Genomic DNA, 144,179 nt, shown 5'->3' on the forward strand with positions numbered 1-144,179 from the left:
TTTACGGAAGAGAAGAATGAGGGGGGATTTGATAGCTGCTTTCAACTACCTGAAAGGCGGTTCCAAAGAGGATGGATCTAGACTATTCTCAGTGGTAGCAGATGATAGAAGAAGGAGTAATGGTCTCAAGTTGCCGTGGGGGAGGTTTAGGTTCGATATTAGGAAAAACTTTTTCACTCAGAGAGTGGTGAAGCACTGGAATGGGTTACCTAGGGAGGTGGTAGAATCTCCTTCCTTAGAGGTCTCCTTCCTCAAGGTCAGGCTTGACAAAGCCCTTGCTGGGATGATTTAATTGGGGATTGGTCCTGCTTTGAGCAGGGGATTGGACTAGATGACCTCCTGAGGTCCCTTCCAACCCTGATATTCTATGATTCTATGATATAACCGTGCATGTTGTGTGCTATTTTGCATTTATGTACTATATTTGTGCAATAAAGAAACTCTAATACTCTATTAGATCTTAAACAACTAAGTTCTTTCCCTCGTTAAAATCCACTTATTGTTCTACCCTCCACCATATGTTTAATCCCATTCTATCAGTACAGTGCAGCAGTGAAGCTTGAATCATTAGAGAAATCTCAGCAGAAATGACAGCTGCAAAGCTAAACCATAGCAGTTCCTCCTTTGCCCTCCCTCTCCGAGGACAGAACAGACAGACATCTCCATACTGAAGGCTTTACTTTGATTCTTCTCCTGGCTAAACCATGCCAGCTGTGAAAGTCTTACTGCTCTGATGCAGTCCTGTTCCCCTCTGCTGCTGGCAGCCCCTGTTCACTGCTACCAGTGTAGCACCTATGGGTCTGAAGACAGGAGTGGAGGCAGATATGGAAGTCCAGAGGATGAGACTGGTCAGTATGGAGCTTAGTTAAAACTCTCCTGTGGACAGTGACACAGCTCAACATGTAGGGCCTGATTCACCACTTCCTTGCACTTTGGGTGTTATTTACACCTCTACAAAGTGGGTATAAATCACCACCTAACCGGCATTCAACAATCACTAACACCACTAGGTTTCAGAGTAACAGCCGTGTTAGTCTGTATTTGCAAAAAGAAAAGGAGTACTTGTGGCACCTTAGAGACTACCCAATTTATTTGAGCATAAGCTCACTTGCTGTAGCTCACGAAAGCTTATGCTCAAATAAATTGGTTAGTCTCTAAGGTAACACCACTAGTGGCAGATTTTTACGTTTACAGATATAAGTGTTTACAGAAAGCACCAGGCAATGGAGAACCAGGGCTAAACAATTTTTGTTTCCTCCTTATTTGGGATAACAAGATTCTTGGGCAGATCCTCAGCTGGGGTGAGTTACAGCCCCTGTCACAATCTACACTTGCTGAAGAGCTGACCCTCGGGTTTCTGCGGTGCAGGTTTGTGAGTATTTATAGATCTGTGAAAATCTGCACCTTAGAGAAATTGCCACTAAAGCAAGCAACCTGCCAAATTTCAAGTCCCTGCTGCAAAGGATGGAGGTGCTAGAGAGTCTCAATGAAATGGTTGTCAGGATTTTTTTTAACATGGACAAAATAACCTTTTTTCCAAACCTTGTTCTAGGAAACAGGGGAACTGCTTTTGGCTGAAACTTTTAAAAAGGAAATCAAAGTGAGGCATGGAAAACTTCAGCTCAAACAGTTTAATTCTGGAAAAATTATAAGCCACTGAAAACAGCGTCTTATAATGGAAAATGTGAGGCAACCTTATGTATAGGTGGAACTATCATCTTCACCTATAAAACAATACTATGGGCTCACCCATTAGTGATTGAAGACCAAAGATCATTGCTTTATTCTCCCTCAGTAGAAATGGCAAAAGGTTTTGGAAGTGAAGGTCCTGCAACTCATTTCTCATGACTAAAAATATTTCACTCACAGACTAGTCCCTCCTTGTAGTAATGATACAGAATCATCAGTGAGACACAGTTATCCCACCAACATAACTATAGCACAAAATGAAACAAGAACCATTTAGGAGCTTCTGTTATGACACAGTGCAATTTATTTGGATTATAAAATCCCTAATGTAACAATGGGGTAAGACAACCATTTCAGTCTAACTTGTGTAGTAGTAAGGTCCATATATTTCCTAGATTTGTTTCTCTGGTTCTGATTATATTTTATCGATAGTGATGCAATTCCCATTTGCTGGTGTATTATTACAAGAAAAAGCAAAATTTTAATGAATAACTTCAGTAAAGAACAGCAATCACAGGAAAACGTATGACTCACAATGTGAAAAAAATCAGAGCTTATTGGCAGGGGAAAACAGAGGTTTGATGCAGAGTAGGTTAATTCACTAGTTCTTCCACTCTCTCTTTAAGATGGGCTTAAAAGACAAATAAAATATGTTTGCTTGTCTCAGTCTTCTACCGAATGAACATCTGGTAATGTTACAAAACCACAACACTATCCAGTCCAGACACCCAGGCCTTCAATTGAGGAGGGCCACAAGGGCATGGTGAGTGGATGCCAAAGATTGCAACAGAAGGGAATTTTATAGGACAGGGGTGAGGTGTGTGGGCAGAATTATGTAGCAAAAACTTGTATAATGCCTACCTGCAAGTTTCCTAAAGCCAAGTAGTGCAAAACTCTCTTTTTGTGTACCATGAAATTCAATAACATTCATCAAATTATTTTTCTAAAAGGAAAGAAGAGATTTCTAGCCGAATAGAATGATCCTTATATGAGTGAAATGTCTATGGCCTGAGTCAAACTATTTCCACTTCAGGATGTGATGACTAGAGAATCATTCAGTTATTCTTGGTCAGCTCAAATTTATTACTTTTGAATAGTAGAATTAGATTCATATTCCTGGATTTTACAGCCAGATAGAACTATTGTAATCATGTAGCTTGAGCTCCTGTCTAATACACAGTCTGTAGAATTTCACCCAGTAATTCCTTCATCAAGCCTAATAATGTGTGTTTAGACTAGATCATCTCTCTTACAAAGATATCCAGTCTTGGTTTAAATGTTCCAAGTGATGGAGAGTCCCCCGCATGTCTTGGTGGGTAATGACTCTCACTGTTAAAAATTTGCACCTTATTTCCAGTTTGAAATTGTTTAGCTTCAACTTCCAGCCACTGGATATTGTCATGCCTTTGTCTACTAAATTAAAGAGCCTTATGCTATCCATTATCTTCTTGCCAATCAGTTTACCTCTTAAATATCTTTGTAATAATCTAAATAGACTGAGCTCCCTCTGTTTCTCATTATAAGGCATGTTTTCCAGTTGTCATATCATTCCGGGTGCTCTTCTCTTACCCTCTTCATTTTCCCTCCAGTAAAAATCAGTGCATTTTGAAAGTGGGGAAGACTCACTGATATAAAGCAAGATGGGAGAGGGTATTGTTGGTAGTGAGTGAATGAAACAGAAAAAGAAAGAAAGACACAAGCTGGGGACCCTCATCTGCAATATTTTTATAGTTCCTCATTACTTTTTTACTTTATATCATACACACAGTTTTGAAGTGTTGACTGGGAACCTTATTGTGAAGAGCTGAGGGTTTACCTTTTAAATAGAACAAAGTGGAGAATCTGCTTTCTAAATTGTGTGAGGACACCATGAAAGCATTTCCTCAATTGCTGTAAGGTAGATGGGAGATGCATGACCTGTTCTGGTATTTAAAACAATCCCTGTAATGGAAAAGTTTTATGAGACACCATATGTGAGTTCATTAGTTATGTATAAAAATCTTATTTTTCTATTTGCAGTGGTAAAAAACATTTTTTCCCAAGGAAAACAGATTGCAAACTCAGTCTCAATTAATTCCGTCCTGTCAGACATTTGCCCATTTTTGGTGCTTCATTCCAGGTCATGCTGATGCAAAAATCAGACGTGCCAACTGTCGTGCATGAGAACAGTCAGAAAGTTTATGACTCCAGTACTGGTAAAACTACTACTTTGTCAGAATTGGGAACCAGTGTGTTGAAAATGAAGCCCCAACTGATGTGCCCACAAGGAGAGGGCCATTGGCAGTGTGCTGCATTTGATCCCATTGGCTTTTGGTTTTTAAGACTGTTTTGGCCAGCTCTCAATTTTTTTTCTTTTTAAAACTCCCTGTTTAGCAGCTCCCCATATCTCACAACATGATTTTTCAAAGCTGTTTGATTCTGTAAAGCACATAGGTAAAAATCACAGCACAATAAGTCATTTTCTTTTCCATGGTCACTTTGGAGCGGAGGGGCGGACGGGGGGGGAAAGGCTAAGTCTAAGCAAAAACTGAACATTCAAAGACATTGGGGAGATGTTAGTCCTGTTTGTTCCACTCTGCTCCTGATGAGACGTAATTTGTTATGCAAATGATAAACTTGCAATGATCTGGGTACTATTAATTATTTGTCAGGCACTGACAGCGTGCATGGTACTTGTATGTGATGCAAACACATGGTCCCTGCCCTAAGGGACTCACCATTTAGTGCAGCTAGATTATAAAGCAATGATCCTGGCGTCTCGTCTAGAATTCAAAGTTAAAATGCACCCTGCTTGCTTTCAAAGTGATAAGAGAGAGAAAAAAATAATTGAATTTAGAAATATATTTTCAATATACAAATATTTAGATGTAATCATATTTAACTGGTAAAACTCTCGAGAATTACTAGCGAGAAACCTTCAAAAGATTTAGAGGTTCAGTTTGGAGAAGCATCCAGAAAGTACTTATCCAAAGAGTTTTGGCTGGAAATCTCCCCAAAAGTGCTCTCTCTTAAGCTTTCTGTTACTTTTTGGTTTGGGTCAGATCAGAAATACTGCGAGAATAGCCTTCCTTGCTTTATTTCCACTTCTGATCCCATCCCAAACCAGGAAAAGCAGAGAGCACATGAAACAAAAGAAAAAAGTTAACCAAGTACTATTGAACCTCATACATTATTTGGGTTTGGTTTGAGCCTTTGTTTAACATTCAGAATGGTTCTTAATTTATCCCAATTAGTTTGTGCCCATTCCTATTAAAAACCCTGTGATGCAACTTTGCAATGGGCTTGCTCATGCTCCCATTGCAGACCTGAGCAAAATGACCACTTACTGCAATGGCAGCAAGAACAGGACCTTGCGCTGAGCCCAGTTGGCATAAGCCTATTAAAGTCAAAGGAGTTGTACTTGTAGCCCCCAAATTTGATATTCCTGCGTGTACCCCAGAACTTCACCTTGTGTGTTCTGCCATTGCCAGCTTAAACCCAAACATCACGTAGCTAGAAATCTTTTTAGGACCCTGAGAAGGCAAGGCTGTGCAACTGCATGTTTACAGAATGAGAGGCTGGGACAGGGAGTTCAGATTCCATGAAAATAGAAGAGAAAGTTACTCACTTTTGTGCAGTAACATCAGTTCTTCGAGATGTGTGTCCCTGTTGGGGGCTCCAGTCTAGGTGTTCGGATTCTCCTGAGTTCATAATTGGAGATTTATGGTAGCAGTGCCCAGTTGGATTGCACATGCGTGGTCCCCGTCTTGTGCCGCTTCAGGTGGTTAATTAGCAATGTGCAATCAATCCCCTTCTCTACTGCAGAGCCTAGCAATAACTCTGAAGTAGAGGGGAGGAGGGAAGGTAGTGGAGCACCCACAGGGACAAACATCTTGAGGAACCTACGTTACTGCACAAGGTGAGTAACTTTCTCTTCTTCTTCGAGTGATGTCCCTGTGGGTGCTCAACTCTAGGTGAGTTCAGAATAGTACCCTCCGGAAGGAGGAAGGGACTTTGGAGTTGAAGTCATAGCAGATGAGAGCACAGTGAGTCCAAACAGGACATTGGAGGTTGCCTGTTGTTCTAAAGCATAATGTTAAGTAAATGTATGGGCTGACAACCAGGTTGCGGTCTTACAGATTTCAGCAATGAGGACATTATTAAGGAACACTGTAGAGGTTGAAAAGGCCCTGGTGGAATGCGGTGCCAACCCCTGGAGGGGGTTTTTGACCATGTTGGGAGTAACATAGTTTTATGCAATCTGAAATCCATTTGGAGAGCCTCTGTGTAGATATGACATTCCCTTTCGATCATTCAGTGATTGAGCTGAACAGTTTCCAAGACTTATGGAATGCTTTCATTGTATCTATGTTGAAAGTGATTACCCTGCATACATCCAGAATATGTAGTCTGGATTGTTGTCTATCGTGGTGGGGATTAGGATAGAATGTTGGAAGGTAGATAGGCTAGTTGAGGTGAAATGATGAGGAGATCTTGGGCAAAAACTTAGGATGTGGTCTCAAAGAAACTTTATCTTTGAAAAAGATTGCGTATGGGGGATCTGCCATGAGAGTGCCCAATTCTCCCACCTGTCTGGCAGATGTAATCACCATGAGGAAAGCTACTTTCATAGAAAGATGTAACAAAGAGCATGTCACCATGGGTTCAAATGGAGGGCCAGTTAGGACTCAGAGGACTAGGCTGAGGCCATGATGGGGTAGGTTTTCTCACTTTAATGTAGAAATTGCTGAGTCCTCTGAGGAATCTTTTGGTGAGCAAATATGGATAATTTGTCTACTTTGCTGTGGAATGCTGTGATGGCAGAGAGATGCACTCTAATTGAGCTCATGGAAAGGCCTGACTTTTTAAGTTGTAATAAGTAGTCCAATTTTAAGGGTAAAGAGGCTGACACTGCCAGAATTCATTTTTGTTGGCACCATGCCTCAAATCATTTCCATTTGTGGAGGTAGGTGGTGCGGGTGATTGTTCTGCGACTGTGTAATAAAATGTTTTGTACTTCATTGGAACACGTTATTTCAGGTCTCTTGAGCCACGGAGTTGCCACACTTCGAGATGGCATCTTTGGGGATCAGGATGAAGAACGTGACCTGTGTCCCAAGATAGGAGACGAGGCAGAAGCAGAAGTGTCTGTGGAGGACATACCGATAGCTGGAGAAGGTAAGGATACCAAGTTTGGCAAGGCCATGTGGGAGTTATTAGAATTCCCCTGGAGTTGTCCTGCCTGATCTTGTGGATCACCCAGGCCAAAAGAGGGGTGGGGGAAATATGTAAAGGGGAGGAGTGTTCAACTTCATGAGGAAAGCATTGCCCATAGAGTAGCGACCAAGCCCTGCTCTGGAGCAGAACTGTGGGCATTTGGTGTTTTGTGCAGTTGCAAACAGGTTGCTGAGATGGTCCTGCTACTGATGGCACAGGTGATGGATGTGTGCTCTCCCTGGGAAAGCTGGGAGGTTTGTGGTGGTAAAGCGGGATGTGCCATCCATGGTGTCAATATGGCCACAATGGTGGAGATAGCATGGGTGTCATCCATGGTACCCATACCATTGGGGTTCTTTATATGCAGTATGATGGCCTCTATGTGATGAGGCATGTGCCACTGTATCATGTATGGGAGAAGAGCGGTGGGAATAACTTTTCCCATCATCAACCTCATCCTCGTTGCTCGAAAGAAGTGGGGCTGAATGAGGTGGAATGGAAGATTGACTTGGTACCGAGCGAGTTAGGGTAAAGTCAATGCCGAGAATAGATGATTCAGGCATTGAGGAGACTGCCAAATCCTTTTTCAGTAAGAATTAGCATGGTACCAACAGTGGTGGTGCCACTGCGGTCATAGCAGTCTGTGCCACAGGTTGTGTCGGTACGGACGGACGCGCTGGTTGCGATATATCAGCTGTAAATGGCAGCATGGCTTGCACTTGCATTGAGCTGCTGTGTGCCATGCGTCTGGTCGGCTCCAGTGGCGCCGAGGCATGGGGTTTCACTTTCCCCTTACTGCCTGGGTCAGAGCTGGCTTGTTTAGCGTCCTTAGCTCTCACGGTACCCACGATACCGGAGGGTGCCGCTACCTCAGTTAGAGAGGCTGATGGTGCAGTTGGGACCGACTGAGTGTGCTGGTGCAGGGAACACCTTTTTCTTGGCCTTTTCCTAGGCTGGTGAAGCTGCAGGATGCTTTTTAGCTACCTTCATGGCAGGGTGGTCTGCTGTCTGAGCCTTAGAAGTAGAGCCTGTGTCAGAGCCTTTTCCTAGGCTGGTGAAGCTGCAGGATGCTTTTTAGCTACCTTCATGGCAGGGTGGTCTGCTGTCTGAGCCTTAGAAGTAGAGCCTGTGTCAGAGGCTGTCATAGGGGACTTGTCTCCAGGGGGAGTCCTGGCTTCTGACTCAGATGCTGGCTGGAGAGACTTCTCCATGAGCAGCAGTTTAAGCTGCAAGTGTCTGACTTTCCTGGTCCAGGCTGTCAGTTTGTGACAATGAGGGCACTTTTGAGGCACATGTGCTTCGCCTAAGCAGTAAACATTGAGTGTGCCCGTCCAACATTGGGATCGATAGCCTACAGGTGAGGCAGAATTTAAAGACCAGAGAACCAGGCATGCCCCTGAGGGGAGAATTTCATCCTCCCCTGAATGGAGAGCCAGAAGTAATGGTTCAACAAAAATCTCTAGTCAGGAAATAAATAGGGTTTTGTTTTGTTTTTTTAAATAAATAAATGGGGACAAGGAAACAAAAAGGAGTTAACTATCTATAACAAAACTCGAACTAACTGGGGTATACTAAACTAACTAAGCTCTGAGGTGCTGCTGAATGCTCCAACTCATAGTCAAGGGAGGTAGAGAAGGAACTGAGAGGGAGTTGATCACACAGTGCTAATTAACTGCCTGAAGTGGCGCGAGACAGGGATCGCGCATGTGCAATCCAACTGGGCACTGCTACCATAAATCTCCAATTATGAGCATGGGGTGCCCAAACACCTAGAGTGGACCACGCACAGGGACATCACTCGAACAAGAAGGAATGTTTGGAAAGACTTGGTTTTAGGTGCCTCTGACATGTAAGATTTATTGTTGTTATGATTAGAAATGCTTTGCTGATAAGGAAAATAATGAATTGTTATTGGCTACTGCTAGGGAAATTGTTAGTCTATCAGGGTTTGTAACAGGTTTGGCACCTGCCTCTTGCGATCGGCCCATTTCTCTGGCCAACAGTGCCTGCAATCTTTTAGTACTTTCCAGCAGGGTGGCACCCACCTGTTACAAGCACCCCCCTCTGGCTAATGGATCTCTCAGCGGGTCTTCAGCGACTCAGTCTTCCGGCTGAGCCGCCTACACTGTCCTCCCTTCCAGGGTACATTGTCCAACCAGGCCTATCTCAGAACCTTCAGTAATGTCCTGTAGCCCTCCCTGGGCTCCAACATCTCCGTAGCCCTCTAGGGCTCCGGTCCTCAGTCTGACCAACAGGGCCTATCTTAGTACCCTAACTGGCCAGCTTTCATTTGAAGGTTTCTGCTCTGGGGTAGATCAGCACCCCTAAGACTTCCTTCTTGGAGGCTCTTTGCCTGCTCTTTAGTCCTCTGACCTCAGCTCTCCAGCTGAGTTAGTCTAAGTCAGCCCCCTTGAGGGGGTAACAGTTCCATGGACAGTCCCATCCCTGGGCCAGTCTACACTCCCTTGTTGGGGGGCGAGTAAGACCGGCGCCCACCCACTAATCTCGGTCCCAGCCCAGGGACCCTCTAAGTAGCAGCCACATGCCATATCCTTTTAACTAACTGTATTACTTGGGCCACTTCCTTGTACCCTGTCTTAAGTGAGTCCTGGCAGCCAGCCAGAAGCTATTCCTTCGCTTCCCCAGTCCCCGCCAGCAACTACCTGTCTTAAACCTTGCAACCAGTCTGGAGCACCTTTTGCTCCCCCAGTCCCTGCTAGCAGACTAATCTATCCAGGCCTTTCAGCTCCAGCAGTCAGTCAGCTGGCCAGGAGCATCTCTTGCTTCCCCAATCCCTGCAAGTAGACTGCACTCACTCTGGCCCTGAAGCTCCTTTTATATGAGCCTGCTGGGCCCTCATTGCCTGCTCCTTGTAGCCTCTTTGATTGGCTATTTCCCCTGTAGCCACTCTAGCCCGCTTGGAGGATCTTTCCACTGCTCCTTTCCTGGATGGGTGTGGCAGGACTCGGAGGCCTCCAGCAGGGGGCCTTTGGGCCTAGTCCGCATCATCTCAGGACTATTATGAGTTATGTGCTTTGTTTGGAGAAATTGTATAAAAAGATTAATTAGAAAATGTGCTTTGGAGCAGTCTGAGGAAGCTTTCTTTGGGCAAGGATTTGACACCAAAATTCCCCACCAGCTAGACAGAAGGAGGGGGCCCCTTGAAACCTGGCTGTTGATTTCTTGAAACAATCTCTTAACTTTAAGTAAATATAAATGTTTTTCAGATGCTTTGAACCTACTGCGACAACATGTGTCTGTATGTGTGTTTAAGATCTAATAAGAAGTAGTTTTAAATAAAAGCACTCTTGCTTGTATCAGTTGTATATCAGATGGAGGATATCCTGATATCTGCTGGGAGAGCAATGCAGCGGTGCATAGACAATCCAGGAAGTTTTTGGAAAGCGCAGGGGACAATTTCCTGGTGCAAGTGCTAGACGAGCCAACTCGGGGGGGAGCTTTTCTTGACCTGCTGCTCACAAACAGGGAAGAATTAGTGGGGGAAGCAAAAGTGGACGGGAATCTGGGAGGCAGTGACCATGAGTTGGTTGAGTTCAGGATCCTGACACAGGGAAGAAAGGTAAGCAGCAGGATACGGACCCTGGACTTCAGGAAAGCAGACTTCGACTTCCTCAGGGAACGGATGGGTAGGATCCCCTGGGGGACTAACATGAAGGGGAAAGGAGTCCAGGAGAGCTGGCTGTATTTCATGGAATCCCTGTTGAGGTTACAGGGACAAACCATCCCGATGAGTCGAAAGAATAGTAAATATGGCAGGCGACCAGCTTGGCTTAACGGTGAAATCCTAGCGGATCTTAAACATAAAAAAGAAGCTTACAAGAAGTGGAAGGTTGGACATATGACCAGGGAAGAGTACAAAAATATTGCTCGGGCATGTAGGAATGAAATCAGGAGGGCCAAATCGCACCTGGAGCTGCAGCTAGTAAGAGATGTCAAGAGTAACAAGAAGGGTTTCTTCAGGTATGTTGGCAACAAGAAGAAAGCCAAGGAAAGTGTGGGCCCCTTACTGAATGAGGGAGGCAACCTAGTGACAGAGGATGTGGAAAAAGCTAATGTGCTCAATGCTTTTTTTGCCTCTGTCTTCACTAACAAGGACAGCTCCCAGACTGCTGCGCTGGGCATCACAACATGGGGAGTAGATGGCCAGCCCTCTGTGGAGAAAGAGGTGGTTAGGGACTATTTAGAAAAGCTGGACGTGCACAAGTCCATGGGGCCGGACGAGTTGCATCCGAGAGTGCTAAAGGAATTGATGGCTGTGATTGCAGAGCCATTGGCCATTATCTTTGAAAACTCGTGGCGAACGGGGGAAGTCCCAGATGACTGGAAAAAGGCTAATGTAGTGCCCATCTTTAAAAAAAGGGAAGAAGGAGGATCCTGGGAACTACAGGCCAGTCAGCCTCACCTCAGTCCCCAGAAAAATCATGGAGCAGGTCCTCAAAGAATCAATCCTGAAGCACTTACACGAGAGGAAAGTGATCAGGAACAGCCAGCATGGATTCACCAAGGGTAGGTCATGCCTGACTAATCTAATCGCCTTCTATGATGAGATTACTGGTTCTGTGGATGAAGGGAAAGCAGTGGATGTATTGTTTCTTGACTTTAGCAAAGCTTTTGACACGGTCTCCCACAGTATTCTTGTCAGCAAGTTAAAGAAATATGGGCTGGATGAATGCACTATAAGGTGGGTAGAAAGTTGGCTAGATTGTCGGGCTCAACGGGTAGTGATCAATGGCTCCATGTCTAGTTGGCAGCCGGTGTCAAGTGGAGTGCCCCAGGGGTAGGTCCTGGGGCCGGTTTTGTTCAATATCTTCATAAATGATCTGGAGGATGGTGTGGATTGCACTCTCAGCAAATTTGCGGATGATACTAAACTGGGAGGAGTGGTAAATACGCTGGAGGGCAGGGATAGGATACAGAGGGACCTAGACAAATTGGAGGATTGGGCCAAAAGAAATCTGATGAGGTTCAATAAGGATAAGTGCAGGGTCCTGCACTTAGGACGGAAGAACCCAATGCACAGCTACAGACTAGGGACCGAATGGCTAGGCAGCAGTTCTGCGGAAAAGGACCTAGGGGTGACAGTGGACGAGAAGCTGGATATGAGTCAGCAGTGTGCCCTTGTTGCCAAGAAGGCCAATGGCATTTTGGGATGTATAAATAGGGGCATAGCCAGCAGATCGAGGGATGTGATCGTTCCCCTCTATTCGACATTGGTGAGGCCTCATCTGGAGTACTGTGTCCAGTTTTGGGCCCCGCACTACAAGAAGGATGTGGAAAAATTGGAGAGAGTCCAGCGAAGGGCAACAAAAATGATTAGGGGTCTGGAACACATGACTTATGAGGAGAGGCTGAGGGAACTGGGATTGTTTAGTCTGCAGAAGAGAAGAAGGAGGGGGGATCTGATAGCTGCTTTCAACTACCTGAGAGGTGGTTCCAGAGAGGATGGTTCTAGACTATTCTCAGTGGTAGAAGAGGACAGGACAAGGAGTAATGGTCTCAAGCTGCAGTGGGGAAGGTTTAGGTTGGATATTAGGAAAAACTTTTTCACTAGGAGGGTGGTGAAACACTGGAATGCGTTACCTAGGGAGGTGGTAGAATCTTCTTCCTTAGAAGTTTTTAAGGTCAGGCTTGACAAAGCCCTTGCTGGGATGATTTAATTGGGGATTGGTCCTGCTTTGAGCAGGGGGTTGGACTAGATGACCTCCTGAGGTCCCTTCCAACCCTGATATTCTATGATTCTATGAGGAACTGTGTCCCCATTGATTTATTCCTGAGACCACCTGCAGAAAAACCCTGGGTAACATACCTACCACCTACAATAGGATTAAAGTTGGTTCTACACCTCCTCTAGCTTTATCCTTCCATTTCCCTTCCCTGAAGTATACCATACAATGTAGTTATCTGTCCCATGAGAAAATGCCTCTCCCCCCAGATGCACCTGGACCTCAAAATACATGTGGTTAAGTAAGTGCCCATCAAGGACTCTGATTTTTCATTGTAGAGGTAGTTCAGTATATGTGAATGTAAAAATGTCTTTTTTCATCAGGCTTCCACCAAGGTGGAAGATGCTGTGTTATTTTTTTCACAGACAACTTAAGAAAATAAATAGGGGCAAGAGCACAGAAAAATCAAATAAATTAATAAGTTAAGACATGGTAATTCGGTACACTCTAAAGGGGCTAGACTGCCCCCTTCCCAAGCTGTCTTGGCTGATTGGAGAGGGCAGCTGGACCAGAGCCTTTTTAGTGCAGCAGCTTACAGCCAGGACCAAACCTGCTGCCTCGCTGGTATTGAAAGTTGGTGAGGGATCAGCAAGACCCCCACAAAGTTGCCATGAAAGGAGTGGAGGGACTGGGCAGAAGCCACTTCTAACAAATAGGCATCCTAGGCTGTCACCTATGCAGCCACCTCTTCAGACCAGGCCTGAATGTGTCCCTCTTCCTGACACTGTGCTGAAGGAATGTTCCCCCAAAACAATTCAAACCTGCTTTTCCTAAAATGGGAGTGCAATTCTTCAAAATGTAGCTAAGGTGACATATAATCCCATTTCTGCTCATATCATGGTTTCCATCCTGCTTATTGCAGGTGTGCTGTTCATAAAAATTGTAAGTTTCCTTTTTTAAGATGCTGTATCATTGCTGATATGGAATCCAAAAGTTTACCACGTCAGATGAAGTTCCTTGAAATAATCTCCTAGGCTACATAAATTGCTTTACATGGATTCTGTTTTAAATCTCATTTGATTATGAATGTTTTAGAGAAAAAATAAGTGCTTTCTGGCTTAATCATAAACCACAACAAGTTAAGTGCACATAATAAGATTTGTCCTCTTATCCAACATGAATAGCTGGAAAGAATTGCTCAGTTATGCACTGGCAGATTGAAAAAGTGGCAATGAAATGGAAAGAAAAAAATCACAGAAAATCATTCATGCTCTCAATGCTCTCCAGGTACAATGAAAGTAACAGCCATCCGAGGGCTTTTTTTGGGAACAACCATCCTGTTTAAGGTGTCAAGTCTCCATTCAGTGCATATTTGTAGCTCTTTTTAACATTAATGAGCTTTATATTCATGAAGTCAAAATATACTGCTCAGAGTTCAGCACATGCAGAGATTTTCAGAATCTCTTCAATACCCTTTCAGCTGGAGATTTCTCCATAGCAGCCTCTGAATCAGATTCAATAATATTTTATATTAAAGACAATCATTCTTTTGTTGTCTGCATTATTACTGAATGGTGGTTCAAGTTAACAACATGGGCCCAGATCCTCAAAGGTATTTAGGTGCCCCAATCACATGAGAAAAATTAATTTCCAGCTGAATTAAGCTTATTTCTACTCCTGTTCATGCAACGTGATGAGCACCCATGTCAATGGTAGATAAAGGTGCTCAGCATTTGACAGAAGGTGCATAGCGGTGCTCTTTTTGGGAGAGGGTCATTAATCACTCACTCGCTTTTTCCCACCAGTCCTTCCCAGATGACTGGGTCTAGTTCTGACCCTCTTATTCACAAGCAGAGGGGATTCTTTCTGTGTGGATATCCCGTTCCCCTATGCTGAAAGGATGGAGATTCAGTTATCTCCATTACACTGTCACTCAGCCTTCCTCTGTACCCCTTGCAGGGACCCAAAGCAAGCGTGGAGGCACAGGGTTTGTGTGCAGTGCTCTGGAGAGGACATTGCCACCCACTTCACCACTTGTGAGCAATGCAGCCATTTCGTATTCATGCCGATAAACTCTTTATGCTGTGCCACATTCTCTCTCTCCCATATACACCATACTTCACTTATGAATTACCACACACAGACTGGCATATATTTGGCTCAATCCATCACTTCTGCCTGGGCTTCCTGCCTGTATACCTCATGTCTCCGATGCCTCCACACTAAAACATTCAATTGCCTTCTGAAGAGTATTGGACCAAATAATAAAAATGTGAAAACAGGAATTTTAGTCCTGCCTTCATTGCAATTCTCCACACAGCCTTAATTATAGAATCACTCTTGACATCTCCATTATGCATATAGATTCATATTATTATTTTTGTATTTTGAGTGTCTGATCCTCTTCATTCCATTTCTCCCTCATTAAAATGATTACTTTTTTATTCTGAAGTGAAAGTGAAGATTATCCTGTAGAAATATTCCTAGAGTATCTCCTATTAAGGAGTTTCAAAACATTCATTGTGGTGGCCCTGGGAATGAAGGATATATCATTTCCATTGTTGCTAATGGAAGCTATGTGCCTATTGCCCTCAAATGCTGTTCTGAATATTTTCCTGAAAAATGCTAATGAGATCTTACAAAGTATATGGCTGTGAGAGCTATTCAAATTTATGCAATAAATTTAGCTCTTTTTCTGTTCATAAATTATCCCTAAAAAATTGTGATGTTTACACACTTGTGTGTGCACACAGAAGCCATGGACTGCTCATGAGCAATTCACAACTAGTGTGTCAAATAATTGCTATTCATTTTGAGCATTTGTTATTTGTAACTCACTATTCATGCTGTGAGATTGACCACTTGTGTCACGTGCTATTGTTTTTGCTCCCTAATTGGATGGTTATATTTCCCCAAACGGAAGGAGAGCTTAAATAAACCCCATTCACTTTCAAGATGGGCACACCCAGTCTGAGCACCTATTTTCACGGTTATTCATGAGAATTTCTCTTGCTGTGAACATTCTCCCAAACCTAACAATAGCTCATATGACTGTTTGTGTGTAATGAGTGAAGAAAGGGCCACAAACAGAGTTGAAGTGAATTTGCTGGTTTTCTTCCAATTAATGGTTGCCAAAACCACCTAGTTCTATCTGCTACCCAGATTGCCCTCTCGCACCTCACTTAGGAAATCAGCAAAGTAAAATTAAAGTCTTCCTTCTGCTTTAAACAAGACCAAAACTAATGCATTTTTTCAGAAGAATTTTAGAGGAAAGGCGGAACTGTTTGCTTGGCCAATCTGTTTTAGCAGAAGTCACCCTTCTCAAGAATTAGAAATCCTTGAAAATAAAAAATCTCTTGTGCAAACTGTATGCCCCCTTCACTCTAGAATGGAGACTGAGATGCTCCCAAAGCAGAGATTAAAATAATTTGGAGTGTGAGACAGAGCAGCTCCCCTACCTCTGCTAAAAGCAGATGGGAACTGCCCATCTTCTCAGGGGCTTCGGTAAGTAGTGTTCCCCTACCTCCTTGACCGGTCCAGTAAGAGATCAGTGTCCTGTTTCAATCTAATTAAACTATTGCTCCCAAAGAGATGACACAGCCTTGATTTCAGAGTTTCTGTTGATTCTAACAATTAGTGCCTAGGCTCTAGAATGGAAATAACCACTTCCTGGGATTCCTTATTCAATGCTGAGGCTTGCTGTGGGACATAACCTGATATCCACTGCAGGAGAAGCCTGCACTGAGGAATACTGGGATATTGAAAACATCTTGAGTTGTTTGGCTGTGTTTTTGGCTGAATAGCTTGGGGCGAAAACAGGCCAATTAACCTGACAGGGAGGGAGGCCTGTGGAGTTCTGGACTCAAGACGAGGCAAAGTGAGGGTTTGGGAGGATCTTTTGGCACAGTGAAGAAGGCATATTGATGTGGTCTGTTATCCAATTAATCTGCCCTTGTTCTGCTGCATAGGCACATTGGGGAAAGGAAGCCTTTCCCTCCTGCACAGCAACAGAGCAGGATTCTAACCTAACTTTCAAGGCAGCAGAGGTGTGGCTGGCCAGACTGAAGATACAGCTAATACCTTGTTGACTATCACACAAGCTGTCAAGTACAACAAGCTTTGTACCAACCAAAGGCACAGACTACTCCGTTTCTAAGAAGCAGCAGCTCACACCCCACATTCAGAATGACAGACTCCACTCCTCCTTTCCCTTCACGCACACACCAGAACCTGCTAGGCCTACTCTAGGAGAATAGTTTCTGTCACTATAACAGGGCTGGCTCCCTGGCCCTCTATTCCCTCCCATGTACCTCCCCCCATGTAGCTGCAGTGGTAAGGGCAGGATGTCACCCGGTGTGTGCCTTCTGTGTAATATATTCGTTAGCTGGGTTCATTTATCTCTGGTTTTTGGTCGCAGGTGACAGGCCAATCATTATTCATTACGAGTTGGAGGGGTTTCCTGGAAAGCTGCCTTGCTGGGTTATAAGTGTAGGAGTCGGCTAGGCTGGGAATAATACATTCTAGAGAGAGACAGCTTTAAAGGTATTTTTTCAGCTTTATTTAGCACAACTCTAAGTTATGGGGTTTCAATGCATTTCAAATTCACATTGTTCCCTCTTGCATTGCATCTGAGGTTCCCACATGCAGAGCCTGACAGGATCATGTACACACTCTTCTAGGGCAGAGCCAGCTCTCTCTTACACATACACTGCTTGACTGCACAGTCAGAGGAGGCATTCCAGTTACTTGAATCCTAGAAGAGGGTCTCTCACACTGATAGGCTGCTGAATGTTTACATCCAAATGTTAACTAACCTGGGCATCTTCTGGGTCAAAAGGCAGCAGCAGTTCTACCAAAAGAAATAAAAATGTCCATGCATAGCTTTTACGTGAACTAAGACCAGTTCCTAGTGGTCAGATTACATTAAAAAATATCACCACCATAGTTAGCACCTTGTTGGTGGCATCAACAGAGAGGCCAACACTTGAAAGCACATGGAAAGCATGCTTCTCTCTTACCCTACATTGGTCTAAATCAAGAATGGAGGAGAGTTTACACAGCCCTGACATAGGCTCTGTGACAAAACAATAGACTTTCACTCCCTAAAGCAGGCATCTTTCACCACTACTAAATTTATATTTAAGCTTGTTCGGTTCATTTTACAAATTTAAAGTTTTACTGTATTAGTAACACAGGTATGGTGATTTGTTTCTTTAAAATATATGGGTCAGATCTTCAACTGGTGTAACTCAACATAGCTCCATAGAAGTGAATGGCGATGTATTGAGGTACACCAGCTGAGGATCTGATGTATGATTTTTAACCTGATGATATCTCCTTTGTTATGTACAAACATAGAGACACTCAAACAGGGATACACATTCCCAATACACCATAGGCCAGATCAAAAAGTTTGAAATCAATGGAAAGACTCCAGTTGATTTTAGTGAGCTTTGGAGCAGGCCCTAAGTGCCAGGAAAAGCAAAACAACTATCATTCAAAAGAACAAATAAACACCATAAATGGATTATAAAAGAACGTTTTTATATGACTAAGGGACCCTTTCAAAACATGATTCAGCTGGGTAGAAACTAGAATTGTCAGTCTACTATCAATGGTCAAAAGAAAAAAATCTTCCTTTTTAGGGGCAAATATGTATTTAATAAGTGTTTTTAAAAAGTCCTTGTTCTTGGCAATAGAGCCCCATGTTTGTAAAATATTGGTCTGCATGAAGCTGAATCCCCACAATTGAATGAGAAGTGCATATTGATGCCTTTACCCAATTCCTCAATTTCTCATTATGTATGTGACAAAAGTGGCTGTAGACCAGAGCGTTTTTTTCAAGCGACTAGTATACACTTATACAGGGAAAGGGTGCAGTTGTTTTGGCATTAAGAATAGATTCCCTGTTCAGGAAACCCAGTGGTGCATATGATGTACTGCTAAGAGTTCCTGGTAAGACATCACGCTTTGCATCAAGGAAAAGGTGGTGTTCTAATGACTGTGACTAAATCCTGACTACCAAATGATCGCTCATCCCTGAAACACTCTGTGCTATAATGAGTGATCAGAACATCAATTCAGTAATTACTGTACATTCATTTACACTAAAAGCACTTTCAATAGACCAGAGTACTGAAGTAGAAATAGAGATACCTGATATAATGATTTACCTACCCTACATTTACATTGGCCACATAAATCCCATTATGCCTTCCTGTTTTTCAAAAGTAACCCAAGAAATAGAATATCTACAGTACCTTGAATCATTGAAAACTTCCCACTTACTTTAGGGTTTTTTTTTTCTTCCTTCTTTTAAGTAAGACACATTGTGCTTGTGATAGGAAGAAATTACATAAAATCTTTTTTTCCCTTCTCTCTCTTTCAAGTATTTTTAGATCAAGCCATCAAAGTGCAGAGGAGAAAGACACAGATTCCAAACACTATATTTTAACCAAGATCTAATGCGAAAGAGTAGCCAAGCGCCAGTAAGTATGACTTCCTCCAAGCAGCAGCTGAGGGCTCCTGACTGAGTTAAACTAGGCCAATGTGAGGGAGCTTCATGTCATTTTATTATCTTTCCTTAGACTTTAATTTGTGAACAGGACTTCAGAAAAAAAGGGAAATGCAGAGACACTACTGGAACTTGGACATTTATTTAAGTTGATAACATTCAAAAGCACCAATGACAGACGAAATGGCGGGGCGGGGAAAAGAGGATTCTTGTAGCACAAAGAAATGTTCAGGCAATCCAGGTCACTAGACTGACTGAACTTTCCTAATGTTACAGATGTGATTAGCTATTTGTGAGCATGGTCACAATTTTACAGATTCCTTCAAAGTACTGCAAAAAGATTATGTTTCAGTCTGAATTTAAAAAAATGTATTTTATTTAGACAGTTCTAAACTGGACTCAAGATAACCAAACAGAGGGTGCCTCAGTCATTCTTTGTATTCTGGAGTCACATGAATGCTATTCTCCTGTTTTCACATTAGATGTGGTTAAAGCTTATTTATGCATTCCAGTCCACATTTTCCCAACAATAATTAAGTCCCTTATTACTGCCTGCCTGGTTCCATAATAGTTTAGTTAGAAGCACTCTTGTTTGAACCAGTGAGATATTTCTTTGTGTTCCACACTAGGAATTGGTCTCAATATCTATACCACTACTAAAGTTAAAGATTATGTGTAGTATTGTAGTTGGAACTGGAGAAAGAGAGTCAGGTCTAAGGAGGGACTCTGGTTGGTGTGACAGCATAATGCAAGATGGGGCACAAGCTGCTTGCTTTCCAACATGAGCGCTTCAACATGTAATGCTGGCTACCCAGCATACTTAATAAAGATCACTTCCCTTCTACTCAGTCTGCTTTCTGCATCTCTTTTACTAATAAAAACACACGGGGGGGGGGGGTGCTGCATGTTTAGTATTGCTGCTCCTTCTGTTGATGTGCTAAACCACAGTTCCTGCTGCTCATCTCTGGTGCAGGTAAAGGCTCTGTCACCTATAGAAAATGTTAGGGAATAAACCCAGTGTCTTGGCTAATGTTTCCTTTCTAAGTAAATCAAATTCTAAATTACAAAGCTGTTTGTGAGCTACTGTTGAGTATGCAAGCATGGCTATATTGGCCTGCACTGGCAGTGACTTATCTGTATCTAAGTCATTACTTTTTAAAGTGCTATGTCAGTAGTTCTCAAAGCTGGTCCGCCGCTTCTTCAGGGAAAGCCCCTGGCGAACCAGACCGGTTTGTTTACCTGCCGCGTCCGCAGGTTCGGCTGATGGCAGCTCCCACTGGCTGCAGTTCGCCACTCCAGGCCAATAGGGGCTGCGGGAAGGGCGGCCAGCACGTCCCTTTGCCCGCAGCTCCTATTGGCCTGGAGCGGCGAACCGCGGCCAGTGGGAGCCGCGATCGGCCGAACCTGCGGACGCGGCAGGTAAACAAACCGGTCTGGTTCGCCAGGGGCTTTCGCTGAAGAAGTGGCGGACCAGCTTTGAGAACCACTGACATAGCACTTTAAAAAGTAATGACTTAGATACAGATAAGTCACTGCCAGTGCAGGCCAATATTGGCCTGGAGCGGCGAACTGCAGCCAGTGGGAGCTGTCATCAGCCGAACCTCCGGACGCGGCAGGTAAACAAACCAGTCCGGAGCGCCAGGGGCTTTCCCTGAACAAGCAGTGGACCAGCTTTGAGAACCACTGTGCTATGTGATACTGTTGTGACAGGTTGGATCACAGAAACCCCCTTGGGGCTGCCACCTGATGTGCCAAGACTACTTCTGCTCCTAGAACTTCAGTGCCCTGCTTGGTTTGAGCCAGACCCACTAGCCTGCTGCAAACCCAGACCCCCAGGTCTGAACCACATCCCACCAACTGCAAGCTTAACTAACAGCAGCTTACAGAAGTGTTCCTGTCTTTATTACTCAGATGCCCAACTCCCAATGGGGTCCAAACCCCAAATAAATCTGTTTTACCCTGTATAAAGCTTATACAGGGTAAACTCATAAATTGTTCACCCTCTATAACACTGATAGAGAGATATGCACAGCTGTTTGCTGCCCCACCCCCCACGTATCAATACATACTCTGAGTTAATTAATAAGTAAAAAGTGATTTTATTTAATACAGAAAGTAGGATTTAAGTGGTTCCAAGTAGTAACAGACAGAACAAAGTGAATTACCAAGCAAAATAAAATAAAACACACAAGTCTAAGTCTAGTATAGTAATAAAACTGAATACAGATAAAATCCTCACCCAGTAAGCTTTCTTTTACAGAGTAGTCTCCTTCTAGTCTGTGTCCAGCAATCACTCACACCCCCTGTAGTTACTGTCCTTTGTTCCAGTTTCTTTCAGGTATCCTTGGGGGTGGAGAGGCTCTCCCTTTAACCAGCTGTAGACAAAATGGAGGGGTCTCCCCAAGGTTTAAATTGACTTTCTCTTGTGGGTGGAGACCCCCTCCTCTCTCTTATGCAAAGTCCAGCTACAAAATGGAGTTCTGGAGTCACCTGGGCAAGTCACATGTCCATGCAGGACTGAGTTCCTTACCAGCCAAGCCACATTCCTGGGAAAGCCCAGATGTGGATTGGCGTCTCCAAATTCATTGTTGGCTTAAGGGCTTCTTGATTGGGCACTTACTGAGAATAGTCTTGTCTCAGGAAGCTGACCAACTGCTTCACTAAAACCCACTCAGAATACAACAAGAATGCAGCCAATATTCATAACTTCAAATACAAAAATGATTCATGCATACAAATAGGATTAATAGATTCTGTAGATCATAACCTTTAAAGAGATATGTTACATGGCATATGTAGCTTAAAACACATTCTAGTTATGTCATATATACATTCATAAGTATATTTCCATAAAGCCTTATGGGGAGGCACTGTCACAACTGTGATAGGCTGATCACAGTGGTAGTGTAGGCCAGGGAATGTGCAACATGGTTTGGAGTCTAAGCACTTCTGAGATGTGGTTTACAATAAGCTGTGACTCTGCAAAATGTCTGGCCCAAAGAGAGGCATATAGTTTTCTGCAGTTGCAAACTAAGGCAAGTATCTAAGGTGAAGCTTTCTGCAGCCAGGTTCAAAGCCTCAGGTATAAAGCAAGGCCAGTTTCGACAGCCATCATGAATGCTGAAAAACACAAGAGGAAACACCAGCTTCCTCCATTGTGCTCCCCACTTCTTAATATAGCTTTGAATTCCAATTTTCCCCTTCTGAACACCCATCCCTTACTATTTTACATTCCTCAGAGAGTTGGGGCCTGTTGCCTCATTACCATTCCTGCAGGGGACATCTGGCAATCTACCCATTCTATTTACAGTGTAGAAGGATAGCTGGTTGTTTGAGGAGGGGCTTTATGACCATTTTTGTATGTGATGGATCTCTTAACTTACAAATGCATTAGATATAAAAGGTGCTATACAAAGCCTTACATTACGTTCCAGTCTTTCCGTGTTAGTTACTGAACTGGGTTGTTAATTCCAATTCCTATTTTGAAAACAAATTCCCATAATTTCCCTCTTCCCCTTCTTCTTCATGCTTATCTATCACATAGCCCATGTAAATGTCAATGCTAGTGAATTAGTAATCAAGGGCCTTGAGGTACAATTCCAAACCCAGATATAGTTGTTACAAATGCTGTAATTAATAGCACTGATTCCCACACCCGTGAGGTTTTCTGTATCCATTTTCAGTGTCCTTTCATGACTATCTGTTTTCCTTCTTTTTATGTTTGGTTTGCTGTGCATTTTATATCTCACTACTGGGGGTATGTCTTCACTACCCGCCGGATCGGCGGGCAGCAATCGATCCAGCAGGGATCGATATATCGCATCTAGTCTAGACATGATAAATCGACCCCCGAGCACTCTCCTGTCCATTCCTGTACTCCAGTGGCATAGGCAGAGTCAACGGAGGAGTGGCAGCAGTCGACTCACAGCGGTGGAGACATCACGGTAAGTCAATCTAAGTACGTCGACTTCAGCTATGTTATTCATGTAGCTGAAGTAGCATAACTTAGATCAATCCCCCCCCAATGTAAACCAGGGCTGAGATACTGCTTTCTCTATGTTTAACTCAATGAGAGCATATGCTTGTCAGTTAGAATAAAGGTATCATTTTCCTTATCTCCCCATGTGGATTTCTCCATGGCTGCTTCACAGATCCCTCCTCTCTGAAGGAAGTGTTTACAAAATATAGTCCCAGCCTGTAAATTTGTCTACAGATGCATATATATATATACTATGCGCAGACACCATATATGCTGTATATAGAAATGTAGATGGAAAGTCTACTGTATGTAAATGTATTTGTGCCTATATATCTTTTTGCAGATAAAGAGGCCTAATCTATTCTCACTGTATATGTGCAAATCCTAATAATATTAATGCTAATAATATTATTAATAATTAATGTTGAATAGATGATGGAAGTGCATCTTTTGCAAGAGGAAACACTATAATTTCCTATATTCTTTGTTAACTTGGCTTCATTTTCATCTGTAGTTTCAGCTTTTCTTCTTGACACTTGAAAATATTGCATCTCTTCATGGAGATTAAAATTTGACATGAGAAGAGCAAGGAAAAATCTTGATCTTTAGAGCTCAGCTGTGAGATGGCTATCCATTAAATACCAAACCCTCGAGAATGCTGGAAGTTTCCAGTGGGAAAACCCACATTTGTGAGTTCATGATTCCATTTCTGTGAATATTCTTTAATGTGTGTTTAAAGCTTGCCAATTATGCCAACACTTCCCTTACTTAACTTATTCGTGAAGAACTAACACAAAACGGGTATGAACATTGCCCAAACAAATTCTATGATTATGTCTGAAAACATGTGGAACATTGTGGAAAATACTTTCAGGTATTCACTCAGTTCTGAAGTGAGTATTATTATAGCATTATTGTACAGGTGTATGGATTGGAAAAACGGGGCATAAAAGGAGTTAAATTACTTGCCAACATCAGACAACAAGTTTGTGGCAGAACCCATATCTTCTAACTCCAAATTCTCGTCAGAATAAGTTCATTTTTTCTTTCATGAGACAATACCCTTTGCATTTTGTGTAATAAAGCAAAATAATTGTAAGGTATTCAAGTACACTTCTATAGGACATAAAAATCCTAATTATGATAGGATTAAATTGTTACTTTACTGATCTGGTGAGGCAGACAGTTCACTGAATTAATCAGGCCCATTTGAGTGATCCTTATCTCATCAGATAAAGACTCATTGTTACTCTTTGATGCAGACAATCTTTATCTCTCAGATAAAGCAATGCCTTATGTTAAGACCTCAGCACCATTAAAAAATAAAAGGGGTTAATACCATTTTGTTTTTGTGTGATAAAATGTTTTTATTGTTTTCAGAGGAACACAACTATTCATCATCGTTAGGGGAGAAGGAGCTGAGGAAGGACAAAGGAAGAGAGAAGCCAGAGCGAAATGCAAGAAGGAGGAAGGAGAACAAGAATACGAATTCATGTGGTACAAAGTAGTAAAGAAGATTTTAATACTAATACATAATGCCATTCATATAGTCATTTTCCACCCTGGCAAAATGCCTAATTTGTTTTGATCTCTATTTCTCTAGTTCTGTACTTGTTAAAAGGTTGTTTGGGGTTTTTTAAGTGGGTTTTCTCCAGTGCTTCAAAAAAATCTATGTTCCAGAAAAAGGCAGGACATTATGGAGAAGGGTATTCATTTGCTCTCCATGGAAAGAAGTAGCCAATAGTGCTACTCATCCCAGCATTCCTGAACCTGGTAAAATACATTAATTTTAAATGTATTATTACAGTGGGGCCTAATACAAAACCCATTGAAGACAATGGAAAAACTCCAATTAACTTGAAAGGGCTTTGGATCACAATCCGTTATTTGTAAGACGGCATCACAGCCTGGAAGGACAAGTGATGACTGTGCCTCATCTGACTTGCACTGACTCACTTTCTATGCTTGGGCATTTCACGTCACATCTCTGCCTCAGTATCTTTATCTGTAAAATGGGAGAAATATAATGCTTGCCCTCCTGCCTCACAGGAGTGTTGCGAGGAACAATTAGCTGGCATAAATTGTCCAGGGAGCTTTGAGAATTTATGCTAGTTGAGGATCTGAGACAATGTCTTTATAGTGCTTTGAATATGTAGAGTGTTACTCAAATACTAAGAAAAAAACCTCTCTCCCCAACCCACCCTAGTAAGGAGACTAACTGTGGCGTACCAGCATCACAGCTCTTTTATCAGTGACAGAACACCACATTAATGTGTGTAGTTTTGCAGTCTATTATATATAAATAAGCAGAATCAGCAGGTTCTCACCCCGTTACATTGAGGAGATCTGTGCTAGTATATTTCTAGACATGTTCATCCCCTTCCTCCTCTCCCTCCCTTTTTGCAACTCTGTCCTCAAATAAACGAGTGTAAAAATTCACTTCTGATGTCCGAATGGGAGTAAACATCCCTGGACACATTAGAGACAATTAGTCTAGCATCTATGCTTCAAGTGCTGAGTTAACTAGCTATTAAAAAGAAAAGGAGTACTTGTGGCACCTTAGAGACTAACCAATTTATTTGAGCATAAGCTTTCGTGAGCTACAGCTCACTTCATCGGATGCATACTGTGGAAAGTGTAGAAGATCTTTTTATATACACACAAAGCATGAAAAAATACCTCCTCCCACCCCACTCTCCTGCTGGTGGTAGCTTATCTAAAGTGATCACTCTCCTTACAATGTGTATGATAATCAAGTTGGGCCATTTCCAGCACAAATCCAGGTTTTCTCACACCCCCCCCCACACACACAAACCCACTCTCCTGCTGGTAATAGCTTATCTAAAGTGACCACGCTCCTTACAATGTGTATGATAATCAAGGTGGGCCATTTCCAGCACAAATCCAGGGTTTAACAAGAACGTCTGAGGAGGAGGGGGGGGGGTAGGAAAAACCAAGGGGAAATAGGTTACCTTGCATAATGACTTAGCCACTCCCAGTCTCTATTCAAGCCTAAATTAATTGTATCCAATTTGCAAATGAATTCCAATTCAACACTTTCTCGCTGGAGTCTGGATTTGAAGTTTTTTTGTTGTAATATAGCAACTTTCATGTCTGTAATCGCGTGACCAGAGAGATTGAAGTGTTCTCCGACTGGTTTATGAATGTTATAATTCTTGACATCTGATTTGTGTCCATTTATTCTTTTACGTAGAGACTGTCCAGTTTGACCAATGTACATGGCAGAGGGGCATTGCTGGCACATGATGGATGTGCAGGTGAACGAGCCTCTGATAGTGTGGCTGATGTTATTAGGCCCTGTGATAGTGTCCCCTGAACAGATATGTGGGCACAGTTGGCAACGGGCTTTGTTGCAAACCTAGCTATTAAACAACCAACTGCAGGATTTTTTTAAAAAAGCCCAGCTAATGAATTAATTATAATCCAGCTATGTAATTGAACAATAATTACATATTTTCTGAACAAATGCTAACACCAAAAATTAAGGAAAAAAATCAATGCTGTAGCAATGGGTCACTCGAAGCAAATTTAGATGTGATATGCCATTTAACGTGTCTGTAACGGATATATTTTAAAAGTCCATACTGGTTTTCAGACTGGCCCTGGTCAAGGTGGCTCCAACTTCAAGATGCACATTTGGAAGAAGTCTGAGGATTTCAGGACCCTGACATATAAGGTACATTTAGAGCATCAAGTCACTGAGGATTTTAGGTCATGTAGACACTGATATTTCCTGGAACTCATGGGAAAAGACCACCAAATCTATAGAAGAACTTTTAGAAACAGCAAAAAAGTATCAAGCCCAATCTGAAAGCATCTATTTTTGGTTGATCCCATGGATAGAGCTGGGGGGGGGCATCAAAGTGTATATACAGCTTTCATTTTAAATACAGTTCTAAATTCTTGTTGACAGTATTCAGCTAGCTCTGCCTGTGGATCTGAGGCAGAGGGAAAATGTATCCAGCTGGCTCCTCCACTGCACCATGCCTCTCCCCAAACTCCCCTTTACTCCACAGGGCTGGATGGGTTTCTATGGGGCACTGGCTAGGCTAGCAGCTGTCTGTGACTTCTCTGACTGTGGGGACTGCTTGTTATGCAAATATACCCATCTTTACTGTTACCTTGTTCCCCACTCACCTGTCAGCTGTCTGTTTGTCCACCTGTTGTGTCTTGTCATAATTCTAACTGGTGAGGGACTGTCTTTATGTTATTGTTTGGACAGCGGTTGGCACAATGTGGCCTTGATCCCAGATTGTGGCCTCTAACTGTAGCTGTAATATAAACTAATAATACCGATTATTAGGTAGGAGCATGTCACAGGAATAGGAGAAAGTCCTCACACATGTGAAGGCCAAGGAAAATGGCTCCTTCATTTGTACATTACTTCTCTCATGATCACAGTGCATTTCACAGGGGAAAGCTGGCAGCAGCAGAGACACTTGCCCTGAATCCATTGTCTGAGAAAATGTGCTGAAGTGTGTGGCAGGGGGAGGGTTGGAGAGAGAGAACAATAAAAAAAAAGAGGCAGGAAAATCACATAAGGGAAGTCAAACAGTCAGGAAGAAAAGAAGAAGAAAAAGCCCTTCTTAGTTTTTGCATCAGAGTTTGTTTTCTCCCCGAACATTTGCTGACATTTCTACTGAGCTTTTGAAATAATCTATCTTCCTCTACTAATTGTCTTAAATTTTAGATGTATCACACATGCATCAGTTCAGCCAATCTGCTCCAACAGTTCAATTTATTGTACTGGCATTTTTCTCCCTCCTTTGACTTTTACATTTTCTGCAACTCATGGCTGAAGAGAAATTCTGAAAGGGACTGGAGGTTTCAAGGGACTGGTAATGGAATTTGGTGCCTTTCACTTCAAGGACACAGGCTCACATTCCATCCATATCAGTAGTGACAGGCAAGGCCAATGCAAGGATATTTTGCGCCCTAGGCAAAACTTCCACCTTGCACCCACCCCCCCGGCCCGGGGAGCCCTGAGGCAGCTCCCCGCCCACCCGCCCCAGCTGACCTCCATTCTGCCTTCTCCCCTGAGCTGCTCCACTTCTCCCGCCTCCCAGGCTTGCGGCGCCAATCAGCTGTTTGGCGTGGCAAGCCTGGGAGGGGAGGCAAATTAGAGCAGGGGTGGCGTGCTGAGGGGAGAAGGCAGAGCGGAGCTGAGTTGGGGTGGGGAGCGGTTCCCCTGCGCCCCCCCTCCCCGTTACTTGCTGCAGGCGGCCCTGCCCGTCCCCCCCACCCCAGCTCACCTCCACTCCACTGCTTCCCCTGAGCATGCTTTTTGGCGCTCCCAACCACTTGGCGCCCTAGGCGGCTGCCTAGTTCGCCTAGTGGTTGCACCGACCCTGGTGACAGGAGACTGTTACCTTCAAGCAGCTGCACCATATCCTATGGGTATTCATTTGGGGATCCAGTCCATTTCCTAGCAAGCAGGTGTTCACATTGCAAACACCACCATCTGGACTTGTACTCTAGTTAACAGTCCTAGTTTATGTATTAAGGATTGAATTAACTACCCAGTGGTAGTCCTTTCAAGTCAGTGTTAAGGCACACGATGCAGCATAATAGAGGCAAGCTGGTTCTGCCACTACCAGTGTGACACTCATTCTGTAGCTAACAGACAGTGCACTTGTAAGGTTATTAGTCTAGCACTAAATTAAGTTTAGAAGAGTTTGGGTTTATAGCATCCCCCTAATGCCAGTTAGACTCCTGTCTATTCAGTATATTTTGAATGCATATACACAGAGGTGGGCAAGAGGAGTCTAGGCTTCTTTGTCCACCCTCCTTCATCTTCTCTGATATTTTCTGTTTTGCACTGAAGAAGCTGATGATGCTGGAATCAAAAACATCCCTTTCTGTTCCTGGGAGGGAAGTGCTTTTAAACCTGTCACCTCAGCATGTTTTTGCAACCATTATTATTCTGTGTGGCTTTCTGGCTCTGTGTGACTTACTGGCTATTATTTGCAAATAACTGGGGTTCCAATAATACATTGCCTCCGCAGATCCCTCCTGTAAGAGTCACATGCTTCCTTTTGTAAGCCGTGGAACCACTGCTAGCAGCTAAAAACAGTTAGGGTAGGGAGAAGGCACATCACCTGACCTTGAGACGTTCCGTAACTAACAGTTTAAAAGCCTCCCCCACCACTACCACAACCATCCCTCACTTCCTCTCAACATCTTCTCCGCACCCTGTGCCCCACCCAATGCTCTGTTATGGTGGAGACCACTGCAAAAGGCTGTAAAGGCCTGAAACTAGGACACTGCACAACACAGACACATATGACAAAAATTCACAACCTTGGGAGAAAGATAAAGACATGGGATCCCAGAGAACACCAATCTGAGTTCAGATTGATGGTGCTCAGTCCAGATTAGAGAATATGGATCACATTGCTACTGTTTTATCTATTGTATAACCAAAACACTTAGCAGAAACGGAGAACTTGATAAGCTAAAGATTGTCCTGTGTATGTGCAATAAATAATAGTCTACACACCTGCATGAACACATTGCTTCTACTCCCCCACATACTACACACAAGCCTCATGGCTATTGTAATCTTCAAATATAAGTTTCCTGCACTACATAATACAAATTAATTTCCTTGGTCGATAAAGGAAAACTCAGAGGCACTGATGCTCTTGTTTGCTAGAATCTTGCCATTGGTGCTGTGGAAAAGTTGCACAATATATTATTTATGAACACCACCATTTCTTTCTGTATTTCTGTATTCATTTCTGTACAGCCTCTACCCAGTGCAGTAGCACAAAGGAGCAGGTGATTAATACTAGTTTATATTGAAGCCCTGTTTACAGGGTATAAGCCAAGTTTGTGGCTACATAACTAAAAAGGAAAAGTACTTTTAAAATGTGGTTTGTAGTTTTCCTTTTTCCTCTCTGGTGTGTGTGGCTTTTGTTTGTTTCTTTGCATGCTTGCTTTTGTTGTTGTTTCTAAACACCCTTGTAGGAGCTTACAAAATAAAAGTTCTCTTCCTACAGCTTTTCTTCTTTTCCTTCTTACAGATATTAGTCTTCCACTCACTCCATTCCCAAAAATGTTTTAAATGAAGCAGAAGCCAACATGGCTCCCTTCTGTTTGCTTCTTTATATACTTTTCCCCCACACTATACTCACAATTAGTATGTGGAACGCATTGCCACAAGAGATCATTGAGGCCAAGAGTTTAGCAGAATTCACAAAGGGATTAAATGTTTATATATGTGTAACATGAATATTGAGAGTTATAATAGTTCATACTAATAGGAAAAAAAAGGATTTCGGAAGGGATATAAACTATCATGATGAAGGCTTAAGTCAACCTCTAACTATTGGAAGTTAGAAGGAAACTTTTCCTAGGGATAGATTATCCCATGACTGCCTAATGCAGGATTGCTTGCATCTTCCCCAGAAGCATATAGTACCTAGCATCTCTTGATGACAGGATACTGGACTATATAAACCACTTGTCTGATCCAGTATAGCAATTCCTATGATGTTTCTTCTTTAACTGTATATCAGCAACAAGAAGGATATTACTTTAGCATGAGAAATATGCGGCTCGCACACTCTGTCCCGTCACCGCAGGCAAAGGTCCGAACCATCTGGGAATGTCATTTGAGAGGTAACTGCTGCAGCAGACTCAGTGAAGAACCCACATGTTGTATTACAATTGGACCACCCAAATAAGCACTTAAAAAAACAACAAATGAATGTATGCGGTGAATTGGCAGAGTTTGATGGGTCTCACAACTGGAATAGCAAAGGTGCCCCAGGTCAGACCTGAAGTGTCTCTGACCAGACCATAGTCTCTAGGAGTGGGAGAGTAAATCATTCTCCATACAAATGGCCTTTCTCCTAGAATTGCTAATAAGAACACCAGCTGTGGTGTGGACAGCTGTCTACTAGGAACAGGACTGACAGCATCAATACATTTTATGTAAGCCACTGAACAGTGACTAGAGTGCTGTGAATTTGGCCACCACGGCCCTGGAACAGAGGTCTTTTTCTTTCATGAGCATCACAAGTCGATATCTAGATTATTCAGCCAGCGTCATCAAGGGTAGCAAGGCATTGCCGTCCACCCTGCAACCAACTAATGGTGTGTTCCTCCATCACACGTCTGGCTACCTGCATCACTGCCCCTCAGTCATACCGTGAAGACTGGGCTAAGCCAAATTTCTGCATTATGGCAGCCACTCTGACCATTTCAATCAGCAGCCTAGACTAGGACATGCATCCCAGGTGGCAAACAGCTGGGTGTAAATTAGGGCTTCTGAAATTCATCGGCTTGTCCGTTGCTCTATCCCAGAGTGGCTGCCGGTCTGCAAGGACATGGGTGTCAACCCTAATATGCTATTATTCACCTGAGATTGGTGGACCCTGAGTTGTGAGCTAAGTGAGTTGTGAGCTAAGTGACTCATTTGAACGGATTCATGTTCTTAAAATGAATCTGCGCCTGCACTGCTGAGTTTCACCTGATTACACATCAAAATGAATGAAAGGTATAGATAAGCAATGTTTTTGAGATGAAACTGGAAACAGATTTTGGTTTGCTCAAAAATGTTGTGGATTTTAGGAAATCTTGATACACTTGGTCTGAATTTGTGATGTGACCCACAACTGGGTCAATTTCCTGTGGTTTTGGGTTTCATTGAAAATAGTTTGTACATCTGTAGTTATCATCCTGTGCCTAAGTCCTCAGTTAATTGTCATGGAAATGACCAAACTTCACGGGGAGAATGAAGCTGCAAAGCTTTAACCAGCAGTCAAAACTGAGGTTACAGAAAAGTGATTCCTAGTGTGGATTCTGATGGCTCAGAGAAAGAGCTGGACCAGGCCATAAAGCTTATGGAAATAGGAAAGACTCCAGGCCTGGTTTATATCGATATGGAGTTCCTACTTCACCTAGTCCCAAAAACTGGCTGCTTTGGTATCTCAGCTGATATTTCCAGGATAACTGCTTCCCAAACATATGGTGCAGGGTAAAGGTAGTAGCCATTCCAAAACGAGGAAAAACCTTGGAAGATCGCAGGAGCTATCGACCCACCTCTCTCCTCTCTGTCACATACAGTTATGGAGATACTGATTCTGATGCCCATCAATAAAGTTATCAAATCACAATTGCCCTTTGTTCAGGCTGGCTTCAGACAAGGATGCTGCAGACTATTCCTTGTAAGCCCATGGTGTGGTTCATCCTGAAAAGGATAACAATGTGGAGCTTCACACTTCCCACAAGAAGATCTGCTGCTCCCAGAAGAAAACATCTATATCTGCAGTTCCTTGACTTGCCAAGACTGACTTTGTGACATCTTTGTGCAGCGGCTGTTCATAGATTCATGTCCCGTGCTGCCAGTCTGTGCTGTAAGAAGTGAAATGGTCATATTTAACACTGCTCTAATCAGTGCATGAACAAATATTCAAGGAAGGCTAGGTGGTGAGGGAGAAAGATCTTTTTGAACAACATCCTGTCTCTGCAATAAGAAAAAAAGGGAATGGGGGAAACACTAGCAAAGTACATTTCCTTTTTGTATAACATTATCTTTTTAAGTGTACCCCAGTGTGAAAGTCTCCCATTAATATACTATCCAAGAAAAGCAGATGCCAAAAAATTACACAGACTATTTTGGAACATCTAAAAGCTGAGAGTTCTGAGCATGAATGGGCATGTAGGGTATCCAGACATGTTTTTATTATTACAGTAGAAAGTACACAGCTAAAACCACAACAGTTTCTATTTTGTATGAGATAACATTGGAACATATCAATGGATGCAAAAGAAAAACAGAGGTAAGAAAGAGGGCAGTTACCATATTGTTAATGATCAGAAAAGCAATTTAAAAACAACCTTTCCTGCAACAGTCACCAACATATTTAAATGATCCAGTATGGGAAAATCTCGCTGGGTGCTATCTCTTCATACAATAGCTATCCTGCACCAATCCTCCAATAAAATCTTATTCACAAACCAAGCCAAATCCTGTAAACATCCCTAATTCCTTCATAACATGCAGACCATGTAGCCTGATTCCACTGCATTAACTTTGTTTCACATGATTCACGTAACAAGAAGCTATTTTTAAATACTCAAAAGGAAAGAATGCATTTATGATATCGCAATCTGATTCTCTTTAGCCACAAGCTTATCCAACCTTGTACATTTGTCTAATTAAAATCTGGATACAGCTGATCTCTAATATAAAGAGAAAATAATCTGCTAGTAGTTCGGGTGAAATTCATCCTAGTACAGTATACTAGCACAAGCCTATATCCACTTAAGCCCGATTTTCTTGGCTTATGAAATTAAGTGGAACATAGTCCTTGTTCTGGCTTTCTGCACAGGACTGGATTTCACCTTTAAAACAATGCAGCAATTGTAAGTAATATCATCCTGGTTTTATTAAAAAGAAAACCCAAAGTCTGAAAGACATACTCAATCACCCTTAAAAGTGTGAGTAAGTATCAAAGGAAGAGAGGTACCTTTATCCATAATGGTACCAGGTGCAAACAATCATCACAAAACCTAAATGGGTCAGACAGGAAAGGAATTCCAGGAGGAAGAGTTTTATAATGCATGGTTGCAGCTGGCATCGTTCTGACTCCAGGTTTCAAAAGGCCTTACTTTAGAGGTGAAATCACATTCCAGAGACCCATGTTGTCCACTTGTGATGTGCACACACAAGAGGCATTCTTGTTTCCTCTATGACACCTCCCTCCTCCGGACTCCACAGAGGCCACTCAACACATCCATGGTCTGCGCTGTAGGAATGAATGGAGGCTGAGTGGGCCAGAAGGACAAGTGCGTGGACTGTGGCTAGAATACACCTTGTTTCCCTTCTCACCCCACCAGCTAGAAGCATAAAAGATAGTACAACCTGGGGCTATAAGATACCTTTTGTGGAGTTCACTCCTGGAAATCCTGGGGGAAGCCATTGCCAGGGAGCTATAAACTAGTGCTGTGGAATGATTCATCCTTGCTTCTGCTGAATCACTGGAAACCCACCAGATTTGAGATTATACTCAGCAGATTCTTTTTTGGTGGTGGGGGAGGGATGGAGTGGAATTTCTCTCCCCTCTGAAGAGATGATGTGGGGTGAGGTGTCCTTGCGGAGATTTCCTTCCCCAGAACCTCTTCTGCCAAATCTTACTAAAGAAGAAAGGATGCACTTGTCCTTGTTTTGAAGGAATGAGTAGGTTTCCTTTTCTCCTGGAGCAATTATAATTATAAAATTGCCATTTCCCCCCACATTGCATGGAAAAAATACAGTTTTTGTAGCTAATCTCTAAACAGCAAAAATTTGATTTTGTTCAAGAGAAATTTGCTGTTCCAGATAGTCAAGCTCTCATATGAAAAGTTAGATAAATAAATCATTTTCCAGTAGAAATCCTGCCTATGGAAATTACAAAATTTTGTGACAATAGAGTTGCACTTCAACAGAAACGCCATGCTCAGCACCTGCTTGGATAATGTATCAGAAACGAAATTTTGTATTTATTAGATTCTTTGTACATGCCTTAATTCATGCAATTTAAATGAACTCAAGATTCTAACTATATACCTACTCTGTAAAGGGCTGGAATTTCAGTAGTATTGAGCACTGGCCTAACTTTGTTCCCATTGAATACGGACAGTGACTAGCACTTTTGAAAATCCAATTTATAGGAGTTTCAATTTGCCTTTTCCTTATGTAATTCATTCAGCTTTAAAGGCACAAGATACAGCAGCTAACACCTAAGATAGAAACTCCTGGGTGAATCATTCCAGAGATACCTTAGCCTTGGGTAACAAAGATCCAAAATCTATTTAAAGCCATTGTCTGAATTTTTCTTTTTTTAAGTAAATTCAAGCTTTTTAAGACAATTAAGTTTCCATATACATTTTCATATTTAAAGTGATAACTATTGTCCCTATATTTGTATTCTGAATTATCAATAAATTGGCAATGGCTCAGTTTATCCTCAACCAAATTCTAAAAGGAGGCCAGAAGCTTTATCAAACAAATTAGCCTTTTCAAGTGCAATCACAGAGCCATATGCTCCCATGGCTTTCTTGCCAAAAAGTTTATCAGTTAATTATAAAACCTGCCTTCAAATGCTACAGACAAGGCTAAATTCTCCTGCTTGCTATATGCTGTTATCCCAATTTACAACACAAAAAAGGCTCCACAGAAGTTCCACAGGAGATCTTCATGATGCAAAAAAGGGAGTAAGTTATAAAGAAAAAATGGAAGGAGTCAAGGCCAAACTCCATATGATAATGTGGGAAAAGAAGTGTTTCCATGGCTCTTTACCCATCCAGCATTAGTAATGTGAGGGACTTGAAAAAGAGAGCTCTTCATTTGTATACACTGGGGCCACTTACTGTGGTTACTTCCATGTATGAAATACTGCCATGCACTCCATATTCCCCAACACAGCATTCACACAGCTTGAAAAATATTTATTTCTAGCCACACCTAGTGCCACTCACCACAACATTTCTCTTGTGAATGATACATTTGCCCTTTAGCAACTCAGTTTTGTATTAAGTTTTACAGGTTCTTTGCCCCTTAGCTCAGTTACCATGATGACCACTGTACAAAAAACATTTTTTAATATAAAGGACTTGATCAATCTCTCTCTCTCTATATATATAACTGTGTGTGTGTGTGTCTATATATATAGACACACACACACAGCCAGCTCAAATTATAATGTTTACATGGTAATGTGTCATATAAAGTCCTTCAATTGCTAGTAATTTTTGGTCACCCTGAAAGAGAATTGCATGAAGAATCCAAAATTCCAGTATCCAAAATGCTCTGAGGCTGTTCAAAGAAGTTAACTGTAAGGTCCCATTTTACATTAAAGTCCTGTTGTTGGTTTTCTCAGCATAAATGTCTTTCAGACATATGAACAACGGGAAAGGAATAACTCCAGTGATTGCTGGTCCAGAACTGTGTATCCAGTATTGTGTGACAGTTTTAAAAGAGATTGTAAAGAGAATACCAACCACTCATTGTTAGTATGTTATTATTTACTGATTGCCAGCACTATGCTTGCCCTGTACACAGTACAGAGAATGACAAAGTTAATTTGCCATCAAAGTCAATGGCAGTCTTTCCACTGACTTCAGTGGGAGTCAGATCTGGGTCCAATGGTCCTTGCCCCGTGAAGTTTATAATCTGCACAAAGTCAGTGCACTTCAGAGACATGAAAAGATACAAATTCACAAAGGTGCAGATTTCTTTTAATATTGTATTTTTAATATTCTTCCAATTTTGTAAAGTGCACCGGCATTCCAAAAGCATGCATGATACATAAGTATCACAATGGAATTAGCACATGACCAACGGAGATTAGAAGAAACTACACCATTTTAAAAAAAATGTATAAGGAATCTCATGAGCTGTGTGTGTGTAAATGGGAATGAGGCTAAAGGTATAAACAAATTTAACTCCACTGACACTGGGTGAATACCTGATCTTTCGTCTCCTTTTAGATTATGATGATTTGTGGGTCATTTTATTTACTATTGTTGGAGAAATGAGGCATTGTGATTCCCATTTTTAGCCATATCTAGAATGAAACTGACATCATTTGGGCTAGGATTTCACCTCCCTTACCTTGGGACTAGGCTGACTTTTCTTCATAAACTATATATAGCAGCATTGTCACAGCTAACCTCCACAAATACCAACTAGAGACCAAATCAGTTAGGTATTTTTTTCCTACCACCACCTTTATTGTATAACTGTTTAAGGCTAGACAGATAGTAGCATCTTTAAATACATATCTGAATTTAACATTGCTGAACTGAGTGGGATAATGCTTACCTCTAAGCAAGACAGCCTCACAATTATATTACGTTTTTTAAAAACTCATAAATATGGATAAATCCATTTGCAACTGGGCTAGAAATCGAGACGGGAAAAAACCCTTTCAGAACACATGTAAAAAATATCAGAAACAATAACAGCCTGGGCATCAGTTGTTTTGTTTTGTTTTTTCTTTTAAAACAGAATTCTTCTATGGCTGAAGCTCATGTTACTCTCAGAAAGGAGTCTCTCTTTTGAGCAGGAGTCAAGCTCCAGTTGATTCTTCCCTGCACTCCACTTTACTATTCCAGTACCACAAAACAAAACTGTCCTTTTAAAGCATTTCTCCAGGGATTGTCATAGTTATGCCTTTGGATTTTGGAATGCTGTGCTCTGCCTCTGAAAAGTATGGGATTTTTCAAAGTTCTGTTTTGTTAGGTACACTGATATCTTTACTTAGAAATGAAAACTACTTCTGAATGAACTGGCTAATTGTAAAAGAAGTCTTGAAAAAAAGCTTTAACTGATGATAACTTTGGGGGAAAAAAATAGACAAAACTTCACTGTGGCTCTAAACAATATTATAATAGAGTATTACTCCCTAATGTCAAGATGAATTCTGAAGTATGAGGATGTACCACTACCATCAGCTAAATAAACTGAACTACCTTATTAAAGTATAGCATTTTAATTGAATTAACAAAAACAGGAGCAAAGCCAAACAGATGCAAAGCTTGAAACAGACGTGTGTATTCTAAAGTATCAAAGGCTTTTTAAAAATTAATCCATTCTCTCCCAAAATTATTATTATCCCAGAAGGTCACAAACCAACTGAATATGATTAGCAGCCCTAGCTCTAATGAAATCAGATCGCGTCTGTCTAATTAATTCTAATAGGCTCTAGCTAAACCTGTTTATCAAAGGTATGAACAAAAAGCATCTCTTATCTTAGTGTTTTATCCTCACATTAAAACTAATTATGCAAAAACCTGGCCTCTCATCCAGGTTTAGGAAACTAGTCTCAATTATTTTCTTTGTTGAGGATAAAGTGCATGAATGAAGACAATCTGTAAAATTTAGAGCTGCTATATATTGTTCAAATGAAATGCAAGCCTTGGTTAAAGTTCTAACTTTGGCCACAATCAGCTGTGGTTTGTTTAAGAGTAAAGGAATTGCCATGCCAGATTAGACCAATTTTTCCCCTAGCTCAGTATCTTATCTCCAGCTGTTAGCACCAGATACTTCAAAAGAAGAAGAGGCCAGAAACCCTATTATCGACAATTGTGAAATAACCTGCATATTGGTGAAGTGTCTTCGTAATTCCATGTAGTTGGTGGATGGTTTATGCCCAGAAATATGAGTATCCTATGATCCAATAACGTGAGTACATCAACCTTTTGTATCCTATCTAACGTAAGTATGGATGTGCTTATCATTCACATATCCTAGAATTGTATTTATTTCTGTGACATATCCATATGCTTTTCCAAGCTTTTGACATGATTTGTATATCTGTAAATGTTACCCAGCTGCTGTGAATGGACTGAGTTCTAGCTTAGTTCTTTGGGCTTGTGTAAGTCACATGGAGAAACTCACACTAAAGTTTTGTAAAGACCTGAGTGGTTGAATCTAACCATGTAATCCATCCAGCACATGATTTCATGGAGAGGAGCTTCATTTTCGTTCAGCAATCTGATCTAGTTGGACAAATAAGGGGGTGCCCTCTGTGTGTATCTGATTATAGAGGTAGTAGATTAGTACATCGTTACCTTCTGCATTTCCCCTGGTTAGTGGGACTGTGGTGGGTGGGGGAATACAGATAAGAATCACATAATGGACCATGGAGACAGAGCTGGTAGAAAAATATGTATTAACGTTTGCACTTCCCCTGGTTAATACAGTCATTATTAGAGGTGTGCATAATATATTCAATGAAAGGCAGAACTGTTCAAAATTTGAGTTTTGTCACTTTTTATTATGGACTGAAAAATAGGTCCATTCCACAGAAAATGTAATCATTTTATGAATTTTGCTCAAACCCAGCTTTCTCCCTCATGGACACATTCCAAGAAAAAAGTGACTGAGATATGTTGGATACTGATCCCTGCCATGTGGTAGGGTAGTAATCTCTTGTAACCCTGATAACAAGGCCCAGAAAATAAATTCCAGTTTCTTACCCGCATTTCTGCATTAACACCTTTTCAAAGCAAAATAGCCAATGCATAGGATTTTGGAGGAAAAGCAAAATGGTGGGGTCATGAAGACTCCCAAAATGAAATGGTAATTTTTTTCACATGAAATATCCCAGAAAACATTCCCCCCATTTTACATTGCTCAGATATGTCCACTCACATATGATGCTAGTACTTATATCTTATTTTAGAAAGGACTTTTCCCAGAGACCAGAGTTCACTTTTTGTACCAAAGATGAAGCCAATCAGGACTCTGTATTCCTGGCACAGATCTATACCCTCCTTCTGTAATTCCACCAGTTACTGAGAACTGGTTTGGTATTATTTTATAATTTAGTTACTATAGCCTAACTTTAGACAAGAAATGTTGTTTTCCTAAGAAAAGAGTTCTGTTGTTGCCTAAGAGTTGAGGCAAAGTTGAAGCAAACTGATGTGAACTCACATGAATGGCTATGAATCAACTGCCCCCTCAACAATAAAATTCTAGGGGATAACAGAACCATGAGAAATAAGCAGAATATGTTTATAACAAATAGATCTTTTCAGACAAACTTGACTGCTTTCCTCTTTTTATTAATAGAATGACAAAGTTAGTGGATAAAGGACTCCACAGATTTACTATATGTGGAATTTGGCTAAACATTTGAAACAGCGTCACATGAAATTTTACTCTCAAAATTAATTCACATCAGGCTGGATATGAGCACTGTCATACAGAGTAAAAGCTGAGGACTAAAACAAAGAATAATGCTAAATGACAATGTTTGAAGAAGACTGTGGGGTCTTTGTTGGCCCAATATTATTAAATAATTTCATTAATGATCTAAAAGAAGGAGAAAACCGCATGTTAATGAAGTTCTCAGATTAGAGGGATTAGACACATGAGCAGAAAATATCAGTGAGATGCAATTTGGAAAACTACAGGCTAATATATCTGCAGCAACATAATCCAAACAATCTGTCCATAGATTTTCAGTGGGAAGGAAAAACCTGGAAACTGGCAATTCTTGGAGAGATATAAGGTTGATAGTGGACAGCAGATTACATTCAAATTTGCATTTTGTTATGTCAACAAAAAAGGCAACTGCCGTTTCAGGTTGGCTACAGATAGAAATCACATAGTGGACCATGAAGACAGAGCTGGTAGAAAAATATGAACATTTTCACACAAAGTGGGATTTAATTAAAAATAGAATTTTTGAAGACATTTTGAAAATTTTTCTATAGTGATAGATTTTAAGGCCAGGAGGGATTATTTTGGTCATCTAGTCTGACCTCCTGTATAACACAGGCATTAGACACTCAGGAATCCCTGCATCGATCCCATTGTTACCCTAAGTACCTTCAATGCCAACTCTCCAAGGGTTCACTGTTTTGTAACAGCAACTCCTAACAGGCCTGACAAACTCACTCCACCTTGCACACTGTTTTCAAGAGATTTATCCATAAATGATGTCTTTGAAGTTTCTAGTAAAAGCTTGTGTCATACGGATCCTCATAATCATTGCAAGATGTATGGATGGATGATATTTGAAGAGTTGGGTATATGTACTGAAAATATGTTTTGAAGTCTGTCACCAACCAAGAGAAAAATAGGTTTCTTCCAGACAGGAGGAAGATGTATCTCTGTCAAAATGTAAATTGAACATTGTAAGCCAACACAATGGAAGCTCTATTTACATACTGAGTCAACAGGAAAGGAACACTTCGGAGAATGAATCATAGGGGGTTGCCCTGTCTCTGAGGGCAGACAAGGAAGTTTGGGGAATATATAAGAAAGGCAAAAAGACACCCCTTTATCCTGCAATTGAGGGAATAATCATGCAATGTGATTACATCAGAGAAAACAGGATCCCATCCTGTCCTGGTTGGAAGCACATTTGAGTGAAACAGAATTCCTTAGTCAGAACATTAGCCTGTTAAGTTTAATATTCAAAAGGCATGTTATTACTTTATTTTATATGTAACCTTTTTGTTTCCATTATTCTTACTATCGCTTAAATCTTAATCTTTGATAATAAACTAATGATTGTTTTCACTATACCGTAAATATAACTCAGCACTGTGGTGTTATGCAAGAATTGATCCTGCATTGAATCATCCAAGCTGATGTGTATACTGTTCCATGTGGCATATTATTTATTTGGGCATAAGCTTTCGTGGGCTAGCTCCCACTTCATCAGATGCATGGAGTGGAAAATACAGTAGCAGGTATATCTACACAGCACATGAAAAGATGGGAGTTGCCTTACCAAATGAGGGGTCAGTCTAACGAGACAATTCAATTAACAGTAGAATACCAAGGAAAAAAAGGGAGGAAAAAATCACTTTTGTAGTGGTAATGAGGGTGGCCCATTTCAAACAATTGATAAGAAGGTGTGAGTAACAGTAGGTGGAAATTAGTATGGTAAAATTAGGTTTTGTAGTGACCCATCCACTCCCAGGCTTTATTCAGGCCTAATTTGATGGTGTCCAGTTTACAAATTAATTCCAGTTCTGCAGTTTCACATTGGAGTCTGGTTTTGAAGTTTTTTTTGTTGAATTATTGCCACTTTTAAGTCTGTTATTGAGTGACCAGGGAGATTGAAGTGCTCTCCTACTGGTTTTTGAATGTTGTAATTCTTGATGTCAGATTTGTGTCCATTTATTCTTTTGCGTAGAGACTGTCCGGTTTGGCCAATGTACATGGCAGAGGGGCATTGATGGCACATGATGGCATATATCACATTGGTAGATGTGCAGGTGAATGAGCCCCTGATGATGTGGCTGATGTGGTTAGGTCCTATGATGGTGTCCCTTGAATAGATATGCTGACAGAGTTGGCACCAGGGTTTATTGCAGGGTTTGGTTCCTGAGTTAGTATTTTTGTTTTGTGGTGAGTAGTTGCTGGTGAGTATTTGCTTCAGGTTGTGGGGCTGTCTGTAAGCGAGGACTAGCCTGTCTCCCAAGGTCTATGAGAGTAAGGGATTGTCCTTCAGGATAGGTTGTAGATCCATGTGCGACAGCGTACCTGGTATAACTGTGAGTATTCAGTGGATAAGGGGCTGAACACTCCAGAAGAATGCTTCAATGGGGCTTGGGCACTTGGGTAAATCTATTGTTAGGGGTCTGCTTAAATCACGGAGAAATCACACATTTTTCATGAAATTTGCAAACACACCCACAAAATCTGCTATTTATGCCATGATCAAACCATGAAAAATGTGTGATTTCTCCACAGCATTTCTCAAACTGGGGGCCCTGACCCAAAAAGGGGTTGCAAGCCTATTGTGTGGGGCAGGGGCCTGTGGTATTGCCACCCTTACTTCTGTGCTATTGCTGGAGGAGGTGCTGTCTGAAATTGGGCACCCGGCCAGCAGCCACTGCTCTTCACTCTGCCTTCAGAGCTGGGTGACCAGAGACCAGATTTCATGGGGGAACCAGATTTCAAAGTCCATGACATGATTTTCACAACCACAAATTTGGTAGATGCTAACCTATTGTTGATCTGCAAGGCAAAGTAAATGATCCGGCGGATGGTGTGGATTGTACCCTCAGCAAGTTTGCAGATGACACTAAACTGGGAGGAGAGGTAGATATGCTGGAGGGTAGGCACTTAGGATGGAAGAATCCCGTGCACTGCTACAGACTAGGGACCGAATGGCTCGGCAGCAGTTCTGCAGAAAAGGACCGAGGGGTTACAGTGGACGAGAAGCTGGATATGAGTCAACAGTGTGCCCTTGTTGCCAAGAAGGCCAATGGCATTTTGGGATGTATATGTAGGGGCATTGCCAGCAAATCGAGGGACGTGATCGTTCCCCTCTATTCGACATTGGTGAGGCCTCATCTGGAGTACTGTGTCCAGTTTTGGGCCCCGCACAACAAGAAGGATGTGGAAAAATTGGAAAACGTCCAGCGGAGGGCAACAAAAATGATTAGGGGACTGGAACACATGACTTATGAGGAGAGGCTGAGGGAACTGGGATTGTTTAGTCTGTGGAAGAGAAGAATGAGGGGGGATTTGATAGCTGCTTTCAACTACCTGAAAGGGGGTTCCAAAGAGGATGGATCTAGACTGTTCTCCGTGTTAGCTGATAACAGAACAAGGAGTAATGGTCTCAAGTTGCAGTGGGGGAGGTTTAGGTTGGACATTAGGAAAAACATTTTCACTAGGAGGGTGGTGAAACACTGGAATGCGTTACCTAGGGAGGTGGTGGAATCTCCTTCCTTAGATATTTTCAAGGTCAGGCTTGACAAAGCCCTGGCTGGGATGATTTAGTTGGGGATTGATTCTGCTTTGATCAGGGGTTGGACTAGATGAGCTCCTGAGGTCCCTTCCAACCCTGATATTCTATGATTCTATGAAAGTAATGTCTGGCATAGCTCTGAGGAGATTGTTTGGGAATGTAACAGACTGGGGATGTGAGGGAGCTGGCACCCAGTTATGCACAAGCAATTTGCCCTCTCACTAGAGGTAGGGAGGGTAACAAGATGACTCACGATCCTGGGCACCCCAAGAACTGTCACAATAATAACTTCTGTTTCAGCAGTAGGACCAGCTATAGTCTATGTCTTCTTCTGGTAGACCATATATTTATTATTGCATTCCTTTCCAGGTATCTTATTACTAGAATGATACTGAAAATCAGAAGGGGTAAGAGGAGAGCAACAAAAGTGATCAGGTGCCTGGAGAGATTGGTTTAGAAAAGAAGACTAAAGGATGGCGATGGAATGACTTAAAAAGAGAGAGACATAGCAGCTTATAAATATATGAAGGGAGTAAGTGCTAAAGAGGGAGGTGAATTATTTAGGATGGTATAAAGAACTAATGGGATGAAATTAAGAAAAGGAAAAATTAAATTTGAGTTTCAAGAAAAAAAAGCATTAAAGAGTAAGGCCTTTTAGGCTATAAAGATCCTCCCAAGTGAAGCTGTGGACACCTCAGTGCTTGGAGCACTTAAAACAAGATGACAAAAAATTAGCAAATGTATAAAAAGGGACAGTTGTACATGGGCAGGGAAATGCACTGCGTATTTTCACAGATTTTCCTGTCACTGAATTCTAACAAACAATGAGAAATCAGTTTGGTCATCTGATAGCAACTCCTTAATACAAGGAAAGTATCTTTGTCAACATTACCCTGTCTAATGAGATATCCTAGGTCTTTATCCCTTTAAAACGCATACTAGACTGGATAACTCTGTAGAGCAGGCAAGAAAACATATCAGATGGAATTTGGTACTGATTATTAATTTTTAAAAATTTAATGTAAAGGACAATCTTTTCTATAAATAACTTCAGCTGCTCAATACCAGCATAAGGATGTTCTGGGATAAAACAAAAGTGTTCTGAAATATATATAACATACAACACTTGAGTAAAAAGGAATGGTTTCTGAATTTTTTTCCAGCACACTTTGATGAAGTCTAATTATAGCTCCCATTCACTGCCTACTCTTTTCTCCACCTATTATAACATGACCCACAAAACAGTCAGTGGCGTGGACTTGATGGTGACCAGAAACAATAATCCCTTAAACAGAGTTAGTGTAGAGGTTTCAAATAAATGATAAACCAATGTGATGATGAGCTCAGAAATGAATTAATTTATCTCCCTCATCCAAGGTGTGCTGTCAACATGAAGGTGGTTAAAACAGGAAAGTTATATAAAGGAAACTTAGAACTAAACCTGCCACTCAACATGTCTGCTAGGTTTTGTGATTCAGATCAAAGAATACTATGCTCAGCTTTTCAAAGAAAAGAAGAAAAAAAACCTATGTCAAGCTGACTCGTATCTCTGTGCATAAGCAAGGTTGTAGTTATACCTGGTTAATTGGCACAGGTGCCACTCATTAAACAGAGCACAAACTGGTCCAATTTAGTTGCATCCAGTAGATTCTTTGATTCATCTTACCTATACTTTCAGGTCAGCAGGCAAGGCTAAATTATGCAGCAGATGAATTTGTGAACTATGCTGGAATGTTGTAATATCTTTACCACATTAAATACCATTCATTATAATTCAATCCTTTGGGATTTTAGAAATTCCTGTTTTTAAAATAGACAATAAAAATCCTTTATATAAACACATAAAATTTAAATAATTTAAATACTTAAATACTTAAATTTAATATAAATTAAATACTCCACTCTAATTACAATAGATTTGCATCAAATTTCCAACAAGCTTTAATTATGCCTTTCATAATCTGTCTGATGTTAAAAAGTAATGATGAAAACAGAGCAATGATCAGCTACAGGAAACACTGTAGTAGAATCCGTAGAATAGAACTCGATTTTTAATTGTATTTAAGTAGCTAAAGCTGCAGATGGGCACCTAGTGAGATTTTCTAAAGCATTTAAGCATGGGAGTTAGGTGCCTATGTGCTTCTGAAGATCCCAGAAGGTGCCTGTCTTCATCTTTAGCTGCCTGAATATCTTTAAAAAGTTGACCCATTGGGCATTATTACAGTAAACCAACAGCAATCAACTAAAAGCCAATCTTAAATAGCAACACAATTGAATTAATTTGTAATCTAACATTGGCATGTTTCTAGGGTTTAAAATATGGCATATAGTAGTTAAATTCTGCACATTATGCATAATCTTACGCACTAGGGAATGTTATATTTGGAAGCGGAGGGGAGAATCCAACCATGTACAGAGAGCTAAATTAATATCTCCTTCAACATTTACATTTTCAGAACCATCAAACCTCCTTTTCAATTCTTGTGTTATCATTCAGATATGCAAATAATTTATTATGATTAATACTATTAAGAGCTTTAATCCAGCAAAGCACTAAAGCACATGCTTAATTTTAAGCACATGAGTAACCCCACTAATTTCAACAGGACAGCTTATGTACTTAAAACTTAACACATGCATAGCATTTTATACAAATTTCTAACAAAGGCACCAGTTGAACTCAATGAGACTACTCATGTGTTTGAAGTTAAGCATGCATGCAAGTCTTTGATGAATTGAGGCCAAAGTTAACAAAACTTAATGTCATTGATCACAAAGATATTCCCTTGATATCATGTAACATATTTAATCACACCTGAAAAATTGCTGAATGATTAACTCTAAATATATGGCTAATAATTTATCCTCCCATTGGCTTCTGTAGGACTTTAAATCACTGCCACAGGAATGAATTTAGTGTAAAATAATTCAAATGATAAATACATTATGCTTTATTTACAACAACGAAAATGAATGCAGTCTGGCATTTAATGGTGTCTCTAAATCCCTTAGCATTTCATGAAATGAATGAAAGCACAAGTGAAAATTCTAGTATTTAAACAACCCCACTCTGCCATTTTACTGAAGGAAAACTTGTGAAATGGTTTCAGTCCCTCCTTAATGCTCAGATACATTATAAAGATGCAAAAAGTGTATGGACCCATTTGATTTTATAAAACTCTTTGCAGGTCACCTTTAAATTTCAATGTTTCTTGTAACTCTTATTCCAAAGACTGAACTTGCAAATCTATATTTCCCTTTCATAGATTCACAACTTTCTTTTTCTATCTCTTGCAACTTATTTTAATAGTCTTTTAGTTCTATAATCTGGAACTCTATGTACCAGATTCCGCTCTCAGATATGCATACACAATTCCCATCAAAGTAAATTCTTCTTCACTGAATCGGTATTCACTCAACTCCTATTCACTGTTATTCAACTGAAGTCGATTGTTATTCTGATTGGTTACTCTGGGCTCAATTACTCTGGAAAGCATAATGAGACGTTTCATAGGCAGAAGATCCCTGGACATGTTCAAAGCCAGCAAAGAGCAGTCTGTGAATGAGCTGACATACAAACAGTAACAGGTATTAGACCATAGCTCTGTTTTAATCAATATTCTGCCCTAAAGAAGATAATTTATATGCAGTGCTTTTTCTTAGGGGCAATGTGACATTTGTATATTCATTGTTCTGATTTCATCCAACAAGAAAATCTCAAAAGAGAAACTGCCTTCTAACTCAAGAACGTGGAGTATATAGACAGGCTATAACTGGATGGTCAGTATGAGCATCATTTTGACTTGACTTACACTAGGAAAACTCTTCAGCAATTGCTTCTTATTTACATTGATGTAAGAACAGAATCAAGCCCAAGCAGTCTGGAGGCAAAAACTAAACAACAGAACAACCATAACTCTGTAGTTTCCAGCGTAATGTAGCTTTTTTGACTGCAGTGAATGATTTGAGTAGGAGGTTTGATTTTGAAGTTGAATTGAAGTGAAATTGAAAACCTGATTTGAAAACCTGAACAGAAAATTTTAGAAGGCTAGAATAAAATATTGGTTCATTTGGCTTACTCAAAAGGACCAAACAGGCCAGTACATACTTGTAATTCCTTTAGATTTAACAGAAAACATTGCCTCATTGTGAAAGTCCTTCTGAAGTATTACATATATGGAGAAAAATCCCAAGACATTACTGATAGCATCTGAGAATACAGAAAAGTCTAAAGTTTCCTGGAAATTTAGGCAGCTCAGGAGGTACTCAGCCTTTTGATCTTCTAGGAGTCACCTCAAAACAGTACCTTTTACTAGCCTTTTTATCTATGCAGGTGTTGTGGTTAGAACAGTAAAGTACTGAATTTTCTTTGTTTTAATCACAATTACATTTAAGATTTTCTAAAAATTATTTTCCACTGCACAGCAGAACAAAAACATTCACACTTTGAGCATGCTGCTGTGTATTGAGTCTCATTGAGATAAAAACCTCACAGCTCAGAGTCCTTTGTTCATTGACTTCACTTGTCAATTTGATGCTATGCATGCTTGGCAAAACAACTGGAGAAAAACTGTTCTTTAGAGCAGACTCAGACCATCACTCTCTGACACAGACTCATACACTTTAAGGCCAGAAGGGACCCTCATGATCATAGTCTGATCATCTGGACATTGCAGGCCACAGAATGTCACCCACCATAACCTTTGGCTGAGTTACTGAAGTTCTCAAAACTTGATATAAAGACTTCCAGTTAGAAGAAAATCCACCATTTACTCTAGGTCAAACCAGCAAATGACCTGTCCCATGCTGTAGAGGAAGGTGAAAATTTGCCAGGGTCTCTGCCAATCTGACCTGGGAGGAAATTCTTCCTGACCTCAAATAAGGTGATCAGTTAGACCTTGAGCATTTGGGTAAGATCCACCAGCCAGAGCCTGGGAAAGAATTCTTTGTAGTAAATCAGAGCCCTCCCCATCTAGTGTCCTATGCCCAGCCACCGGAAATATTTGCTAATGGCAGTCATGGATGGGCCATTGTAGGCAACCTCATTATTCCAACCCCTCCATAGAATCATAGAATATCAGGGTTGAAAGGGACCTCAGGAGGTCATCTAGTCCAAACCCCCTGCTCAAAGCAGGACCAATCCCCAATTTTTTTTTTGCCCCAGATCCCAAAGTGGCCCTCTCAAGGATTGAGCTCACAGCCCTGGGTTTACCAGGCCAATGCTCAAACCACTGAGCTATCCCTCCCCCCTAATAAATGTATCAAGCTCTGTCTTGAAACAAATTAGGTTTTTTCCTCACTTTACTTTAGAAACCTTTATCTAATTTCCAGCCTAAACTTCTTGGTGGCCAATTCATATCCATTTGTTCTAGTGTTCTTTACTTAAATAACTCTTTTCCCTCCTTGATGTTTATGCCTCTGATGTATTTACAGACAGCAAACATATCTCCCCTCATCATTCATTTTGTTAGCTTCTCAAGTCTCCTCTCATAGGGTAGGTTCTCCATTCCTCTGATCATCCTAGTAGACTTCTTCTGCACCAGTTCCAATTTGAATTCATCTTTCTTAAACATGAGAGACCAGAACTGCACACAGTACTCCAGATGAGGTCTCACCAATGCCTATACAATGATAACAGCACTTCTTTATCTCTGCTACAATACCTCGCCTGATCCATCCTAGGACTGCATTAGCCTTTTTCACAGCCGCATCACATTTGTAGGTCATAGTTATTGTATGATTGACCGATACACCCAGGTATTTCTCCTCCTCTGTCATTTTTAACTGATACGTCCCCAGCTTATAGCAAAAATTCTTGTTGTTAGTCCCTACGTGCATGACCTTGCACTTTGTACTATTAAATTTTGTTCCATTTCTCTTACTTCTTTTTTCAAGGTTATCCAAATCTTCTTCCATGATATTCCTGTCCTCCTACGGACTGGTAATACCTTCCAACTTTATGTCATCCACAAATTTTATTAGCACACTACCACTTCTTGTGCCAAGTTCATTAACAAAATTATTAAATAAAAGTCATCACAAGACCAACCCTTGAGAAACTCCATTAGTAACCTCATTCCAGCCTGACAGTTCACCTTTCAGCACGACCCATTAGAGTGCTCCCTTTAACCAGTTCCTTACCCATCTTTTGATTCTCATATTAATCCCATTTTCTCCAGTTTAACTAATAATTCCCATGTGGACATCATTTGTGGGGCAGCAACACAGATTTTGTTAAACTAACTTCCCCGCTTTCTCCTTCAGGTTAGGCTACAGGCAGAGGTGACGCATGGGCGGGGGCAAGCGGGGTCATGTGACCCCCAGATTTATGCCAGGGTGGGAGTCAGGCTGAGTGCAGCTGAGGGGGACATGCCTGGGGATCAGAGCAAACAAGAAGCAATACCAGCATAGTGCTAGCCAGTGGTTTCTACTCTCACACACAGAGTGGCACACTTGTAATAATGAACCTAATCTTTCCCTGATCCACACACAAAAACGCCCTGCATCCTGATTTGGCCCTTCCAACAGAGAAGGTGGTACAGCCACTTTTGAACATCATCCCTTTCTCCCCTTTCCAAGAACTTGCAGAGAGCCATCCGAGGGCTCCAGGGCCAGTGTGCTTCCTAAGTATTATGGGGTGTCCGTACAAAAGATAATGTATTCCCATCCTTGGATGTCATTTGTTACATGCCTGATTGACATTTATTATACTGCATGAGAATTAATACAAGTAATATCTTTTAAGAATTAAAAATAAAGCTGCTAATGGCAAAGGGGGCACTGGTGACACAGTGGATATATGTGCACTCATCTTAGCTCTAGAAATCAGAGTTCAAACACTTTGATAAAGGCCAGTGGCTATAACATTGATATCCTGTTGACATGAATGATGCCTTTAAATGAATGGAGGGTTAGGTTTTCTTATAAATGAGATGTGTCTATAGATCCTGACAGAGCCTCCCAAATAGTTCTTCTCTAAGGTGAGATTTATGAGCATACTTTTGGGACTACTGATTTATTGTAGCCTTTTTGTCTTGGGCTGTGACCCCATCGGATCTCACAAGTGAAAGGGAGCTGGGTCTGGTCACTGACTGAATGGAGACCTTCTAAGACAATCTTATGTGCTACAGGAAAGGATGCTGGTGATTCAGTAGGTGGACTCCCCTTTGAGTCAGTACTGAGCCAAAGATGATAGGATAGAGATGCTGCCTTTTGGATGAGATATGAAAATCAACGAGTTGTGATCATAAAGGCTCCTATGGCATTTTTATTAAGCACAATGGAGTTAACCCTGTCTGTTCATTCCCTTTGGGGCACCTGCCATTGGCCACAGTCAGAGGACACGATACTGGGTTTGATGGACCTTTGGTCTGACCCAGTATGGCTGTTCTTATGTTCTTATGACACAAAAAGAACCAGGTTTGGTGGTCATGTATCTCACTACCTCCTGGCTATTAGTCCACATTACAAAACAACCAAGGAATCTGGCCAAATTCAGCTTAGTGAATTACCATACTATAAATCCTCACATAATAATCACATTCACCTCTTCCGCCACTCCCATGCTCAAGCCAGTATTGGTGGGCGAAGTCATCCATATACAGAACACTTCATATATAGGACCATATCCTCAGCTTGTGTAAACTGGCATGGCTCACTTAACTCAGTGGAGCTACACTGATTTACACCAGCTGAAGATCTGTCTGATAGTAAAGTGATTAAAACACTTAAGATTCCTTTAGGATAAAGGTACTTTGTTCAGAAAATATAAAATATAATATTACAGACACACACTGGAAAACAGCAAAATAAACACTGAGCACAGGATGTGCATCACTGATTGGGCTCTAATCACTCTTCAAGTCGGCTTGTTTTAATATTTATAGAGATAGGCTCTTGGCCACACTGGACATTCTGACCACCAGTGTTAATGAACTAAACAGCAGCAAGAAGTCAGTAAGCTTCTACTTACTCTTTTGTGACTCCATCTGCCCTGATAGTAAATAAAAAATTTAAACTATGTCTGGTCAGGGGGAAGTGCCCTGCATCATTTATCATTTGATTGCAAGCCATTAGTGTAATATAAATTGATCCAAGCCCACTAATCTTTTTTTAATAAGCCTCATTATTTTTTGTAAAGAAACACTTTTTTTAGTGTTGTTCGTTTCAGTGCCTCTTCATCCCGTCTTCAGAGAATGCCTGGAAAGAAGTCTTTATCCCAGGGAAACAGATGGGAAAAAAACAACCAAGTGAATCACTAGTGATTATGCCAGTGTCATGGGCAGCTTGCTGCCAAGGTTGGATGGCATGATTTCTGCTTCCCTGGATCTCAGCTATGTGGTGAAGGCAATGATGCCTGTGTTAAGATGAAAGTGCGGAAATGTGATAAGATGAGATGATGGGGGGGGGGGCGATTGTAGAGGAGAGCTAATCATTAACTCTTGCCCAGCACTGCTTAAAACACCACATTTAATAGAAATTATAGAGATTAAGGTCAGAAAGGACCACCAGATCATCCAGTCCGACCTCCTGTATATCATTGGCCACCAACACACTGGCACCTGCGCACTAAACCCAACAACCACAAGGAGACCAAAGTACTGTGGCCCACAGGAGACTAAACTATGTACGTGCCACAGGCAGAGAACAGGAAGAACCAAGGCACATCACAATGCCAAAGAAAGTAACTGCCAATCTGATCTGGGAGAAAATTCCTTCCTAACTCCACATATGGTGATCAGTTAGACACTGAGCATATGAGCAAGAAGCAGCCTGCCAAGCATCACTTGTACTTGAGGACTGGAAAATAATACTAGAGTGAAGTAGCTACATGCAAAAGCTTCCTCATGCATCAATCAAGAATTATTAGGAACAGGAGCATGCAAAATACAGACACATTTCCTGCTTTGCAGGGGAAGTTCACCCCTCCTGTGTGCCAGCAGGGCCAGCAGGAGTCCTTGTACCTTTCTGCCTGGTTTGACTGTTGTCTGGGAGAGTGGAGATAAGTCAACAATGGTGTGGGATGTACTTCTGTTATTCTAAGCTAGACTCCTCTCTTTGTGCTCATTGAGTTTCCTTTCACCAAGGAAAGCCTCTGTTGCTTTATTTCTTTCCACCTCCCTCCCTTGAACTAATTTATAGCTTTGCAGTAGCAATATTGTAGTTAACATTGAAATGGCACGTCCATTCTAACCTTTATTTTATTCCTTTCATTTGGGTTCATTACTTCAGTTACCATAAAAATGTCCTTTCTAGCAATCCTTCACCTCTTCTTCCTGTCAAAAAATATTTGTCATTCCCCAAGGACATTATAACACTAGACAGCTGATCCTGGGCTCTCTCTTTCAGAGCCTGTGGATTTGTCTTCGATGATAGTTACTGGAAGTAAAAATCCACAGGCTAGTGCAATAAAGTCTGTTTAGAAGAGAATCAGAGTTTCCAAAGATTTTTAAAGAATGTATATCTGCCCTTTATATTTAGATACAGGGAGAAAGAACCAGGCTTGACCTTCCTGTCCCTGACTGTACTGTACTTCTCTGCTTCTATTTTTCAATTTCTTAGACCCCCTTCCCAAGGGACTGACTGCAAACTTATGAAGAGATATTACATTAAAAGTCACATACTCTTGTGTTTTACTTGTTGTGTAAGCTGCTCCCAGACCAATTGGATGGCATTGGTCAATAAATAATTAGGGTACAAGGGAAAGCAAAATAAGAACTATAAAGGTCCATGAGTTCCCTGTATCTTCATTCTCCTATTTGGTTAGATAAAGAGAGAGAAAAGGCCAAGTGGTGAAGTTCACTGAGCTTTGATTCCTCAAAGCATACATCCCTTCCACAGACAGTGTTACCAATAGAGTACATTGAAATTAGTCACACAAAAAAGGTTATCTGAAAGATGGCCTTTTCCCAAAACGTCTCATGAAAACAGGTCACCTTTATCAAACTTATCCATTTTTAATGAAATTTTCCATGATATTATTCAATTTTGCCAGTCATTCTTGAAGTATTTTTAAATCATCAAAAATGCATTGCCTATAACCTACATTTTCTTACTGATCTAGATTTTCAGTAAGTAAAACATTCCACAATTCCAAAAATTATGTTGGTAAAAATATGGGTTAAAAACTCCTTTAAAAATAGCATGGAAAAATTTCACCCCCCAAAAATGGCAAAAGGGTCCATTTCAAACCCTACAAAATAAGAACTTTGAAATTTCAGTTTTTTTTCCATGAAATTGTTTTTGACCAGCTCTAGATATACAATGTTCGGTTTTTAAAATATATATATATATATATATATATATATATATCAGCTATCCCAAACTACCCCTCTGGCCATTATTAGTGGGCTGATTCATTTTAAGTGTCATGGCAGAAATAAGATTTGAAAAAAGAAAGCAAGGAAGGTTATTGGCTAGCCCTGACGGTGTGTGCCATTTGCTCCATCTATGGCACCATGAATCAAAACATTAACTACTAGGAAAATTAACCCTTTCAGAATTCTGCATATCTGTTTCTGGAAGAATTTTGGTGCTGGGAAAATGCCAAAGGGCAGCCTCTTTTCAAAAACAGACTGCCTGTGGCCAGGGAGAAGGCCTGTTACAAGCATATTACTATATAATCATCTTTTATGGAGATTCTGAAACTTCCTCCGATGCACATGGTTAGTGGCCATTGTCAGTGACAGGGTATGTGATTAGACAGACCACTGGTAATTTGAAGCAGTTGAAAAAAAAAAGGAAATATGACTAGAGCTTTATGGCAGGGATTAGATTGAACCTGCTCTTTCAGGGGACAGAGAAAAAAACACAACAAGTTATATTGATTACTTCTGCCCACTCCTTCTCTTTCATTTATCTTCATTTATAACAATTTAGAATGTCATTGTTATTATATGTGTAATTGGATTCTTCTGAGGAAACGAGGTCAGATAGGAGGATTTTTAAATTTGCTGACTGCTACACTGGTTCAGTGAGTGCTGTGCATAATGACCATAGTATATAAAAATCAATAAATAATTACAACATAATGGAACTGCTTCGTAATGGCTTAAATTATGGATGCTGTTTTGTAATCTAAACTGATGTCTTTGGGGCAGTTTTTTTCTGTTGTTCCACCTGGGCTTTTGAAGGGCAAAAGGTGAAATGAATAAGATGTCCTGGTCTGGGAAGTATCTGCTCAAACAAACTACTGATATGGAGTTAGCAACCACAGAGCTCCTGATCCTTTGCTCACTCCATTATAGGGGAGGTAACCAGTGGCTTCGCCAAATTAAAAGGACTTACAGTATTTTCAGTGTGAATGGGCATGGAGAAGCAATGGTTATCAAGTTATTACCAAGTCCGTTGTCTTTTGACCATAAGGATGGAAATGGGGCACTAAACTTTGCATTCCTCTCTGAACTGCCAAAACATCCTTTCTGTTGGGATTTAGTTAAAAATGGAGTTCTCACAGTGGAGAGTTCCCATAAGTTAAGTTGAGGGAAATGACATAAGAGCATGTTTTGGTTTATGGTGGTAAGGGGTGACATTTTTTACATCTAAATCTGAATAAGTAATATCTAATTCCAAAATAAATTAATAGGACGTTGAAACCTTTTAGCCAAATATAGGGAGAGATTCTGTGCTGCATCTCCTGAGAGACACAGAGAGGAGGTGCTGCCCAGGGGAAGGTGTCTGCATAACTTACCGGGGATGCCTAGGGACTGGTCTGCAGCCCAAATCCCTCACAGTGTGAATCTGCTTGAGCATGCTCTCTGCCACTCCCAATTCCATCTCTAGAATGCCCTCTGTGCTGGGGATACAAGCGGAGGATCTCCTGCACTGGGACAATTCTCCCTGTACCCATAGCAGCCCCTTTACACTCCTGGAGTAGCTTACAGGGGCTGTAGAAGGAACCCCCCAGAACTAGCCCCATAAATTCCATGATAGAGTGAGCAGGCCACGATGCTTTAAACAGACCAAATTTGCATCCCACAGTAAAACTTAGCGAGAACTTTCTCCCTATTTGTTGGGCACCTGATATTTTCATGATTTTAATGTCTAGGTCTCACTGTCCCATCTGCTTTCAACAGAAGCATATAATGGCATGATACCAAAGCAAAGGTGGTAGGGGAGAAAATAACCAGATTGTTGTTTCTTTCTTAAATGCAGGGCTGGCTGCCAGGTGTTGGTGCTATTTGCATTGAGTAATGCAGCTCAGTAAATAGTTTTATTTAGTTATCAAATGCAAATGACCTGAAAGCAACATTTATAGCTGAAACTCAATGCTGCCATATGGGAACTCTAGGTTCTAGAACAGCCTCAAGGCCCTTATTCCCTGAGCGGAGACCTTAAGAGTGTGGGCTCACTGTCCAGAGAAGATGTGAAGATCTAGTTAAAGATTTTAATTTATAACTGCTGCAGGGGAGGGGGGAATGAATATAATCAAAAAGGGGAAGGGAAGGGGAGAGTTTTCAGAATTATGGGATGAGTGAAAAGCCTAGTGTCATCTGATGCCTGGAACCCCTCTTTAGAGATTTTGTCTTCAAGGTTAATAAGAGAAAAAGAAACGTACATTAAATTTCCTAGGGAGGTTGTAGAATCTCCATCCTTGGAGATTTTTAAGAGCAGGTTAGACAAACACCTGTCAGGGCTGGTCTAGATAATACTTAGTCCTGCCATAAGTGCAGGGGACTGGACTAGATGACCCCTCGAGGTCCCTTCCGGTTCTATGATTATGGGCCAAATTCACTTAAGCCCCCAGGCAGTCCCATGCACATTATAATTCAGCATCAGATGTGGCATTGCAACAACCTACCTACTGGGGATTTGGGGGACTTTCATTACCCCTGGGGAAGTACATTGGCCCTAGTGCTTATCTTCCTCTGCCACTACCAATAACCCATCTGTCCAAGAGATTCTGACTGGGACTTGGGCAACTTCATTGAGCTTTACATCGAACATTTTCATTGGTCTTTACAGCTGAAAAAATAAAATCTCTGTGGTTTTATGGGACCAATCTAGGAAAAAACTTGTGTTTGGCTTGGGTAGTAAACAATCATGTTGTCAATGAAATGCTAGTGTCATTCTGGGTTTACGTCTGCCCTTCATATGCAGGTTTGGCCTGCCACCCTCTGGCTCACATGCCAGGGCTTTCCAAGCTCTTCCTTACAGTATGTGGACAGAGAGCAATCTAGGACACTGGTGGGCCTCCAGTTCTGAGTCAGAGGGAGGAACTGATCATGCTACTACTGTTTTGTTCCTGCAGGCTGCATAGGGATATCTGGGTGACCCAAACAGAGAACTGCTGCAAGAACTCACAAAACAGCATTTATTGGAAAGATGCACTTATTTCAGTTTCACCGGACAACCTTTTTGATCCATCTATCAAAGCTCTCGCAGTTCTCATTTGAAGACCCAGGCAAAACAATAATGAATATTGAGGAAAGGACATTCATCTGTATCCAGAGCATTTCAATAAATAAAAAATAAGTTTGAAATAAATCATTTTAGCCCCACTGCTGTTTGCCAACGCCTGCTTCTAATGGTAATTGTGTCCCTATTGCCCTTCTTTTAAAAAAACAAACACATTCAAGCAATTGAATGTTTTTGTCAGCTCATTCAATATGTCCCTTTCTGCTGATTATTTAGTCTCATTGCTTCATGACATTGGCATTCCTGATTTTGCCCAACCCCTGAAGTATATATGTAGGCAACAAGATAAGCAATAATTCTTCTTGCTTTTAGTATTGTGCATACCCACTGGCTTGCAATGCTCCTAGCTCCCCAGTGAAAGAAGCAGTGTAACAATATTATAATGTATGCCAACTCATTATTCAAATATTGCAGATAATTTCCCCATCATTTTCATGTTCCTATGGCAGCATGCCGCAATCTTTCTCCTCCTACATAAGACTCTGTAAAACAAGAAAAGATTACTGTAATCCTTTTCTTCCCATGTCATACAAGTGCTGTAATCATCTTGCTATGTCAGATGCAAATTCTATCCATAAATGTCAAGTCTGACTTCATAAAAGTTGCAGTAAACTGCACTGTATTTGTGTAGATTTTTTATCAGAGCAAATACACTGATAGGCGATTGATGTTCAGGTCATAATTCAATCTCTGGGTTTCTTCTGGCATTTATAAACAATTCAGGAGTGCTCTCCCTTTTCATTAAGCCTTTGATTGAATTATGTCCTGGTGTACAATTGTCTGATATGCACATGTCTGTATACAATGAATTTAAGGGCATGCATGTATTAGAATACTGTCAGTGCTCCTCTTAAGCATACAATGGGTAAATATCTAAGCTAAGGGGAGGACTGGCAACTTCCCCAGTGCCATGCTGATTTCTGGGAGTGTGACCGATTTGTGGAAAATCCTCTGCTTGGGATGATAGAGACCAAGCTCATATCTTAGAGAGACCCCAGGGACAGACAAAGAGCACCACTACTGAGAAATATTGATTATGGCCTCAGAAAAGACTTGATTCTCTCTCATGCAAAGGCTGCATCACTGTAGCACTGTAAAGAGGCCTTACAGTGTGTGTACATGCAATTTAATTTAAGGCTCCTTTACAGTGCCAGAGTGCAGCAACAGGGTTTAGTATAAATGAAAATCAAGTTCTCTGAAGCTCATGGTGAGAAGAAAGCTGTCACAGTGACAGCTGCCTCAAGGGGAAACTGCCAAATGACAAAGTGGGTAATAAGCCCCTCTTTGATATGCCTAGAACATGAAAAGGCACTAGCACTTTGAATTGTGCAATTAAACCTATTTAGTCTCAGAAATAATAGTTAGCAAAAGAGGGGTCATGGCTTGATTTTCAAAGACACAAATGGCAGTTAGGTGCCTAACTGCCACAGAAAATCAATTGGTACAAAGCATCCCATCGCTGGAGAACCTCTAGGTTCAGATCGTGGGGAAATTGCACTGCAGCTGCCTGTATTCTCTCTATGGGTCATTAGAGAAGTTTAATCCCTGGACCTTTCTCTAGGCTTAAATTTGATTGCACCAAAATTGTTCTCTAAGGCATATTTCAATAGAAATCAAACCCTACATTATATGTTTCTTCTCTATGAAACGTAATAAGAATAATCTCAGTGTGATCTTTTGGAAACCCAGGTGACCTTTTCATTACCATATTAAACTGTCTGAGAGGCAGGCTGCCTGGGGAAGAGAAATTCTCATTTTTATGCTATCAGGTGAATGAAGTGGCACCTTGAGGATGGCTTCCAAAGCAAGGTGTAAAAAACTGAAAGTGTGCTGGAGCAGCAGCCAAGGTCTTTGGGCCTAATAAAATCATAAGGAACCTCAACGTCTTGTTAATTTCTATAGTTTCAATCCTGCCCTTATATTCCCTGATGTCCATGGGTACTGACAATGCAGCAGACTTAGCTGTATAGTGGACAGTATATAGGACACCCAGAATAAATACTTGTTAAAAAAAAAGGGGGGAATCAATTTGAGAGTAGCTGACAAAATAAGGAAGCACTGTTTGTGAAGCATGGATCATTCCAGACTAAACTGATCACAGTTCCATGACAAAACAACAACGTATCTAGGGTGGAGAACGGGACTGGGATAGATATACGATCTCTGGATTCCAGCAAAGCCTTTGATATAATACCTCACAGAAAGCTTATTGACTGACAGTGTGGAGATGTACTGTCTGGCTAATAATGCTATCCAGTGGGATAACTGGCATATTGAATTCAGTTGCTGTTACCAGTGAGACTGGGACCTGGGAGGTTTCTGAAACAGGACCAGTGCAGAGAAGAGTAACTAAATCTACAGACAATACAAACCTAATAATGTATACAATTGATGTTAATTCATGGCAAATTACAGAGGAATCTACGTTGGCATCCTGGCCCCACTGAAGTCAATGAATGTTTTGCTGTTGTCTTCGATGGAGCCAGGATTTCACTTCTGGAATTTGGTTGGAAGAAAGTGAAAGGTATCCCTTTTTTTGGTATCAAAACACAACCACAGCCAATGTACATTCCCACAGCAAAAGTACATCTTAGCCATTGCAATTGCAAATTCTCCCTAAGGGCCAGATTGACTTCAGTAAGACAACTCTGTAAGAAACTTCTCATCAGTGTGAGCAAATAGGTCACAATCTAGCCCACTGTTAGCAGTCATGGTATGCAAGTCACTGAAATCAGTATAGCTCCGTCATCTTTTCTATAATGAAAACTGAGGGCCATTTACATTGGGCAGTCCAAATTCTCCTAATTCCTTTAAATTGACCTCAGTGTTGGCAAACAGAGCTTTTTCTGTGGTTGGCCCAAGACTGTGGAATGAACTCCCACAGGAACTAAGGATCATTACAAACCTCACCACATTCCACTGTGACCTTGCCTTTTCTAACATAATCATACAGGGGTAGAGGGGGAGTGTGTATGTGTGTAAATTCACTCCACTACACATACTTCTGCCCCTGGGAACAGGGTAAGAGAACAAACATGTGACAGATATAAAATATTTTGCTAAATGTACCATTGGAAGGGGCTCAGCTACTACAGTGATGAGTGTGGCATAAAAAGCTACGTACAACAGAAAAATAACTTGATCTTCACTGACCTGGAGTCTTGTCTGGTTTCTAGTTTCCTTTGTTTTCATGAAGCTCCTATAGTTTTCATTATTTTCAGGCTTTCATAACATTCTAAAAAAACTCCCTTTGTGAAATAGATTCATAGACTTTAAGGCCAGAAGGGATCATCATGATCATCTAGTCTGACTTCCTTCATGTTGAAGGCTACAGAACTTCGCCCACCCACTCCTGTAATAGACCCCTAACCTTTGGCCGAGTTACTGAAGTTCTCAAATCATGATTTAAAAACTTCAAGTTACAGAGAATTGACCATTTACACTAGTTTAAACCATACCCCATGTTGCACTGGAAAGCAAAACAAAAAACAAAAACAAATAAAACCAGGGTCTCTGCCGACCTGTTGTGGGGGGAAATTCCTTCCCAACTCCAAATATGGTAATCAGTTGGACCCTGAGCATTTTGGCAAGACCCAACAGCCGGACACCTGGGAAAGAACTCTCTGTAGTAACTCATAGCCCTCTGCATATAGTGTCCAATCATTGGCCATTGAGGATATTTGCTGCTAGCAGTCATAGATCAGTTACATGACATTGTAGGCAGTCTCATCACATCACCCCTTCATAAACTTATCAAGCTCAGGCCTAGTATACACTAAAGCTTTAAGTGGTTGTAAATTACGCTAGTCAAGTTATGTAAGTTACATAATTTAAGTCAACATAACTTATATTGACTTAAAGTGGTGTCTACACCACACTATGTCGATGGAAGATGCTCTTCCGTTAACATAGCTTCTGCTTCTCATTGAGGTGGATTAATTAAGTCAATGGGAGAGTGCTCTCCTGTCGACTTATTTTGTCTTCACCAGACCTGCTAAATCGATGCTGCAATTTAGCCCGTAGTGTAGATAAGGCCTCAGTCTTGAAGACTGTTCCAGAACTTCACTCCTCTGATAGTTAGAAACCTTCATCTAATTTCAAGCCTAAACTTGTTGATGGCCAGTTTATATCCATTTGTTCTAGTGACAACATTAGCGCTTAACTTAAATAAGTCGTCTCCCTTCTTGGCATTTATCTCTCTGATGTAATTATAGAGATCAATCATATCTCCCTTCAGCCTTCCGTTGGTTAAGCTAAACAAGCCAAGCTCTTTGAGTCTCCTCTTCTAAGGTAGGTGTTCCATTCCTCTGATCATCCTAGTAGCCCTTCTCTGCACCTGTTCAAGTTTGAATTCATCTTTCTTAAACATGGGAAACCAGAATTGTACACAGTATTCCAGATGAGGTCTCACCTTGTACAATGCTACTAACACTTCCATATTTCTACTGGAAATACAATGCCTGATGCATCCTAGGACTGCATTAGCCTTTTTTATAGCTGCATCACATTAGTGGCTCATAGACTGACCAATATTCCCAGCTATTTTCTCCTCTTCTGTCATTTTCAACTGATATGTCACCAGCTTATATCAAAATTTTTTGCTGTTAGCCCCTATGTGCATGACCTTACACTTTTCACTTCTAAATTTCATCCAATTTCTATTACTCCAGTTTTCAAGGTTGTCCAGATCTTCTTGTGTAATATTCCAGTCCTCCTCTGTATTGGCAATAACTCCCAACTTTGTGTCATCTGCAAATTTTATTAACACACTCCCACTTTTTGAGCCAAGGTCATTAATAAAAATGTTAAATAAGGTTGGTCCCAAGACCAATCCCTGAGCTCTTTTAGTAACCTCCCTTTACCCTGACAGTTCACCTTTCAGTATGACCCATTGTAGTCTCCCCTTACCCAGTTCTTTATCCACCTTTCAATTCTCATATTAATACCCACCTTCTCCAATTTAACTAATAATTTTCCAGGTGGAACAGTATCAAATGCCTCACTGAAATCCAAGTAGATTAGAGCTACTGTATTTCCTTTGTCTAAAAAACAGTTACCTTTTCAAAGAAAGAGATCAGGTTGGTATGACACAATCTATCTTTGTAAAACCATTTTGTATTTTATCCCAATTACTGTCTACCTTTATGTCCTTAACTGCTTTCTCTTTCAAAATGTGTTCCAAGACAATTGAGGTCAAACTAACAATTGTAGTTTCCCATACCACATTTTTCCCTTTCTTAAAAATAGGTACTACATTAAAAATTCTCCAGTCATAGGGTATGGCCCCCGAGTTTATAGATTCATTAATAATCCTTGCTATTGGCAGAGGCAGATTACTATTTTGTGGGGCCGTGGGTCAGAGCAAGTGGGGGCCCCTCCCCACCCCTTCTGCCTGCAGTCCCCCCACTTCCCACCACCACACTCCTGCTGGGGAAATGGGGGGGGACTTCCTCCATTCCATCCCCCTGGTGCTCCTGCCAGGGAGCAGGGTCAGGGTGCCGGGGCTTCCCCCCACCTGCCCGGCACTCCTGCTGGAGAGCAGGGGCAAGGTGCATGGTCTTCCCCCGCAGGAGCCCTGGGTGGGTGGAGTGAGGCAAGCCCCTGCGCCCCAACCCCACTCCCTGACAGGAGCGCCAGTGGGCTGGGTGGGACACAGGGGCACCCATTTTTCTGGGGGCCCCATTTGGCTGTGGTCCCTGTGCATGGGCCCCATTGGCCCAGTGGCTAATCCACCCTGGGTTTGCAATTTCATGTGCCAATTTCTTTAATATTCTTGGATGGAGATTATCTGGGTCCCCCAATTTAGTCCCACTAAGCTGTTTGAGTTTTACTTCCCCCTCAGATGTGGCAATTTCTACTTCCATATCCTCATTTCCATTAGCCACCCTGCCACTACCCCTAAGCTCCTCATTACCCTTATTAAAAAATGAGGCAAAGTATTTGTTTAGGTGTTGGGCCATGCCTAGATTACCTTTAATCTCCATCCCATCCTCAGTGCTGAGTGGTCCTACGTTTTCTTTCCTTGTTTTCTTTTTATTCATAGGGCTATAGAACCTTCTACTATTGGTTTTAATTCCCTTTGCAAGGTCCAGCTGGCTTTTGACAGTTCTCACTTTATCCCTACACTTTCCAACCTCCAAGTGGTAGCTTTCCTTCCTTATCCATCCCATCTTCCTCATAGGCTTTCTGCTTTCTTTTAATAACCTGTTTGAGATACTTGCTTATCCAAGTAGGTCTGCCACCCTTCCCTATTAATTCTTTTCCCCTGGCTTGGGATGCAGACTTCAGATACTTTAAGTCAAAGTTGCAGAAACTAATTCCAAGCCTCTTCCGTATTCAGATACTTGAGTTCTTCAGTCCAGTTCACTTCCCTAAGTAATTTCCTTATGTTTTTAAGTTTGCTCTTTTGAAATCAAGAATCCTAGTTGCAGACCTATTTTTGTTTATCCTTACAGTTAGTTTAAACTGAATTAGTTCATGATCACTCAAACCAAGGTTGTCCTCTACAACCAGTTCTTCTATGATCTCCTCACTAGTCACCAATACAAATGTAAAGTGGCATCATTTCTTGTTACTTTGATAACTATTTGTTGAAGAAATCTGTCAGCTATCACATCCAGCAAAATCTGGGCCTTATTATTATTAGTAGCACTTGTCCTCCAATCTATATCTGGGAAATTAAAGTCTCCCATAATCACACAATTCCCTGTAGTATTTATTTCATTAAAAACTTTAAAGAGGTCTCTATCCATATCCAAATTGGATCCTGGGGGTCTGTAGCATACCCAAGCACTATCCCCGGGGAGCATTTGGTAGCTTTCTTCCCCAAAGTGATTTTGACCCAAACAGACTCTGTTTTGTCCATTCCATCACTTCTAATTTCTTTACGGTCTACCTCATCATTAATATACAATGCTACTCGACCACCTTTACCTTTATTTCTGTCTTTCCTGAACAGTGCATACCCTGCAATATCTGTACTCCAGCCATGACCACTATTCCATGCTGTTTCTGTTATCCCTATAATATCTGGTTTCACTTGACACACCAGTAGTTCTAGTTCTTCCGTTTTGTTACCCAGGCTCTTTCCATTGGTGTACAAACATCTTAGTTACTGCTTGGCTTCGCAAAGATTCCTTTCCTGCTTAGGTACAGTCATCCTATTGCCAGTATCGCTACCTGACCGTTAGCATCATTGGTATCGGTGCTATCTTTCCTCTTAATGTTCATTCTTACTGCTGTTCCTTTCTCCATTGTTGTATTCTCTCTTTCTTGATTTTCCTCCCGGTTAATTAGTATCAGGCATGGGGATTACATGAGCATCTCCCAGCCATCTCCCCCTGATTCCTAGTTTAAAGCTCTTTCAATCAGTTGTGCCACTCTCAATCCCAGAAGTCCATTTCCCTCCATACTCAGGTGGAGTCCATCCCATGAGAACAGTCCTCTGTCTGTGAATGCCTCCCAGTGGTCACACATCCCAAAGTCCTCCTCATAGCACCACTGCCTGAGCCACCTGTTGATCATCTTAATCTTGTCTCTCCTTTGTTCTCCTCCTCAAGGGACGGGTATAATCACCCTGAAGATCACCTGAGTCTCCATTTCTTTAAGCATCTTCAGCAGCCTCGCATAGTTTCCCTTGATGCTTCTAGATTCTTTCTAGAACACATCATTTGCTCCCATGCGAAGGACAATCAGTGGATTCTTTCCCATTAGGATCCTCTTCAGCCTCAGGTCCACATCCGTTATCTTCCAGCAGACAGCACACCCTTCTATTCTCTGAATCAGCTCTCGTGACAAGCCTGTCCTTTCTTCTGAGTAGGGAGTCACTAATACATAGACCTGCCTCTTCCTGTTGTTGGTGTGATTCTCCAGCTTTCCTCCTGTTCTTTCTGGCTGCAAGTCCTCTTGTCTTTTGTTCTCACTTTCAATCTTCTGTGAGTCATCCTCTGTTCTCCTGGGGCTCTGAACTCTGGCTATCTCCATTGACTCTTCCCCTTTTCTTGTAGGACTAGCTGATCTTCTCTACGCTCTTGCCCTCCCACCTTCTGTTACTGCCTGATGCACCCCTTCTTCATTTTCCAACTCAGAAAACCTGTTCCTGAGCTCTATTTCTCCTTCAATAGCTGGTCTTTTCCTCTGCCTGATTCCCATAGTCACATGCTTCCACTGGCCACTTTCCTCACCCAGCAGTCTACCTTCAAAGTTCTCCTGTCCAGCTTGCATCTGTGAGTATTGAGTTTTCCCTTCATCCTCCTCTCGCCTTCTCTCCATTATCTGCTTGAATCCCCTTCAAAACTCAACCATAATGTTTCATGCTTCTTCTCAGGTCAAGGATAAATGTATTTAAGAAGTTTGTTATGACTCTGTTTAGTTGATTTTGACCTAATTGGGGGAAAGAGTGTTGCTCATAATTCAAACATTATTCCATAGGCTTGGCCTGATTCTCCATTCCCCACACCTTGTGTAGTCATTTACACCAGTGTAAATCAAAATGGAAGCACTTCACACAAGGTTTACACCAGTGAAAATGGCTAAATGAGGTGCAAAAAAATGAAGAAATGGGCCACTCTGCTATTCTTTGGGGAAAATGGAATCAACTTTTATTCAACAAGAACGGACGTCTTTGAGATGTTTAGCAAAATGAAATAATTCTGCTACATATGGACCAAATTATCCGCTGGCCTAACTCCACTGACTTCAATGGAATTGTGACAGCAGAAATTTTGGCCCCAAATGTGCAACTTTGTCTACTAATTTCTTAAGAACATACGGAGGTGTTATGCTACAGGATGTATATATCTGAGCACTATATATTTCAAATGCTGTATCAGCCAGTTAAACAGTCTAGTTGGGAGAGCTGGTCAAAATATGCCAACTGTCTTTTTTTCTGAAAATTTCTTTAAAATGTATTTATTTCCCATGGGTTTTGTTTGTTTGCTTTTTTGTCAAAAAATCAAAAATGAAACTCCAAAATAATGTACGTTTTTGAAAACCAAATAGTTTTCAAAAACTGGAAAAAATCAGTTTTGTGGTTTGAAAAATTGTTTTTTGGTTGCAAAGCTATTTTTTGTTAGTTGAAAAAATGTTGACCAGCTCTTATTGGGAGTACTTTGCCTGGCTTGTCTGTATTAACCTTGACTGTCTCTGATATCTCCTTCCACCCCATTAATCTTCCTATTACATTCAAATATGTGTTATCATTTAAGTTGTGTGTTCCTGTAACAGGGCAGTTACCTGCTGAGCTCCCCGCTTGTGTCCAGAATGGCTCTGCAGCACCCTGCCTCTGTTTCCCTTTAGTAGGGCCCCTTAATAATGCCACATAGTCTGTCTCATCCAATCTCAGCCCTTCTTTTTTGTATTTATTTATTTTTATGATTTTATTAACACAAAGTTCTGAAAACAAACACCAGAATACCCTCTTCCACCCAGCCTTCAGTTTGGCACAGCCCCTCACTCCTGAGGAACTGTTCCTTCCTGCTCTCTTAGCCCCTGGAGAAGATGCAGGGCCAGACTTGCCTTCTTTCCAAAAGGAAAAGAAAACTTCCCACTGAGTTTCTTACCCAGGCCTAACACTCTTCCTCAGGGATAACTGGAAGAGACCCTCTCTCCTGTAAGTTTCACTCTGCGGTTCTGCTGCTGCTACCAGTGCTCCTCATAGACTTTAAGGACAGGAGGCCTGTATATGTATAGTCTCAGTAGATAAGTTCCATTAATAAAGCGAAGTGTGCAGTATGCAGCACTGTTCTGTAAAAGTAAAGAATCTTGCTTTTTCCTTGAAGAAAGGAAAAATGCTTGATATTTTTAATTTAGACCTGATCTACACCTAAAAGTTGGGTTGACCTAGCTATGTCGCTCCGGGCTGTGAAAAATTCATACTCCTGAGATATGCAGTTGATCCAATCAAAGCCTCGGTACAGACACTGCTAGGTCAATGTAAGATTTTTTCTGTTGAGCTAGCTATTGCTTTTCTTGGGGGGAAGATTAACTACAGTGATGGAAAAAACCCTTGCCCTGCTGTAGCAAGTGCCTATTCTATGGCGCTACAGTGGCACAGCTATGACAATGCAGCTATACTGTCATGTAGACAAAATCTTAGTCACACAACTGCTATCTCATGAGTGTATATCATGCATATTAAGGGCACGCAAAGGATTAGCACAGACTAAAAATGAGCATAGATCACACTGCAAGCTGCATTCATAAACAAGTTAATGTGAAAGGTGTGAGCCGCAGAAAGCAAACAAATCGAAACAACAGATGAACTGAGATCTCAGCCGCATCCAGTCTCATTCATCATGGCTTGTTAACGTAATGAAAAATGGACTCCCTCTCCTGGTGGATCAAGGTGTCACAGGGGAGGAAAATGACAAAGTGTAAAGCTCTTAAAAACCCCATGTTTTCATCCAAATCAAAAAGGAAAATGGCATTAGGAAAACTGCAATTTTATGTCTGTCTCCTCTCATAAGAAACTGGTATTTGAAATGGCACTTGCTTCTGTTGCCATACCTTGAGTTTCTATAGGAGTAGTTATAGAGTTGTATCCTCACTGATACTAGTATGTCCAAAATTCCATGTATAAAACCATTTGTAATCTTCATTGGGGGAATTTCTACCCTTGTCAGCCTTCCAATTACCTCCAATATAGGATGCATCACTGATGTGGTAATGCAACGTTCTCCCTTCCCAATCATTTTAGATGAAGACATGAACACAGTTTGGGATTCTGCTTCCTGATAAAGACACAGACCTGGTTACACTAACATTGCCTTTGAGACAGAAACAAATTCTTTGCTCTCAGAGTAATATCAAAGAACATAAGCTGAATAACTGAAACAAACATTCATTCAGGGAAGTTCTTTCCAAGCCTTTCTTCTGTCTGAAAGAGAAAGAAAACATATTCCCTAGAAATACCCTGGACTAAATGCTAAGGGGAAGAGTCTACCATCCATACTCACGGTAAGGAGTCCTTTTTTCAGGAGTAATCTCATTGAACTCAATGGAACACTCATGGATTCAAGTATCACTCAACATGAATCTGGCCCTGAACATTTAGGTTGGGTGTCTGAAGCTAGGCAGCTTAATCCATTTAGTTACTTAAATAAAAGTGGCTTGATATTTAGAGATGCAAAATGGCCAGAGCTTAGGTAGGTCTTTGGCCAGATGAATGCTGCCGATGCAAACAGCCAGCATGAAAAAATGTGAGCCACTGTCCTTTTGATCAGCCAATAGCATATCAACAGCATTGAGTATTTCAGTTTTCAATTTCAAAAAAAGTAATTTTTTTTTCCAACCGCTCTATCTGACTCTTATTTCCATGCACAGACAGCATAGTAGGAGAAAGAATCCAACCCTTAAACTGTTGATTGTTTCTTTTTATTTATCTCTGGCTGTCCTGGTTTGGACAAGCTTGCAAACAGAAACAACAAAATAAGAGCTGGTCAATAAATTTCCAATAGAAATGTTTCCCGTCAAAAAATGTAGTTGAATTAAAATCAAAAGTTTAAGTTTCCTGTGAGAAAAAATTAAAATATTTTATTTTGACAAATTGAAATGTTTCCATTCATTTTGTTTAGACTTTTATATTATATTAAAATATTAATTGTAATAGTTGGCAGAGTAAAGCGAGGTCTTACGCTCAGCTCAATGATATTTGTCTGTCTGTAATGCAATAACTTTTGAACGTTACATCTGATTATTTCCAAAATTTCAGGGAAAGTTCTAAGAATCAAAGGGAAGAAATCTATTAATTTTGGCGAAATTTGGAAAACCAGGAGGGGGAAATGCAGAATTTCCAGCATCTGGTTAGCAGATCCAGCAGTTCAACCACCTCTATAATTGTCCATAGATCAAAGAACAGGTTGAGAGCAGCCATTAGCGCACTTCAGAACAACAACACCCCCCTTTCTCAGCTCTGTTTATCCTCTGAATACAGTTTAAAATGTTGAAACCCTGAAATACTTATCTACCAGACCAAAAAAAATGGTAGAGGGAAGGGGGAATGGGAGACGGCATTAGAGGTATGGGGGAATTGAGGTACACACAGAGTCCTTGGAATGGAGAGGAGGTAATGGGAGACTGGGATTGACAGAAAGGGGAAATAGGGAGTATACAAAACCTCTTGCATGGGGGAACAAAGAGCACACAGAACCCATGACAATGGGAGAGAGAATGGAGCATTCTGGTATGGGAGAGAAGGGAGCAGTGGAAGGCATGTGAGGAGGAAAGGGGAAGGGGAGAAAAGGGAAAAACTAGAATGCCTGACATGGGGGGGTGCATTTCAGGGACTCCCTGAAGTAGAGGAGCATGGGAGGATGGCACACAGGGAATTTTGGGGGATAAATGAAGGATATGCAAGGAGCACCTGGTGTGTGCAATGCACTTAGCCTACAGAAGAGACAAAGTGTTCAATCCTCTATTATGTGTCTCTATATATATTATAGTTAATAATTGAGTATCTAAACAAAATGTTTTGAAACTATCAAAAATGGAACATTTCAAAGGTCCCTAATAGAATTTTTTCTGAATTTTTGTTTCACAGGAAAATTTGAAGTTTCAGCTTTTCATTCCAATTCAAATTGTTTTTTAAATGTCAAAATTTCCTGTAGAATGGAAATTCTTGTTCCCAACCAAGTGTTGTAAAAATATAGCCATTTGCGGTAGCATTTCCAATTCAACCAGAACCAGGAATTACCAGCAATCTTGTCTGCAAGCCTCTGACTGCACAAGCTTTGAACGTGCATCCATTTGAGATTCTGCCTTCATTAGCTGTGCTAAACTTCTCTTCTCTGGAAGCTGCATTTTGCACATTTACAGGCTATCCAGAGGATTAGCTAGTTCATGCCTGTATAGCGCTTTGAACAGGTAAAGCATGATATGAATGATAAGTCTTCTTCTTTTTCCACCTTTGCCTTGTTCCATTAGCCAGGCTCAATGGTACACAGAGCATGCATGATTGGCACAAATTTTACAAACCAGCTAGCCAGGCCTGACATTCTTGGTCTGCCATAGGAGGTTTTCTCCTTCTAGGTGGACTGCCTACTATGCCTGACAATCCCTACCTGCCCAATAAAGGCACAGAGAGGGGAAGTGACTTGTCCAAGGTCACCCAGCAAGTCAGTGGCAGAGCCAGGAATAGAATCTAAGTCTCCAGAATCTCAGTCCTGTACCCTCTCCTTTATACCATGTTGCCTCCCTTATATAAATGCTAAGTATCATTATTAACCAATATCAGGCCAGATCATCATTAGCTTCAATGAAGCTGTATCAATTTACACATGCTGAGCATCTGGACCACTATTGTGATTCTCAGCTGAACTTAGATTGATAAAGTTTTAGTTTAGTGATGACTTTTTTAGGTGTTAGTTTACCAGGAAATCACATTTGTTCCCACCCACATGGCTATTACCCTGTTTTGCTAGATTGTTTTAGGCAAGTGCACACTTTATCATTGTGACAGTAATCTAGCTATGAGAGAGTTAGTTGCAAACAAAAACTGAAACCCACTTGCTGGGTGGTGTGGGTTACAGCATGTAGTAATGTATCTTCTCTTCGCTGAAAACACAGTGATTAGATAGCACTCATTCAAGGTATTTGAATTAGAGATGCATGTACCACATCAAAAATAATCAAAGGCAGTTTAGGAAATGAAGTTGACGGAGAGAGGAGCACTTCCCAAAGAAACATTTCATTTGCATCTAATAGAGCTATTTTAAGTTAATTTTGACATTACATTATGATAACAACACTTGTTGACATTTAAAGTGTGTAAGAGACAAGACTTGCTCTGTAATGAATTCAACTTTTTCTAAAGCAATAAATATATAAATAAATTCCATAGGTGGAAAAAACCACCTTTGCCTTTTGTTGTACATAAGCTGCATCTGAAATCTAAGCTAATTTGCCACAGGGCACATCCTTCAGGAGCAGGAGAAACTCATAGGATGCAGAATTTGGAAAGATAGCTCTGCAAAGCTACTTATATATTGAAACAGAAGAATTTAGATGAGGACGATAACCACAGGCCAGCTAATTCATCCCCTGCCTGCTGACTGGGCAGCTGCTCTACATCTTAGTAGTTATCTCCAGAAATATTAATATATGCCAATATTTTTATATACCATATACCTACGGGCCAGAAAATCACAATCACTTATAGAAAGCTGGGGTGCAGAAAGACACCACACCAGCAGCAGTCTTTGGAGACCTTCTTCCTTCAGAGAACAGAGGCTGGGAGTCTGACTCCAGGAGCACTGTGCAACAGACAAAGGAAAAACTACTGCTAAATGTAACAGAAAGTTGTTTTTGCTTTCACAAGCGCTGGCCATGGGCTGTCAGCCAGTGCCGAAAGAAGGCTGGGTCACAGTCCCACTCTACCCTCTCTGGGCTGTCTAGTGTCATTGACAGGACCAACAGTCTCCCTCTTTGCATTTGGGTAGTGCAAGTTGCAGGATTCTAACCGAGTACTGCACAGGAGCATGGGCCGCACTCTCTCGTCCCCTTGCAATTTTGCACAAAGCAGCTGGAACCTAATACATGTGCAAGGGTAACACACAAAGAGAAATGCTTTTCAGGCAAACACCTCCCCTCTGCTGAGTGCATCCCTGCTTCACCCAACAAAATCTTAGAAGTGGAAACCTGAGTGATGCACCCAGTATTGTGAATGAAGCTGGAAATAGAGCAAGCATTTTTTTAAAATGCATGAACAGTACGTCTGCCTAGCCGTTCCAGGGAGGATGAGTGGTTTTGAGATTAAGCCAACAAAGTCCCTGCTACTACAGAGTATGTGGGAAAAGATCACCTCTTTTAGGTCACAAGAGAAAAATGATTTTGTAGTCTCCTCTAAGTCCTTTTATTGTGGACAACAGTAAGTGACCTCATTATTTGACCTGGTTAGAAATATCTGTTCATGTGAGAGGAGCTGCAAGTCAGGACTGATTTGCATTGGCAGAGTTGTACACAAGGCCCAGCCAGGAATAGGAAGAAGGGTTGGATGTGGAGTACTGTCACGTCTGAGGTGCTTTGGCAAGCTTGGCAGGAGTGGGGGGAGCATGAACATTGCCTGGCTGCACTATGCCTGAATCAAGCCAATACGTGATATCAGTTCATCATTTTCATAAGAATTAGTACAATGACACATTTTTTTAAAAAAAAAATACACCATGAAGTTTCATATTTGGCTATCCAGTGTTCCACACTGGAAATTGGCAGGATGTATAATATGTATGTGTGTTCCCAGTGGCAACCAGGTGTCCCCCCCACCATGTTTACAGATAACTTGACAGGCTGCCAAAAATATTAGCAAATTTCTAATTATTTATAATTTCCTTCCAGGGGATATTTAGCCATTTAATTGGCATAACAAAAGTAAGCGAACCATCATTTGCCATGGTTATAAAATGTCAGTTAGTACTTTGTGGTAACTGATATCCAATTAACACACTAATGCATGTTTTTTTTTATACCAATTAAATGTCTAAACAGTTCTTTCAGTTTTATTACACTAATAAAATGGTAATTGTGTGTTCATTGTTTCTGTAATTTTTAAGATAATGCCATGTGGATTATATCTAGCTCTCTTACACTTGTGGAAGCTCAATATACCCTGATATTAAATATGTATGACTAACTGCCTTAATACAGCTAAACAAATTGCTTATATAATCATCACTTTAAATGACAAACAAGATGTGTTTGTTTAAAATTATTACATGTGCACTTCAGAGGAAAAGAGTGACATGTATAAGACAAATCTGATTTGTGGAGAAGTTTGATTAGCATTATTTTTTTCCCTGCAGATATTTCTTCATCTTTATTATAAAATAGAACTGCCATCTGCTTTTATATAGTACCTTTCACAGCGCATTGCACCGGTGCTCAAAGACTCTAGGTTCAATTCCCATCGCTTTACAGGCTTTCCATGTAACCTAGGGAAACTTCCCATTGGAGTAGGACATCTAAATACCTGTGAGGAGCTGAGTTTTAGTCACTCTGACCCAGATCCACAAAGATATTTAGGCTCCTAACCTCCATTGCAATCAATTAAAGGTATGAGCCTAAATACCTTTGTCAAGCTGGGTCTCTGTGCCTCTGTTCTCCATCTGTAACATGAGGAGAATAGTCCTTCCTTCTCCCACCCTTTGACTATCTTATCTATTTAGACTGTAATATCATCAGGGCAGGAACTGCCTGATGTTCCGTATTATTATCACTCTGTGTACACGCAGCATCTAGCAAAATGGGTTTTTAATATCAGTTCAGACCTCTAGATATGACTATAGTACAAATTAATAACAATACAATAGATTCAAGTTTTAAGGTGTTCTAAAGTACTCTGATGAACTAAACTATAAGATCAAAAATTTCAAAATCATCCACTAGTTTTGGGTGACCAACTTGAGAAACCTAGGATCTGATTTCCAAAGTCCTGTTCCCAACTCTGCTGCCTTAAAAGTCCATTTGTTTGGAGCGTGTGACAGAGTGGGACTTACCCTGCGGCACCTCCGCCCCATCCCCACCTCACCGCAGTCTTTGGCTACTGCGGGTCACCATCTAGCCCCCACTCCCTGGGTCAGACTGCAGTATAATTGCCACTCATCATCGGAAAGGAGGGTCTGGACTGGCTGCTTCTCCCTACCCTTGAGCTGCCCTCTGCAACCCCAGTACCCTTTTCCTAGGCCTTCATCAAGGCCTGCAGCCTGGGGGTTTCTCAGGCCAGAGAGCCCCAGCTCCTCTGGCCTTTCCCCAGCCCTGCTCTACTTTAGGTACCCTGCTCAGCTCCCAGCAGTCAGGCCCCTCCCAATCAACATCTAGAGAGAGACTGTCTCCTCCTAGCCCACTGCCCTCTTATAAAGACCAGCTGGGCCCTGACTGGGGTGTGGCTGTAGCTATGGCTGTTTCCCCCAGCTCTCCCAGGACTGATTTCAAGCCCTTCAGGGCTGGAGCAGGGTGACCGCTCCGCTACAGGGAGAGAGAGGTCAGTCTGCTCTCACTGCCCTGCTTGCTAGAGCCCTCCCTCTTCTCTGGCTGCCCTGCTGGGTGGAGCTTCTTCTCCCTTCCTTGAGCTGTTGGTGGTTGGAGTGCTACTTCCCTGGATTGCTGCTGCCACTGCAGTTGAGTGGGGGGGGGGCTTTGCCGACCTGCCCTCTCTCTCCCCCCCACCCCCCGAAGGGAGAAGCCAGGACCCCTCTACTGCCACCTGTGGGGGTCCTTCCTGCCTGGCCATTAGGGCTGCTCGAGCTGCTGCTGCTGCTGTGTTTGTCCTGGGGAGCTGCTGGAGCCTGGAGGTGGACAAGGAACTGAGAGGGCCGTTGGCTGCTGGGGGAGCGCACAGAGACTCTGGAGACCACTGTGGAGGGGGCCATTAAAGACTGAGTGATTATCGAACTGTGCTTTTGTGGTGGGGGTCCTGACTGTGTTTGTGGGGATGTAGGAGGTGTGGCATAGAGCCTGCCCCCTGGTCCATCTATGTCCCCCACCATTGCCCCTCCACCACCCCCACCAGCCACTTACCATCTGCCTCAAGTTCCTGCCTCTAGGACTCAGCTGCTTGCCTGGCCTGCCACGCCCATTTCCACCATTTGGGCCTGCAGCAGCAGCCAGCTAACCATTGACTTTTCGCAAGCGCACGTGGGTGCACGTGCCCCTCCCCCTTTTTTTTGGACTGTGCCCCTCCAATTACAGCCCTTTGCCCCCCCCCCCCACTTTTTTGCCTAAGCCCTTTGCAAGCCCAGTTTTGTCTGCCCCACCCTTTTCCCTCTGCAGTTTGGTTGCCCTGCCCCAGCCCTACAGCTATCCCCTTGGTTCTCTTGCCCCACCGCCAGCCTGGTTGTTCCCCTTCCTTTGCGGCCCCTTTGCCCTTATTGGCCCTCCCTTCGTGTGCCCATGCCCCTTCCCATGCGCTTGTGCCCTCCCCCCCCCCCCCGTTTTGGTTGATCACTGCACCCCCGTGTTGTTATTGCAACCTTCCCTCCCCTGGTGCAGCTAGAGGAGCCAGACTTCCATCCTATGTTGGTGACTGACCCCCCCCAAGTCCTTGATAGCCCCCCGATCTACCCACCCCCAATTTCGGCGCCCTCCTCTCCTGCCTGCAGCCTAGCAGGGAGAAGTGGTTGACCTGTTTCCCCTCTCACCCCTCCTTCCCCTCCCTCACAGCTCATCATGGCGGGAGAGACGACGGGTGGGATCCCTGGGGCAGACTGTGCCCCTCCTCCCCTGCCTGCCCTCCTGATGCCCCCCCCAGCCTCTACTTCAACTGCTGCTACCGCACTACCGGCTATAGCCCCCCATGGGGCGCTAGCAGTGGCGGGCAATGGGGTGACCTCCGCTGCTGCCACATCTCTTGCCCCCCTCCAATTCTGGGGGAGCTCTCCCAGATGGCGGCAGGAAGGGCCGGGGCGAAAAGAAAGGAAAGAGCCCCGCTAAAAGGACTAGGCCCTCCATGGCAGGGGCTGCCCCACTGCCGCAGTCCTGCCGTAAGCCGTGGCGCCCCTCCACACTGCTCCCTCCGCCAGCACCACAGGCGCCCCCACTCCGGCCCCCAGAGCGTATGCCCAGGTGGCGGTGGCCCCCCCCACCAACTACATCATTTCTCCCAGCCACCGCCGCTGTTACCATCCATAACGGCCGGGGCCCCTTCCCCACCTTGACCAGGAAGCACGGTGTCCGTTGCCTCCCGGTGCCCGCCTTGCCCCACGTGGAGACCAACATGCAGGCATTGGCGAGGGTGGTGGGGCCTACGGCCATCATGGTGGCCTCCAAAATGCATGACAAGGTCATCTTCTTCCTTGCCTCAGAGGCCGCCGCCCAGGAGGCGGTGGAGAAGGGCCTGGCGGTGGGGGGTGTGTTCGTACCCCTGGAGCCGCTGGAGGACCTGGGTACCTGTGTAGTCCTGACCTCCGTTTTTCTCCAATGCTGCCTGTCCTCTCTACCCTGGGGAAACCGATCTCCATTATCAGCCCTCTCCTGCTGGGCTGCAAAGACCCCCCCCTCTGTCACGTCCTTTCGTTCTGCTGGCAGGTGCAGATACAAGTGCTGCCTGCGGCGTGTGGCAGAGAGGTGCTCGAGGGGTCTTTCCTGGTCCTCTACCAGGGGGCCCATTACCGCGTGCATTATTCCATGGGGGAGGCCCAGTGCTACCTCTGACGGGCGATGGGGCACGTCCGGAGGAGCAGCAGGGACCCCCGACCCCCGGCAGGGCGCCGACCCTGTCATCGCGGGTGCCCCTGGCTGCCTGGCACCCAGAGCCATCCCTCCTCCTCCTCAGCCACCACTGCTCCTGCTCGGGTCCAAGGGGTATTTCCCTCAGTGTGCCCAGATGAGCGGGAGAGCCCTGCCTCTGCTGCATGCACTCTGGTGGGGCCCATAGAGGAGGGTGCGGTGGGGGTATCACCGGGCATGGGAGAAGGCCTGCCCCATGGGGAATCTGCCCCCCATCGTGCTGTCCCACCGTTACGTCCCCGAGTCATCATCCTTGCTTCCTGACCTGCCTCCTGTTAACCAGCCCACATAAAATACCATGGAGGGCTAGGCGTAGTACAGGGGAAGCCGGGCAAGTGGAAGGCTCAAGCTCTGTTCCTGCCATCCAATGTGGAGGCTCCCTGGAAAACCAGGAAGTGGGGCACTGCTGCCAAGCTTTCTGCCTTGCCCATGGGTGCGTTCCATCTACCGGTGCCGGCTGAGGCAGACGTGGCAGCACCGGAGAGAAGCGACGCCCCTCGGTTGGGGTCCCTTCCCACAGAGGCCTCTGATGGAGCCCCTCCTGCCTCCTTAACATCTGAAGCCCCTGCAAGCCCCGAAGCGTGCGTCGCCCCGGGCGCTGGCGGGGAGGGCCCCAGGGTGGTGGGAGGTGATCTCCCCTCCATCTATGAGGAGATCGAGGCCCTGGGTCTGACCCGGGTCACCCAGGGGGAGGACGACCCTCTGCCAGCGGGCCTCGACCTGAGCAACCTCACACCTTCCACGTGCCCCCTCCCGCCTCGCAGCCGGCACCCGAGTTACTAGGGGTATCCCTCGTCGGCATGGGGCAACCGACTTCCTTCCTGGGCCGGGGGCCCCACTGAAAATTGCCCACTTCCTGATGCTGTGGCTGTCACACCTGCTGTTGAGCCTGAGCCCGGCATCACTGAGGACTCCCTCCCCCTCCCCATCCCTCAGACCCCTGAGCCAGGCCGAGGGGAGGCACCTCCCAGCGGCCCAGTTACTGGGGCCCAGGATCCCGCCTCTGTCCCTCTCCCCAACCCTACTCCTGACCCCTGCCCTGCCCCTACTCCTGACCCCATCCCTATCCCCTCCACCTCCCGCGATGCCATTGCCACCCCTGGGGCCATCTCCTTCCCTTTCCCAGAGAGAGCTCCCCCCAGGGAGCAGCCTTTGTGTTTCCCTGTCCCAACCTACTAGGGGCTGCTATCTTCCCTCTGTCGCCCCCCATTGAGCCGGGGTCTGAGGCAGATCATGTGGCCCTGGCCCATTGGGTGCCATGTCGAGGGTCCGCCCCTTGCTTGCCCATCTCCGTGGGCCACGGGGCTGTGCCAGGGGCCCCACCAGAGGACGAATGGGGGCCAGTGATTCCACCCCACCATAGGCTGCGAGAAGAGCTGCGGGAGTTTCTAGAAGACGTCCGTGGCTCCCATAATAAGGTGCAGCTCGCTCTCCAACGATGGGGGGATTTCCATCAAATCGTGAGGGCCCTCATGGGGGAGGGTAAAAGGACCGGGAAGCAGGGCGCTGTGGCTTACCAGCGGGCCCACAGCTTCCGTGATTCCTTGCTGACCTCCGGGGTAGGTCACGGTTTGCTGCACGGCCCACTGGGGGCCATGAGCATCCCAGCCTCCTCATGGCACCTAACATCTTTGCAACACTGAACACCCAGGGCTGTAGGATGGGTCTCCACAGGTGCCAGGTGCTCTCCTTCCTTCGGGACAGGGGGTACTCTGTGGTTTTTCTGCAGGACACCCATACGGATCCGGCTGCCGAAGACAGCTGGCGGCTGGAGTGGTGACCCTGTTCTCCCCCGACCTATGGCCCCAGGTGCTGGGGGTCACTGAGGCTGTGTCGGGCCACCTGCTTCAAGCTCCAGGTCCCCATGGAGGGGCTTGTGGTCAACCTCATTATCGTCTATGCCCCGACATTGGGCCCGGAGCGGCTGAGTTTTTATCAGCAGGCGTCCGCCTTCCTCGGTTCCTTGGATCCTTGTGAGTGCCTGGTCCTGGGCGGGGACTTTTAACGCCACCCTTGAGGAGCGGGACTGCTCGGGGACCAAGCAGAGCTCGGCTGCCATGGACGTCCTCCGGTAGATTGTCGAAATCACTTCCTGGTGGACGTCTGGCGCGACCATCACCCGGATGATGTCTCAACATTTACCTGTGTCCAGGTGGAGGCCCATCGGTTGTGCCACTCCCAGTTGGACCACATCTATTTGTCATGCTTCCACCTTTAACGGGCCCACTCCTCCAACCTGCGGCCGGCCCCTTTTTCTGATCACCATCTGGCCACTGTGATGGCCTCTCTCCATGCAGAGAGGCCGGAGCTGGCCTATTGGCATTTTAACAACAGCTTGCTGGAGGATGTGGGCTTCGTGGCGTCCTTCCAGGAGTTCTGGCTGGCCTGGCGAGGGCAGAGGTGTGCCTTTCCCTCGGCACGGCGGTGGTGGGATCTGGGGAAGGTGTGCGCCCAGCTCTTCTGCCATAACTACACCCGGGGTGCCAGCCGACGGAGGGATGCGGCAATAGAGCAGTTGAACGGGAGGTCTTAGAGCTAGAGAGGCATCTGGCCACCAGCCCTGAGGATCCATCCCTTTGCAGTGCATGCCGGGAGAAGTGGGAGGAGCTCCGGGCCCTCAACAACCACTGGGCCCGGCGTGCTTTTGTTTGATCCCGCATCCGCCTCCTTCAGGAGATGGATCGCGGCTCCTGCTTCTTCTACGCCCTGGAGAAAAAGAGGGGGGCCAAGAAGCACGTCATTTGCCTTCTAGCAGAGGACAGCACCCCCCTCACGGATCTGGCAGAGATGTGCGAGAGGGCCTGAACCTTCTACGCACTCCTTTTCTCCCCGGATCCGACCGATCCTACCACTTGCAGAGTGCTCTGGGACGGACTCCCAATGGTCAGCTTGGGTGACCGGAACTGGCTACAGCTGCCTCTCTCTCTGGCCGAGTTCTCAGAAGCCCTCCGCCGCATGCCCACCAACAAATCTCTGGGCATGGATGGGCTGACCGTGGAGTTCTACCATGTGTTCTGGGACATCCTCGGACCAGACCTAGTCACCGTCTGGGCCGAGTCATTACAAAGCAGGGTCCTCCCTCTCTCGTGCAGGCGAGCCATGCTCGACTTATTGCTGAAGACGGGGGACCTCCGCGACTTGCGGAACTGGCGTCCAGTCTCGCTCCTCAGCACAGACTACAAAATCGTAGCGAAGGCCATCTCACTGCGGCTGGGGTCCGTGCTGGAGGACGTGATCCACCCAGACCAGACCTACACCGTCCCGGGCCGTACCATCTTTGATAACCTGTATCTGGTCCAGGATCTCTTGGAGCTTGGGTGTAGGGATGGTCTGTCATTCGCCCTCCTGTCCCTGGATCAGGAGAAGGCGTTTGACTGGGTGGACCAAGGGTATCTCCTGGGCACTCTGTGAGCATTAGGTTTTGGATCCCGGTTTGTGGGTTTTCTCCAGGTGCTGTATACTTCTGCAGAGTGTCTGGTCAGGCTCAACTGGACCCTGACAGAGCCGGTCAGCTTCGGGCGGGGAGTACGGCAGGGGTGCTCCCTCTCGTGCCAGCTGTACGCTCTGGTGATCAAGCCCTTCCTCTGTGTCCTCTGCAGGAGGTTGACGGGGTTAGCGCTTCGAGAGCCGGAGCTGCGGCTGGTCCTGTCGGCGTATGCCGACAATGTGCTCCTCATGGTCCAGGACCCAGGCGACTTGGTATGGGTGGAGGCTTGCCAGACCATGTACTCGGCGGGGTCAACTAGGTCAAGAGCTCTGGCCTGGTGGTCGGGGACAGGTGGCAGGCAAGCTCCCTCCCACCCGCGCTTCAGGCCATCTGGTGGAGAGCGGGTCCGCTGCTCTATCTCGGCGTTTAACTTTCTGCCACGCATCTGTCTCCGCCGGAGAACTGGCACGGTTTGCAGGGCAGGGTGACGGAGCAGCTCCGGAGCTGGACAGGACTACTTAGGTGCCTCTTCTTCCGCGGGAGTGCGCTGGTACTCAACCAACTAGTCCTGTCCATGCTCTGGTACTGGCTCAATACCCTGATCCAGCCCCGGGCTACCTGGCTGACCTCCAGACGGCAATTCTGGAGTTCTTCTGGCCAGGACTGCACTGGGTATCTGCAGGGGTCCTCCATCTGCCCCTGGAGGAGGGAGGGCAGGATCTGAAGTGCCTACACACTCAGGTCCATGTCTTCCACCTCCAGGCCCTGCAGAGGCTCCTTTATGGTGCAGGTAGTCTGGCATGGAGAGTACTGGCGCACGCCTTCCTGCGCCTCCTCCAAGGGCTCTGATATGACCGGCAGCTCCTTTATCTCCATCCGAGGGGTCTTCCGCGAGACCTCTCCAGGCTGCTGGTCTTCTACCAGGACCTCCTCCGGACCTGGAAACTGTTTGCAGCAACCAGGTCCGTGGCGGCCTCCGTGGGGGAAGACCTCCTCGCGGAGCCCCTGCTACACAACCCCTACCTCCGTGTGCAGGCGGCGGAGTCCCCCTCGGTACGCCAGAGGTTGGTTCTGGCAGAAGTCACCAGAGTCGGAGACCTCCTGGATTATGACCGGGGAGACTGGCTGGATACCCTGACTCTCGCTCAGCGTATGGGGCTCTCCAGACCTCGTACTCTCCATCACATACTTCAGGAGGTGAGGGCCACTTTACCACCTGCTGCTCGGGCCTACCTTGACCAGGTCCTGTGAGAGGGCACGCCCCGCCCACCCTCCACCCCAGGCCCTCCGGACCTTTTCATCAGGCCCCTGCCCCAGGGACCCAACCGGTCCCCCCACCCCTTCTCTGTGAGCCGACTGCACGACTTGCAGCCAGTTCACTTTCAGACAGCAGCAAGGAAACACCTATACACACTCGTGCGCCACACTCTTTACTTCCTCACCCTCATGTCCCACCCCTACACAAAGTGGCGGGACCTCCTGCCATCGTTAGAGGGTGAGGAGCCCCGGTGGGCCAGCCTATACTCCACTCTGGTCCTGAGGCTTGCTGGGGATATTAGCTGGTGGCTCCTTCATGGGGCCATGAGCACGGGTGTGTATTTGGCGCGGTTTACCCCATTCTGGACACCTGCCCCTTCTGCAGCGCGAGGGAGACTCTGGTGCATGTTTAATTGGAGTGCGCCAGGGTGCAGCCCCTATTCCGGCTCCTCACAAATATCCTGTTACGTTTCTGGCTGCACTTTTCCCCTCACCTCCCTCTCTATGCACTCCCTATCCGTGGCCCCACGAAGTCATGGAACCTCCTGGTCAACCTCCTCCTGGCCCTGGCTAAAACGGCCATCTATAAGACCAGGGAGAGGAGGTTGGCAGATGGAGACTCGTGTTTCCCGTTCACGTATCCAGTGAGAGTTCCTCTGGGTGGCGTCCACTGGCTCCCTTGATGCCTTTGAGGAACAGTGGGCGCTGTCTGGGGTTCTCTGCTCGGTGTTCCCGTCAGGCTCCCTTCTTTTGATACTTTGACCGCACTCCTGTCCCTGTTATTTCATTAGTTGTCCCATGGAATCATTTGGTTTCCGGTCCTGTAGATCCTCCAATTAGGCAGCCGGGCGGGGAGTGAGGGGCTGTCCTTAAGAAATAGGTGGGCTCCCACCCGTCCACTTCCTGGAATCCAATAGGTACAGAGTGCTTTTAAGGCCAGCTCTAGTATCCATAACAGAATTATATTAAGACAAGCTAGTATGTGTGGTAAGCTAAACTGAGCTCAAATAAACTATTTAAATGTAGAGCTATTCAAAATAATGGCAACCTTCTTCTTCCTCCTCCCCAAATGGCATTTCATTGCAACCTAAATTTTTGTAGAAACATATTGGTTTTGGTGAAAATTTCATTAGGCATGTTTCTCAGGTACCGGACGGAGTTTCTGAAGGCAGACAGAGTGAGTCCAGAATAGCCGATACCCCAGTGGTTAGGGGTCTCTCCTAGGATATATGCCAGATTTGGAGCACACATATGAATCTGTCTCCCCCACAGGCAACTGTCTTAACCACCTGGCTATTTTCTGGTGGCTGTCTTGTCCTAACCACCAGGGTATTCTGGGATCTCTCTCTAGTTTTGTCATGAACAATTTTGGAAGGTCTTGATTTTGTTCCAAATCAGAATGAAAACAAATATTAAAACCTCAATATTTTTCACAAATCAAAATTATTTTCTGGTCAGCCCTTTTAAAATGTGGCCTTTCCCCCAATAAAACAATCCAATTTCTGTGACTGAATATCAATAGTGAGAAAAACAGACAGAGAATTAAGGTCAAGATTGCCATCAAATCATCCTTGACAGGGTCAGGCCAGATGGCTATAGGAGAGTGATTTTTTTTTTTGAAGCAAAAGATGTTTTTATTTGCATATCACACTTACAAAGTAAAAACAGCAGCATATGCAATGTGTAACACAGCAACCAGTCACAATTGTTTTCTCATTAGCTTCAGGGGAGGGAAGTGTTCAAGCTTGCCTGGGCCCAGAGCTGGGAGCTTCCTCGACTCTCGTGGTCTTCCACCCTTCCGAGTTACCTGGTGGCCCAGAGCGAGGGGGCTTCATCGACTCTCAAGGTCTGCCACCCCCTCGAGTTACCTGGCGCCACGCCCAGTGTCACCAACAATTCCCTCCTCTGAAAGCACCCAACAAGAGGGGCAGGCTGTAGGGTGGACAATCCGGGGGAGGGGCACGTGCACCCACGTGTGAAAGGACCCCTCTAAGGTGGTGGTGTCCGCAGCAGCAATGGCTGGGGTCTCTTACTCTCTCCCCCAATCAAAGGGTCAGACAAAGGGACCCGGATGGGGACACCGAGCAGAGAACCTCGGACAGCGCCCACCGCTCCTCAAAAGCATCAAGGGAGTCGGTGGATGCCGCCCAGAGGAACTCCGCCCGGATACGTGAATGGACCGAGGATCGGAAAATGGCCCCACAGTCACAGGAAACTCCACTGGCCAACCTCCTCTCTCTGGTTTTATAGATGGCCGTTTTAGCCAGGGCCAAGAGAAGGTTTACTAGGAGATCCCGTGACTTTGTGAGGCCACGGATGGGGAGTGCATAAATAAAAAGGTGAGGGGAAAAATGCAACAAAAAACATAATAGGAGATTTGTGAGGAGTTGGAACAGGGGCTGCAGCCTGGCGCACTCCAAATATACATGCGCCAGGGTTTCCCTCACACCACAAAAGGGCCAAGCATCTGGGATGGGGGTGAACCGCGCCAAGTACGTGCCCGTGCTCCATGTAGGAGCCGCCAACTGATGTCCCTGACGGGCCTCGGAACCAAGGTGGAATATAGGCTGGCCCACTGGGGCTGCTCACCCTCCAAAGGTGGCAGAACGTCTCGCCACTTTGTGTCGGGGCGGGACACTAGGGTGAGGGCGTGAAGGGTGTGGAGCACGAGCGTGTATAGATGTTTTCTTGGCGCGGTTTGGAAGCATACCGGCTGCAGTTCATGCAGCCGGCTCGCAGTGAAGGGGTGAGGGAGTCGATTGGGTCTGCGGGGCAGGGGTCCAATTAAAAGGTCCGGCGGGCCTGGGGTAGAGGGTGGGCGGGGTGTGCCCTCGAGCAGGACCCAGCTGAGTTAAGCTCGCGCAGCGGGCAGCAAAGTGGCATTCTCCTCCTGAAGTACGCGCTGGGGGGTACGAGGTCTGGAGAGCCCCATGTGCCAGGCGAGCGTCAGGGGATCCAGCCAGTCTCCCTGATCGTAGTCCAGTAGTCTCCGACTCTCATGACTTCTGCCAGGATCAAGCTGTGGCGCACCGAGCGGGACTCCGCCACCTGCACACGGAGCTGGGGGTTGTGTAGCAGGGGCTCGTGTAGCAGGGGCTCCGCAAGGAGATCTACCCCCTCGGTGGCCGCCACGGACCTGGTCCTTAAAAACAGTTTCCAAGTCCGGAGGAGGTCCTGGTAGAAGACCGGCAGCCCGGAGAGGTCTCACGGAAGACCTCCCCGACGGAGGTAAAAGAGCTGCTGGTTATATCGGAGCCCTCGGATGCGGCGCAGGAAGGCGTGCGCCAGTGTGCTCCATGCCAAACTGCCTGCACCATAGAGGAACCTCTGTAGGGCCTGGAGGTGGAAGACATGGACCTGAGTGTGTAGACACTTCAGGCCCTGTCCTCCTTCCTTGAGAGGTAGATGAAGAACCCCTACAGGGGCCCAGTGCATTCCTGACCAAAAGAACCCCAGAATCGATGTCCGGAGGTTGGTCAGGAAACCCGGGGCCGGGATCAGGGTGTTGAGCCGGACTAGTTGATTAAGCACCAGCGCTCTCCCTAGGAGGGAGAGACATCAGAGTAGTCCCGTCCATTTCCGGAGCCGCTCTATCACCCCGCCCTCTAAATTTTCCCAGTTCTCCGGTGGAGAGGGATGCGTGGCAGAAAGGTAAACGCTGAGGTAGAGCAGCAGACCTGCGCTCCACCGGATGGTCTGAAGCGCGGGTGGGAGGGAGCTCACCTGCCGCCAGTCTCCTACCGCCAAGCCAGAGCTCTTGACCCCGTTGACCTGGGCGGAGGAGGCCGCCGAATAGATGGCCTGGCAAGCCTCCACCCGCGCCAAGTCGCCGGGGTCCTGGATCACGAGGAGCATGTCATCAGTGTACGCCGACAGGACCAGCCGCAGCTCTGACTCCTGCAGCACCAACCCTGTCAACCTCCTGCGGAGGAGACAGAGGAAGGGCTCGATAACCAGAGCGTACAGCTGGCCCGAGAGGGGGCACTCCTGCCATACTCCTCACCCGAAGCTGACCGGTTCGGTCAGGGTCCAGTTGAGCTTAACCAGACACTCTGCGGAAGCGTACAGCACCCGGAGAAAACCCACAAACTGGGGTCTGAAGCCAAACGCTTGCAGAGTGCTCAGGAGGTACCCGTGGTCCACCCTATCGAATGCCTTCTCCTGATCTAGGGACAGGAGGGCGAACGACAGACCGTCTCTACGCCCGAGTTCCAAAAGGTCCCAAACCAGAAATAGGTTATCAAAGATACTGCGGTCCGGGATGGTATAGGTCTGGTCTGAGTGGATCATGTCTGCCAGCACAAACCCTAGCCGCAGCGAGATTGCTTTCACTATGATTTTGTAGTCCGTACTGAGGAGCAAGACGGGACGCCAATTTCGTAAATCGTGGAGGTCCCCCTTCTTCGGCAATAAGGCGAGCACAGCTCGCCTGCACGAAAGAGGGAGGACCCCGCTCTGCAGAGACTTGGCCCAGATGGTGACTAGGTCTGGGCCGAGGACGTCGCAAAACACGCGGTAGAACTCCACAGTCAGCCCGTCCATGCCTGGAGACTTATTAGTGGGCATACGACAGAGGGCTTCTGAGAACTCGGCCAGAGTGAGAGGCAACTTTAGCCGGTCTCGGTCACTCGCGCTGACCGTAGGGAGCTTCTCCCAAAGCACTCTGCAAGCGCTAGGGTCAGTCAGATCCGGGGAGAAAAGACTTGCGTAGAAGACTCGGGCCCTCCCGCACATCTCTGCCGGTTCCGTGAGGGGGGTGCTGTCTTCTGCCAGGAGGTAGGTGATGCGTTTCTTGGCCCCCCTCGTTTTCTCCAGGGCATAGAAGAAGCGGGAGCCGCGATCCATCTCCCGAAGGAGGCGGATGCGGGATCGTGCCCCAGGATCGATGGTCCTCGAGGGCCCGGAGCACCTCCCGTTTCTCCTGGAGCTCCTCCCGCTTCTCCCAGCATGCTCCGCAGAGGAGCGGGTCTTCAGGGCTGGCGGCCAAACGCCTCTCCAGCTCTAAGACCTCCCGTTCCAACTGCTCTATCGCCGCATTTCTCCATCGGCTGGTGCTCCGGGTGTAGTCGCGGCAGAAAAGCCAGGTGCGCACCTTCCCCAGGTCCCACCATCGCCGCACCAAGGGAAAGGCACGCCGCTGCCCTCGCCAAGCCAGCCAGAATTCCCCGAAGGACGTCACGAAACCCTTATCCTCCAACAGGCTGTTGTTAAAATGCCAATAGGCCGGCCCTGGCCTCTCTGCACAGAGGGAGGCTGTCACGGTGGCTAGGTGATGGTCAGAAAATGGGGCCAGCCGAATGCTGGAGGAGTGGGCTCGTGAGAGATGGAAGCGTGATAAATAAATGCAGTCCAACCGGGAGTGGCTCATCCGATGGGCTTCCACCCGGACAAAGGTGAACGTGGAAGTGTCATCCGGGTGGTGGTCACACCAGATGTCCACTAGGGAGTGATGTTTGACTATCTCCCGGAGGGTGTCCACAGCGGCCAGGCTCTGCTCGGTCCCCGAGCAGTCTCACTCCTCAAGGGTAGTATTAAAATCCCCTCCCAGGACCAGGCACTCATGAGAATCTAAGGTGCCGAGGAAGGCGGACGCCTGCTGATAGAATTGCAGCCGCTCCGGGCCTGATATCGGGGCATAGACGTTAACGAGGTTAACCATGAGCCACTCTATACAGACCCAGAGATGCAGCAGGCGACCCGGCACGGCCTCGGCAACCCCTAGCACCTCGGGCCGTAGGTTGGGGAAGAACAGGGTCGCCACTCCAGCCTGCCGAATCATGGAATGGCTAAAGTAGACCCTGTCCCCCCACTCAGCCTCCAACTGTCTTCGGCGGTCAGATCCGTATGGGTCTCCTGCAGGAAAATCACAGAGTACCCTCCCTCCCGAAGGAAGAAGAGCACCTGGGACCTGCAGAGAGCCATCCTACAACCCCGGGTGTTCAATGTTGTGATGGTGAGGGGTGTCTTGGGGGGGGGGGGCGGGGGGGGATCCTCACTGGCAGGGACACTCGCATCCCCCAGTGGGCCACGCAACAGTCCTTGACCCATCCCGTAGATGAGTAATTGGTCACGGAAGACGCGGACCCGCCAGTAGGTGCGGCATCCTGCTTCCCCGTCCCTTTACCTTCCCCCATGAGGGCCCTTGTGGCCCGGAGGATTTGAAAAAAATCCCCCATTGCTGGAGAGCAAGCTGTACATTGTTGCGTGAGCCACGGACATCCTCTAAAAACTTCCGCAGCTCTCCTTGCAGCTCATGGGGGGGTGGGGTTACAGTTTCCTGGTTGTTCCCTGGCGGGTCCCTTGGTGCAGCCCCGTGGCCCACTAAAACGGGCAAGCAGGGTACGGACCCCTGACGGGGTGCCTGATGGGCTGGAGCTTCTAGGCCCGCCTCAAGCCCTGGGGCGATAGGGGGAGGTGGATGGAAAATAGCAGCCCCTAATTGGTCGGGGCAGGAGAACGCAAAGGCCGCTCCTTGGGGGTCATCAGTTGGAAAAGGAAGGAGACAGCCCCGGGGTCGGCGATAACATCACAGGAGGTAGACTGGATAGGGGTAGGGGCAGGGGCAGGGGCAGAGGTGAGGTTCTGGGTTTCGGGAGGCAAGCAGCTGGATGGTGGTACCTCCCGATCAGACTCGAGGGTTAAGGGGGTGGGGAGGGAGCTCTCAGTGATACCAGGCACGGGCTCTATGGTGGATTTAGCGGTCACAGCATCAGGAGGTGGATTATCTTCTGTTGGGCCCCCGCCCGGGAAGGAAATCGATTGCTCCGCACCGACGGGGGGTGCCCCTGGCGACTCGTGTCCCGGCCGCATGGTGCCGGCTGTCACCTGAGCAGGCTTGGTGGTTGTCAGCGGGGTGCCATCAGCAGCCGGGTCGATGGAGGAGTCCAGGGGCTCCTTGGAGGTGGGAGCAGAAGCAGCAGTTAGGGGGAGGGAGCATGGGGAAAAGAGGGGTGGAGTGAGGTTGCCCAAATCGAGGTTTGCTGGCAAAAGGTCGTCCTCCCCCTGGGCAACCGGGGTCAGATCTAGGGCCTTGATCTCCTTGAACATGGAGGAGAGGACACTTTCCGTCGCCCCGGGGTTCTCCCCGCTGGCACCCTCCACGACGGTTGCCTCGGGGTTCACGGGGGCTTCGGGTAGTGTCAGGACAGAAGGGGCTTCCTCGAGGGTCTCGGAGGGGAGGGTCTCCTGTGGAGGGGAGACACTACCTTCCAGTGCTACCATGTCTTTCCCGGCTGACACCGGTGGATGGGACGCACTTGTGGGCAAAGCGGAAGGTTCGGCATCAGTGCCTCCCTTCCTGGTCTTCCGGGGGGCCCCCGCCTCGGATAGATGAGGCGGAGCTTGAGCCTTCCGCTTGCCTCACTTCCCCGGGACTAGGGCCCAGCCCTCCATGGCATCATCTGGGGGCTGGTTAGCAGGTGTCGTGTCAGGGGGTAAAGGCGATGGCTCAGGGACTTAGGGGGGGACGGTGGGGCGGTATAAGGGAGGGAGGATTCTCCCTGGGACAGGCTCTCTCCCATGCCTGGTGCTATCTCTGCCACACCCTCCTCCATAGGCCCCGCCAGATTGTCAGCAGCGAGGGCGCGGCTCTCCCGCTCGTCTGGGCATTGTGGGGGAGGTGCCCCTTGGGCCTGAGCGGGAGAAGTGGTGGTCCGAAGAGGAGGGGGGGCGGGTTCGGGTATCGGGCAGCCAGGGGCGTTGGCAATGACGGGGCCGATGTCCTGCCGGGTCTCAGGGATCCCAGGTGCCCCTCCTTGCCGGGCTAAGGGGCAGTCCCTCCGGACATGCCCTGACGCCCGGCAGAGGTAGCACCGGGCTTCCCCCATGGAGAAATACACCCGGTAACAGGCCCCCTGGTGGGGAACTAGGAAGGACCCCTCGAGCGCCTCTCCGTCATGCGCCACCGACGGCAGTAGAAGCTGCACTTGCCGGCGGAAGGAAAAGATGTGATGGAGGGTGGGGTCCTTGCAGCCCAACGGGAGAGGGCTGATGACAGAAACAGGTTTCCCCAGGGTGGAAAGGGCAGGTAACAGGGCAGCATTGGGGAGAAAAGGAGGGACAGAGGTCAGGACCAGGCGGACGCCCAGGTCCTCTAGCAGCTCTAGGGGGACAAACACCTCCCCCCCCGCTGGGCCCCTCTCCACCGCCTCCTGGGTGGCAGCCTCCGATGCTAAGAAGACGACGACCTTCCCATACATTTTGGAGGCCGCCACAATGGCTGAGGGCCCCACCACCATCACCAACGCCCGCACGTAGGTCTCCACGTGGGGCGAGGTGGGCACCAGAAGGCATCGGACACCGTGCTTCCTTGTCATGGTGGGGAAGGGGCCCCGGCCGCTGTTGATGGTGGCGGAGGCGGTGGGAGGGAGAGATGATGAGGCAGCAGGCGGGGGGGCTGCCGCCACCTGGGCATACATCCTGGGGGGTGAGGGAGGGACACCTGCAGAGCTGGTGGAGGGGGCAGTGGGGAGGGACGCTGTGGTCGGCGGCAGGGCCGCAGCAGTGGGGGTGGCCCCTGCCATGGAGGGCCTGGTGGTTTTAGCGGGGCCTTTTCCGCCGGCTGGGGGAGCTCCCCTAGAGTCTGGGGAGGCAGTGGGCATGGCAGCAGCGGAGGTCACCCCGGTGCTCTCCATTGCCGATGCCCCAGCGGGGGCGGTGGCAGGTGGTTAACAGGAGTTGGGGTCAGGTAAAAAGGGACAGGCTGTGGGATGGGCAGTTCGGGGTGGGGGGGGCACATGAACCACCGTACGCTTGTCCAGAGAGTCCTGTTTGGTTGGCTGGTGCGTCTGGCCCACACGGTGGAATCAGGGCGAGCAGCTAAGTCCAGAGGCAGATGTTAAACAGCCAGCAATGACGATGGAGGGGGCAGTGATGAGGATAATAGCGTGGGGGTTGGGAGGACACAGATGAATCAGGGGGCAGCTCCGTGCCACACCCCCTGTGTCCCTACAAACCCAGTCACTACACAGTCAAGGCCTCCCCCATGAGAGCACAGTTTGAAAGTTACTCAGTCTTGGGCCCCCTCCACGGCAATTTGTAGATTCCCCGGGCGGTGTTCCTCCGGTAGACGGCTTTTTCTCTGTCTGTTCTGGGTCGCAGCTGCAACATTCTAGGGATGCCGGAGCGGATGATAAGAAATTCTCTCAGCCGGAGACGGGTCCGCAGACGAACAGCAAGCGGCTGGGTCTGGGGGCTGGGTCCCTCCACTGCCCCCCTCCGGGGAGCGCGCCGTCAGGCCCCCCCTCTCTCGGGGGGGGGGGGGGTTCAGCTGGAGCAGCAGTAGCGTCCAAGGGCGGGCGGTGGGAGGCTAACAGCCAGCCGGCAGCTGTCCAGCACTCTAGCAACCGCAGAGAAAGAAAAAAAAACAACAAAAAGAAAAGAAAGGGGGGAGAGCGTCTGGCCCAGTCAGGGGTGAAGCCGAAAGCAGGGGCAAAAACCAAGGAAGCCAAGGCCAGAGGGTAGCAGCAGCAGAGCAGGCGTAGTAGGTCCCTTTTCCCTGGGTAAGGGAACAGGGAACATTCCAGAACAATCAGGAACTTTCTGGAAAAAATTAAGGCAGACAGGCTGATTAGAACACCTGCAGCAATCAAGAAGCTGCTAGAATCAATTAAGACAGGCAGGCTAATAAGGGCACCTGGGTTAAAAAGGAGCTCACTTCAGTTTGTGATGTGCGTGTAAGAAGCTGAGAGTGAGAAGGCACACTACTGGAAGACTGAGAAGTACAAGTATTATCAGATATCAGGAGGAAGGTCCTGTGGTGAGAATAAAGAAGGTGTTGGGAGGAGGCCATGGGGAAGTAGCCCAGGGAGTTTTATCTGTCACGTAGCTGTTACAGGAGCCACTGTAGACAGCTGCAATCCACAGGGACCTGGGCTGGAACCCCGAGTAGAGGGTGGGCCCGGGTTCCCCCCATCACCCCAACTCCTTACTTGATACCGGATGAGTTGACCTGGACTGTGGGTTCCACCAGAGGGGAAGGTCTCTGGCCTGTTCCCCATTCCACTAGGTGGGTCAGCGGAGACTGCGGGTATTGTTGTTCTTCCTTTTCCTCATGCTGGCCAGTGATGAGGCTAACAGAGTGAACGGCAGGTTTGAGCCACAAAAGTGGTCAAACTGAGGGGGGCTGTGAACCTCTGAGGCGAGCAAACCCACCAATAAGTGCAGGACCCACCGAGGCAGAGGAGGAACTTTGTCACACATCCTAGACTCCTGTTCGCTTTATCTGTTACCTGACTGTCTTCAGCAGGGTATTGGAATAATAGCATGCCTAATTATGGCTCACAGGAGAGATATTTCCACAGACTGTGAGAGTACAACAGGAAGGAAACTAAGTATTGATCACATTTTTGTGGCAAGTACAGTTACCCAATGTAAGAATATGACATTGGTTATCTTGCTCATTTTCTTGATGAACCATTCCTAAATTTAATCCAAAATGTTGCCTAGATTCGGGGGGGCTTACAAACACAAGAAAAATATCCAACCTACTGCACATCCCACTCATTGGAAAAGAGTCAATTCAGATGACTGTTTGTGGGTTCTTTGGGAAGATGTATTGATGCTTTGCATTTAAGGACTCAAACTTAAGGCCAGAAGGGGCCATCATGATCATCTCACTTCCGGCATATTGCAGACAACAGAACCTTACTCCTGCAATAGACCCAGAACCTCATGATTTAAAGACTTCAAATTACAGAGACTCCACCATTTACACTAGTTTAAACCTGTGAGTGACCCATGCCACATGCTGCAGAGGAAAGCAAAAAACCACAGGGGTTGCAGCCAATCTGACCCCGGGGAAACTTCCTTCCTGATCATACATATGGCAGTCAGCTGGACCGTGAGCATTTCAGCAAGATCCAACAGCCATACACAGGAAAGAATTCTCTGTTGTAACTCACAGCCCTCTCCATATAGCGTCCCATCCTGGGACTTTGGGGATATATACTACTAGCAATCGCAGAGTGCTCTATACCATTGTAGGCAGTCTCATCATACCATACACTCCATAAACTTTTCGAGCTCAGTCTTGAAATAAGTTAGGTTTTTTGACCCCACTGCTCCCTTTGGAAGGCTGTTCCAGAACTTCACTCCTCTGATGCTTAGAAACCTTCATCTAATTTCAAGCCTAAACTTCTTGATGGCCAGGTTATAACCATTTGTTCTAGTGCCAACACTGGTGCTTAGCTTAAATAACTCCTCTCCCTCCCTGGTATTTATTGCCTTATCTCCCTTCAGCCTTTCTTAGCTTAGACTAAACAAGCCAAGCTCTTTGAGTCTCTTCTCCTACAGTAGGTTTTCCATTCTTCTTATCATCCTAGTATCCCTTCTCTGCACCTGTTCAAGTTTGAATTTGTCTTTCTTAAACATGAGAGACCAGAATTGCACATAGTATTCCAGATGAGATCTCACCAGTGCCTTGTACTATGCTATGAAAAATTCTGTATTTCTACTGGAAATACCTTGCCTGATGCATCCTAGGATCACATTAGCCATTTTCTTGTTTGCATCCCATTGGCAGCTCATTGCCATCCTGTGATCAACTAATACAATATACCCTGATCTTTTTCCACCTCTGTCACTTCCAACTGGTAAGTCCCCCATTTATAGCAAAAAATCTTATTGTTAGTCCCCAAGTTCATTACCTTGTACTTTTCACTTCTAAATTTCATCCCATTTCTATTACTCCAATTTTCAAGGTCATCCAGTAGTTCTTGTATAGTAGTCCTGTCCTCCTCCGTATTGGCGATACATCCCAACTTTGTGTCATCTGCAATTTTTTGCCCTTTCTTAAAAATAGGTACTGTATTAGCAATCCTCCAGTCATAGGATATGATGCCTGAGTTTATGGATTAAGTAAAAATCTTTGCTATCGGGTTGGTAATTTCATGTGCCGGTTCCTTTACTATTTTTGGATGGAGATTATCCGGGGCCCCCCACTTTGGTCCCATTAAGATGCTTGTGTTTTAATCCCCTCTTGGATGTGGTAATTTCTACTTCCATATTCTCATTTCCATTAGCCATCCTGCCACTACCCGTAAGCTCCTCATTACCCTTATTAAAAATTGAGCTAAAGTATTTGTTTAGGTGTTGGACATCTCCTGGAACAATGAGAGGTACTGATCATGAAGCAAACCGAACAGCAGGATCTCTCTTATTTCGTAACCTGAGCTGCACATAGAGGGAGAACGATGAAAGGAGGCATCAGAGGAAAAGGAAACATAGATTCAGTGCAGGTCAAGGGGTTACATTACAAAACTCACTATTGCACTAAAGGAAAAAGAGAGGTTAACTGTATATTCACAGAATGTATTTTCACTGCTTTATGTATCAATAAAATAATTCCATATCAGAGGCTTGCGCCACAGAAGTATTGCGAAGTATGAATGAAGCTGTCCTCTAAAAGAAACCCCTTCTCTCATGGAAACTCTATTTGTTCATCTTCTTTTCCATTCTTGGGCTTTAATAGCATTGGAGTGGCTGCAGGATAAATTGCTATTTTAGCAGAGTGCTGTCATTCGGGTCCTTGACGTAGTCCAATGGGCTATTAGTAGGTGATTGATGGGCCTCTTACTTGAAAGACAGAGAAAAGGAGAGAAACAAATCATTCATCATCTCTTCAAGTGGCCACTGATAACCTCAGAAATACAGCTATAAAAACACTGTAGCCATTGAGTCAACAGCTACTACTTCTGCCCAACTGGATAGTCCAATGGAGGTTTTTATAGTGAAAGGTATTGCAAGAGAGCTGAGGGAGCAAGGTACCTGAGTGCAGGAAACTTGAAGCCTGGTGTAGGTAGGCTTGCTAAATGAGCTAACCAGAGACACATGGTGCGGGGAGGAAGCCGCAAGCAGCTGGTTCCTTATTAGAGAACTGAAACAGTCATTTGGAGGAACTGGTTCTGGGAAGTCAGCTCTGAGCAGGACAGCTGCAAGCAGAACTCCAGGTGGGTCACTCCTTAAGAAATCATAAAAAAGGAACAGGACTAAATGAAGGAACATTTTTGCTCACCCAGGCTCTGAGGTAAGAGCCATGCCTTAGGACTGATATTTGGAGCTCTGAGTCCTATTTTTAGTTATTGTCTGAATAAACCCATATTCCTATAAGGGTGATTGGAAAATGGGCAATCACTTATCTTCCTCGAGGACTGCCAAATGATCTCAAAGCACTGTGCAGTGATCATTACACTCTCAAATTACAATAACACCTGACCCAGCCACTTCTGGTACACAATTGTTTTTAAAAAGGGAAACAGTAAATTATCCCATAGAAACTACACAGCAAATTTAGATGGACAAAAATGTAGTTGTCTGTATTGGAATCTAGCCTTGATATAAGAGTTAACATCAAGCTTATAAACAGGTATAAAATCTTTAATGGCCATGAACAGCCAGGAGGACCACAGCCAGAATTTCAGAATAAATTCATTTTGACAATATTCACGCTCTACAAACATGTGTGATTAGTGAACATATGTAATCCCTTTCCTCAAATGTGTCATCAAGTTTTTCTAGCACAAAAGCTGGCAGAAAGCATATTTTAAATTCACACATTGAAACCCTTACATTTTTAATCTGCTTTCCACCAGTATTCAAACTAGAAACCTAATTATTTGAGTTACATTCATCCAGAGAACAGAAACAAAACCTTGTGACATATAAGATAATCATGGGGAATAGACAAGGCTCAGAGTTCAAAGAGAAAACTAATGAAATAAAATTCATGAATGAATGAATTCATGAAATCCTAGTCTATTCATAGACTATCTTTGGGGGCATGATTTGTCAATTTAATTATTCACAATGAATTGTTCAATAGGGTGTAATCACGAATCTGGTTATGCCTTACTGAGAAATGGCGTGTGCGGCAGCACAGGACCTTCTAAAACTAATGGCTCAATACTGACTCAAAAGAAAATACTGTGGGTCTGAATCAAAGCCCATTGAAATCAGGGGGAGTCCTGACTTCAGTGGGCTTTGGATCAGGCCTATACTGAGTCTGAAGGGAACAGAGTTTCTCCTACCTTCTAGCACTTCTCAGTTAGCGGTGGTGGATTATATGTACACAGACACACACGCAGATACACACAGGTAAGCAGAGTCTGAATGAGCTTTCCTCTGACATCTAGTGGTGAGTTGTGGAAAAGGACTTCAGGAGCTGATCTCATTTGCATGGACACACTCACCCTGCTCAGCATGATAGAATTGATTGCCTAAATGATAACTTGTGGCTGGTGTTGGATGTCCTTGTTATTGGGGCAGGATTAATAGAGGGTTGTTATCCTTGTTGTGTGAATTGAGGGCAGCAGAATGGTACCTAGCATACCCCCATGGAGGGACTCACCCTCAACTGAACGGCACTTGCTAGGCAGGGTACATGGGTTCCAAAGACCAATGAGTTGAGAGAGGGCGGAGACAGATATTTGCACTGGGTGGTTTGGGCCCTGTTTAAGGGTCCCAAACACCATTTTACCCCTCCTCTCTCCATGGTATAATAAAAGAACTAATTTAGATTCAATTGAGAGTCTTGTTACATGCTGCAAAGCTGAAATCACTGATACCTAGGTGTAAGTATTAGACCTACTTTGGGACAGTGTCTCTATTGCAAGAGACTGCTCAGTGTGCACCAGCAGTGAGGTTCCCCCACTAATAGCTGAAATCACGGAGGCTGTGTTAAGTAGTGGGCAAGTGGCCAGCAGGGAGGCTGATAGAGAGGCATGTGGATGGCCAGCAGGGTGGCTGGCAGAGAGGGCCAGAGCAGAGCCCCACAGAGAGGTGCAGCAATCGGCCGGTGGAGTGGTGAGCAAGTGCCTGAGCAGTGGAGCATGTAAGGGACAACCTTGCCCCCACTCTTCCACCTAGGGTGGAAGGTGAACTCTGTGGACAAACCTCTGAACTCGGGGGCTGCACTGGGCAAGGACAGCAACTGTAAGTGGGGTGCAGAGAAGGGATGGGCATGTTAAAGGATTTTGGGTTGCTGGCCTTAAGAACCAGAGGGGAAAAGGACACTGCCCAACTTACTTGGGGGTGGTGGTGGTCTTTTGCTCATGGTTCATACTTATGAACCCTAGTTGCAGTGTTTTCCCAAATTAATGCTGACTTACTTCCCTCCTTTTATTAAAACTTTTTGCTACATTCAGACTCTGTGCTTGCGAGAGGGGAAGTATTGCCTCTTAGAGGTGCCCAGGGGATGGTGTGTAATTGTCCCAGGTCAGTGGGTGGGGGCTTGTGATAGTTTTTTGTATTATTGGTAAAAAGGAACCCCTAGATACTGAACCTGACCCTTGCTGCTGCTGGCTCCACCTGGCAGAAGGGTTACACACAGAAAATGGCAATTAAATAATTAGCAAAAATATATAAACCAAAACTTTTTTTTCCAACTAAAGTCAGTTTTCAATCTTTGGTGTTAGTATAAAAAGAAAAGTTTTTGAATACCAAACTAGTTTTGGGGTTGGTTTTTCCATTTTAAAAAATTGTAGGAAATTTTGGTTTTTTTCCCCGAATTTTCCAACAAAATAATAATTGGCATTTTTTTCAACTTGTGTTGTGTGAATAAATGATTTTTGGTTTGCTGGCCAACACAGAGAAAACTTATGGGAAAAATCATTTTGAGCTGAACAAAACATTTTCTATGATTTTTAAACTTTTTTTAAAAATGAATTTGAATAGCATTTTTAAAAGTCATTTTGAATTGAAAAATTAAAATGTTTTGTTTCAAAAAAGCCAAAACAGATTTTTTTTCTGGTGAAACAATTTGGTGAATTTGATACAAGCCCACAGAATGTTTCACTCAGCACAAATCTGCATTTCTCAAAGGAAAAAAGTTGTGTCCAAGACTTTTCACTCAGCTCTAGTTTCAATCTTTCATGTCTGAAGCTCCAGTTCCAGAGGGTGTAAGAGATCTGGACAGTCAGAGCTCCACTTCATCTTTAAGCAGCCTGAGGCTGGTGGGCTGGTAGGAAAGAGGAGAAAGAAGCTATAGTGTAATCAGAGTAATCCAGAATGAGGAAGAAAGTAAGCCTCTCCTTCCTGAACTACTTCTTCCCTGGGTCCTAGAGGCAGCCCACTGTGTTGCAGGCTTGTTATTTTTTGCCTTGTTTTTGGACATTTTGGCAACACTCCTCTCACCACCCTTCGGCTGTAGAACATTGCAGTTAAAGCAATCTTGATGCAGCATTTAGGTTTTACTATTACATCCTAGACAGGAAGCAGGCAAGCAAACAAGACTTAAACCATCACTGCAAAACATGTATTTAATGACACTGTAACCTTAATTCCCTTTGTCTATGCCCACAACCCCTTCTGTGTTGTTTGTATGCAAAACATTTATGTGACTGAGTTACACAATATTCATGGAAAGCAATATTTGAAATCACATGCAAGAGTATATGGAAAAAATATTTTTAAATCCACATCCGAGGTTTTCCACTAAAGTACTTACGTAAGAAACAATATCACATAGCTATCTGCCCAATCACAATTTACCAATACAATTAGAATAGAGAATTTTGAGAATTTTTTGCATCACTTCATAGAGTTGCAATTTTGGGAGTTGGTCAAGGGAAGGAGGGAAAGCCCTGAATAATTCTGAACAAATACATTTGAGGAGATTGCAAACTTCTGGAAAATATTCAGCAGACAGATGATGAGGCTAAATTGTTGGATAAATTATTCATTGTGAAATATTCACTCAGTTCTATTACTGAATCTTGAAAGAGGTTGACTAAGACGTAACCCCTCTCTAAGCTCCACCATAGGCTTCTCCACAGTATAACTATGAACACTTCATGTACAGTATAAGGTTGTAGTCATTTAGGATGTTATTACATACTGTCCCATAGCTGGTTTATATAATCTAACTGGAATCACCCAGGTTTGTCAACTTCCTATTTTCTGGCTAACTTAATTTACCCAAGTAAGTCAGTGGGAAGTCTAGGTTTTGTTGGCAATGAAGTGCATACAGGGATAAAACTCTTATGATTTTTTGTTTTGTACACGACACCATTAAATTTAAAGACATCAGTCACCTAAAGGGGATCTGCCAATTTGTGAGGTAGAATTAATGCAGTATGTTACACAGGAGAGACACACTGTGATGTCACATGAAGACTAATTTTATTCTTTTGTGTTTTGCTTCCCCTCTCTTTAATCTAAAATAAATTATTCCAGCTGAAAGTATAAGGTTCCTCCATGTGTATGGAAAAATGTAATGGCTGGATTACAGCAATCATACTAGAGTCTGAAAATTTCCTAAGGGAGAAGATTAGGAGAGCCACAGAAAATCTGCCCATTCCACCTAAAGTTTATAGTATTTTTTTGTGTCTATAACATGAAAACAAAAGAAATAAATACAGGTTTCAGAGTAACAGCCGTGTTAGTCTGTATTTGCAAAAAGAAAAGGAGTACTTGTGGCACCTTAGGGACTAACCAATTTATTTGAGCATAAGCTTTCGTGAGCTACAGCTCACTTCATCGGATGCATACTGTGGAAATTGGAATTCCATTAAACTGAACTTTTCATATATTCTAAGCAAAAACATAACATTTTGCTTAGAATATATGAAAAGTTCAATGTAATGGAATTCCAATTCCAAGCACAGTGACCTCTGCTTATATACAGCAGCTAAAATATGAGCTCTCGCGGTGAAAGCTTCCCTTATTGTGATCAACTGTGACTCTCAGTGCTTGATCTCAAGGGACTACCTTACGCAGTGCGTGAGTGTCATAAATATAAAGGGAAGGGTAAACACCTTTAAAATCTCTCCTGGCCAGAGGAAAAACCCTTTCACCTGTAAAGGGTTAAGAAGCCAGGATAACCTCGCTGGCACCGGACCAAAATGACCAATGAGGAGACAAGATACTTTCAAAGCTGGAGGGGGGGAGAAACAAAGGCTCTCTTTGTGTGTGTGATGCTTTTGCCAGGGACAGAACAGGAATGGAGTCTTAGAACTTAGTAAGTAATCTAGCTAGATATGTATTAGATTCTGTTTTGTTTAAATGGCTGAGAAAATAAGCTGTGCTGAATGGAATGTAGATTCCTGTTTTTGTGTCTTTTTGTAACTTAAAGTTTTGCCTAGAGGGATTCTCTATGTTTTGAATCTGATTACCCTGTAAGGTATTTACCATCCTGATTTTACAGAGGTGATTTCTTTTACTTTTTCTTCTATTAAAATTCTTCTTTTAAGAACCTGATTGCTTTTTTTCATTGTTCTTAAGATCCAAGGGTTTCGGTCTGTGTTCACCTATGCAAATTGGTGAGGATTTTTATCAAGCCTTCCCCAGGAAAGGGGGTGCAGGGTTTGGGGAGGATTTTGGGGGGGAAAGATGTTTCCAAGCGGGCTCTTTCCCGGTTATATATCTGTTAGGCGCTTGGTGGTGGCAGCGATAAAGTACAAGGGCAAAAGGCAAAATAGTTTGTACCTTGGGGAAGTTTTAATCTAAGTTGGTAAAAATAAGCTTAGGGGGTTTTCATGCAGGTCCCCCATCTGTACCCTAGAGTTCAGAGTGGGGAAGGAACCTTGACAGTGAGTAATTTTTCATAGCCATTCAAGCCACAGCCCCTAAACTGAGACATCCGGTTGTAATGGTTACATAGCCACGAGGAACTAGACTAAGATTAATCATTCGGATCACTGAACATGCATCAAATTATATGACTTTCACTCACTACTGAAATTAATCATATTTCAACCAATAATTTATGGTGAAAGACTCATGTATTTTATTGTCAATCCCATGAGATACCCAGTCCAAGGCATAACTTTTCTCAAATTAGAAAACTAAAGCATTTTGCTTGAGGTGAAAAACAAAACACTTTAAAATCTGTCTACCTGCATTTCCTTAGTAACATGCTAATTAATTACTGGCATTCCCACTCAAACTGCTGTGTGAGTTGTTTGAAGCAATAAAAATAGCATTTTAACTGAATTTAATATGCATTGTAATGAAATAACAGATCAGCATTTGACAGTGAGTGTGGGGGTTTTTTTAATAACCCAGATTTGCAGGTTTTGGAGAATCCTGACTGCTGATTGCTTTGCAGGGCTAATGACAAATGGATAGATCATGAAAACACCACTTCTAAATATTGTAAAAGTAAGAATAATCAGAGATTAAAGTCCTACAAGCTATTGTCTGTGATCAAGGAGACTGCGCTACCATAATTCACTTTCATTTTATAATAATGTACTAGAGTGCATTGCATCTCACATATACCTGTAGATGATGTAAAAGTATTGTAGTTTTTAAAACACACATGAAAACTGCACACATTTCATCCAATACCAAATCCCTCTCCCTCCCCCAATAACTTGACCCTAATATTAAGCTCCCCCGGACACACCATTTTCCTCTATTTTTTATTTGCTCAGTGAATTAGGTGCATGAGAAGAGAACTGGATTGATGGTCCTTCAAAATGATGTCCTCCTTTTTTTAAACACTGAACAGATACAGTATGAACTATGGCTATTCCTCATCTGCTCTGCCATCCCTCTTCCCTGACCTAAAGGATGAGGGTTGAGAGTGCAGTTCCTTTCCCATGTCCAGCCATTGCTTTGCTTTTTAGTAGAAATGGCGCAATGTAGTGTCAACGAGTGGAAAATATGGTGCTGGTTTTCTGGAGGTAGCATCTATCCAAGAAGGAATTAACTGAGACCTACTAACTAGTTCATTTCATATAGGCTATTGAACAGCTGTCAAATGGTAAAAAGATTTTAGTCAATACTGACCTGGCCAGAATTTGAACCAGTGCTCTGTTTTTCCCTATTTTCACTCTTGCCCAAGTCCCTTGTCCATGAAAACACTTAAGCACAGGTTTAATTTTAAGCTTGTGATGAGTCACAAGAAAGTCAATGGGACTCCTCACATGCTTAAATTTAAGTACTTGCTCAACTTCTGTGATGCATCAGACCTGACTCTTCAATTGTAAGCATTTTGCTGCTCTTTCACAACTGCATTGCATTTCCCTAGGGTGGGGGGGGCTTAATCCGCTCAACCCCATCCTTCCATGACATACAGAGCATGTTTTTGGTTTAGATTTTTTTCATATTATTGTGAAAAATCAAATTTTCCTCCCTCACACTCACACACAGACACTCTCTAGCAGTGGAAAGCCCATGTGGTGATATAAATAAAATATGAGCCAGGGCACATGTTAAATGCCAAGAATCTCAACCATTCTCTGCATTCCTAAAACTCTGAATTGGACAAACTTGTCCCCAACATGGCACAGTCCTTTACAGTGAAAAAGCAGACATGATAGATGAGGTAATATCTTTTATTGGACCAACTGCTGTTCGTGAGAGAGACAGGCTTTTGAGCTTATACAGAGCTCTTCTCAAGGAAGACCTGAGACCCAAAGAAAAGCTCTGTGTAAGCTCAAAAGCTTGTCTCTCTCACTAACAGAAATTGGTCCAATAAAAGATATTATCTCACCCACTTTGTCTCTCTAATATCCTGGGACCAACATGGCTACAACACTACATATAACAGTACTGTAGCAGACTTTGTTGCACATTGCTTCTTGAGCGTAGTTAGCCATGGTTTCTAAATGGCCTTTTTTGTTTACAGGAGACTGTTGGAGGAAGTGATCTGGAATCCCACCTGATTCACCTTTCTTTATTTTCCTTTATTCCCTCTGGTTAAGGAAGAGCTGGATGCAGTTGCATCAAACACTGCTATGATTGCTGACCAGAAAGGGTGTTGAAAGATGGCATAAACAGGTCATAGTCCCTGTCAGCCCTGGGAATGAGCATCTGAATCAAGTTTTTTTAATTTATGTATTATTAAAACTCTCTATTCAGCAGTGGTTGGTAAGAGTTTTATACCTAACCATCAATCATCTTAACTATTTTATTCTGCTTGTAAACATCTGATTTACAGCAGTGAAAAGTTTCCTTTATTTCTGTGTGCCTGAGTAATATAGCAGCCATAAAGAGCATATACATGTGTCAGCATATTGTAGTACAATGGCATTTCTACTACTATAGCAAATGTTATTATTATTACTTTTTCAGCAGTGCAACATGACAAGCTCGTACATTTCTTGTTATGTCCACATCTATATTTTATTTTATTTTTTAGTATTAGAGCATCCCTCAGGTGGTCATTTTAAGACACATGGTTGAAGGTTAAGGTGAAGTTCCATAGTTACCTGGAAATGTATTGTCCAAGTATCTTATCATTAGGCCATTATGACACAAAACCTTTACATAATTTTTTTTAAAGTAGATAGTTCCATACTGTATATGCTGGGATTTATAGGTGTCATAGGTACAATGTCAATAATGAGACCCAATCAGAAAGCTCCAATTGCATCTAAGATTCCAAAGCTAATTTTCTAATTCTGATTAATTTCTCCCATTTCTTCTCTGAGCTTTCTCTTTCTGCTCTTTTAAATCTTGGTGTATGTTTTTTGCTCTTGGTGCTATAAATCAGTCGACTACTTGTGTGAACTGTCCACCTCAAATGGAAAGAAGTATCTGCAATATTAAATTTCCTTTTGGACATCAGATCTTCTCTCTCATCCCTTACACTGACATATTCTAAAAGAACAAAATGTCAAGGTTCATAACTCCAATACCAACTTATTCACAAATGAAATTAGTGTTAGCCAAACGGTCGGTTTACTGAAATGACCCGGCAGACCTCAGTTTGAAAAGAACACATTGCTAATGAAATTATTCTTGCCTTTGTAAAACTGATACAGATAATATCTAGTAACTTCATTTCTAATAAAAAGAAAAGGAGTACTTGTGGCACCTTAGAGACTAACAAATTTATTTGAGCATGAGCTTTCGTGAGCTACAGCTCACTCCACTGAATGCATCCGATGAAGTGAGCTGTAGCTCACGAAAGCTTATGCTCAAATAAATTGGTTAGTCTCGAAGGTGCCACAAGTACTCCTTTTCTTTTTGCAAATACAGACTAACACAGCTGCTACTCTGAAATCTTTCATTTCTAATGATTTCCACTCTCAGATCCACACTTTTTTCATGCTGCCCACTTCCTATTTGTCAAGCACATTCTAATCTTCCTTAGTCAAAATACCCTTCTGCCTACGTTGATCTCTTCATCGTATCTCTGAACTTCCTCTTGCCTGAGCTGTTGTTCCATCTATTATTTTGATCAGTTAGGTCGTGTGTTGAACTACACATCTGTGAGTAATTCCAGTGATTTCAATGAGACTACTCGTGTGCAAAATTAATTACATGTGTAAGTGTTTGCCAGATTGGGGCCTTGGAAGTTTTACTGAGCAGGGCTCTTACCTTTTTTGCACATCCATAAAGCATCATATACATTTGTACAGCAATATGCTTAATAACTTATTTCTCATGTTTTCAGCCAGCACGACCAAAAAACAGATGATTTTGAAATTAAGGCATTGGACTGGGGGCAGGAGATCTGCATTCAACTCCCAGCTCTTCCATAGACTTTGCGTGACCTTGGGGAGGTCACTTAAGCTATATCTACACTTACAGAGGCGTGTAGAGTACAGGCACTACATGTGTAGCTACACACCACAGTGAAAAGCTCTGGCACGGGGAGGCAGCAGGGAAAAGGAAAGATGTGGGAAGCACACTGCTTGGGCATGTAGAGAGCCATGTAGGGTGTATTGCCTGGGGGTTCAGGCATGTAGGACACCACATGCCTAAGCCATGTCTCACATAGGCCCCGACTCCGTGGGTGCTCCAGGACGGGAGCACCTGCAGGAAAAAAAATGGTGGATGCTGAGCACCCACCGGCAGTCCTCCTACCAGAATCTCCCCCTGCCTCCCCCGGGGGGCCCTGCCAACCAGCACCTCCCCCTGCCTCCCAGCACCTACCATGGATCAGCTGTTTCGCGGTGTCAGGAGGTACTGGGGGAGAGGAGCGAGAGCACAGCGTGCTCGGGGGAGGAGGCGGAACTGGGTGAGGGGGTGGAGTGGAGGCGGGGCCTGGGTGGAGCTGGGGAGAGCATCCTCCCAGCAGATTAGAAACTCGGCGTTTGTCTCATCTACACTGATATCTATACCCACTCTAGCTAGGCGTGCAGCTTTTACTCCACATGCCATCTTAAGAGTAGGTGTCATTTTAGATTCTCTGTGCCTTAGTTCCTCATCTGTTTTACCTATTTTGGATTGTATGTTCTTTGACACAGGGACTCTTTCTTACTCTATAGATACAGTGCCTAGCATAATGCCTAAGCTCCGTGCCCAAAGAAAAACACTAAAATTGACATTGTTCTGGTATTTTTCATAATTTTTATAATCATCTTGGAAGCTTCAAATTGTAGTTTTCCCCTTAAGTTGTTTTACTCCACTCTCCTTGCATATGCTATTTTGTCACTGTAGATTTGCTTCTGAGCACTGAACAGCTGGCATTGTATTTAACCAACTTCTGTGAAAGAGCCAAGCTTTCGAGCTTACTTAGAGTCTTCTTCAAACCTGAAGAAGAGCTCGGTCTAAGCTCAAAAGCTTGGCTCTCTCACCAACAGAAGATATTACCTCACCCACCTTGTCTCTCTCATACGCTAGAACCAGCACAACAACATTGCAAATGAGATTTTATTTACTCTTTTAGAAAAGAACTTCATAGAGCCCATGGTGAGGCTATAAATTCCCCCCTCTACCTTATACATCCAAGGGTTGGGGTTGTCTTGATATGTGTTTCCAAATCTCACTTTATTTGGGAGATTCTGTGTTGGGTCTTCGTTCTGCCTTGGGCTACTCACCCACATAGCAGAATATGGTGTGGGATGTGGCCTTGGGCTACTCACCCACATAGCAGAGTATGGTGTGGGAGGTGAAGATGGAATAAGGAGGATCTTGAATCACACAGGGGTAAGGAGCTGCACATGCACACCTCACTTACTCCTCGAATGGGGCAGATGGGAAGGAAAGTGCAGTCTTGGCTCTGCCTCCACTGACCAATGTAAGTGAGCCTGTATGGAGGGGGTGATGATAATGAGGGAATTGTGGCCTCCTGAGTTACAAGAGATGTGCTAGGATGGAGAAGCCATACACCATCCTTCACACTGGGTTGGGTCCTTAGGACACAATCCAGACCAATGTGTTATGTGAAAAGTAATGGGGAAGGATGGCATAAATAGCATACAGCTTGTCTATTAAACTCTCCACTACCAAAGCATAATTTCATCTTGGATTTCCAGAGCCCGCAATCCTGATCATCTTCCTTCCCTACCTCCCACATGCAGTTTGATGAAAGGTATTTGGCTGTGTCATTTGCTGGAGACAGGCTAGGATGAGCATGTGCCTCTCTTATTTCTCCAAAGGCAGCAGATAAGCATTTGATCCTTAACAAGAACATCATTGCTTGAACCTCATGTAAAAATCTACAGCCATGAGGGAGAAGAGCAGCATCAAACGGATCATGTGACTAACCTTGATTTCTTAAACAGCATGAAGGTGTTCTTGATGTGCATGGAATTGCCTTCACCTTCCTATGAATGACAGTCATCAAGCATCAAGACTATGATATGATGGTGACAGTGGACTCAGCAGAGCTGAATATAAGATAAGAATTTAAGATCCTATAAGGCTCGAATGAGAGAGGGGTAGACTTTGGATGTGTCAAGCTTCAAGAGCTGGACTGTTAGTCCTGATGCCTAAGCTGAATTCAAACTCAGATACTTAGGCCTTGTCTACACTACAGGGGAAATTCGATTTAAGCTATGCAATTTGAGATACATGAATAGCATAACTCAAATCAACGTAGCTTAGATCTACTTACCGTGGGGGTGCACACTATGCAATGTCGATGGGAGATGCTCTCCCGTCAACTCCCCCTACTCTTCTTGATCCGGTGGAGTACAGGAGTCGACGGGAGAGCGATCTGTGGTCGATTTAGTGGGTCTTCATTAGACCCACTAAATAGACCGCTGGTGCATCGATCGCCACTTGTCGATCCCATGGTAAGTGTAGACAAGCCCACCTAAATTCCTCCTGCTTTTTCAGTTGAGTAAGTCCCTCCTCAGCTGTAGTCATGCAAAATGCTTATTGTGCTGCCAGGTCAGAGCTGGATGAATTTCAGTGGTGGGTGAAGTGATTCCACTAGGTCATACAATCCATATTCACTTTCAAATTGTTTTGGATAAAAAGTGTTCTATACACTTTATGCACTCTATATACACTCACCATTACAAGAAAGTATCAGAAGAATTACCCCAACCCCAACCTGCCTCTCAGTAAAGTTTATACTCATTTTAGTAGTTAATCACGATGAACTTCCCCAGCAGTATATTTGAGCCAATCTACACATAAGCACAGTAAAGGTAAATTAAAATTTAGTAGTAGGATGGCTGAATCAAATTAGTTACTACAATCAAAGTCAAGGATATAATCAAAGCCCTTGTAGAAAGCACAGGAGTTGAAAAAAGAATTCCTAAATGAATATTTTGGTACTCTTTACAAATGTGTGTTAACATTAGTATTTGATAAAACAACAAGAGAATTGGCAAAATACATTCAGAATTTGAAAGGCAATTGAGGACGGATGGCCCTGTGGGGATAGCACTAGACTAGGACTCAGACGATTAAGGTTCAGTTCCTAGCTCTGCCTCAGTCTTCTTGTGTTACCTCGCACAAGTCACTTGATATCTCTGAGCCTAAGTTCCCCATCTGCACTGTGGGGAAAACAATATCTCTCTACCTCATAGGTATATTGTGAAGATACAGCTATTAATGACTGTGAGTCACTCAGATACCACAATAATAAAGGCCATACAAGTAAACAGATAGACCATAACATCAATATTCTTCTCAAACTGTAAAACCAGCAACCATGTTTTCCCGTGTTATAGTACAGCATCTACCACAACTGGGCCCTATTCTTGATTGGGGTCTGTGTGCTACTATAACATATATTAAATAACAATCCTCCGTATTCAGATTCTGCTCTATACAGTGTTGCCCATTGTGAGAAAACTAGAAAAAAAATCCTTTGGAGATAGACTGGTTCAGCGACAAAGAATGAACACCGCAATCTATCTACTCTTACTAGGCGGTATGTCAAGGGATGGGAAATCTAACACTGAATATAGTGAGGCCTTTTACATAAAGAGCTGGTGTTATTAATAAAAATTATGTATGTTTAGTGCCAATAATCCGTGTGTGCTATGTAGACTACAGAAATAAAGATAAGATCTTCAGGGCAAGGACTATCTATTGCCTTTCATTTTTTGCTTTGCCCCCTTTGAATCACTGATCTATATACAATTTTTTTAAATTGACTTCATCAGGTGTTTTGTTGGATTATGGAGGACCCTATGCTATTCTAATGTCCACAGCTTCTTTGGAACACTCTCTCAGCTTCTGTATTTACTTTGTCCAGACATTGCCTGACAGAGTTTAACCACAGAACATTCATGTTTTGCCATTGAAGTTCATCTTAGTTTGGTCATACATAGCATGGTTTCTTTTTATTCAGAAATGCTATATTAAAAAAATATCATAGTTAACTCTTTCCTTCTGTTTGAGCTGCATGACTAAGACCAAGGAATATGAGAATTTTATTCTCATTACATTATGTCTTTTTGTCTGTCAATTTTCAGTCTCCTGTCTTTCTCACCCATACCAGGCACACAATAATTAGCATGAAGGAACCTCCGGATTTATTTTGTCAGATTTTTCTCCGCACTCATTTTATAATAAATAAATAAATAAAATCCCCAGAAAGTGATTCTGTTGTTGATAAACCTCAGCAGCTCAGGAAGTGTTGCTGATCAACCCCATCTCTCTCCTCTAAGCCTGCAGAGAACACCGGACTGCAATAGTCTTTGCTCACGCTTGTTTCTCTGCAGCCTCCCTTTTTTCCTTCCACTTTTAAACACAAACTCTCCTCTTTTAAAAGAACAATATCTAAAGTTTTAGTATGGATTGCGCTGCTCCTAGTCGCCATGCAACAGTGCGATTCCTAGGGTCAAGTCAATCAGTTTAATAAGAGAAGCTTTCTCCTCAAGGAAAAATACCTGTCTTTCACCTTATCAGGTTTTTTTTCCATTTAATATTCTTACGGGTCAAGTACCAAATTATCCTGTTTGCCTTTCCAAAATGTGTGGTAATGACCTTGTAGTAGAAGCAGATATTATTTGTGCTGGCCTGGTAGGGCTGGAAAGCTGCAGCTTAAAAAAAAATGTAGCATTCTTTGTTTTTCTTTGAGACCATTTTGGGACCATGAAGTATTGGCCTCTTGTTTTCCCCAGCTAGGCAGTCCAAATGGAGTGTTAAAAAACTCCACATTTATGCAAGGGTCCCAGACAGAAGCACGGTTTGGAAATATATAGCTGAATCTAGTTGACTTAGGCCCCAGGTTAGGAAAGCACTTAAGCATGGTTTGTGATTCTGGGCCTCAGTAACATTATGAAGGCAGCACTCAACAATCCCAGGGAGTTACTGGTGTAACTTTAAACACCCCCCTGAAGGCATAAATGGTGAGGAATAGCTAGGGAAAAGCAGGCTGGCTAGCTCAGCAGGAAAGCCTTCACTCTATTTATTTTTTGCTCAGGATCACCTGGCTTAAAAGTGGAATTGAGAACACAGTTTGATTCTAATTTCTGTTTCTTAGAGGAGTCTCTCATGACTTTTAGAACATTTGTGATTTTGTTCTGCTTTCTCTGCTCTTTCTATTCTGTGCTAGCACAATGTAACGAGTGAGTGCCTAACCAACTAGAGCACCAAAATCAGCATTCTCCATGGGTACCCAGTGCTAACGCTCCAGCATGAAACCGGATGATTTAAGCTGAATATGATGAACTCAAACTAACACTAAACCTTTCACTGAGAAAAATGGATACAAGCTGTCATGCATCACAAGTCTATTTAAATGCAGATTCGGGTGTTTGCTGCTCTTGACTATCCATAAGCTTTAAAAAGGACTCTCTGGGAAGCAAATGCTTTTTCCAAGTATCACCCACTCTAATTTTTTATTCTGCTTAAAAAGAATCACTCTAAACTGGAGATAAAATATAGTATCTTAATTTTTAGAAGGTGTAGAGGAAAAATAAACAAACTCCTTCCAATTAAATTCCCCTGGAAACTAACGTTCTCACAAAGCAGTTCTTCGGAAAAGGAAGCAGACCGATACAAGAAATGCTATTCATCATTTTTGAAGGGCTTGTCTACACTACAATATTAAGTCGACTTTATCTAATTTGACCTCGAGCCTCCGAATTAAGTCGATTGTGCATGGCCACACCATGCTCATTGTCTCGATGGAGTGTGTCCTCACTAGCAGCATCTGTATTGATGCACAAAGCAGTGCATTGTGGGTAGCTATCCCGAAGTGCAACTTGCCGTAGTATGTTTTGGGAAGTTTATGCAATGTCTCATGGGACCAAAACATTGTCACTAGGGAGAATAGGAACATTGCATCGGCATCCCATGATGCACTGTGCTCCCTCCCTCATATCAATGGCAAACAACCCGTGGTTTTCAAGCCTTAAAACTGCCGCACATACGCCATAACCCCAGAAGCATGGAGCCTGCTCAGTTGTGCACTCTTGCTGTGAGCATCTCAAACACCTTGCACCTTCTCCTGCAGTATTTCCAGAGCTGAAGTAGGGTCCGCCATGCAGAACATAGCGATGTCCTTCAAGCAGCCCTGCTGCAAGCCATTGAAAAAAACAATTCACAGTTGCTGCTGGCAATCACAGAGCAGCTTCACTGTTGAGCGCTGTTTCTGGTCCCGTGAAACAAGCACTGACTGGTGGGACCGTATCATTTTGCAGATATGGGATGACGAGCACTGGCTGCAGAACTTTCGAATGTGGAAGGCCACATTCCAGGAACTTTGTGCAGAGCTTTCCCCTGCCCTGCAGCTCAGCAGCACAAAAACGAGAGCTGCTCTGACAGTGGAGAAGTGAGTGGCGATCGCTATTTGGAAGCTTGTAATGCCAGACAGTTACCGGTCAGTGGGGAATCAATTTGCAGTAGCTAAATCAACCGTGGGAGCTGCTGTGCTCCAAGTGTGAAGAGCCATTAATTGACTTCTGCTATGAGGGGTATTTAGTCTGGGAAATGTGCAGGACATAGTGGATGGTTTTGCAGCAATGGGGTTCCCTAATTTCCCTAATCATGGTGGGGCAATAGATGGCATGCATATCCCCATCTTGGTACCAGATCACCTGGCCAAACAGTACATAAACCAAAAGGGATACTTTTCAATGGTGTTGCAAGAGCTGGTGGATCACAGGGGGCGTTTCACCGATATCAGCGTAGGATGGTTGGGAAAGGTTCATGACGTGCACATCTTTAGGAACTCGGGTCTGTTCAAAAACCTGCAATCTGCGACTTTCTTTCCAGGCCACAAAATGAACACTGACGATGTTGAAATTCCTATAGTTGTCGTGGGGGACACAGCCTACCCCTTGCTCCCATGGCTCATGAAGCCATACACGGGCCATCTGGACAGCAGTAAGGAATGGTTCAATTATAGTGCAGAATGGTGGTTGAATAAGCCTTTGGTCATTTAAAGGGGCGCTGGAGAAGTTTACTAACAAGGTTGAACCTTAGTGAAGAGAACATCCCCATGGTTATAGCTGCCTGCTGTGTGCTCCATAATATCTGTGGAAAAAAAGGGGGAAAATTTTCCACAGGGGTGGGCAATTGGGGCAGATCGCATGGCAGCCATTTTTGAGCAGCCAGACATGAGGGCAATAAGTAGAGCACAGCAAGGGGCGCTGCATATCCAAGAGGCTTTGAAAAGCCGTTTCAATAATGAGTCACAGTAACGTGAGCTGCTTGTCTGCACTGTGCTTTCCCAAAGCTTCACCTGGCTTGTACAACTGTCCCTGTAATGCCAACCCCCTGCCCAAGGCCACTGCTTCTACTCAATAAAAACATTTATTTCTCAAATCCATTTACTTTATTTAACAAACATAAGTAATGAGGGAGAACAGAAAAAAAGTTAGCCTTGGGGAAAAGGAGTTGTAAAGTTGGAACGGGAGAAACATTTTCAACTGTGTAACATAACACCCTATTCTGGACCATCAAAGATCTGTGAATGGACACCTTCTGTTCCTTGTACCCTCCCCCTGAGTTAAGTGAAAGGGATAATGGACTTTTCGCCCACGACTCATGGAACGCCTTGGGGAGGTTGATTCTGTGCCAGGTGATGCTGTCTGTCTGTCTACCAGGGTCTGCAGCGGGACTCTACCTTCCTGCTTCTGTTCCTGCAGTTCAACCAGACACCTCAACATGTCTGATTGGTCCCTCATAATCCAAAGCAAAATCTCATCCTGTGCCGCACACTAATGCTTGTGGGAAGCTTTTCTGCTCTCCATGTCCATGTCTAACTTCTCAGACAGTGAAATCCTCCAGGCTCTTAGCTCTGTGTCAGCCCTCCAAGAGGTGTTCCTTATCTTGGTGAACTTCTCCTCCTTCTAATCAGAGAAAGTCTGCTTTCAGGTGTTGATGACATGCCAAAGGACACATTTCCAGCTGTCAGTCATAGGAAAAAAATAAAGGGAACATTGTACATGCATAAAATGTTTCCATAGCAAAGCCATTTTCATACCAACCCCCCCCCCCCCAAAAAAAAACGTATTACACTAGGTGCGAGTCATAACATAATCGGAATCTATAACCATTCACTGTACCATTCTGTTGTTCCAGCCATGGTGAGTAGTGCCCTCCCCCCATGAGTCATGGGTGACCATACTTTTAATGAAGTTTATGGCAGGCTCATGTCAGGAGAAGAGGTACCTAGTCAAACAATCACCCCTCGCTGTAGAACCACGGGATGCTGTTTACAAATGGGGTGCGGCGGGGGGGAACGTTTTCACTCCCAAATTGCGAAATCTTACATGTGGGGCCCCAGTCCCCTATCAGCCACTTAAACTACTTGCCGACCCATGCTGAGTACAGTAAAGGCACATTAGCGGCCACATGGTTTGGCGATCCAGAATGTGGGGGAGTGGGAAGGTGTCTACATGCTCCTTTTTTTTCTTGTAAGAGCATTTTTAATGAGAACTTCCCCCATTTCCCCTAGGCAACTCTATGTGATATCAGTATCCTGAGGGTAAGGAGAGGCGGAAAGGAAGGAGATGCTGCAAGTGTCTGGGTATAGACCCGGTCCTTATGCTGCTCTGCTGTGTACTGCAATGATGCCAGCAGAATTAATTCAGGAGTTGTGTGGGAAATTGTCCTACCATGGTGGAAGAAATAAGACTGCTCTGCCCAGAAACCTTTTGCAAAGGATTGCAGAGTACCTCCGTGAAAGTTTCCTAGAGGTATCCACGGAGGATTCCTGGGCTATCCCAGTCCACATAAACAGTCTTTTCCGGAGGCCACCCTCTGCATAGTTGGAGCGGCCTCTTGTAAGCAGAGAACCACAGCACCTCGCTTTTTGTTCACAGTAAACATGCAATACCACCGAATGTGTGTGCCCACTAAAGTTTAACTAGACTTTGATTGTAACTGTATACTCACCATGATGTCCTGCAACCCACAGGGCTCCTGGGTTAAAAATATTTCCTGGCTCTTGGGGAGAATGGATCCACCACTCACCTGTCTCCCATTTTCATCATCATCATCCATCATATCATCCTCCCTGTTGTCCCTAGACTCACACACCTGTGAGGTGTTCACATTGCTTGTGGGGGTTCTGGTAGTGTCACCCCCAAGAATTGCATGCAGCTTGTTGTAGAACCAGCATGCGTGGGGTTCAGCACCAGAATAACTGTTCGCCTCCCTTGCTTTCTGGTACATTTGACGAAGTTCTTTTATTTTCACACGGCACTGCTGTGTCCCCCTCGTGTTGCCCTTCTCCCGCATTCTATGAGCGATCTTTACATAGATGTTAGTGTTTCTTGTGCTGGATTGGAGCTCTGCCTACACAGACTCTTCTCCCCACACAGTGATGAGATCCACCACCTCCTCTGCAGACCAGGCTGGAGCACATTTGTGGCATGTAGTCTCCATGATGAGCTGTGCTCAAACTGGCATGCTCCCAATGCTGATCAAACAGGAAATGGGAAATCAAAAATTCCGGGGGCTTTAGCAGGGGAGGGGCTGTTTCCTGTGTACCTGGCTGCAGTGCAGCAGAGTTGAGAATGATCTCCAGAATGGTCACAGATGAGCATTATGGGACATCACCTGGAGGCCAATAAAGTCAAATTACACAATGCTGTGTCTGCACTACCTCACAGTTGACCCATGAAAATTGAATTAAGAGCTGTGCTTCTTGCAGAGGTTGATTACAGAAGACGATATTAGAGACAACTTAGGTCAGCTGAAAGAAAGAGTGATCCTAAGAAAAAGTGATCTTATGTTTTTAAATAGGGTGTTTCTGAAAACGTAATTGTAAGCTCCATTCTATAAATGCTGGGGTCTCACCTAGAAATTTTGCAGTGTGTGTGTGTGTGACAAAGAGAAAGAGAAAGGACATAACTCTCTCTCTCTCACACACTCACACACACACACACACACACTTTCTCTCTCTCTCAGAAAATTTCAACTTCAGTCTCATTTCTAGGGTTGATTATGTGAAAATCTTCCAAGATATGGTGAAATTAATCCCTGTGCAGCCTAAATCCCACTTAAACCCCTAGTTAAAGAAAGTCAGACAGTCTTACATGGTGCATTGTGCTTTGTTTACACAAAAGTGAATTTCACCCTTAAGCTGCATCTAAACCAGTCTCTCTTTCCTTAAAATTTCCCATTGTTGTTACCTCCAAATGCAGCTTTAATGGTGGCAACAATGGTTAGATTACTACTACAGACTTGCATTTTAGCCATCCGGCAATTCAGGTCTGAGTGAAAGGGTGATTAAAACACCTCGGGTTTTCATTGGCTTTTCTGCAATGGCATTCTCACCATTATGTTCATTGGGTGAGCTGCATTGGTGATAGCACAACAGTGGAAAACTTTAAGAAACAGTTCAGTGTAAAGAAGGCCTAGGAGAACTAAATGCCACCAAAACTCAATCTTATTGCTAGCATGTCCCTCTATCCCTTTAAAATGATCATATCTTCCCATGACACTAAACGAACCAAGGATGTTGAAATACAAACTAAAAGATTTTCTTTATACCCACATGCAAAAACCCCAAAACAAAACATGAACTATAATTAAAAGGTTGTGGAAACTTAGGAACAATGTTAAAAAAAACCTCATGAAAATCAAGGTCTTTCACATGTCAGTCTGAGTTTTCAAAATGGACCCATTTTTCAAAATATTGAAAAATGTTGCAGCATTTATTGGGGTTGGTTGGCTGGAAAATAATACAATATTGCAATGAACGACAGTGGACTTCTCCTTCCCCAGAGATGGTTCTTGGTTTTTTTGTTTTTTTGTTTTTTTGTTTTGAAGGGGCAGGAGATTTTTTAAAGCAATTTAAAATTTGGAATTTCAAATTTCATTTTGAAAAAAGTTCTCTCTCTCTCTCTCTCTCTCTCTCAAAAAAGAATTTTTAAACTGTTTTTGTGATGCACTCCTGACTAAGGACTTCCAGTGAAATCACAATCTAGCCCTTGTCTGTGGACTAGAGATGTGGGTTTGAAAGTCTGCAGAGGAGGACTTGACGTTGCAGTCTCAGATATAGGGTCACTGTAGTTCTCAACAACCACACAATAAAAGGGTATTTTTCTCCTTCTTACCTGATCTGTCAAAACACTGTATTGAAAAAGTAAAAGCAACAAAGGGAATTAGCAAACAAAGAACGTTGTTAATGAAAAGTTAAAGCTGAGAATTTATGCCAAAAAAAATCAAGACATCCTCACTTAAGGTACTTGCTTCAGCCTTCACTCTCTCCATGCAGGTATGCATTGCAATCCTGTCCTTCCTATGTTTGTTTGTTTGTTTTGTAACATTAGTATAAATATTTTTGACGTTTTATTCTGGGCCATTTACCAACCCAGAAATTTTGTTCTCATGAAGTGTTTCATATGCACATCTAACAATTTCATATAATCTAGTCATGCAAAAAAACAGTTTAAAAATTCTTTTTTTTGAGAGTGTGTGTGTGAGAGAGAGAGAGAGAGAGAGAGAGAGAGAGCGCGCGCGCGCACATGCTTTTTTCAAACTGAAATTTGGAATTCCAAATGAATAGATAATATGAAAGTGTAAGATGTTCATATGAAACACTTCATGAGAACAAAATTTCTGGGTTGGTAAATGGCCCAGAATGTTAATTCTCTTTGTTGCTTTTACTTTTTCAATACAGTGTTTTGACAGATCAGGTAAGAAGGAGGAAAATACCCTTTTATTGTGTGATTGTTGAGAACTACAGTGACATAATATCTGAGACTGCAACATCAAGTCCTCCTCTGCAGACTTTCAAACCCACATCTCTAGTCCACAGACAAGGGCTAGATTGTGGTTTCACTGGAAATCCTTAGTCAGGAGTGCATCACATCCGGAGCAAACTACATAGCTAAAGCACTAGTAACTCCTTACAATAAGGACTATAATCACTTCTCAGTTGAAACTAAACAATGAGAAATTTTGGTACAAAGGGAGCTATTTTGACAAAGGTAGTTAGAGCAGGTAAAAATAGAACTTATTTAGAACAAGTCTTTCATCCTTAACTACACAGAGTCATAAATCCATAATTTTGCAATAGTTCTCATTTGTGCAAATGCCATTAAGTTTACTAGGTAATCTGTGACTTGCTGTAGTTTATTTAATTCATTTAGTGTACACTTTTGTTCACTTATATCCACCTTCTGACAATGACATTGCCTTAACTATCTTTTTTTTTCCTTGACCCTTGTGGAGGATGGTGACAATCAAGTGACAGAAAAATGTCTTTGTATTGTCATTTCCTTTGATGCAGTTACTTTCAGAAACTTACTGCCCCCGTTTCCCTTTCTGGCCTCAATCCAGGAAACCATCCCCTACTCAAAAAGGGTGCTTAAGTGATTTTCTGAATTGGGACCTCTGTTAGGCTGGTGACCAATTTAATCTCCATTTCCACAAGAAGAAACCACTCTCTGCTATTGGAGATATTCCTATTGCCAGAAGTATGTGCTGGGGCCAGGACTCTCTCTTCAGGATCCCTTTTATCCTCCCAAATGGACTCCCCTAAGTATCTGTCCATAGCATCTTAAAAGTTTAATTTCGTAGAAATAACAGAGATAATATTAGAGAGATGGGGTGCGGGGGCGGTTAGGCTTTCCCAGACCTGACAAGTAGCTCTGTGTCACTTGAAAGCTGGTCTCTCACCAACAGAAGTTGTCTCTCTAATATCCCTGAACCAACACAGCTACAACACTGCACAGATAAAAATAAGCTTACCGTACAGGCAACTCAATTGTATAATTACATTTATTTTGTAAGTGAGAGAATGGTCTGCATAAAATAATTCATTCGAGGCGCTGCCTTTAGCAAACTGATGGTCACACTCCCGAGTGTATGGTAGGCAAGGCCGTCCCTAGCTATTCTGGGGCCATACACAGCCCCCCTGCAGGAGGTGGTGGGGGAGCTGGATCCAGGCCTCTGCTTCAGTCCTCAGGGGAGTGGGGCCAGGCTGGGGCGGAGCACAGCAGGGGGTTGCAGAAGTGGTGGAGTAGGGTCGGGGCTGGGGCAGAGCAGGAGTGGGAAGAGGCAGGGCTGGGGTGGAGCAGGGGCAGAGGCTTTGGGGAGCAGGTGGAGTGGGGGCAGAGCAGGGGCTGCAGCAGTACGCTGGGCATCAGGAAATTTGGTGCCCCAAATTTGCATATGGGTAGGGATGGCCCTGATGGTAGGAATAGATTTGATTTCTTCTTTAACACTGTACTCCTTCGCTTTCTTGCTTGTACCTGAACCTGACTAGCACCAAAAGAAGGCTGTATTACTCCTTAAAATGAAAATGTTTAGTACATGGGTGCTGACATTACATACAATGAAGAGAATTTCGTTATTTGATTTAGACTTTTTATATTAAAACATTATGCCAATGGAAATAATGCAAGAATAAACAAAGAATTACAAGACTGTTATACCTGGGCAACCAAACAAATGCAGAGGCCCAAGGAATAGATGTAACCGTCTCTCACTGTCCTCTAGACCTTGCTTCAGATACACCCCAGACAGTTCTAGCACTAGGCATAAGCAGACTCAGGGCTTGTCTTCATTACCCGCTGGATCGACAGGCAGCAATCGATCCAGCAGGGGTCGATTTATCGCATCTAGTCTTGATGTGATAAATTAACTGCTGAGCACTCTCCCGTCGACTGCAGTACTCCACCAGGGCGAGAGGCACAGGCGGAGTCGACGGGAGAGTGTCAGTCATCGACTTACCACAGTGAGTAGATCTAAGTACATCGACTTCAGCTACGTTATTCAAGTAGCTGAAGTTGCGTAATTTAGATCGATCCCCCCGCCCATTAGCATAGACCAGGCCTAAGCAACTGCTTATGGCCCCACGCAGCTCAACGGGCCCCTCTATTAGCTGTTTATTATTATTTTCAATTACAAGTTTATTAGTATGTGTTGTTTGGGGCGGGGGAAGGGGAGTGGGGCTCAAAATATTCCTGCTTAGGGCCCTGAACGGGCTAGCACCACCACTGACCCCAGAAGTCAGCCGCTATCTATTTCCAGTCCAGCTTTCCTCTTAGTTTTGCACATGCTCTCCAAAATTTTTCAACTAGCTCTTAAGTCTTAAAGAAACTGACAACTGTTTTAGCTCCTAGTATCTAAACTACTGCTCAGAAGTCCCCAAGAACAAACTGCAACCAACTCAAGATCCAACTGATCACCAGTACATCAGATCTCAGAAATAGCTAGTCTCACTGTTATATACCCTTCCAAATACACAGAGGCAGCCAGTGCCAGTTACTGCAGATGGATGTGCTAGTCTCTTCTTCATGCTGGGGTTTAGCCAAAAGAATTTGATTTCTATTAGAGCAAACATCAGTTTGCTCGTATCTTGCTTCCATTCTATTTCATTAGCCATAATACATTTCAGAACCTTCACATACAAAACCAAATCTAGTTTGACGGAAGTAGTTACTCTGCTAGTATCGAGAATTAAAACTGCCAGTGTTTTCATCCAGAGCAGCTCGTAGTAGGCATATATAGGCTAGGTTGTCAGCTGGTGTAAATCAGCAGAACTCCCTTGATTTTAGTGAAGCTATGCTGATTTACACAAATTAAGGATGTACGAATGAATGTAGCTGAACAAACAATTCCATAGTAAATTGTGGGTGAACTTCAAAAAATCTGGAGATTTGATGAAGCTAATCCCCACCACCAAAGTTGAGATGCTTATCCAAATTCCCAAGAGTTGTTCTAGTATTAAATCACCTGTGCAATCCAGAGAAATGAATTTTAAGTGAAATCATTTTAACAGCCCTTTCAGTTATATGCACCATTCACACCCAGGGTTTTCATCTTCAAGATGAAGAATCCAACCAGGCTCCAGCACCCTGAATTCCAATAGAGAACTCCAAAACAGCATTAGCCAGGCTTCAGTGAAGGGGAGTGGACATCCATTACTCGGAGCCCACAGCAGAAGAAAGCGGGGCTCGTCATGGCTGTGCGTATTGTAATTTAAGTTCTACTGTAGTTGTAAAAGACCTCGGGAATGGAGGTTGTTCGTAACTCTGAAATGTTCATAATTCTGAACAAAAAGTTGTTGTTCTTTCAAAAGTTTAGAACTGAACGTTGACTTAATACAGCTTTAAACTTTATTATGCAGAAGAAAAATGCTGCTTTTAACCATCTTAATTTAAATGACACAAGCACAGAAACAGTTTCCTTAGCTTGTAAAATCTTTCTTTTAAGTTTTCCCTTTATTTTTTAGTAGTTTACATTTAACACCCTACTGTGCTGTATTTGCTTTTTTTTTTTTTGGTCTCTGCTGCTGCCTGATTGCATAATTCCGGTTCCCAATGAGGTGTGTGGTTGACTGGTCAGTTTGTAACTCTGGTGTTCATAATTCTGAGGTTCTACTGTAAGGACAGTTGAAATCCTGCACTGAAAATGTTGACCCCTTTGAATTATCCAGGATTTCTAGATTATAGGGATCTGTGAGGCTCTAGGCAGTCATGCCTGGTGGTTGGAGCCAGCCATAGAGTCAGGACTGGGCAAAGGGCAGCTTTGAAACTGGGCTCCAGGGACAGAACTGAGCTCAGGAATCCATAGACAAGCCAAATCAGGGTCAAAGGTTGCAGGCCAAAGGTCAAAGCCACACTGGAATCAGTCAAGGGGTTTGGGGATCAGAGCTGGAGCAGGTCTGTAACACAGCTGGATCAAGGTCAGAGAAGGGCATGGACCAGGATAAAGTGAGCCAGAAGCCTAGAGAGTCTGTAACACTACAAGGCAGCAGGAGGGTTCCTGGCTGACTAATACTGTTTCACAGACAACTCACTTGCAACTCGAACAGGGTCAGTGAAATACCTGTGCCCAGGTGTCATCTGACCCAGGCCTGGGATAGGCTGCTGCAGCATGTCAGAGTGCTGACTCAATGCAGGCTCTGCATACAGGAGATCAGTACAGCTAGGTTGCTGCAGCATGTGTGAGTGATGAATCACTGCAAGCAATGTTGGAGGGGTAAGTCCTGACAGCTGAGTAGAGTAGCTCTGGTCTGGTTTAAGGGATCGCTCAGTGGGAGAGGAAAGAAGCAGGGACTAATTTCTCATCCATCAACTCTTTCCCCTGTTCCCGAGTTTAAATGAGGGAAAACAATCCATAGTCAAGCTCTGTTTTGCCAGGAATAGGGGGAAAGGGTTAATGCAATGCAGATATATTTTGCCACTGCCTGCTAGTCTAGCTGAATTTTGTGTTTATCTCAGAACTGGTAGCATGTGACTATAAGAGCAATTCAGGCCTGGGATTTGAGGGATGGCCCTGAAACTCCTCTCTGACAAAACTCTAAGGAGATGCCCAGATGATAATGGAGGACAAACACTGTTCAAGAAGATCCTCAAATTAGTGGTTCTTAGAGCCCTAGCTGAAGACCTTTAAGGGGGCAACTCCTCAATCTTTCCCTGCCCCACGAGCCAGTCTCCCCACCTCCACTACACAGAGCTAGCAGAGGAGGAAAAACTAATTCTAGGTGTTCCAGGTTCTTTGACAGTTCTACACTGACTCATCATAATGGTTAGCCTTAACCATGAGCAAGAAAGCAGTTGCTAGGAACCTCTTTTGAAAGCCTTGCTTCCCCTGCAAGCTCTGTGATCTTTAGCAAATTGCTTAACTTTGCCCATATGTTAAAGATAACCTCCCCAGTGGTGCTTTCTGATAGTTACAGCATACTCCAGGACACTTAGAAATATAACATATGAGCTTTTGACTGACTAAACTCCAGCAACAGTAATAACACTTAACACTTTTATACATTTTTCTATCTTCAAAGCTTTTTACATACATAAACTAATCAAAAAAGGAGTCCCTGCACCATTCTGTGCCCTGCACGGCTGCCTCATAGCTCTCTTTGTTAGGCATTTCTTTTCCATGATCAAATTTGCTTAAGAAATAGAAGGAGATAATTTACACACAGGAGGATAGAATCCTACTGCAGTGCCCTAGATGATTAGCTCCCTGGGGCAACGGGATGCAAGCTATGGTGGGAAAGCCAGTACTAATAAATTTAAATTCCTACACTGAAGGAATGTAACAGGGTCTCCTCAAACCCAGCATCAGATACTGTCTCTGCCTTAATTTCTCCATTTTTATATGAGCCAGCAGACCAATTCCCTAGCCAGCTGTGCCAACAAAACTTCCACTAGTATCAGTGTTTCCCTCCCTTTTTCCTAGTGTTGCTTTATGGTTCAAACACAGTTCAACACAAATTAAAACTGGCCCCACCAGCTAAGGACTCCACCTTAGAGATTTTGGCAGGTATCCCTAGCTAGCTCTTTCACCTAGTCAACTCCTAGCATCCCTCCCTGACCCACAGTCTCTCCCCCCTCAGCAAGCTGTTAGTTGGTCTTTATCACCTCCTGAAAGGCAGCTAGTTAGTTTCAGGTGAGGTAACAGGGAGCTCCCTTAAAGGGTGACCCAACCCAGTAACATTGACCAATTAAACAGCACAGACATGAAGAGGCTAAGGGGAGGGTGAAGGACATTGCCAAGTAGCTGCTCCCATTGTATTAAAGCTAGTTGATTTGCAATCTCTCCTCTCAGTGTTATCCTAATATTTCTTTTCCATGTAACTAATTGTTATAGTTGCCACAGTGATGCATGTTGGTAGGGATCATCTGAGAGAATCCTTTTAAGGATCTTTCTTAAGAAAATATCCACCCAACAAAATATATTGAGAACCACAGTGCTAGGTAATGGCTGCACAGCTGCTCAGGAATAGGCTAAGAAAACTGTATGGTCCAAGTTGTTAAGCACCAGAAGAAATCTTAGACTATAGCAAATTCCTGTGTTCTTGTTGCTTTCTTTAAAAAAAACCAAACATTTTACAAGTTTACTCAATTAATATAGTGAGTCATGTGTTTACTTGTCTCAGAATGTGTCTCTTTATTCTGCATGCTGCTAATTCCTTAATATGATGTTAATCTAGGTCGGCTATTGTTCAATCACTGTCCCCTGTGTAGGTTGTTAAAAGCTACCTGCCTAAAGCCAATTACAACACCTGGCTGGGTAAACTGGCAGAGCAAAGCTTTGGAAATGGGTCCTAAACCTTTGTGGGGGAGACACAAAGGAGATCAAAGACTGTAATTATAGTCTCTGGTGACAGCAGAAGACAAGACAGTGCTGAAAAGAAACTTCTTATGACAAAAGCTGCACTAGAACTCTCTGTAAAGGAAAGATTTGAGGGGGTACATTTTCTGCATGTTTCCATTCACTGCAATGGGAGTCATGCAGATAGTGAACCCTATGCAGTATATTAAATGCATAACTCCCACTGCTAACACAAGTTACTTGGCTGTGAAAGTGAAAATAGGCAGGATGAATCAAATGTGCAGCTTGTGTTATTACTCACAGAAGAAGTAAGCTGGGTACCACTGCAAAACCGTACTCATTGCAGATGCTAGTTATTCCTTAAAGTAATAAATCAGGAGTTGCCAGATGTGGCCCAATGAGTTCTGACGAATGGCTCAGAGTTTCCATTTTGATCTGAACAGCCTGATTTATTTTCATTAGGGACCCTATGCTCCCATACACATGTATATAAGTACACGTGCCTTTCTGGAAGCTATGCTTTAGTCAGACATGTTATTGGACTCACTACAGGGGTAACTGGGTGAAATTTTATGGCCTCTGTTATGCAGGAGGTCAGACTAGATGATTGTAATGGTCCCATCTAGGCCTAAAAATTTATGAACGTGTGTGCAGAAGCGTATCTGTGTCCATGGGTCCCTGCTGAGGGTGTGTAGAACAGAGCAGTGCAGCATGCCCACCCTTCTCAACAATCCCAGGGAACCCATTCATAGGGTGGGAAAAGGGAAGGGCACAATCCCGGCAGATCTATGCCAGGTTTTCACCCTTCCAAATACATAGAGGAAGCCAGTGCCAGTTACTTCAGATGGCTGTGCTATTCTCTTCTTCATGCTGGGGAATCCTAATGAGGAGGCTCCTTCATGGACATGGGAGCCAGGGGGCCCTGGCACAGAGGGGAGACAGCCTCTGGCAGATCCCATGGGATCCATGCAGACTTGGGGGTATGTCAGAATCCCCAGAGTCTTCCACAGCATAGCAAACCCCAACAGAAGAATTATGAAGAAAATCTCCCAGCTCAAACTCTCCCAGTTTTGACACTCCATTTGTGAGAGAACTGGGCCATAGATGCGGTTCTCTGGCCCCTGGCAAATTGCCAAATAAAGGTCTGAATAGCAAAGTGTTAGTACGCTTTATTGGACCACAAAGGCTTTCCAATGCTCCCACCATGAAAAATAGATACTGTACTTATTTTAGGAGAAGAGCACATTCAACTTCTGCCAATTTTCTGAGTCATATTCACCAAGGTCTCCATCAAAAAAGCTTCCCGTGCAATCCTAGATTTAAATAGAGTATGAGATCACCACCATGTTTGCTGACTGTTGCTTCTCCAGCTATAGAAGATTTCTATTGAGACTTTTCTCTGTTCAGCACGGAACCATTCCAGCAGCCTCTTCTTTTCTTTTTTTTTTTTAAATGCGTATTCTAACAGACAGTGGTTTTGACATCTAACAAACTCTCTTCTTTCTCCTCAACTTTTAATAGACTGTTGGCTTCTCCCCTCCCCCAGCTTAGATAATAATTAGACTGTATTAATTTCAATGGATCCTAATTGTTCAGAGAACATTTCATGAGAATATTGTGATTTAAATCTCTTCCAAGGAAAATATTGGGTCACCTATAAGATTGCATCCACACTCATTATCCACAAAGACCAGGGAACACAGGTACTGGGGAGTGCCTGATACTGAACAAAACTATTGAGCAGCTGCCAGATTAATATTCCGTTTTTAATTGTTATTTTAACCATTCATTACATGAAGACTAATCGACATAAAAAAGAAACATTTAAAATCAAGACATTTCTTCTTAAGATCTTTATGGACCTCATCCTAAAGTCCACTGACTTTTGCTGGGTTTTGCTGTTGACATTGATGGGAGCTGGACTGGGCCCTATATCAATGTTACATCTGCATACTGAAGAAAATCAAGTTAAAACAGTTGAGGGAAACTAGTTCAGTTTTTACTATTCACAGCTAGAACTATTTGAAGCCCAAAATCACAAGGGTAACTTAGCACACATAAACAATGGGCAAAACTAGTGACACGTTATCTCATTGTATGACCCACACCTGGCATATTGTCTATGCTACATATGCTCCCAGATAAATTAGTGGACAATGTGACGGGGCAAGGCCAGATGGCTATAGAAAAGTAGTGGGAGATAGATATATTAGCTCCAGGCTAAACAAATCCCTGGTACCAGGATAAGTGAAATGGCAGCTGCTCCAGGTCAATTAAGACACCTGGGGCCAACTGAGAACTTTCCAGAAGGCAGGGAGAATGCTAGGTTGATTGGGACACCTGAAGCCAATCAGGGGCTGGCTGAAACTAGTTAAAAGCCTCCCAGTTAGTCAGGTGGGTGTGCATGTCAGGAGCTATGGGAGGAAGTTGTGCTGTTGGAGAGACTGAGTAGTACACACCATATCAGGCACAAGGAAGGAGGCCCTGAGGTAAGGGTGAAGTAGTGAGGAAGTGAGGGCTGCTGTGGGGAAAGTAGCCCAGAGAATTGTACATGTCATGTTTCTAAAAGGTCAGCTACCATAGCTGATACTATTAGGGTCCCTGGGCTGGAGCCTGGAGTAGAGGGTGGGCCTGGGCTCCCCCCACCTTTGCCCCATGATTAATCATGGAGACTGGGAGACAACAGAGACTGTGGAAGGAAGGATAACTTCTTCTCACCTCCCTTGCTGGCTTATGATGAAAATAGCTCAGTAGACTGTGACCCTGGTCTCTAGAGAGAGAGAAGGGTTACATGGAGGGTCACAGTGAGCATCTGAGGCTAGCAAAATCTGCCAGGAAACGTGGGACCCATGGAGGCCAGGACAGAGCTTTATCACAAGTACTTACTATTTGGATATACAACAAAGTGCCCAATCTAAATCCCATTGAAGTCAATGGAAAGACTCCCCTTAACTACATTAGCCCCATAAATTATTCCATACATTGTTTATAAAATTAGAGCTAGGACTGGATTTCCATCTGCAGTATTTGATTCAAGTTTTGTCTGCTTTTTTGTTTCATCTTGCACTGGTATTCTGTTAAAGGGCTGGGTTTGCCACTTTCTCGGTCTCAAACTGCATCCACAACAAATGTTGGCTTCATGTGAGACCATCATGTAGTCCTTGATACAGCAGAACCATCACAGAGCCATAGCACAGGGGAGGCAGGGGGACTTTGGAATGTCTCTTCATGGTACTTCAGTGGTAGCAGTGCAAGGGAGGAACTGAGGCAGTGGCATTGAGATGGCAAGGCAGCAGCCCACATATCTGTCACCATGCAGATCTGTAGGTATAAATCCATCATTGGGCACCCAGGTCCCAGCCACTCCTGCAGCTGATGGGCTTTAATGTGGCCACAGAGTTTCTTCAGAACCACACTACACCAAGGGCCAAAGCCCAATGAAGTCACTAGAAATACTATTGATTTCAATAGCATTGGTTCAGGCCCTTTGCCATTAGATTTTGGAGCATATAGAGCCAAAGCACCCATTAAGATTGTGTGCTTGCATGCACATAACTAAATCCAGGTACCTGTTAAGGTTCCATATATAAGGTTTCTACTAAATAGGCATTTATTTTTAATTCATTTTCTTTTTTGTCTGTTATAGACATAATATTATTGTCAAACTAGGAGATACAGAACTGTAGTTGGACTGCAAAATAATATTTGGAAAAAAATTGGTAATGTTAATTCTCCCTTTCCCGCTGGGGAGATGTAATGTCTGTAGTTTTATTTGTGCACTGTATTTGACACACACACAGAAAGTTTATATTCTTAAGATGAACACCTAAGAAATGTATGAGGCTTAGCAACCCTGAAATATACAGTACAGGAAAGCAGCTCTAACAGTTAACATTTTTTATGAGGAATAAAATACCAAAGCTGATAAAGTCTTAGTCCAGACACTTTTAAGAAGTGACAATATAATTATGTAAGTATTAAATTTAAACTAGATAAATGTCTGGAAGACCCAGAGGAAATGAGAAGTGCATTTTTACTTTCTTTAAAAAGAGCTTTATTGATACATCCACTCCTAATCTGGAAAATCTAGATCAATATTTTCACAATTTAAGATACCTAAACTGAATGAGATGCAAATAGGCAAACTTAAAGAAAAACAGACATCAAAGTAATAATAGAAGGCATTAAAATCACTTTCCAATGGAAAAAGAGTTGATCCTGGTGGCTTCTCATCAAAATTTCTCAGGCCTTTCAAGCTTAGGCTTCTTCTCTCTTAATGCACGTCTACACTTACAGCCACATAAGGAGTACAGACTCTGCATGCCCAACTAGCACAGGTATAAATAGCAGTGTAGATGGTGAGACACAGCTTAGGTGACTAGAGTGTCCTACATGCCTGAACCCTAGGGTATATACCCTACATGGCTCTCTACATGCCCAAACGGTTTCTCCCACACCATTATTTTTATCAGTGTAGTGTCTTGCTGCCACCCCATCCCAGGAGCCTTTCCCCTCTGCCTCACCCCTACCTCCTCACCAAGACAGACCAATGACCCTGATTTTACCATGAAAACTAGGGTTGCCGACCCTCCAAGATTGTCCTGGGGTCTCCAGGAAATGCTCACCTGCATTCCTAGAGTTTGATATATTCAGTCATCGAGAAGGTCTGGTCACCCTAAAGGAATCTTGACCAATCATGAATCTAGCCCATGACCTTCCTGGATTGTGAAAGAGTCATGAGCAACCAAAGCCACTCATGATGGAAAGAGCCAACATATCATTCAGATAAGAAATCTTTCCTTTCCTCCTTGAAACACTCAATAGTCTGATGAACACTGAAGAAACACACCCTAGACACTTTGGTTTTAGCCAACTATTGGTCAGTGTCGGACTTCCTATTCCTAACCAAGCTCATAGAGGCTAGACAAAGGCCACCGACAAGCTGACCTAACAAACTAATATTCTAGATCCAGCACAATCTGGGTTCAAGCAAGGACATGTTACTGAACCCACCTTAGTGCAATTGATAAACAATCTCCTGGTTTCAATGGATAGAGGTCAGACATCTATTCTCATACTCGTGGATCTCTCCGAAGCATTCAGTGCTGTCACCTATTAGGATGGATACTGCTGTCCCAGTAAGAGGGGTGGCAAGACTCCAGGGTAATATGCTAAAAATGTTTGAGTCTTTCCTGAAGGGATGCACCCAATGATTAGTAATAGGAAACTGCACCTCCACCACTAAACCCCTCACTTGTGGAGTCCCACAAGGCTCAATCTTCTCTCTGGTCCTTTTCCACATCTATATGCAGCCACTAAATAAAATGGTCAGATGACATGACTAAAGTGCCAGCAATATGCTTATGACACACAGCTCTACCTACCATTCACCACATATAACCACATCACTACCACCAATATGGTGTAGTGTTTGGATGAGTTCAGCTCATGGATGAAGACCAGCTGGCTGAAGCTGAACCTGAGCAAGAGAGAGGAAAACATCTTGAAGAGTTTGCAGCCACAATGAAGTGATTGTTGGTTGAAGGTGCATACCCACAATTGGTCAATTCAGTCTCTAATCTATGTTTGGGTTCCTCATTGACACTAAACTTTAACATAGCGAAATCCATGAGTAATGCTTTCTATAATCTATGGTGGAGTAGGAGACTCCATTGCATCCTGGTGGACAATGAGCTAGCTTCAGCTATTCACGCCTTGTTCACCTCTCAGCTGGACTATAACAATGTGATATGTGTGGACATGAAGCCTTCAGCTATTAGGAAATTCTGGTTCAGAATGCTGCAGTGCAGCTCCTCAACGCAGGATGCCATGAGCACATCAGACCTGTTCTTTGCTCTCTATAATGGCTTCCCATAGAAAATGAATCGAGTTCAAGATCTCAGTCCCTATCTTCAAGACACTCCATAGCCTGGGCCCAAGCTATTTAAAAGACCACGTAAAGCTCCAGGTGGAAGACTGTGACATCTATGCGGGACACAGAACTTTATTGGGGGCCTCTCCAAGACTATGTAATGAACTCCCTCAGGAACAAAGGACTTTCACAAACCTCACCACTTTCTGCTCCAGCTGCAAAGCATAGTTATTTGACATTGCCTTCTCTAACATGAACACATAGCAAAGGAATACTTTAAAAAAAAAAATCCTTAACAAAACAAAACACTCCACTGCACATGCTTCTCCCCCCCCCCATGGGGAGAGGATGAGAAATGTTAGCCATTATGTTCCATATTCCTTATGAAAATATGCTTATGATATGAATGACATAACTGAGATGTACTTTATGCAAGATGTTCATGTATGATATCATTGGAAAGGTCATGATTTACTGAATGTGATTATCCAATTTGTATGCCTGTATCATTTCTATATCTGAAGTTAGGAATATTAGCTATGTATCTGTATTTCAAATCTGTTACTTTGGGTGTCACCCCACCAACGCTTCAGGCACAACAATGGAAAAGCCAGACAGGGCTAATGTGCCATTAGCAGAGACAATGGACTGTGAAAGAGCTTAGTCTTCGTGTGGACCCTGGAGACAGCTTATGAGCAATGGCTGCCACAGCCATGCAGAAAGGTGGGTCTGAGTCACCTGGTACTAGATACCCCTCCTCCCCCTTTTGGAATGCCAGTGGTTTTCCACTAAAAGACAAAGGGTTCCTGTCTTACACAAGAGCTATATAAGACAGGGGAGTGACCTCATCATGGTTCTCCTCTGCCTCCCCATCCAAAGAGACACTGAAAAACACCTGGAAGCAAGAACTGAATGTGGGGGAGGGGGAGGATTGAGCCCAAGCTGGAAGGGTAGCTTGTGAGTAATAATACCTGAGGTTTCAAGAGGGATACCAGTACATCTGCCTTTCAACACTTTCTGTAATCTGTCTTCAACAATATCTAGGGTGAGAAATACTATTTTTAACCAATTTCTTTAGTGAAACTAGCTTAGATTGCGTGTTTGTTTTCATTTGCTTAGTAATCTGCTTTGTTCTGTTTGCTACCCCTTTTACCACTTAAAATCTGCCTTTTTTTGGTTAATAAAATTTGTTTTGTTTATAATATAACCCAGGTTCTGTAATTTCTACTTGGGAGGGCAAGAAGTTGTGCATACCTTCTTCCACATTGAGGGAGGAGGTGAATTTCATAAAAACTTTGGGTTTGTCCCCTTACAAGGAATCAGCACCAGAGTGTTGGAGCAAGTCCCTTAAGTTGAGTCTTCCCAGAGCTGTTCTGCAGCTGGGTGTGGCCCTGCACGTGTGCTTGGCTGGAAGAGGCTTGTCAGCCTAACCCAGCAAGGCCAGTCAAAGGGGGCCCATGCTGGCAGAACAGGTAGACTCAGTGGTATCTCAGCACATCAGGTGGCTTCCTGTAGGGGGAAGGTTGCGGAAGATTGGCAAGGAGCTAAGCGGTGGACTGAGTATGTGACCGGAGGTAAGCGGAGGATGCAGGAAGTTTCAATGAACTTTGTCTGACAGACCCTGCCAAAAGATATTGTAGTCTAGCTCAGCATATTTTTGCCTGTAAACAAGTCAGTTTATGTAATAAGCATAAATCGTACATATAAGAATGTAGCCAGCTGTTGACCCCATGTAACCCCTAGATAAGCACGGAAAATATAGTGCCGCAGAGGACTCCCCCCCCGGCAGAGTCCTGCCTGGTCAGCTGTCCCGAACGGCCAGAGTCCCCTGCAGCCCCTCTGCGCGTCCTAGGGGCTCCCCGCCCAGATTGGAGCGTAAGTTCTTCCTTCCTTCCTTCCTTCCTTCCTTCCATAAAGCGTAGTTTACTATTCTTAGGCCTGAGTGTCCTCCTTTTGCTGGTAATCTCCCCCCCCCCCCCCCCCCCCCAGCCCTTGCGGGCACACTTCCTAAGGGGCATAACCCGTCACACATACCACTTAATGCATTACTGGAAGGCACTCAGATACCATGGTGATTAGTGCAGTACAAGAACCTGTATGGAACAGAATGCTCTTGGTTCTTTTACTTGACATCAAGAAAGTATTTGGCAGCGGATGCCTCAGAGGAATATGGAAAACAGAGAGGGTCTGGGAACTCAGAGTTAAACAAAGGCCAGAGCTGACCCTGTGTAGAAGAGCGGACTTACCACACACGCATGTCCTTGTGGCTGGGCATGGTTTAACAGGCTCTTTCCCCATCTAGCACTTCCTGCTAACAGCCACACCAGCCCTTTGGTGGTGTCTCTTCCTGTAATTTGGCCCCACTACCAGACCACCTTTTGGGGTAACAAAGTCCAAATATCCCTATCGAAAGATCTTCACTCCTAACTCTGGGCCCTATGGTGTTCACACCCTTCTCTCAGGGCTCTCTGTAATCTTTGCCCCTCCCAGGAGCGTCACACTACCTGTGCCCATGTCCTGAGTTAGTTCCCATACTTAGCACAGGAACAGAGTAACATGATTAGGCCCCCTCTATTTCCTGTCAGCTAGAATATCAAGTGAAGCATTTCTCTATTAAGAGGTAGGACTTATAGCCTCAGCAGAGTAAGGCTCACTTGTTGCTCCCATGATAGTAGGGTGACCAGATGTCCTGATTTTATAGGGACAGTCCCGATATTTGGGGCTTTGTCTTATATAATCGGCTATTACCCCCCACCTGCTGTCCTGATTTTTCACACTTGCTGTCTGGTCACCCTACATGATAGCAAGAAGCCAAACAGAAAAAAAAGTCCTGAAAGGAGTAGTGTTTTATTAAGATATGAATATGCTGATGATGTGAGAAACGCAGTTTCCTAGAAAAATGTTAGAGACCTAATAGATGAAAGAATGGATTTATAGACTGCATACAAAAATGTGCCATCAAAAACTGATGTTAAAGGGCACCAGAAATTAAATGGATGGTAACTGAACTAGAATTGCCCAGAGCTGCATATATTCATAGGAAATGGTCCTATGATCTAACTGTATTTTTTTGTATGATTTTACAGGAAACTTTGAATGGGGTCACCGAACCCTCCTCTGATCAGAAATATTCCTGTGATATAGCCCACCAAAAACATTACACATTTAAGAGGGCGTTTCCTGTAATTTAATATTTTTGGAGTCCTTGAAATTGCAAGTATTTCTTCCCTTGGAATTCACAGAGAGCACAGCTTACTAGCCGAGAACATCATTTTCTTAGATCCATCTGAGGACAGAGTCCTTACACATATAAAACTCCTGCTGCCTTGAGTAGCCTTTTCATAATGTACGGGAGGATGATTAATTCAGCACAGCTGACCCAGCCCTGCTTCCCTGACAATCCTAGGACTGATCACATGCAGCTATGGTCTTTCCTTTACATAAAGAAATCATGTTAACCCTTCCAACTTCTGGATAGAATCTTTCCACCTACCCCACCACAGGGTTTCTAAACTGCACATATAATAATGGGAAGAATAAATAGTAGTCCCAAGGTCAGACAAGTCTGACAAAAATGATGCCAATGATAAAAATTCTAAAATTTTACATGTGAGCCATGGATCCTTTTAGCAAATATTGTTAGCAAATCCATCAAAGGAGAGTCAAGTAGGGTGACCAGACATCCCGATAAAATCAGGACTGTCCCAATTTTTAGTTCTTTGTTCTGATGCACGGTCGGGATGCTATTTGTCCTGATATTGTGGCTTTGGCTGCTCTGGCGGGTTTTTTTGCTTCGGCAACTCTGTTCTGGACACTTTTTTTTTTTTTTGCTTCCCCCATATTTTGTCCGTTTCATCTGGTCACCCTAGAGTCAAGAGAGAGGGAAAGCTACAGCTTGGGAGCTGTTCTGACATGATAATAAACTAAGATTCCCATTAATTATTTATCTACATTACAGTAGCACCAAGGAGCCCTAATCATGGACCAGGACCCCATTGTGCTAGGTACTTATGTATTCATTCTCATGCAAATCCATTCATGTTTGACAACAATTGTCATTAAAAGATATGGCACTTTACAGCCTTGATAAATGTAACTTAAATGTAACAGGCAAGCAAGATGATGACACATCGCTCTCTGAGATATCACTGCAAGTGCATTACCAAACCAAGAGCTGTCCTGTGGCATTTAAGAGGCAATGAGAAAAATGAGTCTGTGCAAGGTATCCCCGTGATATCGCTAGTGGAATAACAGTACTGGTACATGATTTGGTGCACAGATGTGAACATTAGTATATCAGCAGCTGCTGCCAAATTCTGGGTCCATCAGTGTTCTCCATGGAGATGTCATGACATAGATGATGACTCCATGGGTGGTCCAGCCCTGGAGCCCCCACAGAAAAAAATTAATGTGTGCTTTGCACCCACCAGCAGCCAGCACCCCCACCCTGCCCCCGGTGCCTCCCATCCACCAGCAGCCCCGCCGATAAGCGTCTCCCCCTCCCTCCCAGCGCCTCGCGCCTGCCACGATTCACAGTTTCACGGCGTATAGAAGACCTGCAGGGGACGAGCAGGGATGGGATGCGCATGGAGGAGGGGATGGAACTGGGCGGGAAGAGGCGGGGCGGGGGTGAGGGCTTGGGGAAGGGACGAGGGTTGGGGGCGGAGCGGGTTGAGCACCGCCCAGACTTGGAGGAAGCCGATGCCTGTGCATCATGACATCAAACTTTCAGATCTCTAAAACCACAGTTTTACCAACTGTGTTGTACGGCAGTGAAATGTGGGCACTGAGGAAGGCTGAAGAGCATGAGATAGATGTTTATAATGCTCATCACCTTCATCAGCTGTTCCATATCATGTGGCAGGACAAAATCAGAAATGACGATATTCGAAGCTGACCCAGTAACTGCCTCCATCAGCACTGGCGGCTTTCTTGGTATGTATATATTATTAGGCTGGAAGACCAACAAATTCAGAAGCGTGTTCTACAAGGAATTCCACTGCATGGCCAGTAGCGCATGGCCACCAAAAGTTTCCATGGCATGATAAAATCACCAATGATGGACATAAAATGAATATCCAGACCACCTTCAGGATCTAGCTAGAGACCAATCCAGGTGGCACTCAATCTGCAAAGAGGCTTTGGGATTTGCCATGATGATGACAGTTTCACACCTTTCAGACTTCTCCAGGTAACACTGTGTCACACTGTCAGGAGGGGCTCACGACTGTGAGTGCTTATCTCAGGGTAGACTGTCAGAAAACAAGGGCAGACACCCCAAACTGGTGGTATATTCTATTATTAGATTTTCACCAAGCCAGGAACAAATGTGAACTCCTGGGTCACTGTACCAGACAAACTGAACTTTGTGCTAAAAGGTTACTTAAACCTAAAATCACACCATCTCAGGTTTCTCCCAGTCCCAAGAGATCAGTCACTTACCCCAAATCAATTGGTACTCCAGATTTTACACTAAAGACAATGCTGGCAGCCAATTCTATAGTAAATTAACTATAGGTTTATTAGCTAACAAAAAAGAATGAGTTACACTGAGAGATTGAAGCAAGTAAAATATAATAACAGGTAAACCACAATTAGTAACACCAAATGGTGGCAATGATATAATAGACTGCCAGTTTCCCAAAAGTATTTTCCAGGGCTACCCGGAATAATTCTGGGGATCTCCGTCTTCTCGTTGAGTTATTCTGCCTTGTTAGAATCAAAAAAGTCCAGAGATAAAGGCTTTCTCTTTGAATCAGTACATATAACTTCATTTCACAGACAACAATCTGATAAGTGTCTGTACACACACCATGGCCAATTGCTTTGAATTTAGCACTCTTCTTCATCTGCATCCAATGAGTTATTTAGTTACAGAGAAATACATAATGTAAATGCTTCCCATTATATTATAATTGGAATTGATAAATGAAAACAATACAAGTAACATTCCATTAGTTTTCATGAAGTTCTAACATCTGAATACACTCTTACATTAACACACACTTTGATCTAGGGCTATTAATTACCAGGCATGTATAATGTAATAGGCAAAAAACCCCACAATTCTCATCTCCTTTGATCTCTATTAACACACAAGAGAACTGGCCTAAATATATACTAACATACGTAATTCCTTTTACATTCACACACAAGTGAATTGGCCTATGGCTCTAGCCTGAGCTGGTCTGTCAGCACCACACACTGCTGATGGCTTAATTCTCTCTGTCATACTGCTGAAAATCAGAAGTAAATTCACTGAAGTTGATGGCATTATGCAGCTATAAAACTGTTGAGAGGAGAATGTGGCTCCAAGAGTGTCTATTGAGTGTACGCAAGAGGAGGGGAAATAATGTTGTGCACTTTGGACTAGAGCTAAGATTTTAAACATTTCAGACTCAGCAAGAGGAGGAAAACTTGGTTTTCTGGATTATTGATTCATGATGTTTTTCTTGTGCCTATGGTCAGACACACCAGGCAGCAGGTTTACCTGTTTTTGTCACAGTGGCTGGATTTGTTTGTGTTCACTACCGTCAAACTGGTCTGTACCTAGCAGCTCAGCTGTGTGAATGAATGGGGAGCCAGGAGCTTACTAATAAAGAATATTGTTATGTAGTATTTTACTGGATAGTGTATTTGTTTTCTTCTTCCAGATAGAATCAGAACTGCTCAATGGTGTGTGAATGTGATAGATTCTCTACTGCTAACAGCTGACAGAGATTTTTTTTCTTTAACTCAAGTAGAGGCCTTCAGATACTGTAGCTCATGAAAGCTTATGCTCAAATAAATTTCTTAGTCTCTAAGGTGCCACAAGTACTCCTGTTCTTTTTGTGATAAGTGAGTAATAGAAACCTAGAAAGATTGGCTGATAGATCCTCGTACTCCAAAAATCAGACTTCTATGCACAGTGCTACCTGAAAGTTCCAATTTGCAATGCATAGTAACAATGATAAAGTCAAGGTGGCCAGAAACTACCATCAGCCCCACTGAAAACATTAAAAATAGAGTGGGTCAAAAAAAAATTGATGGAACGTTTCTCCATTGGAAAATGCAGTTTCACTGAAATCAAAACATTTCACAGGACTATGTTGATTTCAATGCAATTTTCAATGCAAAAAAAGTCCAAATGATTTGTTTCAACTTTCTCCTTTCATTTTGATGTTAAAATGTTCTGTTTAAATTTTCTTATTTAGATCTTTACATTATATTAATTTTAATATTATGTTTCAACATTATCCAAAAAATGGTTTGCTGCTATCTAAACAAAGTGTTTCAATGTTTCTAAATATTTTTTCAGAATTTCCTTCCCACAAGAAATTTTGAAATATCATCTTTTGTTCCAATTTGGAATGAAAACAAATTTCTAAATATGTCCGAATTTCCCACAGAAAGAAAATTCAATTTTCCAATCAGTTAAAAGACAATTGTGCTGACCCAATATAGATTCTCTAAATTTTACTGCCATTATTTATAGGGAAACTATTTATTACTGCTCAAAGCTGTGTGAAACTTGGCAGTTTTAGTTGCCAGGGATACAGAACTCTGTCTTTTAGTTCAGATAAGTCCATATCCCTTCAGTTTCCCTTTGAGTTTCAGGTTCAAACAAATCCCAACACTGAAAGTAAAAATGCAACCAAAATGTCCAGGTTTTGCTAAGTTTTGTCACTCCAAATCATATATCCACCCAAACTTGGTCCTGGCTTTCTCAGAATATGATCAAGTTTAACGAAAAAAATTACCTCTTGGCAAAATCACCTACAATAATGAAATTTTTTAGGAAAAAAATCAAACTGGTTCTAAAAATGGTTTCACGAGGTTCAACAGCCAGAACTGTTTTCATAACTGGTTTAGTTAAACCTGCTTTCAGAATTGTCTACAATCTTGCCTGCACAGCAGCTCCTAATGCATTAGATTCAGTTTTGAGGCATATTTCTCCAGCCAGTCTTGGGTTCATTATGAATGTTTCCCTGGCTCTTCTACCTCCCTACCACCTCCACCCCGCCCCCCCCCCCCCCACACCCTTGGGCTTTTATTTTCATCTGATCCTTTTTTGACTCATTTCCATTATATGGGTATAATATCTTGCTTTTGGCATCACAGCTAGTTGCTGTGAAGATATCTGAGGTATCCCAAAAAGACATTCCAGTGGGAAACAAGCAGGTGGACATTATTATAACAAGAACCCTTCTTTCCATGCACCTATGCCCCCTAATAAACAATGTAGGTTGGGGCCATCTGACAGTGGGGAGGCAAACCTAACAGCTAAAATGCGTGCGCAGAGCCTGTTTACAGCTTCACTTGAAGATCACAAAGTAGCTGATTCAAACATGATCCAGGCAATGCCTACCCTGTGGACCCTCCATTGCTAGTAAAAAAGCAAAGAAAAGCAGTCACAAGTAATGCACAAGGACAATTGTTTCAAATTTTCCATGAGGTGTCAGCAGCAATTTAAAAACATTAGATGTTTTCTTCACTTTCTTTTCTGTTTTTATCCTTAATTTTTCTTCATGCTTCATAACATCCTACTACTGTTTGAATTAGAGGACAGCTCATTCATACATCATTCCCCCATGGGTGTATAATTTTAGCTGCAGGTAAAGTGCAGAAAACTTAGCGCTTCAAATCAGCAGTAACAGGAGAGTTTGCAAAATTTCAGAAGATTTCTCTAGTAAGAAAACAATCCTAATTTGTTTCCACTTGAGCCTTTTTCCCCTTTTCTGAAATTAAAGCATATTGGAAAAATTAGTGATGCTCTGAAAACTAATAGTAACTGTTTTTGACTCATCATTAAGGCTCTTACACCCACCATTCAGGCAGCAATATTGTATACTTCAAAAGACACAGCAGACATGGTGCTATTAGAAACTAATCACCAAGTTCGTTGTTGGTTGTTACCTATAGAATTTCTTTTCCTAATTACAATTGCAAATGCAGAAAGCTAGATGATCAGCTTCTTATATTCAGCAATGTAAAAGCAAATCCAAACCAGCTAATGGTTGAGATAACATAAGTCCTGTTTGTTGGCCTGAGGCAGATTCTGATCATAAATTTATTAAAAGCAAATATATTTATAGGGGGGAATTTCATTTTCCCAGGGAAGCTCGAATCCAGTGGCAGTTCTGCTTTTAATTGCAATTTTTCTAGCCTGTCTGACTGTGATATGTTAATGTGACTCGTGGCACGTTGTTAAAGTCACCAAAGGAGATCCTCTGGCACCCTTCATCTTGAGTAGTCATTTGCACCAGTGCAAAGCGGGTGCAAAGCACTCCTCTTTCGGAATGGTAGCATTTTACACCCAATTTGCACTGGTGAGGCAATAGAGAATTTGTCCCATGTATGGAATAAAATTCTTATGTTTTAAATCATAACACTTAAGCGCCACTTACTTCCATCAAACCTCCTGTGCATCCGATGAAGTGAGCTGTAGCTCACGTACTCCTTTTCTTTATGCTCAAATAAATTTGTCAGTCTCTAAGGTGCCACAAGTACTCCTTTTCTTTTTGCGAATACAGACTAACACGGCTGCTACTCTGAAACCTGACATTTTCTACACACTCTCAAACTGGGGTGGGGGCGGAGCTGATATCTCATGGGAAAGCTGTGAAAAGATCTTATTTAGGCCACTCAGACTGAATTATCATTTGCTTTATGCATCTCTCTGCTCTTAACTGCAGACATTTGCATGAGAGAAGGAACTTTGTATCATCTCCTCTTGCTTATTCCCCACCTGAATCCTGTTTATGACAGCTTAATCATTTCCACAGCAACCAGGAGCATGACATCAAGTGGAGGATAAGCAGCAAGAGAAGATGCTCTCTCTGGAAACAACAATCCTGTTTTCAGGTACATAAATATGATTAAAAACAACAAAGGGAGAATAGTTTATTTTTATTTTTTGCAGAGTTTGTAGCCATGTTGGATCCAGGATATCAGAGAGACAAGTTAGATAATATTGTTTATTTGATCAACATTTGTTGGTGCAAGAGATAATCTTTCAGGCTTCATGGAGTTCTTCTCAGGGTCTAGGGAAGGTAACAAGCTAAATTCAGGATGGGACAGATTGTTAAGCAGAAGGGGTTCACACATGCACTTCATTTAAGTGGTGGTCTACAGCATGTGTAAACCCCTTCTGCTTAACAATCTGTCCTACCTTGTCTTTAGTTTGAACACAGGTTACTTTCCCCAGATCTGAGGAAACCTCTCTGAAACTCGAAAGCTTGTCTGTTCCATTAACAGAAGTTAGTCCAATAAAAGTTATGACTTCACCTACCTTATCTCTTTTTTATTTTTCTTTCATTCTGTGTCTGCTGCTTTTTAACAGTTTGAAAGGATGTTAGGAGTACAAACCAGAATTTGAGATTGACAAAACAGACAGTGGAAAAGGGTGGGACTGATTTATGTGAAATCCCCAATATAATACACAGTCCCTATTTTAATGCAAGACTCTGCGTTCTGTTGCTGTCTGAGCACATGGTTCAACCGTTGATGACCCTAGACTAAAGCAGAGCTGAACAGTCTAACGCCTTGTCTTCACTCGGTAAAACCCTAGTGCAGACTGTGCCCATAGTTTTAACACATTAGTTACTACTTGTTAGGCAATATGTGGTGTCACACACACACATACACACATAAGAAAAATCCACTATCTCCAAGTGCACTAGAAATACCTGGGTGCTTGCAGTTATACCACAAGCATCACAACTTGGTTTCTCTCCGAACAATGTTGCTGCCAACAGATACCAATCTGTTTCTGTATTGGCAACATCTTTCCGGGCAAAGCATTGGAGTAGAGGTGGTACTTCTGGAATATGAGTCAGCACTGGACAATCAGTGTATATGCTTCTGCAGGAATATCACAAGAGGCCAAAACCATTGCATCACCAACTATTCTGTCAAAAAGGGAAAGAAAATAACTGTATGATTGCATGATTCCAAATGCCTCTGATCTGTGAAAAGGCCTGGATTTTTTCTAACTCTCTCAGATGAGTCTCTGCTGATCACTTACTTCATAGCATGAGTGCTGCAGGTGATGAAATCACTCTGAAAACTAATACCTGGGACAGGAATAAACTAAATAAAACTGCCAGCAGAATAGATTATTGACCACTTTGCCTCTGTGTTTGAAAATAAATGCTGCAGAGGGATGGAAAATACTCCCACTTCTTCTCCAAGTAAATAAATCTGATGCAGCCAGCAGCTTTTAAACTTTAGAATCTGTGGCCCTCAAGTGTATATTCATGGTAATGCGAGTTTAAAATACATATCTGTGCAGCTTCTGCTCTCATTCTGCAGGAGATAGAACCTGGAGATGAAAAGCTTGAATGTATTACAGGAGGCTGTGCTGCATAGGGGCAGCTGCTGTTTTAGAGAATGTAGTGATAGTAAAAGAAAGTCTTTGAAAGGGGCAAATTCCTGTAACAACCAAGCCAGAGCAATAATCAGGCTAAAATAAATCCTTTAAATAAATTTCTTGAGGATGAGTAGCAGGTTATTTTAAAGCAGTGGTTCTCAAAGCCGGTCCGCCACTTGTTCAGGGAAAGCCCCTGGCGCGCCAGACCGGTTTGTTTACCTGCTGCGTCCGCAGGTTCGGCCGATCATGGCTCCACTGTCCGTGGTTCGCCGCTCCAGGCCAATAGAGGCTGCAGGACGGGCGGCCAGCACGTCCCTGGGCCCGCGCCGCTTCCCGCAGCCCCCATTGGTCTGAAGCGGCGAACCGCGGATAGTGGGAGCTGCGATCGGCCGAACCTGCAGACGTGGCAGGTAAACAAACCGGTCTGGCCCCTAGGGGCTTTCCCTGAACAAGTGGCAGACTGGCTTTGAGAACTACTGTTTTAAAGGACCATCTTATTGTTAAGGTCAATAGTAAGACAGCTCAAGTAGTAAAGTTGCTGGCACAATACCTTCAGACCAGAATGGCCGTGGATTTCAATCCCATGGTAAAACAAGGCCTGGCACCCTGTGCTAATGCTTGCACTGAAGGAGAGGTGCTGCTCCTCTTTCAGATCAAATATTAAATCAAACTCTCCAGCTATTGGCTCCTAGCCAAATGGGAGTTAAAGGTACACAGTACCTGTTAAACAAAGCAAGGTAGTACAGGTGAATCAAAGGCCATGTTGCTATGCTACAAAGCCAGGCCACAATGAATATGCTTTCTTCCTCTAGTGTACTTTCACACCTTTTCAAAACCTCAACTAGCCTCACCCTACCACATAGCCCTGGTGTTGCCAACTCTCCTGATCTTATTGGGAGTCTCACGATATTTGCTCGTGTTCTTAAATCCTCAGCTCTTGGAGTCAAGTCATTCTGTGAGAATCTCAGGCTTCATTAAGAAAAGTTTCTAGTCCTCATGGCCAGGGAGAAAAGCTTGAAAATGTCCCTGGAGTGCAGCTTGGAGTGGAAACCAGAAATTGCAAATAAAAAGAACCCCACAGTATTTTTTTTTAATTTTATTATTTTTAAGCAAATCTCATGATTATTTGGGGCCTGACTAATGATTTTAGCCAGCTTGAGAGTGGCAATATTTTCCTACCACTGAGCTCTTCAAAGGATTGGTAAATGGCTTGCCATTTTGCCTAGCATTGTGATGAGCCACACACACACTCAGGCCATTTATCAAACAGGTTGGGGTGCATTCATCCCAAATACCCTGGGCCTATCTTTCTGTGAAGTACAGAAAGTCCCGGCATCTTGGTCAACCATGGTCAACTCTTGATAAAAGAAGTTCTTATGTCCGAGGCTGGGTGAGAATGCATAATGGCTAGACAATTTACTTCCACAGTAACTGTGCTGCCAATATCTAAAGCTTTACAGTATAAAGAGAGAAACCTGGAAATACCTGGAGTATGAAAAGAGCTCTGTAAAGCAAGATTTTAGTATATTGTTGAAACAGACAAACAGGTCTTACAGGTATCATTTTTCTACAATACAACATGTATTGTATTCTGTGCTGATTCTGCACCCATGCTCAAAGGGGAAACTGTTCACTCCTGGCAAAGAGAGTTTTTCTGAGTGTCTAACAAATAGGACTTTAAGCTCCGTTATGAGTGTTTTAGCAACAACAATAAAATATCCAAGTTGCTTTACCAACAAGCCTCAAAAGTATTGGTTCCTTTGTTTGTACACATGCTTCAGGCAAACAATTTGAACTTCTTATGCAAAACCAATTATTCTGTAACTAAAGAAAGGGTGTGATATCCAGCACAATTTCCCAATTACTGTCATGACATCACTCCCCGTGTATTCTTCATGTCCCCCTTAAATTTCCAAGAATCAAATTAATTAGCCATATTGAACCAAAACCCCTGACCTGTGTAAACAGCTGTGACAAATATAAAGCATTCTCACTCCTTAATCAATGTTGCTTCTATGCCACACACAAAGGGTCTAGCTCATTAAGGTAGAGACTGTGCTTCCCAGAATAGGAGCCTATTTTTGAATGCAGTAGTAAAGAGGTTGATGTGACTTTTGCTGAAAAGAGTGGTTTGCCAAAAGGCTTTTTATCGTCCGTAGTCATGTCCTTAAACAGGAGTAAAATTTGACATTTTTCACAGATTTATTGGAAGTCCTATAAAATGCATTGCCCAGACATGCCAAATATGTGTCATCATGTCAAATATATCTCAAAAATTATGAAATTGGCCAATTTTTGAGACATTTAAAGTCAAATTTTAAGCACGTCTCCATCATTTCCCCTGCAAAAGTTGCAATCATTTTCCTTTTGCATGTGCAAAATCATCATTTGCACACAGAAAACTTCAGAATCAACCTGCAGATTTTGTAGGTGCAGTCAATAGGCCTGCTTAAAACATGACCCTCCAAGTGTATGATATGCTGGGCTCAACTGACACTAATTGGCACACTTGTTGCCAATTTCAGCAGAGGCCAAAACCTTCACAGGCATGGAGAAAGAACTACTTTCTTTACTCTGCTGTGTTAGGGGACTCAGGGGCCATGGTGGGAGGCAGTGGGAGGGAAGCATGCATTGCCCATGCCCATGCCGCCACATGCTTGTTGGGCAGTAGAGTTCAGTGCTAACGCTGTCTGTCTGGTGTTGTTTCTCACATCTTTGAGAAGGAGGAAAAAAAAACAATCCCCATGAAAGGGACACAAAGAGTCCAACACACTCCACCACAAGATCAATATGTAGGGTGACCAGATGTCCCAATTTTATAGGGACAGTCCCGATTTTTGCATCTTTTTCTTATATAGGCTCCTATTACCCTCCACCCCCTGTCCCGATTTTTCACTTTTGCTGTCTGGTCACCCTATCAATACGGGATCCAGAATTGGAATCAGGAACTTTTCAGTGGCATAAATGGGGAGGCATGATCTTGTGATTAATGCACAGAACTGCAAGTTAGGAGATACCAGTTTTATTCTCATCTCTGTAACAGTTGGGCAATTCACTGAACCACTCTGTTTCTATTTCCACAGTATTAAAAAAGGATATAGAAAAATTTACCTACCTCACAGGGGTGCTGTGAGGCTTAATTAATTACAGTTTGTAAAACACTTTAAAATACTCAGATGAAAAGCACTGTAAAAGTGCAAAGTATTATTATAACTAAATTATATACATGTTATTAAAAAGAAAGAGGCAGAGCAAAAGGGGACAGGTCTACAGATATCATTAAAAACAACTGCACTATAAAGAAATGTCATACAACCATAGTGTATCATATAGTCACCTTTTATCCATTGTCAATATGAGACTCGAGGACCCATAGCACATTTCCACTAGCCCTGATATGGAGAAGTAAGTCAAGTGTATAAGCATTGTCTGAACGAACTGCTAATGAACAACAGACAAAAGCCAGCATCTATCAAGACACAATGTATTTATATAAAATAAATGGATCCATGTAATAAACAACTGGGTCCACCAGAAAAATATTTTATAAGTATTTATTGCATATACTGGGCCAGATCTTCAGTTGATGCAAATCAGCAATTGACTTCACTGGAGCTATGCCAGTTTATAGCTGCTGAGGATCCGGCTTGCTAGCCCTTTGAAAAAAAACATTTTCATTCTGTTTCTGGAGGTCATTTTCTCCAGGTAAGGTATGGCGGGAGTGGATCCACACATCCCCACCCACTGCAGGATCACAAATCGAGAAAACATGTTTTCATTCTTAAATGGAAAAAACCACCAAATGAAAGATGTATGACTTTAATTATCCTTTGAGTTATTGTGGGTAGACCTTTCTCTAAGGTCCCAAGAAAGTCTAGAAGAAAATGTCTCCCATCTGCTCACCCTGCTTCTCTTTTGCCATTTGATTTCTACACTTTCACTAGGGGACAACTTTCAAAGTAAGCGTATTGGAAATGAAGATGTTATTAAAACCACATACTCTCAAACTTCCTTCCTTCAGAGTGGAATATTTGAGTGCCAGATCAAGGTTTTATCAGCTGAGTTAGTGTGGAGCGAGTGTGACATCTTGTGGCCAAATCCTGTCTCTGTATTATGTGGGAATGAGGGACATAATACAAGCTCCCTTTACTTGTATATCCAAACACTGAGTCAGCTTGACTGATCCTGAGGGCCAAGGGGGTTTGGAAAAGGTTGGTCTACCTAGAGCGGAAGAAGTGAACTAGGAGATCATACAAACACGAGTCTTACTCTCAGCTATATAGAGGGAAAGTATTATTACTATATTGTTACAATGAGAAGAGCAAGATTCAAAGTGTAGAGGCCTAAAGATACCACTGGAAACAACTTTAAAGAAGACTGGCCTCTCAATATTCACTCTCTATGTTCACAGGAGTAGAAGAAGAGTATTAGTTGGATGGCACAAAAGGTAACAATTGGTTTAAATAGGGTAACATGACTTACATATGGATTAAGCAGATGATGTGAAAGAGCAGGCTCCATGAGTTGTAGATACCATAGTAACAAAGAAACCTCTTTTTTTCTATATGTTGGACTTCCCTTCTACGGAACGGCAGGGCAGGATGGCTGGGTCACTGTAAAAAGGGTAATTGTGCTCTTTTCCCCTCTTCTCCCATAGAAAGGCCATCACATAGTGCTACTCAATTAGCCTTTCTAGAATTGCTGCATCATTCATGATGCTTCATTGAACGCTTTCAGAGAGTGCTACTTCTGGGAATGATGTAAAGCAACATGAAACTATGGCAGTTGCCAATGCAGCTTGATTGTCACGAGCGACAAAATGCCCTTCTTATCCTGAAGACCCTTACAATGCCCCAGCGTTCAGATAATAGGCACAGATTTTTCAAAACCAATGGGCTCATTCTCAAAGCCTCGACCTAGGAGAACTGTATTACACAGAATACTAGTACCCTGGATTCCAGTGTCTCTATACCTGCTGCACTTCTGCCTTCCAATTCATAGAGTCCAAGGCCAGACGGAACCATTGTGATCATCAACAGTCAATTACTGTCGCCATTAAAAATGTACACCTTATTTCCGGTCTGAATTTTCCAGCCTCATCTCCCAGCCATTGGATCATGTTATACCTGTCTCTGCTGATAGGGTGACCAGACAGCAAATGTGAAAAATCAGAACAGGAGATGGGGGGGTAATAGAAGCCTATATAAAAAAAAGACTGAAAAATCAGGACTGTCCGTATAAAATTGGGACATCTGGTCACCCTATCTGCTGAAGAGAAGAATTCATTATTGAATATTTGTTCCCCGTGTAGATATTTATACAGTAATAAAGTCACCCCTCAATTTTCTCTTTGTTCAGCTAAATAGAATCAGGGAGTTCAGTCTATCACTATAAGGCATGTTTTCTAATCCTTTTATCATTCTCATGGCTCTTCTCTGAACTGTCTCCAATTTATCAACATCCTTTTTGAACTGTGGGCACCAGAACTGGACACAGTATTCCAGCAGCGGTTGAACCAGTGACAAACACAGAGGTAAAAAAACCTTTCTGCTCCCACTCCAACTTCCCTGTTTATACATCTAATGATTGCATTAGATCTTTGGGCCACAGCATCACACTGAGAGCTCATGTTCAGCTGATTATTCACCATGGCAATATCTCTATACCTACTGCACTGTTACCTTCCAATGAAACAGAAAGTCTATTCTAGAATGCAAAAAAAAATCAAAAAGAAAATCACAGGCTCTTTTCTCTATTGATCCCACATTGATGAGGAACTATGAGGAGACTCCAGT

General features: G+C 43.7%; 1 long non-coding RNA gene across 1 annotated transcript; it reads left to right on the top strand.

The window, feature by feature from the left end:
- The first annotated feature begins 22,919 nt into the window (after positions 1-22,919).
- LOC119566857 lies at positions 22,920-24,483 on the top strand. Its single transcript, XR_005226302.1, has 3 exons — positions 22,920-23,027; positions 23,577-23,751; positions 24,443-24,483. It is a non-coding gene; the product is annotated as an uncharacterized LOC119566857 (long non-coding RNA).
- Positions 24,484-144,179: the final 119,696 nt, after the last annotated feature.

This window comes from Chelonia mydas, chromosome 7 (assembly GCF_015237465.2).
Source record: "Chelonia mydas isolate rCheMyd1 chromosome 7, rCheMyd1.pri.v2, whole genome shotgun sequence".
In the NCBI taxonomy this organism is placed as follows: domain Eukaryota; kingdom Metazoa; phylum Chordata; order Testudines; family Cheloniidae; genus Chelonia; species Chelonia mydas.